Raw genomic sequence first — 144,179 nt, 5'->3', positions numbered from 1 at the left:
CTGATATTTTTTCAGATCCAAACAGTATGATGCTTATATAGTAAAAATAATCCTAGGATATGTCATACACATTATAATATCTGCCTAAGCTAAAAAGGAATGTAGCAGTAGCTGGAAATAATGATAAATGGGTTGTAATTCCTGAGCTGCTTCCCACTATTGTAAAAGTTGAACTATTTTGATGCTTAGCCTACTCTTTTTCTCTCTTACCTAACCTCACTTACACTTTTAGATTTACTTTTCACAGATGAAAAAACTTGCAGAAATAGAGACTTCTTGTTTGAAGGACTACTTAGTGGTCATGAAGTTACTTCTTGCCAAATTCTCGAATAGTTGCCTCAAAGGTTTCTGTAAGGTAAAATATATTTGGCATGCATAATTGGAAGAGACAATATAAAACACACTTTGCATCTTTTAAATAAACAATTAAAATATTTTTGGTTTACACAAGACTACATAAACAAGTAATAAAGACTTTGCTGGCAGAACTTTCTTGCTGGGTCATTAAAATAATTCTGCTTTCATGCTTCTGCCCTTCCCTGGGAATCATACTTTTTTTTTTTTTTTTAATGACTACTGTTATTCTTGTTACTATTATACTTGCCCCAGCATATTGACGTTAGACATGAATGTCACAGTAAGAAGCTTCTTTTAAACTACTCTTGCGACATCCTGAACAGTGCTTTTTCTAACCTAGCTTACATTTTAAAAGTGCCTTCAAGTTTTTCAGTTCATAATGAAGTTCAAATAGTAAACCACAATACAACACAGATAACTGACAGTCAAGCATAATATCAGAGAATAAGCACACAGTAAAGATTTTTAGTGATTCTAAATTATTTGATGCTTGTATTTCTTCAAAGAAAAGCTTACTTACTGAGCAAACATTCATTCTTTCCTTTGATATGTAAGAAAAAGATGTATATCTGATGGTTCTGCCTTCTGCTGGAATATTACACTTTACAAAAGAGTGAATTTTCCATTAGCATTGTTCTACCAAGATTTTCAACAATAAAAAGATCTGTATCATTAACTCTGACTTGCATCAAACTTAGATTAATTCCAGCAGTGAGGCCTACCACATGCAGTTTGAGAAGAGTTTGGCTGTACATTCCAAAGTCAGGACTACAAAACTCCTTTTCTAACCTTTAGAAATACAGGCTATCTTTGTGGGGGAAGAAGATGCCTGCTGCTTCACTGAAAACCTTCTTAAAGCACCTACGTTCGTATAATAAACAGAGGGAACGAAGAGTTCCGTGTAAAGAAGACCACAGCACATAACCATAGCTACTCGAGAAAGTCACTGCAAATTTGATGTGATTTCCGACCAATTTAGCAGCACACTAATCTGCACAAAACATTTATTTCAGTGAGCATGACAGCAATATTTACCAAAAAATTATTGTCTCAGGAAGGTCTGTAGATTAGCCTAATTAAAATGAATTACCCAACGAAGTTTGATTTTAAGTACAATTTTCTCACGAAGACAAGCCCACTTTCCTGGAGCATTGCCCACATTTATCACACTTGGACATTTTGTTCAGAGCAGACATAACATTTTTGATAATATACAGTATGTAGGACAAAGCTACAGCAGTTTGTCATGGGTGGGCTGATCCTCGCCCACTTGAGTTAGGCAGGTTTTAGAGGACTTGTGAGAACAGCAGAGCTTCTCTCATGATTAATAGGCACGCAGCACTGTTCGATCTCCCAGGAAACGATGCTGTTTGATTTGGGCATGCTGTGATGAAATGGCAGTTGTATCAGCCCTGTCCTTTGTTCCACTGTCTCCTATCAGATGTTTAGGAACCACCACCATTTCTGCTGTTCCCACATGATTATCATCACGTTCTTCCTCACTGCACCACCCAGACCTTCTAGATAAGCAGTAGCCCTGATGTCTTTTTCTCTAAAAGACTAAGTGTTTAAGATTTATGATTCATCAATAGTAAAAGTCTTCAGTTTCTCCTCTAATAATCATCTTGCCAAGTGTCTGTGGTCAGCAATTAGAGATCTAGCTCAGAGAACAGTAGGGAACATGGTATTAAGCAGCCTACCACTATTAGCATTTGGTGGCTTGTTACACAACACATCCACAAGCCTGTTTTACAGACTATAGGAAAGGGCAGGAGCAGGTTCTTTCCCAGCATAACTTCAGTTAGGTCAGCTGGTCACAGGAATGAAGAATTTTTGTGCTGTCCTTCACTTTTGGAAATTGAGGCAGGCATACAGTATAAAACTAATAGCCAATTAAAGAACTGGGTAAATACTTACCTCAGACAAGCAGTAAGAAGTGAATAAAGTCTTCTAGGCATTACCATGAAATAATCTTTATTTGTGTTCATCTTTAATCACCAGACCTGTAAAGGGCAGCAATTTACACAAAGGCATTTAACACATACAGTAGGAAATCTCATATTAGAATTTAGGAACAAAATGGGCACTACTTTACACATTTAAACTGCACAGCTCTTGCTTGCAGCATCACTTAGTGCATGGCTAAGGGTGCCAAAATAAGGTGACCCAAAGACAGAGCAGAACTGTGCTTCATCTGCCACCCCATCTTCCTCAGTAATACAACTGGGTTCATATCTCACAAGCCCACCAAAACACTTATTTAATGGAGAAAAATCCATTTCATACTTTTTTTTTTAATGCAAGCATCTCACTTTATTTATCTCCATCCATGAGCTAAGAAAAAATATTTTAAAATTCGAGTCCTCATTTTTAAATACAGTAATTGCCTTCAGTGTTTATAACATATTAATTACTGGTAAGAGACAGAAATGGGATTTCTTATTTTAATCACTGGATTAGTTCATTAATCACATCTATATTCGATATATTATACAATGCAGAAATAATAATATTCTCCTTCAGGTTCTATTATTTCAACTAATTGCAAAAGGAACCGCCCTTTTTTCCAAACACTCTAATAATACTGAATGTGGACTTTTCCTCTCTTTCTGCTTGTGAAATAGAGATCAAAATAATTATACAAAGGTGTATATTAAATACTCAAACCCAAAACCACTGGAAAAGCATATGATGGTAAGAATATAACAATGCGTTCAAGAAAAAAATATTTTTAAAAAATATATCTTGCCACTTACCCTTCTGTAATTCAAGTTTAAATTGTGCTATATTACAATGCCACATATTGGTCACATTTATTTCTCTGTTAAGAACAGATTTCTAGTCTTTTCTATGCATCAGCATTTATAGAAAACTGCAAGTTTGCTGCAAGATCTGTGGAACTTGCTTTCTTCTTTTGGAAGTCATCTTTCATAACAACGTCAAAGATCTAAAAGAGGGAAGACATTCCTCTATGTTTTCCATATTCCATGAAACATGGTGTTCTCAGTGTTTCAGGATAATAATCCCTATGACTATGGCAACCAAATAATGGCCAGCTTAGCAGAGCACCTCATTGGACTTCAGAGTGACATTATTCATTACTTCACATCACTCTTGAGGGAGTCTTCTCCCTCACAAGAAGTCACAATAAACAACCTCCATTTCTGCTAATACTCAGCCATAGATAGAGAGCACTCAACATTGTACAAAAACAGGACAGTTCAGTTCTGGAGTCAGGTCAATCCTAGCACCTGGAAAGCCTTCCCCAGGTTTGGTTTCTGCAGGATCATTCAATAACCTCTAAAACTTTGCATTCATGATGTCGTTCTGTACCTCTGCCACACATGTAATCAACTCACCTTCTCACGACCGCTACTCCTGCCTCAACTTCCCTCGACTGCGAGTGTTTAGATTTAACAGAAAGTTTCCCTTCCCATCATTTAGGAAGTCTAGAAGCATAGGAGAATGTAGTGGTTTTTCCTTTTAATGCAGCAAGTATGAACCCTACAGGTATACAAAGAAGACCTGGCCTCCTTCCAGATGTCTTTTTTTTTTCCTCTCCTTCAAAACATAATAAGCTCTAGTGCCTTCCATTAAACACTGGAGAAGTAAATCTTTGCCCACTGGTAAAAAAGAAGATTATTATTTGGCTGTTTCAAGACTCATCAGTTCTCATTCTCTGGTTCCCATGGAAACTATCCCCAGTGAAGTTTGAGAGGGGCTTTGTGTGCAGCAGAAATGACAATAATTATGGAGAGAATTAGGTTTCTGCAGGGGAAAATCTTAACTACTTTCAAATTTTGTCCAGACCTTGGATGGCAAATCATCCACTAGTTTCACTTTTGCCAAATAATAAAGTAGAAATGAGTAATTTGCCGCATTGATTTTTAGTTCATGAGATTTTTAGGGAAAAAAGGTACTGGAATAAAGATGTATATTTTATCTGAACAGAGAGCAATCTAATCAGCATAAAATAAAGAGTACAGTATTAAGCTAAAATTAGTTCACAGCATTTTCTGAGAGTGGTATCTAAATTTATGGATAAAATTCTATCATGAGAGGTGCATATATCATCTCACTTGAAACAGTGAGATTGTTTCACTGAACCTCTACTATAAATTAATTTGATGGAGCAAGTAGTAAACTAGCCCAGCATCTTCAATAAAAAAAATACAGAAGTAAGAGGTTACAGCAAAAAAATGAGAGACAAGAAAAGGTTGACTTATATACAAAATTTTATAAAATGTATGAGTGCTCTATTAAGTTCTGATTCGTGATGAATGAAAAGCAGTAGGTTCAATAATGACATTATTTCCTAAAAAAGCCCCTATGCTTATAATTGAATCTAATTATCTTCTGTAGAAAGAAGTTGTTATACAGTTTTAAAACAAGATGGATGATTGAAAGAAGTGGTTGTAATGATGAGCAATATTACAGAGACATAATTATTACAGAAAATATGATTAGTAACTATTTTTATTTTTTAAAACAGATTTGGAAACAGAATAGGGAAAGAGACAGGAAAAGGAGCAAAGGAACTAATAAGAGGCCCTACGCAGTTAAGACTACATTCAACAGAGAACGCTTATATAATTTTATAGCAATTCCAAAACCATAAACGAGGCATCTACTAGTTCCTACTCCAAAGGGCACCTCCCACTTAAACCTGGAAGTTTTCTAAAAATTCTATTTCTATACAAGCAGAAAATGAAACAGCTTGGCAACTGTGTCACTTGCCTATTCTAACTGAAGATCCAAAATCCCTAGGTGCCACTCTGGCCATAAAGAGCCAATACCTGTGCTCAGAACACACCCAGCCTACAGCAGGAGCCCAGAGTACCTCACAAAACAAAGAGGCGAACATTTTCTTTTAAAACACAGCCAGAGAGGAAGATATTGTTGTAAGTATTTATTTTCATACAGTAGTATCCTGATGGTTAGAGCACTCACTGGAAAAAGACAGGAGACACCTGAGTTAAAGGTCTCTTCAGCAAGAGGTTCTTCTCCTGCCTCCTCTCTGTCTCCTGCCTCAAAAACATGTTTAAATACAGGCTGGATGGTACATGTAGCAGGGGGAGGGGAACAGAAGACATGAATGTAAGCATACAGCCCTGAGTAGTTAAGGCTGTGAGCAGAATAACAAAAATACAGATTGCACCCCTTGGAATTGATTCAGAGTTGTGTTTAAAATACACAAACAAGTCTGGAAGCTGGGAATAGAGGCCAGAAGTTACCACTCCCTACCGGGAGAGCCAGGCCAGGAGTCATCCTCCTCCAGGCCCAGGATTCCCACATTCCTCACAGCCTACTCACACAGACTTGGCAGCACCGCTCCTCCCCAGCTCCAGCCTCCCGGGCAGCCTGCTCACTTGGGCATTCCCCCAGGTCCTGGGAGATGCAACTTCAACATGACCAACTGAGCAACAAGTCCTTATAAACTTCTCAGTTAAAGCTTATGCTACCAATTCAAGTATAAGGGGTGTGAGGAAGAGAGAAACCACCATGGGGTTGGTGAGGTTTTGTGTGTTGCGGGTTTTTTTAATAAATAACATAGAAGGATAAAAACATAGACCAGAGCTCAGAGCTTGCGTGCACTGGCAGTAGGCAGTGTACCAAGGGAAGGAGGTGCCCACAGAGAGCTAAATGCCAAAGCTGCAGAAGGAGGCAGGATTCCTGAAACATCCCCATTCTTGCTAATTGGCTCAGAGCAACCTCCTGCTGAGCATGCTGACTCTTTCAGATCACCCTTCCCCAAATGCAACATCCATCACCCCAGCTGTTTAACAGAGGCAATTAGGGTGCATAAAAAACACCTGAAAGTTGTGTACAGGACCCTGTTTTCTATTTCTTCCCTCTGAAGGCCACATGAAATCTAGCCTCTATGGACCACTGTTTCCATTTGTTAAAAATAGATAAAAATTAGGATTTGTATTCCACTGGGGTGGCAAGGATAAATGTAATGAACATTGAGATGCTCAGGCATTCAGTAACAGGAGTTGTAGCACAGGATAAACCTCAGAGAGATAAGATCCCTGTCTGATATCTTTCCTATGCAAGCAATAAACCTGAGAAGAGTAATATGAATGTGATACAAAACTATTAGAATATTGAGTTTGTTAAAATAGACTGACCAACCAACACTGTGGGAGGAAAATATCCCTACAGGCTATACTAAAATCACAAGCTTAATGTGGAAAAGCCAAAAGCAGTAAAAGTGCTCTCAAAATTCTCTCCCAGTTTTGCAGCCTACATGAAGGAAAGACAGTAATAGCCTAGGCCAACACTTATCCCTGCAGTGCAGCTCAAGTAGGGAAGGGGAAATCATAAGGAACTGACACAACCAAAATAAGAAATACATTTTTATCCCTGGACTAGGAAGGGGAAGAAGCTGATGAATAATTGCAAAAGTGAAAAGTTTTGGAATAAAACAGAGTGGGACTCAGACTTTGGCCCTGCCAGTAGGGCTGCCTGGAGAAAGACATTTCTGCTTCATGAAAGCTGAGATTTCAAAATCGGGCTTTAAGCTAAGCCAAGATAGAATTTCCAAGCTGATGGTTTCTAAACATGACTTTTGGAAAATAAGCAAGATGCTTGGTTTTCCATCCAGTAATGATCTCGTAATACAAAAGCAGCATTTATTATAAAACCACAGAATTTAGATTTAGGCATCAGAATTTTCTGTCTTTGTAAATGCAAATTCAGTTGAATCTACATGATTTGATAAAACTTTCTAAAATAACTACATTTTTGATGAATTTGTCTGTGAAGTTTCTGTCCTTAATTACTCAAAAGTAAGATTCATGATGAAAAGAAAACCACAAAGAAAGCAGAAACTGGACACAAAGACAAAATCAGAAAATAAATACTAAACAAGGGAAAAGAGGTATCTTAAGGCATAAGAAAGAACGTAGTATGAAGACTACATACCTTATTTTGTCTCAAGAGTATTATCCAGAGTTATGCAAAATGGTAGCAATTGTCATTTAAAGTACACTGATATGGACAAGACTAGTGGACTGTGTGTATAAAGCCTTATTAATTCAGTAAGACAAGAGAAAATATAATACAGTTAATCAAATTAAATAGTTCCTTACCCATGTCTTTGCCAAACTGTCTCTGCTTTATCACTGTACCACAGCAGCAGCAGATTTATAACAGCGCCTCACTCCTGTAGACAACTGAAGTCACAGATCTAAGATTTCCCAACCTCCCCTTCCTTTAGGCATAGAAATTCACTTGAGAAGTTGCCCATTTTTAACTGAATCACATACATGCTGTCTTACATGTAGAAATACGTGAAAAATAGAACAGGTGGATAAAAATAGGTTCAGTCTGGGAGAACCCAGAATTTCTGAACATTCACCACTGTGAACAAGCTGTTAGGAGCTGTGGAGCTGTTCAGCAAAGGCCCCAGTTTGGAAGCCTAAGGTTGCCATCTTTTGGAATTGCATGTGAAGTGTGTAGCTCCCACGCAGTGCCATTTCATGAGGTCAGGAAACAGCAGTAGCTTAGCGAAAGAAATCTGGGATCAGACAAATTGTCTATACTGCTAAAAAGTCTTTACTTCCAAGTGTTTTAATCAGTAGTAGCATCCAACTCCAGAAGAAATTTCCACCCTTTCTTGTCATCAGTACTTACCTCACCTAGGTAAGTTCAATAATGGTTGTACAGGTCAGTGTGAAGGACCCCAAATCAAATTCTGTCTTATATGGAAATTCCATAGCATCTAGTTCTTGAAGGGAAATATGGAAAGGCTTTCCATTTTAACTTCCACCTAGTTCCCCTGCCTTGTCCCCATGCTCCTTTAAAGTCTTTTCCTCCTCACTGGGCAAGCTGGCCCAGTGCTTACTCAGCAGCTTTCCCATCTCCCTTCTGTTATGGAGTTTTAGTTACTCCTTCCCTTGCATGTCCCACACTGCCCTCCAGCCTCCCCAAATCATGCAGTTTGTTTTGCTCTCACAGAAGGTGCCACCTTTGCTCTCCTTCATCCAGTGTGCAGCAGATGGGACAACAGGAAACCTGTATTCCTCTCCCAGCCAAGATGCCTCCTTTCCAGCTCAGGATCCAGAAACTGTCAGCAGATTAACTGTTTTCCAGAATCATGAGATTCAGTTCCTCTCCTTGATTTCAACAGGAGTTGTTCCTGAGACTAAAAAAAAATTTCACTTAAAAATACTATGCAGCAGTCATATGCACCACTCCAGCAATGGAAATAATATCTGTAGAAAGCAACTTCTCTTACTAACACCTCATAGTGGATACGCCTGGTACAGCTGGTGACTGAGAAAACTGGATCACAAATTACATGAGGACCACACCATCCAAAGTTCACTTTAATTCAATTTATGGCTTCTGTCACCTGAAGTCCACTACATTCTTATTTTAATTCGGTTCTCTGACTTCTGTCAAGCCCGACTGTGTAAGATGTTGGCAAAGATGGCCCCCATCCTTCTGGGCTATATAAAGAAAAATGTTGCCAGTAGGTTGAGAGATGTGATCCTTCCCCTCCCTCTATTCAGCACTGGTAAGACACACCTGGAGTACTAAGTCAAGCTCTGGAGTCCCCAGTGCAACATAAAAATTAAACTGGAACAATTACAGTGAAGGGCCATGAAGGTGACTGAGTGACTCAAGCAACTGTCATATGAGGAGAGGCTGGGAGAGCTGAGGCTGTTCTTGGAGAACAGATGGGAGAATAGAAAGCTCGGGGAGATCTTGTCAGTGTGTATGAATACTGGATGGGAGTGTGTAAAAAACACGGATCCAGGCTCTTTTCAGTAGTTCTCAGTAACAGGATAAAAGCAATTTTAATGGCCAGTCTTCGCGAACGAAGATCCGGGGAAGGTCTTTACACCTTCCAGCCTGTGCACTGGATTTTTTAGGTGAGACACAGTGTGCGTGGAACTGAGCCCACCCTTTAATCCTGAGGTTCATCTGCCGGGGCCAAGTGAGCTTGGACGGTGGCAGCGAGGTCCTCAGGACGTAGATGGATTGCCTTACAGGGCTAACGAGCTCCATCTGCGCGGGGAGTGGCCCTGACTGGGAATCGAACCCGGGCCTCGGTGGTGACAGCGCCGCGTCCTTAACCACTAGACCACCAGGGGCTCCCATAAAAGCAATGGGCACAAACGGAAATACAACAAATTCCACTTGTAAAACACGAACTGTGCTCTAAACTAGGGCCTAATTTCCCATCAGTTCATAGCAACCATGTATTTGCTTTCCAAACATACGTCTCTATGACTCTTTCCCCTCATAGGCACTCCTCTGAAACATCCCCACAGTTACAATCAAATCAACCTCCAAGTCACTCTGTAAAGCTCTTTTGCCATGAAGTCTGCAAAATTTGAACTCGATTATTGAGTTGTTGATGGTTTCTGACTTCAGCTGACCCAAGCACTCTCACTGCCCCTTTTATTCCTTCTCTCATCTTGTTTTATACTTAGCATATAAACTCTGGGAGTTAGGACTGGCTTTTTATTCTGTGGTTATACAGCCTCAACCCTCTTGTTCATACCTAGAGTTCCCAGATACCACTGTAAAAGCAAACAGCAGTAAAACTGATCTCCTCATGTAAGTTAAGAGAGTACATTATCTATCACTTTCACTTTTAGATACTTGTTCAAGCAGGTTTTCATCATTGAAGACATTCATTTCACTTAAGTTTAGCCACTTAACTGCCAGAGCCGTCCTGGAAAGATAGATAAGCATCATCAGCAAGGCATTCATCTCACATCAAGAGCCTTATCTCAGCCGGTGTGTTCTACCTCTCTCTCTTCATTTATTAGAAAGTGAGCATAGAGACATAAAATGTAGCCAGCTGAGATTGTGGCATAAATCTACATACTCATCAGCAAACATCTAGCTTTGAAAATTTTTACTTAGATAGCTCACACAAAATCCCATCTTTTCTTTTTCCCCAAAGAATGTCAGAGAGTAATACATGATCTTTTAAAGTCATGATTCATATGATTTAGTTACAAGATTATGCTTTACTAGTTGCAGTCTTTCTTCACAGAAGCTGAGATTCCAGTGTGCATCGATTTCTTGTTGTGCACTTACCCTGCTCTCAGAGAAAACAACCATTTTTCTCATCACAGACTGTAAAGCTGCCATGAAACACAAAAAACCACTCAACTGGGCTGTTACAGTCTGAGTTAAACTTGCTTAAGATCTGGTTAAGCCATTCCTAAAAGACTCTTCAATGATTTGTAAATTAGACAATACTGAAGTGGCACCAGTAACCTAAAATTATGTTGAGGACCATGAAAGTACAGTAGAGCAACTCTAACAGTTCTGGTAATTAAGCACTCCTGTAAATGGCATTCACTATTCTGACATTTACATTTGGGTGAGGAAAAGGCCAGTTAGAAGTAATAATGGATGACTGTTGTGATACAGAAAATGCTGAACTCCAACAGTCTGTGATTAACAACTTATGAAGCCATGCAATTAACATCCTGCCTTTTCAATATAATTTAAGTGACACAATGCCACTGAGAAAAATGAGTTTTATTCCCCAACAAGCTGACCAAAGCTGTACAGTGTCCTACACAATTTGCAGCTAATCTTGAGTAAAAGAGATTGAGAGACAGAACTTTCTGTTTCTTTGTTGTGAAATTCAGTCATGCAAGAGAGAACAAGTGTTCACTATTCTTTAAGAAAAAAGAAGCATCTGTGATGATTACCAAGAACTTGCTTGATCACTTAATGATGTGCAAAATCTTGGTCAGGGGCTGGAAATATTTTGTGTTTGAATTTCAGTAGGAACAGTACAGAACTCCCTTTGTAGATATATAACTGTCCATCTCCAGGGCTACTCAAAAAAGAATTAATTTTAGACCTTTCTGTGCACTGCAAGTAATGATAATGTAAGTATAGCATTGACAAGTATTAAATCTCTTCATCTTTGGAAGGATGGAGGGGGGAGAAAGGGGCAGGCAGGATTCAGGTTTGGATTCAGCAGCTTTAACTCATATCTAAGCAAGATCTTCCTAAACAGTCTTAGTGATCTTTACATTTAAGTAAATACAAAAGAGTATGATTCCTCATAAAAATGTAGAAGGGAAAAAAGAACATCAAACAGCTTTTTGAACATAAATATCAATTCAAGATTTAATGGCATCTTAAAATCAAAGGACAACTTTGCTGGCAGCACACTTCTCAAGATTATTCTAAAGAATCTAATTTTGAAATATAATTTATCTTGTTCTTCTTTATATGAGCTCATAAAACCAAAGCTTTGCTAAACAGTTTTAGACAGAGTTCAAGTTACAGACATTAAAAAGGAGGTGGTGATACAAGGTCTTTCATCTCTGGCAAAAATCACAGAATCATAGAATTGTTTAGGTTGTAGAGTTCATCAAGTTCAAGTTCATCAAGTCTAACCATTAACCCAGCACTGGCAAGTCCAGCAGTATAAAATATCCTCAAGCACCTCATCTACACATCTTTTGAATACTCCCAGGGATGGCGAATCAATCACTTCCCTGGCAGCCTGTTTCAATGGCAACTCTTTTGGGTGAAGAAATTTTTCCTAATATCCAATCTACACCTCATCTGGTACAACCTGAGGCCATTTCCTCTTGTCCTCTCCCTTGTTACTTGGGAGAAGAGACCAGCCCCCACCTGGCTACAACCTCCTTTCAGGTAATTGTAGAGAGTGATGAGGTCTCCCCCGAGCTTCCTCTTCTCCAGGCTAAACAACCCCAGCTCTCTCAGCCACTCCTCATAGGATTTCTGCTCTGTACCATACTAAATATTGTCATGAATAATGACTAGTTGAAATTAAAGTAGGCAGCTGAAGTAAAACTAAACATAACTTCATTGGTTTTATTTCTTTAGTAATTACAGGCATCTGTGAATGAGATCTCAGAGAACCTACTGTGTTCCCATCCCAATACTTAAAGCTTTAAGACAAGGCTCAGCCATTCCGCTGCAGTCACACTACCAACACTTGAAGTCAAATACTGGCTTTGTCATTTGATCATGTGAGTTCTTATTGCAAGCTATGGTCTGTCTTGTCACACTTGGGCATATTTGTTATACTTCCTGCATATCAAAAAAACTATGCATTTGGCCTATACAAGCCAAAAGGTTCTTTGCACCTAGTTCCAAAGCATAAACAGGAGAAAAAGGCACAGAAATGCCAATTAGAAGCCATAATTTGCTGTCACACCTAGTTAAACATCAGGATCTTCAGTCTGGCAATTTCAATGGGAATATTCAGCTCTGTTCAATTATACTTAATACCTGACTATGTTTATAATCTCACAGCAGTTGCTCCCATTCAAAAGCACTTTTCTGTGCTTTTGCAGCTCCAACATCCTCCTGTTTGTCAGAACAACACATCATTTTGCAGTCATTCTTTTCTCCCACCTCTCTGAGTATTTTGCTAAGTCCTGTTGATTCCCCCTTTATAATATGTCCTGGAAAAACAAGCAAGTCCTTTCTCTCACTCCCTGTGGCTGAATTCTTTGTCTGAGTTCTGACTGTCTTTCTTCTGAAGTTCCTAAACTACTGCTACCTCCTCTGTTGCCTTTTCTAATTCCTACTTGGTACTCCCACAATTCCACAATTGCTACAAACATTTTCACAAAAGCGTTCCCTCTTACAAACCATGAATCACCTCACTGTTTTCCTCCATCCTAGCAAGAAAATATTTCCAGTTTTGCTTATTCTGTTTTTTCTGATCTTTCAAATTTTTCTTTCAATCTTATACTCAATTGTATTGGCACTTTCAATCTGACTCCATTCTGGTACTGGTAATACAAAGTCACTTCCTACCCCCTGCAGCAAACTTTCACTGTCTCCTTCCAAAACACATCACTACCATACATATAATTACTCTACATACATATCTCTAGGAATTTTTTTTTTTTTTGCCCATGAAAAGTTGAGTTTGAGTATTCCTGAACCAAACAAGAACTTCTGCACACAGCTTTCTAGATGGCCTGTGCGACAGGTTCCTATTAGAACTTCACAGTGAATTAAATACTGTAATTTCTAGCTTAATGCAGCTGATCTGCTACATAAAGGTCCTCCTACGCAGTAAGCTCTCTCATGCAGAGATTTTGTCTTTGTTCTGACACTTTGATGAGAACACACATGTCTTTAGTTCATACATATAGGACATTTATTCCTTGTAAAAGCAAAATAACTCCCTGTCTTTCCCTTCCTTCTAAAAATACAAACTACTCTCCCTCCTTCAAATAAAAGCCAATCAACAAACCTCTAATCAAACTTGCTTGCCTGGTGGCAACAATTTTGCAACTCAGGGGATGGTACCTGCTTAAAATGGAATGCTACTTTTACAGGGAAAATACTCAAATTTGTTCTCCAGCTAGGCAATTTTGAGTGGTTTAACCTTTATGAAATCGTATACTCACAATAAAATACAGATTTATTTTGTTGTATTTTAAGTTAGCTTGTCGTTCCAAATTAAGCTACTTGTGCCTTACCAAAAAAAAACTAAAAAAACCAACAAAACAAAAAACAAACAAACAAAAAAAACCCCAACAAAAAGCAAAAACACCAAACACACCAAAAATCTTCTGTATACAACACTGCCCAAATCTCCCATGTTTGGAAAGGCTGGTAAAGATCCAGCAACGTTAGAAAACAAGGAGGGCAGGATATATTTTAATTATTTACTAATTAGATATTAGATAATTATTATATAAAAAGATATCTTTTAGATATATTTTAATTATTATATAAAAAGATATATATAAAAAGATATATATAAAAAGACGGCAAAAATGGCAAAAATATATCTTCAATGTACAAAGTCACTTTTTTGTATCTGGTCTGCAGTTCAAAATACTTCAGTTCTACTCTCTCTGGAAACTTACAGGTAGTACAACTTCATATTACTAAAAACCTCTCTTATCTATTTTCACATACTCTGTGGGGAACCTTCTCCCTAGTTTTTAACACACATGGTTGCTACAACAATAGGGAGCAAAATCCAGGGCTTTGCAGAAATGACTGATCTGCTTCAGAGAATCTACTCTCTTTACACCTATTTTTAGGATTCCATTTACTGACTTGTAAAACAACTGAAAGAAACTGTTTTCCAATCACCCCTCTCCTTGCATTCCAGGATATTCCACTGGTTGCATACAGCTCATTATTTTATGGGCAAAGTTATTATCTGTCTGCTGGTTAAAACTTTTTAGCCTAAATATAAACAGAACTGTCACCTTCAATTCTGTAAACAAACACTTTTGGCCAACACAAGGTACCTGAGACTTTTACTTACTTAGTCCTAAATAACCAGGCTGACAACATGTATTCACAAGAATATACAGAAAGGATACAAGGTATAGAAAGGATGAAAAATACACATGAGTCAGGCTAACTCTCAAAACTTGGGTGCTAATCCCTCATGCCATCATTCTGGGCATCCAACTCACTCCTCCCAGCAGCCAAACTACATCATGTGGCAAGAAAGAGCATGAAAGACTGCACACAGACAGGCAGAAAGGTCTAAATATTGTTCTGCAATTTTTGCAGATCTGTCCACAAAAGTGCAAAACCATTTCTGCACAAACATGTTGGAGAGAGCAGGGTACTCAATATGTGTAAGGAAATACAGGACATACATTATCTTGCCAAGTTAAAGGATGAAGAGATTGACATGGAACCCACAATTAAAAACTGAAAAATTATTTTTAACCTTTCTCGACTAAAATTTTATTCACAAATCAAGGTTGCATTTTAAATACTTGAATAAAAGCAACTGAGAGAATTAAAAGTAAAAGCTCTAATCAGATGGGACAGGAAGATACACACATAGACTAAGATTTAAAACAAGTCTTCAAAATAATTTAGAGTTGCTAGGGGAAATGGAGGTCTTATTCTGCAGTTAAAACATGCAAAATTTTCAGAATGCCAGTACATAAAATCTATAACATTCAATCAAGAAGCTTTATATCTGTGGCCTATACTTGGGATACAATTTGTTTTGCAGGAGAAAATGGCACAGATGAAGGTTTTCATTGTGCATAACACTTCAGAGCAACGAAACCCAACTTCATTGAAAATCCAGATTTGCCAACAATGCAAAAACTATGGAAATGACAGACCACGACCACAATATGTCTTAAAAATCTGTAATAATGCTGCACTTAAGTTCAATCTCTTGCAAATTACTTCAAATCAAAGGACGGCTAGGGTCTATTGGGAAATAATATGTAAATGTTTTAAAAAATTCTTATAAAAACCTGAGGAATCCACTACAGATCTTATTTTTTTACAACACTTTGAAACCAGGACTGTCAGGTACTAATGATGTTTTGTGGTCAGTTTTATTACCCTGATACTCAGCTTTTTGCATTAAAAACTCCAGAAAGATGGAGTATAATAATATATAATAATACAGGGTCACATAATTCAAAGAGTGGGCTGCCAGGAAGCTGTAGCTTATTTCTATGTGACAAACAGAGAAGCAAACCTAGAAGAGTCAGAAATCACCTTCCTACTCCTATTGCAGAAGAAGGTGAAAAGATGAATTTTGAATCCTATTAATCTGAAGCAGAACAGGCCAGCAGCATGTACGGAAAGAACTAGACCAAGAAATCTGACTATTAGGAAAGCTTCGCCAAATTTTCGGTCCTATACAAACCCCTTCAAAATCTGAGGATCACAGGACTTCTGACTTCCATATCACCTCTTCCTTCTCCTCCTCCTCCCTAAGATTACAGGCCCAGATTAAACAGCATTCCCAGTTAATGGTGGTAATGCCCACCTTCATTCACTAGATAAAAGCACTATTTGGAGTCTACTGCAATAACTACATGCTTCATTTACCTTGGATACTTTAGCATTCACATGATTTACTATCATCAGATATAGAAACCATATCCAGAACCTGTTAAAGACTGGTAAGTGAAAATCTTGAAACATGAGTGTTCACGAAAAAAGACTAATGCATTAACTCATGGGTCTCCCACATTTGAAATAATCTAATTTTCCAGGGCACAAAATTCTCAATTCCTATTGAAGTTAATGAGAGTAGTAAAGGACAAGACTCTGCCTAGGCTGTTCCTTACCAGATTAATTTCTAGTTTCTCTGATCACCTGTCTTTAGCTGGCTGCTCCTCCACCTCTTCAGATGAAACCCTGCAATTCAATAATTTTCTCTGTTACATTTCCCCACAATATTCCATAAGCAGAAAACAGCTTAGACAGAAAACTAGCCTAAAATCCTGGACATGAACTCCTCACTACTCAAAACTAGTTCAGATGTGTTTAGATAAGGTACGCCTTTGGATCTCAGTTTAGACAGAACCATATTCAACAATCCTGAAACTGCAGCTGCATTCCGCCCTACCAGCCTCCACGTTCTCCTTGTTGTAAATCTGGTTATTGTACTCTGTGGCATGCTCTTTATTTTTTTAGTATTTCTTAACTGCTACCCCTAAAGAGCCACTTTCAGCCTGGATCTCTCCATCTTAGGTAATACCTCACACAAACCCGTAAGAGAGCACATGATACTTATTTGAAAGAAAACATGCAAGTATTTCACTCTTCCTCCAAGCCTTGCTTGTTCCAGAACAAAAAGAAAACTTATTCTTTGTTCTGTGAGAACCTTGGCCCTTCCTCCTAACATCACTTTCAAACTTCATGCCTTCAGGCTGGAAACATTCCATTTTTTCATCAAACCATTTTCTTCAGACTGCACATAACACACCTGTCACAAGCTTTTGCTCTTCTCCTTTGAGGTGTTTCTGCAACTCCCACACTCTTGGCAAGAGCCAACTTGAGGTATAAATCCAAAACCCTGCTTTACTCATCATCTAGGATGTATGATTAACTTGTTTTTTTCAAAGTTATTGCCTTAAGCTCTAGGTGTTGACTACTCCCATATGAGGAACTACATGTTTTTCAGTGTTGGCCCATGTTTCCGCTTCTTTGGGCTGAGAATTCCTAATGCAGCTGGAGCTGTGTGTTGCATAACCTGGCCAATACAACGCTGGCATGCCAGGTTTGGAACCTGCAAGAGTTCCTGCTAGGCGTGTTCCATTCCCCAAATCATTCATAGACTCCACCTTGACATGGGAACTATTTCTCCAAAGCACCAGTGATTTATTGTATCAAACATTATAAAGGATTTAAGTTCACAGACATACGCAGTCTCACCTATGACAATGCACGTGAAACCCCTAAACAGAACGTGCAACTTTCAGTCTAGATCACATTTCACAGATGCTAAGCTACATTTGCTACAAATCCTGGTTCTAGGAAAAACCCTTTCCAGTAAATTTGGTAATAAATTATTTGGTCAAGTGAGAAGAGATGGACATTATTACCAGAGATGAGGATTTATTCACTCAGCATTTGCCAATGTCCTCATCTAGCCCATTCTTTTCTCCAATAATTCCTTTTGAGTTAGTTCTGTGCATCTGTGCATACAGGGAGTGTACTATCGTGCAGCTGCACTACAGGGCCTATGCTTTGCTAAAAAGGAAAAAAAAAAAGTTAATTAAAATTATAAACATTCTCCTTTTTACCTAAGGAGGACCTCTGAAGTACAGAGGATCTTACATTACCCACAAAAGGTTCATAGCTTTGGGTAGCCACATTTTAGAAGAATTTAGAAGCTCTCATTTTTCATCCATTAACTCTGATAATTGTATTTCACATATGCTTTTGAACAGACACCCACTCTTCCCAGGTGGGAGAGGTTTCTCTTGGTGTAGATTACAAAACAGGATGAAACAAGGAATTTTTGTAGATAACTTAAGAACTGATGAACAGTGAAGAGATAAGAATTAGTTCAGAATTTTTAACTAATTTGTTCATCAGACTAATGTCTCTATGCAGAATTTACAAGAAAATAAGCCAATTTAAAACCTAAAGATTTAGGAATAGCAGAGGTCACAGAAAAGGACAATAATAATTTATTGATATTTATACTAGACTAAGAAGATAACTGATATGAATACTAAAGACAGACATTTTACAAGATTCAGATAATGATTCTAGTACTATTTTCCCTCATCCATGATAAATCAGTATATGTAAAGTATTTATTCTCTGTTATAGTGTGCAAGATGCAGCCTTTCCCAATACAAAGCAAGGAAAGAAAAATCAAACTTACCACTGTCTAGCTATTTTTGTATCTTTCCAGAATAGCAGTTTGAAACCCAGATAGAAATACTAGTTCTCTGAACAGACACATTCCCTAAAAGCTTTGACCACAGGAAAAATTTTGATGGCAACCACAATCAATACTTTTTTCTTTTAAGCTAAGGTACGAGCCATCAGTGAGCACCCAGCAGCAAGCATGTTTGAAATGAAATTTTCTCTTAAAAGAAAAAACGTACATAAAGGAGTGAAAGCTCTCAATAATATTGACAAGAACCAGTATTTCAGGTGCAGTAGTGCATGTCTTAAAAGCCACAAGTATTACATAGACATGTAAAACTGTAACCTCTAAAATAAGGCCTAAGTTACTGTCACACAGGGCTGCTGGCTTCCGCAAACTGAAGTCACCTGTGGGCTTCTTTAACTTAAAGTGTGCTTCTTATTTCTTCCAAATATTTCCTTTTTATTTGTTCCTATTTATCAGTTCCATATTTGGATATATATAACCTTCTTTCTCTGAAAACATGGAACTTTCCAAAAATATATGCCAAATTCTAGAGAAAAATACTACATTATATAATTTGGTCTTTTGAGCTCCTCTTAATACTTTTAAATTACAGTCAAAGATAAAATAAATGGGCTAAATCAGCTAAAACCCCAGCTCATAAAATTCTATTTCTGTTCTACTCTGAAAGTTACTTTAGAATAATACGCATTGTTTCAATAAGCATCTATTAGTTGCATTTCACATAATATCAAAATTCTTGGATCACTAATTTTTTAAAAACTGTTTGTTCTATATAGTATCCTGTAACACTGCTACATATAAAACATTTAGCTAAAGACTGCATAAAAACAAGTAGTGTACTGCTGTCACAAATAACCACACTAACACGTCAAAGGCTTCCAGTAAACATCAGAAAGACAGAAATACAAAAGAAATAAGAATCAGTGGAATGTAATGAAAAAACTCCTCAGGACCTGCAAACTGAAACTGGAATTGTAGTTGTTCTGTTTATGTCTTACATCATAACTTGGTATACTCATTCCTAACCTTGAAAGCTATACAACAATAACCAAATATTTTTCTCACGAGAGTTCAAAAAAAAAAAAAAAAAAAAAAAAAAAAAAAAAAAAAAAAAAAAAAAAAAAAAAAAAAAAAAAAAAAAAAAAAAAAAAAAAAAAAAAAAAAAAAAAAAAAAAAAAAAAGGAGGGGGAAGAAAAAAAGAGGCTATTTTTCCTTCTTTTTTTTTATGTGGGCTGATCATCAGAAACACTGAACACTTGCAAGCATTCAGTACCAATGAAGATCAAGCTAGAAGCACCTGTGCTCTAAAAAACAGGGGCAAATGGATTAGGTTGTATTCCTTCTACATGAAGTCGACTGCCTAAAATGTCTGAAGAACAAAATAAACCTTCTGCAGAATGCATGAGGAAACAGTAATTGTCTCTATTGCATCTGTCAAACAATAAGGGGTTTATACTCTGGAACTAAAAAGTTTTAGCTAAAAACTAGTGCAGTAAGCGTTAGAAGCCAGCTCTTCTCCTTGGCAAAGCAAATGCACTAAATATGAACATGGAATACAGAACCTTTTCTATAAAAAGGTCTTATCACTGCTCCCTTTCAATTTATTTCAATATGACTGTTAAATTACAGTACAAAGAGAAAGAAATACTTACAGAGGGAGTATTTATAACCAGTATCAAGTCATTGGTGGTTGATTTAAAGAAGCTGTTTTGTCCATATCACTTCATTGTGTGAATGTAAGGGTAGAATTCTTAAGTGTCACTGCATTACCCAAAGCTTCTCAGGTGAGTCGAAGTCTGTCTTGGGTTAGTGCTGGATCCTTTGGAATCGCAGCCTCAAGATATATGTAACAAAAAAGACATAGATACCCACCCACGCACAAGGGCTGCTATGAAGGAAACAGTGGGACAAGGCAGGCTTTTGTGGCACTTGTTTACATACCCATGACACATAACCTTTCCTTCTCAGGCAGTACATCTCACAAACATGTTTTCGACAAACAGAGCCTTCTTACTGTGCAAAGGTGGCAGAACACTGAACACTACTACACTGCTGAATGATGTTGACAGTTTTATAGCATCTATAGGAAAAACATTTTCACGTGTAATACTTGGAAAGAAAATGGTAATGAACAAGCTGATGACACTACAGATGCTTACAAAAATCAGACACTTCGCTAGCTTAAAAATTATTTTTGGAAAGGTACCAGTATTCTCACTCATTAGTCTAAACATTACCATCACAGGATGAGCTAGGTACCCAAGATTGTTATGGCACAGCTGCACCTGTATGCCTTTATATGCTTCCATAAAGGAATGAATTAAAAAAAAAAAAAAAAGGCATTAACTTCCCAGTGGAAGTAGGGCTTCTCAAAATTATAAAGTGCCATGAAATAGAAGAGTACTTCTAGGCACAGATAAGTGAAGAAGTGTGATTTCTGCTTTTAAATACCTATGTAGTCAAATTAAAAATTAAATATATTCTGAAAGTCTCAGCGAAAAGAGAATTAAAAAAAATCCTTTATCTGGGATAATGAGCTGGCTGACTAAAACACCAAAGTATTTTGCACCTTAATGTCAGGCAGAATATTTATACTGAAGAACCTCTTGATATGTAAAGTTCCCCTTCATGAGATGGATTATTGGAAATTTAGAGCTAAAGCCAGATAGGGTAAAGTCTTCTACAATTGTCTTTTTTTTTCCCGCTTATAAAGAGGTCAATAAGGTCAATACAGTTTGAGTAAGCCAGATTATACTTCTTCCTTCCAAACCTCAAAAGCATACATTACTTTTTTGCAAATACATTTGGCTCACTAGAGTGGAAATGCTTATGAAATTTCATTAGAAATCAAAATTCTGTATGCAGGACAAAGGAAGGAAGGTATTACCATGGATAATGGAAGACTTACTGCAATTTACAAATATCCAACATGATAACCCACCAGAATGTGAAAATAAACGTAAAAAAAACCCTTGCTGAGCTGAGGCTATAGTTGTGGAATATTTAGTTCTAGTGCAGGGACTATTCATATATGTCTATATTCAGCCATACAGAAAGCTGAGAGTAGCTCCCTGAACAAAAATGCTGTATTTACATAGTGCTTTTTCTTAAGTGGTTATATATGACATATACATGCACCTACCCTCAAAATACATCACCACTGCCAAGAACTGCATTTGGACAACGTTTTTCCTTCCTCCACAGGGGGATTTGCTTCCACACCACAGCAAATGCTGCCATAGATTTTGGGCTATGCCACAGACGTTAAATAGTAGTCAGAAATCACCAATTAGTCTAGAAAGCATAATGCAGACAGTGTGAAGTGAGGCAGCATGGAATGGTAGGACCTGACACAGGAAATTGGGTACAAGTCTCCATGCATGGGGGAGCCTGGAGCTGAAATCCTGACCATTCCATCCAGACACCTAATTCACAACTCCACCAGCTGCAGGGCCAGCTGCTGAATGCTGAAAAGTCAAACCATCTTGGATTCACACGTAAAATAGGGATTTAGGCTTAACATGTGGTAAGATATTCAGAAGAATGCTGTTGCAAGGACTTTTGCCACAATGTCCTCCAAGAGTACACCCACATCTGTGTGCATCAGGCAAGCCTGAAAGGTGTCTTGTCCTGCCCTGCCACTGGTCTCACAGAATCACAGAATTGTTAGGGTTGGAAGGGACCTCCAGGACAAGGTCACCTAGAGCAGGTTTCAATGGAATGCCGCCACGTGGGTTTTTAATGCCTCCACAGGGGGTGACTTTCCAATCTCCCTGGGCAGCCAGGGAGAATGAAATTTCCCTCTATCATTCCCAATGTAATGTTCTTCCTCATCTTGAGGTGAAACTGGTGGTTTAGTTTATGGCCACTGCTTCTTGCCCAGTTGCTGGGCACCACTGAAAAGAGGTGTACACCATCCTCTTGACACCTGCCTTTGAGTTATGCATTTATGAGATCCCCTCTCAGTCTTCTCTAGACTGAACAGGTCCAGCTCCCACAGTCTCTCCTTATAAGAGAGATCCTCCAGACCTACATGTTTGTGACCCTCTGCTGGACTCTCTCCAGTAAGTTGGGGTAAGATGTTCAGAAATCTGATATTTCAAGGGCTTTCGCCATGACCTCCTCCAAGACCACACCTCCGAGACCACACCAGCGAAGACTGCGAGGCGTCCGTCCTGGCCTGCCCTACTGCCGCTGTCCCGGTCCAAGGGAGAGCATGGGGCTGGGCGAGGGCAGCAGCGAGGTGCCTCAGCCGACCCAGCGCACCACGGCTTCGTCCCGCCACATCTGCCCCACGGGACAGGAGGGACCAGCACCCAACTTCACAAGGAGCCCAGGGCAGCACCGTGTCCCGCTGCCCCCTGCCAGGGAAGCGGCCCCAGCTACCCCCTCCCATGCCTACCCCTCCATGGCGGCGGGCGGCTCCTCCCGGCATGCCCGGCACGTCCGGGCCGCGCTGCCTGGAGACGGCCGGCGGGGCGGGGCGGAGCGGGGCGGGAGGGGGAGGATGCTGCGGCCGCCGCGGGGCGAGGCAGCGGCGGCAGGAGTGGCAGTGGTGTCGGTGGTGGCACTTCGCGGCACGGAGGATGCGGCGGCGGTGGTGTCGGCAGCAGCAAGCGGAGGAGCGGGGAGCGATGCGGTGCTGCGCGGCGGGGCCGTGGCCACACAGCGCCCTCACCACCCTCCTGCTGACAGGTCGGTCCTGGCGCGTCTCCCCGGGGTGCGTGGGGTCGGGCCTCGCCGGCAGCCGCCGGCCTGCGCCGCGGTGCCCCCTCGCCCCGGGCTTCGCGTCCCCTCCCGCCGGTGCCGCTGCCCCACGGCTGCGGCTCGCTGCGTGGCCCATTCCCCCCGCTCCGTGCCTCCCGGCGGTGCGGGCTCCGAGCTGCCTCGGCACCCCCATCCCGCACCTCCCGGGGACGCTCCGCGGGCAGCGCAGGGATGGCGGCCTGCGCGCCCCCGCCCCTCACCCGCCGCAGCCCCTCCCGGCGCGGCGGCACCGCCCGAGCCCGGCGGGTCCCGGGCTGAGGGAGCCCGGGACGGCGGGCGAGGGTGGAGCGGGATTGCCGGGAGGGCTTGGGAGCCAGGCTTGGCTCAGAGCCGCTGGATGGCGCGGACGGCTTCGTTCCCGGGCACTGGGCCTGGCCCGCTGCGCTCCTCCGCTCCCTCGACCCGGTGCCTGACGCAGGGATGGGCTGTTGTGGGTGCGGGGGTGGCTTTCGTATTGCCCCTCTTCCCCCGTATTTCCCATCTTGACCATTTAATCCAGTTGTGTCAGAATTAAGACTGCAGGAAAAAGCCTGGATCCTGGTCCATAATGCATGTAAATAATGGCTTTCATGCAGTAAGCAGGTTTCACACCCACAAGGTTCTTCACGGTGAAATACAGATAACACTTAACAGAAGCTCAGCCTCAGGAGTGCCTTTGTGAGACTTGTTACATCAAGAGCAAGTTAACAGCAAGAAATCTATTTCTTTTGCTTATTTTGAGATTTGAGAGATTGGTGGTGTATCATCTGCAAACAGTCCGCTCCATATCCTCTCAAGCAGTATCTGGGTACACTTCAAGTGCTTCTTTAAATATATGGCCACGCTTGCCATAGGATATTGACAGCAGAATTGACATGAGGCATTGGTTACCTTTAAGAACCTGATAAGAACCTAAATGTGAAGTTGTTCAATGTGAGGATAAAACTTTGCATTTGTTAAATGCAAGATACTGCTTTCTCCTTAAGTGGAAATTCTTCCTGCCTTTTCTGCCTCCGCCTCCATGGCTGGTTGTGGGATAGCAACCAAGAAAGAACTACGACAAGTTAAGATAAGCTTTCTGTATCAACTGAAAGAATGGGTTTTAAAAAGTTCAACTGAAATGAACTTCTAGAAGCTGAGTTGTGAGCTTATCCACATGTCCTTTCCAGGCTACATCGAAAGGGAATAGGTCTTAAGGATTTTTAGTGAAAACTTTTCCACTTCAAATTCAGACCTTTCTAAGCTCGGTTCAGTTGGATTTCATTAGTTAAAGCATGGTTTAAAACCAACGTAAAGAAGGAGGCATGAACTTTAGTTCTGCTACATTCTTTTAAGAGATATTTATATGAAATTTATTCTTCATTAAGGTGGAGATGTGTAGTATGTTCCATATCTAAATGATGCAAAATGTCCCAGGAGCTCACCTAAGCTCCCCTCCATTCTCCTTAAGCAAAGAACTTCCAGCCTTGTCTGCTGACTCTGAGATGAGCCATAGCCCAGCATGAAAATTCATTCTTTTCAATCATGGTCTTCAGTAGACTCTACAGTACAACAGCATTACTTAATGAGGCAAAAGACATCTTGCAGACAAAATGGAACATGAGAAGTAGCACAAGATTTGTAAATAGATTTTTTAGTGCTCCTCAACTAATGCAGATTAGTTTTTCCCGTTTCTGTTGTAGCTCTTGATCTACAGAAGAAACTTGTATTTTTTAAATTTCTTAAAAATGAATGAAACAGAAAGGCTTTTCGGAGGAGGGTAGCCACTGTCAGAAGTCTGGGTTGTCCCCCTTTTATTGCTCCCCTATCCTCCTCATAGCAAAACATTATTTCAAAATGCAGAGATATTTGACAGTTTAAAGGGTGTAAGAATGATTTCAGAAGTTCAACAGTCCGAGGGTGCTAGTGTAGTACTCGAATTGAAGGTATTGACTCTCAAATGTTAGCTGATGATTATTTTCCTCCACTGCTAGGAAAAAATGGGACTTTGTTGTGAGAAGTGACATTTAGGATTAAGCATTTCTAATACAAACTAGTTGGTTGTTCTTTGAGTTCATAATAACAGACTTCAGAGAAGTTTACTGGATTACATTAGTAGAGATATCTGTCATACTTGTTTGCCAGAGTAATGAATTTCCCTCATATTCTCCTTCCGCGGAGAGAATGGTCAAAATGTTTGAAATGGCTGTGGCCAGTGGTTTTGCCCTGTATTTCTGCACTTAAAGAGTTAGTTGTCAGTGCCCCTGTCGTCTCTGGAACCCCTGTTTCATCCCAGGAATAGGGAGTTTTAGAGTGATGAAGTCATATTCGTTTTTCCCTATAAAGGGGTCAAAATGGGGAAGGAGCTCATTAGTTCCCACCTTGGAAGCTGTGGTTATGTGGCCATGGTAATCTGTCAAAGCTGCATCGCTACCAGAAAACATTCTTCTGCCCTTCCACAACTAGGGATTTTCTCTGCTTTCCTTGGCACTGAGTAACTTGTGCACTGATTCTATGAATTGGGTCATTAGCTGAAAACTAATAGACTCAAAAAATTTGTTCACTGTGTATCCCTACACTTGTCCTGCTGTTGGCAGGGCAAGGGCTGTTGGCAACACTCTGCTGCTCAGCCACACCCTGCACAAGCAGGCAGAAAGTTTCACAGACTAAAGCCATGGCAAACCTGCCCTTTTTCGTTTTTTGGGTGCAAACATAAGGGCAAAAAAAGAGGTTTCATTCAGAGAGCCTCTGGATGTCTGCCTGACAAGATGTTGCCCATCAAGTCTTTGTACTAATCTGACCCAGATCAATAAATAAAATCTATTGTCAATGAGTACTTGCTTGAATAAGTAATTACACGAGGGGAAGGGTAGCCATTCCATTAGTGTGCTTTTCATTACGGAAGCACATTATTTATAGGCTATATAGCTTACATAGACACCTCCTAGGGGTCCCAAAGCCAGACAATAAGAAGTGAGCATTATAGCAGAAATTCACATCTATGTGACTGTTTAGTGTATAGAGAGGCTTAGTTTTGCTCCATAATGTTTTTAGATTTGGGTAGAAGTTCATTGAAGTACCTCAGGAGTTGCAGTCACCAAAGTAAACCCCTTTCTTTAGAAGAAAGATTATTTCCAATCAAACTAAGAAAAAATAATTCAAAACCTAGACAAGAATATCTATGTAGGTATAGCTGTTGGGCTCTTCTTGAATAGATACTGATAAATTTACAGCAAAAGCTATCAGTGTAGAGTGCCTTTGGCAGACCTCTAAAGGAGGGAGTTGCTAGTTTTGATTACTTCCATAGGAATTTGAAGGAAACAGAGGAGAAAAGACAAGAAACCAGAGAATGCAAATATTAATCTCCCTCCTAATCAGCTGAACTCCTTTTCAAGGAAGTATAGCAAGAAGTAGTAGAACTAAGAAGTGCTCTAACCTGAGAAGAGTTTTTGCCTGGGTATCTTGCTGAGGTGTTTTCAGTGTGAAACAAAGTGCGACAGATTGAGAGTTGAAGGCATGGATTTCAGTATTCACTGATAAGTATCTCTGGGTTGGAGTTAACATGAACATGTTACACGGTTTGAAAGGATACATTGTTTTGCTAATAGCATAGTTATGGTGCTCATCATGTAATGCCAAAAAAATAAGGTTTATATAAATATGATCTGTGTCGAAATGTTGTTACAACTGCAACACAAACAGCCAAAATGCCTTTTAAGTGTAGGTTATTTTTTAGTGACAGTCCAAGCCATGAAGATGAGAAATTAGAAAGAACAACCTACTGAGCAGATAGAAATTTCAGCATCACGAGGTCAATGACTTTCCTGAATTCCTTAGTCTTTCAGATCAATCGCCACCTTAGAAATTTGAAATGTAATTGCACGGATACTCTGATAATTCCTATCAAAAGATGATAGAAATGTAGGAGGCACCCTGGAATATCAGGCTTAAAGAGTTGCTTGGTCATACCTCATGGTTACACCATGGGCCTTGGGCAGGAACCACAGGAACTGACAGTGTTTTCTTCACTTTCATGGAAGTGCTAACTCAATTTGGTTCTCTTCTCAGGCCTGCAGTAGGAGGGAGAATGGTGGTGGGTAAATGCTTCTATTAGTAAATAATGAGGTTTTTGTTCTCCCAGTACTTAATTTGCAGCATTCCCAAGAATGCAAGTGCTGAAGTTTCACAGTGAGACTGACAAAATGCTTTATTCAGTTACTTTTCTTGAATGATTTTGGAGAAATGTTCAGATGTTACGGTAATCAATGAGTAGCACAGGAACAGGTAGAAAACCATTTCCTACTGAACAAAGATAGTATAGAGCTGAGAAACATTTCTGGGGTTGATTTGGATTTTTACACAGTTCAAATAAATGGAGAGCAGAGGAACCTGAACAATCCAAAGAGGAGAACCAGCACAAATTAATTCTTATTTCTTATATAGTAGCTGTCACTGAAGAGGATTTTATCTGTTAGAAAATATCCAATCCAAGGTGAAGTTGGTCCATGATACTTAGGTTCTTTTCTGCTTGTTAGCTGGGTAGAAATTGTTGTGGGTATCTTCTCTGTTAAGTACTCTGTTGGTAAATATTAATACTTAAAACCTTGACATAAACCATGTGCAAATAAAATTAAAGAAAGGGGGAAATACTATCAAATAATATAGTTTATATAATACTATAACTTATAGTTATAAATCAGTGCAATTATAATTAAAGAAAAATAGCAAATAAAACAAAAATATTAATTTAAGGAAAATAAAATTAAAATATTAATTAAAAAAAAATAAAATTGAAGTAATGAAAAATGAAAACACTGTGATGTACTTCACCTGGGCTTGTTTGAGTACCAGGCACAGAGTTGTTCCTGCTGTTAGAGGCCGTGGTGGGTTCTCCAGGAACTGTGGCAACATGTGTAACAAACTGAAAAGCCTGACACTATTAACATGTTTTTCGGAGTGAATACAAGGCTGATTAAATTAATTCTAAACTATCTCTTTGATAAAATGCATGGTTTGAATCCCTGCATTCTGTAGTATAAGGCCTCTTTTGTCATCCTTTAATCACATTCAGATCTTCCCAGAGCCTTCGTGATGTTGTTAGCGTGCTTCTTGAAGGCTCTTGTAGACAGAGTATTTGAACAGTGATCATATCTGTGTCAAGTACAAAAATAAAATCTCCCTATTCCTCCTTGATGTTGCTGTTTACGTGTCAGCTGCTCTAACCAGTCTTGTGCTGAAAACGTCTGTTCAACCAGTTATTTCCTGACTTACATCTCTAGGTTGTTATCAAAGTTGAGCATCCCTGAATTGCGTGCTCTGTGGGGTGCATGGCATGCTGCTGCCTTTGTTCTTGGAGTGCAGTTACATTTTATTCTATTGAAATGCACATCACTGATCACCTTTTTAGCAGAGAATGCAGACTGTTCTCTGTTAGGAGCATGTCATCTCTATTACATGTCAGCCTCCTAGCCTTTGTTTTTACATGCAGATTCTGTCGGTTTATTTTATACATTTAAGTCATTCTCTCTCTTCCCTCCTCCTCCCCCCACCTCCAGTTGCACAAGGCTGCTGCCAGAACCTTGTGAGGCCCACTAGAAATCTCGTATAACAAATTAACTTTTTAGTAGCCGTGTTCTCTTGCTTCTCACACCTGTCATTTGAAATCAAATAGGTGGTGGTATATGTGCAAACACCACACTGTAAACTGGCACACTGATCTGAAAACAGGCATGCTGGCTGCTTTTCCAGTTCCCCTGTGAAATGCAGCATGGCATGGAGAGCTAAACAGGTAACTTCGTCAATCCCCACAGCTAAACTAGCACAACTTATGAACCCAAATCAAAGACAATTACTGATCATTTATATTTAAAAATAAACGTGAAACTTATCTTTCTTTTTTTTTTAAATTCCATTTAAATATGCTAAAATTATTTTGTATCTACTTTCTCAATCAAAATTTTAGGTGCTAAAAATGTAAGCTAAGTGTAACGTCAGTAGTACTATCTTCATCAGGAAAAACTTGTGGGCTCATCAAAAGTGTCTAAAAAGATGCATAAAATCCTTAATAAGGATTAAATAAGGATGGTGACAGGTATAATACTTTTGACAAGGACTGTGATAACTATAATACTATTTTCCATGTAATAATTCAGTCATCTAATCTTGTATTATTTGTTTTGTCTGGTATTGGTGCTGATTTGTAGCTGACAAGCCTCCGATTGCCCAGCTCATCCTCTTGAAATACTGGAACAACTTTATTTTATCTTTTTTTGGAATTTCTTGAGTGTTTCAAGAGTTACTAACATTTACAATAAAGTTCTTATGCAGTACTGAATTTCGTAATCCCTAGGATGGTATTATATTAAGATTTGCATTATATGCAGATCAATTCAGCAGGGAAAAAGTTGTCTATCTTTCCAGACATGTATAAACCAGTGGATGTGAAGAATAGCTCTTTGTTAAATCATATCCTTTGTGTATGTAGAAAATCTAAAGATACTTAACAGGAATGTATAATTTAGAAATTTTATTGTGTTGGTATGTTAATTATTGCATTATTTAAATTATTAAATTTACTAAATAAATAAAATTTAAAATTCATTAAAAATGCATTTTTTAAATTACAACTCTATTCAGTTTTTCGTGTTTTGTGTAACTTACAATTAATAAGTATCTCTCTTACATGCATAGATTAAGTATTGTGTATCTTGATTACTGCTTAAGCTGGATCTGTTGGGCCTCCTAAATTCTGTTTGGAGAATGCAATATCACTGATGTCATAGCTGACTGGTGTAGCAGGTCAGAAGTTTCCCCAGGTGTTTAAACTTCTAGTGTAAATGATATTCACATACTTGGAGTATTTGCCAAAAAGTGTTCATTTCTTCCTGCAAACCAGTGTGTCTGTACACAAGTGCAGCTACTTGATGTTTCTGGTATTGCTGTTTTTACAGAGAAATTAGGATACTAATCCAATAACATCTTTGAACTGGGATTTGACATGAATTCTCACTTCCCAAATATTTCAAAATAAAGACTACTTATTATGGCTACTTTCCCTTTCCTAGCATAGCATCTGACTGCAGTTCCTTCCCTCTGCATTTTTCGTTGGCATGTAACTGTACAGCTGATATATCTATTATTCATCACAGAAGAACAGAAACAAAAAAGTGGGAAGTGAGGAGGGAGCTTTCTCAGACAGTTCTGCTGCTGGTGAAATGGAGTCTTTCTGTCAGCTCCCCAGCTGCTTGTTTTCTCCTGTAATCATTTGTTCCTCACCACATTCAAAACTTCTTCCTCCTTCAGCAGCACAGATCCAGCTGATTTCAGGCTGTGTTCTCGCTGTATGGGATATAGACAACCATTTTGAATGGGTTCTTTTTTCAGAATTGATTATTGGTTATGCCTGCAAGGCAGTCAGCCCCACGTGTCTTTTGTATAAGCATTGTTATACAAGCAAAGCTGTGCTCTTGTTTATATTACTTTCCCTTCTTTGGCCAAAATAGACTGTGCCAGTGAAAGTTACTTTATATATGTTTTTGCCTCTGTGTGAGATTTTGCCAGTGCAAATATATTTATCAGAGAATGTTCTTTGTCATCTCTATTATTAGTACAAGTATGTCAGCAGAAGTGTCTGCAGAGGTTTAAGCATTTAGTGTAAACTTAGCTTATTTGGAAAAATGGATGTCAAAAAGGTGACTGTCAGAAAGATTATTATGTGTTTATATATTCAAATCAAACACCACTATTTTTTTAACCTGTGATTCCTATACTCTAACTAAAACCAAAATGTGATTTAGAAAGCATCTGATCCCATCTAATCAGATTGTTTATGGAATTCTGTTGATCTAATATTTTATTTTTTGCATTTGTTTTATTCTGAAAAGCTTTTTTGCTAAGCTCTGCTGATGGCAATAATGGAACTGTTAACTGGACGACTAAGCGAGCCCACAGTTATATTATCAGCAGAATAAAGGCTGTTCAGAAGAATGGTGAGTTTAGGTTGAAAATTTAAAGCCCATGTTGGTTCAGTCAAACCTGCTTTTAATATTATTCTTGTTTATGCAGTCGTGTCCATGTCTTAGGAATAGGGTGCTGTTTTAAGGTAAGTAATTTGGAAAACTTAACATTTCCTCAGTTGTCAAACATTCACAGACCTACGTGTCCTTGTGAGTCTTCTCTGACTTTTCCTGTTCCTGGAGCTTTGCTTGAAATAATGGCAATGTGTAAACCTAATACTGCACATTTTCTTATCATGGCTGGTTGCTTGGAGATACCTCTGCAGTTCGCTTAATACAATAACTTGTCTGTAACAATTTAAAAAAATCTCACATATAAATGTAAAAGATTATTTTACTGTAATTTATGCAAGTACTCATGGAGTATTGTAGCTGGTGCATGCTAGCTGAGAAAAAGCTTTGCACTGATTGCCCATCCAGGCAGGCAGTCTGAATTGCCCTCTAGATCAAGTTGTTTCTGGGATTATGCTTCATCTGCTAAATATCAATGGGGAGAGAACCCATTGAAATTCCCAGGAAAAAAAGAAATATGGGTGGATTCTTTTCTGAAGATCATCAATATATGGGCTTCAACCAACATGGTGAACCTTCTGAAGTTTCTGGAGATGGGGGCCTTCTGTATCTGATAACAGGCTCTGAGATGCAGACCCTGGCTGAATTCCTGGCTGTGCCCATGTTCAAGCCCTACAACAAGATCTTGAGATCTGCGGAAAGGCCTCCAAGGGATCTGGAAACAAGAAAGAAGAAAACAGTGCTGGCAAGGTAGCTGATACTGTCTTTTTTTTTAGAAGGGATCTGACGTGATCGTATGTAGTGGAGATTTTCAATTTCCCATGATTAGTTTTTCAGAAGCCTTTCACAATCTCATTGAGATTTTTGTCTACCACAGGGAATTTGCCCAGACAATTCACAGCTGGCAGTCTGCTGTATTAGATTAGCATCTGGAAGTTGTTAAGCATATTCAGTTTCATCCCGAGATCACCTAAAATGATTACACATTTATCTCCATTCTCTCCCTCTCTTTTTCTCTTCTTGTGAAGAAAAGAGCATTTCACTTGTTTCATTATTGAAAAGCTGGAGTGATAGATGTAGTGGGCTGAAGATTCATCATTTTCCTTCTGATTTTGAAGAAACTTCATAGGGGAAAAAGAAGAGGTCTTCTCTTACTAGGGGGGGCGAGAACTTTTGTATTCTAATCTCTATAATTGTGGCATTGCAATGTGTTTGTCATTTCAAGATAAAATACTTCTGTGGGTTTTTTCCTTCTGAGAGACATTTCTAGAATTCCACCTATATCTTCATCAAATATGTGTGTTTTATGTCTGCATCAGATCCTTATTGGCATACTTACTTCAGCAGCTCATTGCTAGGGATGGGCAGGCGTTTAATGGTGGCCATAGGTTTCCTATAACAGACAAAATAAATGTTACGTGGGTTTTTCCAGTAACTGCTATTATCCTTCTTTATTTCTGAATTTGCTCGTGGAGAAACTTATGGTACATTACTTTTTCACGGTTCCTCATGTTTGAAATGGATTTTCATTGTAGAGGCAAAGCATCAGAAATGGAAAAATGGATTTTTCGAGGTATTTGATGCATCTTCAGCCAGCCACCATGTTTTTGTCAGCTCTTCTGCTCTATTAATGTTATTGTACTTTTTCAACTTTTCTTGAAAAAATATTGTAAAAGAAATTAATTAGTTCTGCTTTTTACACATCATTCACAGAATTGAGTGCAAAGGTTTTTTGGGTCATCGTTTACTAATTTTAAGTAAATAAATTAAAGAGCAATGTTACTGTACTTAAGTTTTATAATGAAAATTACAGTAACTGGTTTATTAACCACATGGAATTGTAATAAATTTAAATTTCAGGATTGTTTTAATTTCGTCACTAAGATAAAATTATTAGAAAGATGCTCTGTTCGGGTCTGTGTTAAAAGCAGTTTTCAAAAATGGGAAAAAGCAAATTCTGTGGAATTTGGTATATCCAGAACTTGAGACTATTAATTCTGCAATATTAAGCTTGAAGAGTGGGAAGTACATAACTAAATGTGGAGGTCTACATTACAGATGTCTGCATCTCCTCTCAGCTGCCTCTGCAGTCCGTGGAGATCTAGTCACCATAGCCTGGAATATAGGACATGATTCATCCCATTTTACAAGAGAAATCAAATTAATCAACGCCTAGAAGCGTCTGTGTCTTCTCTACTGACTATAAAAGGAGCCTGAGTAACTCAGTGGTGCATGTTTTTTTCTGTAGGCATCTAAAATTAGGTGAGATAGATTCCACACAGAGTACGTGGTGCGAGGGCTAGAATGCCTGTGATTAATGCCTAATTAGCAGTGTCTTTTTAAGCAGATCTGCAGTAAGAAGGTTGGTATAAGGCTGAGGAAATTATACCAGCATTAAAAAATTACGTGAGCTTGATATACATTTCAAATGTCTCCTGCCTATTGATCAAATTGTTGAAGTTAGCCCCTTTATCTTCCAGGACCTAGGAGTTTGTTACAATGACTCTAAAGTCTCTTTTGGAGTCACTCTTCCCAGTGACAGCATCTCCGTGCTGTATGGCCTATAATCTTTGTTCAGACATGTCATTTCTCAAAAAGTTTCTTTCATTTCAGCAAGCAAGGCAGGTAGCTGTGTGGGTCTATCTGTGACTTACCATCTTTATTTACCACTTGTGCAATCCTCATGTCCCTGACAAAATTATTAACAATATACAAAAAAAAATTGATTAGCAATGATCAGTTCTTTCAGGGCATTAACATAAAATTCAGTAGTAATAAAAATACTAATATTATATCTTATTAAGACACCATGAAAAACACCTATTAGATCAGTATTCTCCATTTATACTTAAATTTTAAAACTTGTCATTACAGTGGTTTTTTATTCAATTTATCATAATGATTTCTTTTTTCTTCTAATTCATTAAAATGTGTATGTAGTACAGCGTTGAATATGTTATGCCTAAAAAAAGATATGCCTTTATCAACTAATTTTGTATGAAATAAAAAATAACATATTGCTTTTACATATTCTGGTTATTCTTAATTAATTTCCCTTCAGGTTTTTAATTCTTACTCTTGTAAAACAGGGCTTCATTTTTTTTTTGTTTGGAATTAGTTTCATCTGACTGGCCTATAATTATATATGTCCTTCTGTTTTATCCTTCAATACGAGCACAGTATCTTCACTATTGAGCTCTCTAACTGAAGTTTTAGATGTATGTTATCTGAACCTGCTGGTCTGAGAAATTCTAGATTTAAGAACTCAGAGAAGCAGCTGAAGTGAACTGCTTTGTCCTTTTCTGCATAAGAACTGAAAAATCTGATGTTTCCAGTCAGTGGGGAATCAGTACCATCAATTGGTAAGGTTTCTCTGTATTCCTCATGTTACTTTTTAATGTAAAAACCAAGGAAACATGATTGTGTTATCCTGTTTTTTATTCATGTAATAATACTACAAATAAACCAACTATAAAATTACAGTAGCCTTCCTCATTTTTTATAGCAATAAAACTAAAGGGCTTGTATAACTTCTGAAATATTAACATAGGCAGTTTTGTTTATCGCAGTCTTGGAAAGGATCCTACTGGGCAAAGAAAAGGTTTGCCCTGCATTCTGTTCTTAAATCTCTGTAACCTCTTAAAAAACTAATAAACAGGTTTCTAATATTTGTTGCTTTCCCTTCCCCTGATGCCCACATTGCTGTTGAAATGCATGGAATTAACTAGAGCATGTCTCATTTTTGCCTTTTTTCTGTCTCTTATCTCTCCTTCTGCTTTTCAGTGTACACGATTCTGTCTAGGGTGCACTCTGATCGGAATGTATACCCTTCTGCTGGAGTTCTGTTTGTTCATGTTTTGGAGAGAGAGTACTTTAAGGGGGAGTTTCCTCCTTACCCTAAGCCTGGTATGGGATGCTAAGATCTTCCATATTATATACAAATGTAGAAAAATTACTGTTTTAAGAAACTGAAGTCTACTTAGCATACCTTAGAGTTCAACATATAAGATAAAAAGGACAAGTTTTAGTTTCTATTGAAATATATTCAAATTAAATAAAATATGTGGTCCTACACTTTAAAAATATTCTGGTTTGTGATAATTTGTGAAAAGATGCATATAATTGTGTGTTGTGAAAAAATGTAGTTAATTTGGAAGGTGTAATAATGCATTATATATATATATGATATTAGGAAGTGTTCCTTTTTTCACTTTTGCATTAAATATGAAATTTTAGAAGTTTAATAATTATGTCTATTAAAAATGCTATTTATCTGATCACTGTCTCAGACATAGAATCTGTTAGTCTATATGAAGGAGCAGTTTGAAAGCATATAGTAAACATGAGGCAAAATAGAAGATTAAATCAAATGTGAGACTACATAATGGGGTTTTTTTTAATTTAAAACAAAAATTCCTTTGGATTCAGCATTTTCTCTGCATTTAGGAACATTTTGATGTCAGTAAGCAGTTTATTTTTAGAGAAGGACCTGTGATTTCTTAAGTATGGTATATTGATGTACACCAAAGCTGAAAGATTGATCATTGGCAGGTTAGAATATGTGTAAGCAGTCTGGAGGGTGGGAAGAGAAACCATTCAGCCCTACATGTTTATCAACAATAAAAAGAAACAATAAATATATCCAATTTATGTAAATGCGGCTGCCATATTTTCCTATAAAAATATGAAAAACCTGTAATACATGTTCAGTGCACACATAATCAAAACCTGTTTCATTAATAAGCTCTTGAATTGATTTGAGAGTGCTATTATCAAAACTCACTTCAAAGAAAAAATAAGCTTCTGTTAGCATTGATTAAATTTTGTCATGAGTAAACACAAATGTTTTAAAAATTTCTTCTCTTTGAAAAATTTATGTTTCTCCTGACATGAATACCTGGGTCCTCATTTATGTCGTAGTCACTGGCAGAGTGAAGTTTGCCTCTGCCCCGGTTTCCTCCCAGATTTGGCACACAGATTGAAGGAACCTGGAAATTTTACTAATGATGGATTGTCCTTACAGGCACAGCCTCTCTCAACATTCCTGTGATTCAAAGGCAATAGGAATCTGATTTCAGGTCTTGTTGAAATTGCTGTCCCTGTAGATGGTTTTGATCATATCAGAAATTCACTGTAAGGCCAGAGGTTGCCATGGTCCTTTTATTTTTGTCTGCTGAGCTGGATCATTAGCATAATTCCTTGATGAAGGAAGGGCTAACCAGAATGTCTCTCAGGTGGCTTTCAGAATTTTCCCTGAATCATTTGTGATGCTGGGAATTTTGTTATGATTGCAATAGATTAAGTTACTGAGATGTCCTGAGAGAATTGCGAGGGAAGTTGTATTATACAGCCAGATGCTGGTTTGGTCTGGTTCTGGTTAATTTTACCCATAACCAGATGTGTAAATGTGTACCTGAAGACTAATTTGGCAACAGGTCTCAGTCCCTTTGTTCCTCTCTGGAGGAGATGACAGTTGTTTTCATTCCTCAGTGGGCCCAGTTTCTGCCTGCTGTGCCAGCCTGCCTGGCACAGTTATTCTTTCGACACTTTACAGTGCCTGCTGTTGCCATCTAAAAGCTGGGTTGCAGCATGGGGCAGAGGTGTCTCTGCAGGCTCAGAATGGATTTGACTGAGTTCTGTGCCTCAGCTGGATGCTGCCTCAGCAGTGAGGATCTGCTAGTGTTCAGCCATGCTTGATTTCATTTACAAAAGCTAAAATAAACAAGTCAAACTCAGGCTTTTTTAAGAGTATCAATGAGAAGCACAAGAATTGAGGTAGTGGTTTGACTTGAGGGACTTTTACAGACTGCAGCTGGACCATTCTATTTAGTAGCCATTGGTGGGTCCATTTCACAGAATGTGTTGCCCTTTTTTGAATCAATTTGTTTGCTGAAGAAAAACGACTGCCAGGCTGTTGGTGCTGAAGACCCGTGTGTATGTCGTGATGCTAACAGAAACCAGTCTTTACAGGAAGCCCTCCCAGGGACACTGAGTACCTGCAGCCATCATTAAAAGCATAAAAGAAAGTTGTGGGGAGAGAATTAAGGGAGTGAAACCTTTGTGCTTTTGTCTGTGAGGAGGTGAGATGAACTCTAAAAATCAAACCCATTAGTTACTGAACCTGAGCACTCAGTAGGCCAGGACTATAGGAAGAGCCAGTATATTATCTCTGCAGTTGGTTACACTTTTCATGTGTGAATTTCTTAATACTTAAAAGTGCTAAGTTGGAGTTCGCATACTCCTGATATAGTAAAGGTTAGCAATTTTTTTTCTTTTCTTTTTGGAAAGGTCCAGAAAACATAACTGGAAACCAGAATTAAAACTTTCTAGTGGAAACATCAAAATCAAAGCATATAGCATTTTCTTGTAAATATTCTAATATAATTTTTCTTATCTAGGTGAAATAAGTAATGATCCTATAACATTTAATACCAATTTAATGGGTTACCCTGACAGACCTGGATGGCTACGCTATATACAAAGGACACCATACAGTGATGGAGTGCTGTATGGCTCACCAACTGTAGAAAATGTGGGCAAACCAACCATCATTGAGGTATTTTCTTTCAAATGTTCAAAAAGTTTTAGACTGTAAGATTTGGAACAGTCAGCAAGTATTGGCCCTTATTTTTGAAAAGTTAATTACAATAGTTATATCATAGATTGTAAGGCAGGGACAGACTTGTGACATTAACATTTTCTCCTAGGTACTATTTTATCCTCTTTTGAGAGAAAGACAAATTGTGTGACATTTTATCGTTTACTTTTAAGGTATAACAAATAAGTAGCAATAACTAGTTCAGCTTAATACTTCTACATGCAATACTTTTTGATTTTTGTCTTTTTAACTTTCTAAGAGGCATTCAGTGAATGACTACATAACAGTTTTATTTAAAATACAGGACGAAAAAGAAATATTTGTAAACAACTGTACTTCAAGAATAACTGAATTCTGAACTTTGTAAAATTCAACCTAGATATGGTACAGACTTCTCCCCACTGGAAAATAGATTTGAGACAATAAACACTGTGGGGCTTTATGTTAGTTTTGGTTTGTTGCGGTTTTTAAAATTACTTTTCATCAAGTATTCCCTTGATCATTATTCATGTTTATTGTTGTATTTTAGTTAGCACTTAACATGTATTTAATTCCATCCTTAAAAGTGTTAACAATGACAAAACTTTATTTTTGACAATTAGCTATCCAAATGTTTAAAAGCACTAATTGTTCATGGAGCAGCAATTGAAAGGGAAAAAGGACTTTATTTTCTGCTATGTATTTCATAGACAGCAGACTGAATCACTGTGTGGTTCACAGTGTAAAGAAATCTGCACATTATCTTGCTCAAGCCATTTTGCTGCAGCAGCAGTACATTTGTCTTAGACCCTTAATGATGTTTTTTTTTCTAAATTGCATTTGATATAGTTTTTCTTCCTCAAGAATGACACCTCTGAATGTTAAGTTATAATGTAGATAATTTCACCCATGCTTAATTTTATATACGTAATTTAGTTTTGATTTCAGCAGGACTAATGACATCTGAGAATTAATCATGTGCAGAAGCTCTTACAGACTCTGTTTAGCTTTCTGTAGAGGAAGCCATTATTTAAAATTGCCAGGTTTTAAATGGCATGTGCTTTTAGATTCTAGGATCTATATCAAGACCTCCATTCTAAGCATGACCCCAAGCTTATATCTCAACTAAATCTTGCCTAGCATACAATTTAATTCTTTGCAGTCCCAATCTCAGATGTGGCTTTTGAATTAATTCTGTGGTACGTGAGGAGGGCAGATGGCATTTGATCCACTTCCTAGTGCCATCTGAGTGGTTGCATACTCCTGGCCTGAGTATAACTTCCATCGTGTCCTGAGGGGATGTCATGGGTAGGTCAATTAACTGGAGGAGAGTTCATAATTAGAAGAGCCTAACATTATGCACTGCACTGCAGTACAGCAGGTAACATTCTTGAACTCAAGCTCCTTTAAAAGCTGTGCAAAGACAGTTTGTGTTTGAATGAATATTCAGGACAAGGCAGTTTCTGCTGCTGTTGCTATTCCCTGGTGCTGGGGCATGGCCACACTGGCAGATCCCACTGCTGGTGTGCAGGCTCAAAGTGGGTACTGCTGTACTCCTGGATAGAGCTTGTACAACCAGGGGGTTTTCTAAGTAACTGCTGTTGAAACAACCCTTTGAAAAATTAACAGAATTGAGGATTGAATAAATCTCAGAAATAAAATTTTTTTAAATTTTGTAATGAAATTGTTATGTTACACAAGATCTAATTGTGTCAGGCAGGCTTTTACCTCTCCACTTAAATGAACCTGCAGAAGATATTGCACAGCATTTTTCCTTTTCATTCGAATCCCTTAAAAGAAATGCAACATCTTTTGTTTAATACTCAATGTCACAATAGTTTGTAGCTGTTTGCTGAGAAGCAATATAGTTCTCTCACTATTGTCACTCCTCTGCCTCTCCTTTGTCTCGGAAATGAGTGAAATAAAGTCTAAAATTAGAAAGAAAATTAGGGTTTTTTTAAGTTTATTTCATGAAAGATTTATCATCTTTCAGGGAAAAAAAAGTAGAAAAATAGTACATATTTATACTGACATCCAGCCTCATTCAGTGTTTCTTATGAATGAGCACTTAATATAGTACAACTTTGGAGTACAGTCACCACTGAGAAGTAACCACTTGCACGCATTTCAGGCATCCTAGATATTTAAACTTTAAGATTGGTATACTTGCATATTTTAATCATGAAGGTATATGTTTCCAAAAATAAGACACAAGAATGTTTTGTCTAACCCCTAGTTTTCACTTCTCCCATAGTTATAGATTTCAGGATTTTTTTAAAACTACTGGTGTTGGAGCAACATTTGTGAATCCATTCGTGGAGTGTGACTTCACTGGGTCTAGAGCTAAAACTAAACCCCAGTCCCAGAGATGAGAATTGCTGGGATCCAAACACTTTTTCCTTTAAAAGAAAAAAGTCTCCATCTAGTTTAGTTCCCTAGGAGCTATTAATGAATGAAGATCTTACAATATTTATGGAGGGCTGTTGGAGGCTTGATGGGAAAAAGTTTGTTTATGGTTGTTCTTAAAGAAAACAGAAGAGAAAGAATACACATGTGTGGTAGAACACTTCTATCAGGGCCAAAATGTATTCTTTTCACATCCATTCCTTGGATAATTGTATTTGGCTACAGACTGGTCAAGAAAATTCCAGTATTCTGACTTGAAGGTAGTACTGCATTAAATAAATTGACTTTACCTTTCAAATTTTATTTTAGCAAATGAATGTTCATACTTTTCAAAATAAGGAGGCAAAGCATTTAAAAGGTGATAAGTATTTCTAAATTGCCAGTTTAATTATCATGGGTGTTTCATTTACCTAATTTTTATTTCTGAATTGTTTTGCATCTTTTTCACTCCAGATCACTGCTTACAACAGGCGTACTTTTGAGACAGCAAGACATAATTTGATCATTAATATAATGTCAGCAGAAGGTATGTACAGAAAATAGCTTGTGTTTTGAACTGAATAAGCAAAACCATCTCTTAGGCTATGGTTTTTCAAGATAAAAAATCCTGTAAAATATTTGTCTGGTGTTCAAGCAAAATGCAGGGGCACAAGGGAGAAGTAAGAGAATTTTTCCTGCTTTAATTTGTTTTGTTATTTTAATCCGGATTATTTCTGTCATATAGGACTGTTTTTCCTCACTTGTAAAAAGTTTGCTTTTTTGTTTTTAATTAAACTGGTTTTAATTTTACATTTCTTCCTGTCTTTTCAAATGGACTTTAGATGAATGATTTCCCTCTCTTTCTGCATGCTGTTTAGTCTTCTTAGTTCTCTATATGCCTTATGCAAAGAACACTTATGTAGGCAGATTCAGAAAACAACAAGTTATGGCATATAAAGACATTTAGTCCTTAAAATTAGTTCTTTTCATCATATTTACCTGTTTACATTGTGGAGTGTTGTGGGTTGGAATCTATCGTTGCTGCAGATCAGTTTTGACTCTCAAATTAGCATGAATGTAATTTTATCTCTTTAATGAAGTTTTACCAGCTGAGACTCTTTTCCTCCAGTCCTCTTCTCCAGTCCCAGTTGCTTTATAAATAACTGAAGATTTTCAGCTCAAGTAACAGCTAATGGTACTCACTATTGAATTAAACATAATCACATTAGGTTCAAAATGAGCTAATTCAAATACAAGACTTTTGGAAAGTCATATAATCTTGAAGTAGCATTCCATTTATCATTACCTCAGATATTGGAGCCTTTGTTTAATGCAACACTCTTTCATCACAACTAGATTTTCCTTTACCATATCAAGCGGAATTCTTTATAAGGAATATGAATGTAGAAGAAATGTTAGCAAGTGAAGTTCTTGGTGACTTCCTCGGAGCAGTGAAAAATGTATGGCAGCCAGAGCGCTTGAATGCTATAAACATCACTTCAGCCCTTGACAGGGGAGGGAGAGTCCCACTTCCTATTAATGACATGAAGGAGGGGTAAGCATGTGTGTCAGTCTGATGTTTTTGCTTTACACTTTGCTTTCTTACTGAAAAGCTTAATATTTGTTCAGGTTTTCTAGAAAATTTGTAATTGCTGTTTTATATTTTGGAATTAGATATAATAAGTTTACTGATGTTCTGAGCCCTAGTTATAATATGGGTTTATTGTAGTAGATACCATTGCAACAGGCCACGGCTCCTGTTTGATGTTACAATCCAAGGAATACCTACTAATTAATTCCATTAATTATGAACCAGTTGGTAGTAAATATACTTATTTTGTAATTCCAGTTTTACTTCTGAGGAGTCATTTGGCATGCTTTTCAAAATTTTTAGATAATTTAATATAATTTGGTGTCAAATAATATCTAAGAAGGGGCTAAAGGTTCAAAATGTGAGATAGATGCAGAAAATATTGTTGTTTCAAAGCCCTTTTGTGTATCTGGAGTTTTTGAACACATTTAAAAAGGCAAGTTATTTTTGTACTAGCCAGAGTAATAGCAGAACCGCTTAATACAAGTGGCTGCACTTCAAATATTTAGTCAGATAATGCCTGATATACCAAGTGGCAACCAGGACCTAATTTCTGTTTCAGGGTCCATTGGTACATTGTTACCCGGTGCAGCAGACTGTGTTTCCCACCAGCATTCTATCTATCTAAATATGAAAATGAATAATACAATTAGTGTAGTAGCTCTTATTTTATGTATGGTAATGCTAAATGAATTATTAAGTTTACATTCAGCTTTCAGTATTCTGAAGCAAATTTTGTTGGCAGAGCACAGCTACAGTATGGAATCTTTTAGGAAAAGCTGGGAGGTTGGCAGATTCATATTAGTATTACGTTTAGAAATAGCTAGTCATTGTGAATTTAGTTTGAAAACATGGAAAGAAACTCTTTAGAAATACTATGATGAGCAAGACTAAAGATTTCCTTAAGATAAAATGACACTATTTTAATGCAATTTTCAAAAGTAGTACTGATTTACTTATATGAGGAAACTGCACTTGGAGCTCTGTGACTTCATCGAAATTGACGCTTCTTGCTCATGGTAAGCAAATATTTACATTATGTGGGAAAACAGTATGTTGTAATGTGCAGCTAGAGAAATCCTTTTGATTTCAGTCAGTTATTTGTATGCTAAATAAAGTATACTACGAAAAAAATAATTTTTTAAAGTAATTGAAGTCTTTAAAGAACAGCTGAATGTTACTGTAAACGGCAGTAATGTTTGGAAGAGTATATCACTGTGCTTTGGGGATCTGTGAGACATCCTGCTGGTCTGTCACTCCTCTTTTTCTGCAGTGTGTATGTGATGGTTGGGGCAGATGTTCCATTCTCTTCCTGTTTACGAGAAGTGGAAAACCCACAAAATCAGCTGAGGTGCAGTCAAGAAATGGAGCCTGTAATAACCTGCGATAAAAAATTTCGTACTCAATTCCATATTGACTGGTGTAAAATCTCTCTGGTGAGTTATTTTATTATTGCATAAAAACGATGTTTGTAGAAGTACAGGTGCGAGTTTTGCCAGCCTGGCCATACAACTTTGCCAGTTGCCCTTTATTGTGACTTTTTTTTTCCATCTAGCAGACACGCTTAAGGTTGTGAAAGGATTTTGCTATGTAGGCTAAATTCTATTAGAGGTGAGCCCCAGTGACACCACCATGTTTGTTTTCACTAACAGTGAATGCTATAGATGGCCAGAAAACTCCAGGGCTTATAGAACTAAAAGTAATGACAAAATTATTTAGGTAAGTGTAGTTCATTAATATGCTAATACTGCTAGTTACACCTGCTTTCCTAAAAAAAGTGGGCGTCTATGTATATATGTTTTCTCAGATACTGAGAAATTCTACAGCACTGACCAGTTAAACAATATTTTTATGCTGTTAAAAAAATGTTTCTGAAAATTGTCTGCAACGTATTTCATGTTAAAAATGATATAGAAAAAGAAAATAATGTTGACTAATTAAATAACAATAAATGGGAACATTTTTCTCAAATACAAGAAAAATGATAACCAAACAGTAGACTATTTGCCATGGAAGGAGTATAATTCCTAAAGAGGCTTTTTAAGATTATTTTTTCTTTTTAGTTCCAGTAAGGAAAATCAAGAAATAATAAAGTATTGGAAGAGAACATTGCAAAGTTTGAACAATGATGGTGAAGGTACATAAAGTAAACTTAGATGATTGTTGAGCTTCTTTACACATTACCCAGAAAGAAGCTGAAAGGGAGATATTTAATGCTTTTTATAATGGATAAAACATATTGAGTATGAGAAAAGGTATTCACACACAAAATTGGTGGAATAACTTCCAGTTGTTTCTTCCTAGATATTACAAATTAGGAAAGCTGCTAGAAAACTCAGAAATACTTGTTTTCAAAAGAATATCCAGGTTATTTACTTTGTATTGGCTTTCTGTTGAGAAACCGTAAAAGGCACAAGTGTACACAGCAGTACTTATCAGCACCTGAAAAACAGCAGAAGGTAGCTAGTCTTGGTGAAGAACAAACTACGTCAAGTCTTCAATTCCCTCCTACAAGAAAGAAGTAGAACAGAGGTGCAGCAGCAGATATCATTCCTTTTTGGTAAGGTGTTTTGATACTGTCTCACAAACAAGCTCAGGAACATGGCCTAGGTGAAGCTAGGACCTAGTAAAGAGCTGGCTGGTAGCCATAAACCTAGAATAATTATTAATAATTCCTTGCCATTCTTCATTAATAGCTGGATGATGGAATGTGCTTATTAAATTCAGTTTGCAGTCCCCATGAAACTGAGAGGATCTGCAGCTGCACTGAAGGACCGGGTAGAATTCGGAAAGATCTTGAGAAGCTGGAGAAACAGCCTTAGAAAACTGGGTGAATTTAAAAGGGAGCAGCAGAGGTATAGTGCACACAGCAGTGCTCATGCAGAATGAAGAGTGGCTGGTTAGGAGTACTTCAGAAAAAAAGGTCTGATAGTAGCAGTGGCTCATAAAGGAATCATGAAGCAGCATTGACATGCTGGTTTGATAAAAGCAGAGATCACCCTGGGATGTGTAACAAGAACAGGCTCTTAGCGAAGTGTAATTTTCTGCAGCAGCCTTTAAGTCAACCTTCTTGAATTCAACATTTGTTTTGGCAGCTTGCCACAGTAACTGAATTTAAACAGTCGTAGGGGTGTTTACTGTTGCCAGCAGCGTTGCTGCTGTAACCTGGTGCATCAAAGGGAAAAGGGAGGCGAGCTTCTCTCTATCTTATCACAGTCTGCTCTTCGCAAGGCAAGCCAAGGGGCCGGAATTCTCTCCTGATCCGTGGGCTGGGAGGGAGTTGAGCTCTATTTCCCATAATCACAGTGTAGACAAGTGATTAAAAATACAGCCATCCTAACCTCTTCCATTTTTATGAGGTGACATAGGCAGTTAGCACCAAATTGAAGAGTGGATTCAAGTTTGGGGGTTCCAAATTCTGCAAAGAGGGACAATGTAATAAATGCTTCCTCTAAACGCTGCTTTCTGATAGCTTATTCTCACATTGTGCATGGGCTTGGTCTTATGTCGGTCACATAAAAAAGTGCATAAATATTTTTTTCTGCATTTGTTAGGGTTTCCGATTCAGCTAAGCAGCCAGGTGGAAGTCAGTGTATCTAAAAGATACTGTGGAATTAATGAGTGGAAAAGACATAAGTTAATTTTTGTTTTGCAAACTGTCTTGCACTTAGGCTGAACAAAATTTCTGGCATTCCATGAAAATCTGTTCATCCATTGCATAAATTGTAATACATCAGTTTGTGACTTAAAATGTAAATGATAAAGGAATGACCATAAGTTGCAAGATTTCTCAATGAACAGTCAGAAAAAAATTCAAGCACATATGCAAATATATTTGATTTTCATTAATGATCTGGAAAGAGTCTTAAGCTAACACTGATAAAATTTAACAGTAATATCTAACTAAAGATAACAAGAAAACAGAGACAGAAAGTTAAAAAGTCATCTGGAAAAGGCATTAAAATGCAATAGGAAATTCAGTAGCAAAGCAAGGTTGTATTTCTAGGAACATCAGGTATAGACATAAAAAAATATAAATACAAAATTACTTGTGACCAGGAATGCAGCCTTCTGAAGGCTAGTTGAAATAAAAAACACCTCTTGAAACTCTGACTGACCAACTAAATGCATGGCTTATGTTGTGGTGCCTCCTACATTTGGTGTGTGGGAGAGGCAAAGAGCTGCTCAGCCCTCAGCACCTCAGCTGATGCCTCTTGCTTTTTTGAGCACTGGATGGGAAGCACTGAAGGAGAAGGAAGAAAGTCATAGGTATGTGACTCTTCATCTCTGCCACACTTACACAAGAGAGGGCAGTATTGTTATTTAGGAAGACTAGTAAGAAATGGATTAATTCATCAAAAAGAAATCAGTACTGAATAATTACTTTGCACTAGGGATGTTTACTGAATTTTTACTCAAATACTGTTTGTGTGATGTATGTCTAAAATTAGTCTGTAAAAAACATGGGATCTCTGGTAGGCACGAAATAGAGTCATATTATAATATTTCTATCACATTGATCAGAAGCTTTCATAAAATGTAAGGTTCTATCGTGTAAAAAAAGTGATTGGATAAAATTGTATAGAATTTGTCTAACACGTAATATGGATCCTTTTATATGTTATGGTTGGTTAGATACTGCCTGTTTTTACATTCTGTTACTTTGTTATTTGATCATGGTTTTTTTTTTTTTCTTCTTTTTTCCCATGGGTATCAGGTTGACAATACAAAACAAGTTTCCACCTTTCAGGAAGTGATTCGTGGAGAGGGAATATTACCTGATGGTGGAGAATACAAGCCACCTTCTGACACACTGAAAAGCAGAGACTATTACTCGGATTTCCTAATTACACTGGCAGTGCCCTCGGCAATAGCACTGGTGCTTTTTCTAATCCTTGCCTATATCATGTGCTGCCGACGGGAAGGAGTGTGAGTACTTTAACATGCTAATAAGTAATAAGTAACTGTAGACTTTTCTAAGATTATAGTGCATAAAGAACTGTTTGTTAGAATAATTCCATTCGGTTCATTATAAACCTTTAAAACAGGCCAAAAGATATCTGCTTGAAATACTGAACTGTTTCTCACTTAAGCACATGCACTGATTTCCAAGCAAGTGGACATAGGGCTTTTAGTTGTTCTAGCTGAAAGGTTTAAAATACTCAACATATGCACAAAACTCCCCAAAATCTCCACATGTGCACAGCTCTCTAAAATGCAAATAAAATACTAATAAAGGATCATTGGTTCAGGAGGATATTAAGTAATTTCTAAAATGCTAACCTTCATAACATAAACCTGGTTAAGATTAACTGAATTTAGACATACTATAAAAGAAAAACACATTAAAGGAAAGCAGCAAGTAACGTGATTTCTGCCATTTCTTACACAAACTACAATTTCATTTTGTCACAGAATTTATTTTAGCCAGAAGCTTGTTCTTTAACCTGCATTTTCATTTCCCTCTGTGTGTGTGTCTGTGTGTGTATGTCTGTCACCATTATCACATCTCTCTACGTGCGTTCATCAAGGCCTCACCATGAACCCCGTTGCAAATGCTGCCAAGTTGCGTTTAGCAATAACCTTGTCAGCATTTCTACATCATGTACTATTTTCATCATCAGATAGATTTAATGTTCCAACTATCAATGCTATTATTTAATTCATAAATTTTGTTTTGTTTTTAGGGAAAAGAGAAACATGCAAACACCAGAGTAAGTGTCTTCTTTCCTGTTATTTTTCTTTTACCATTTAATTTTCATTCTCAGTAGCTCGTCATGCTTCATACATGTGTGTCATAATCTTCTTTCATTCTCTCTAAACCATGGTTTAATTCATAAATGTGAAAGCTGCTTTTAAATCAGAGTCCTGGCAAGGATAGAAGACCAGAATAAAAAGGGTTTGAAATTAACGACTGTTAATTCAAAATAAAATAGTGCTGTTAGAATAAATATGTTAATATGTAATTTATACTCCTGGTTATTGGACTTCCCAGCTGTCTCTTAAAGGCAGTGACCAGTAGAAGAAATACCCTGGAAGGTATCCAGGGTCTATACTATGGAGTGTTTTAAAATTAATTTATGAGCTTTTATGAATCTACCACAAGAATCAGGAGTTAACCAAAGCTTTCATTTTAACTGCAGCAAATAAATGGAACATTAGCCATAAATTGCACAGTCTTGGATCCTATGAGAAATATCTATTCAGACAGAAGAAATCTAATGGAATAATTACTGCCTTAAAAATTAAATAAAGCCAATATTTATTAATTTAACTATGTAAAGGTACTGTGATTGCTGCACTATAGAGTCTGTAGCATGCATCAAAGTCCTTGTATTTTTAAGAACAATAATAATTGTAAAAATTATCCATTTTGGTAGAGCCCTTAAAATATGTACTCACTATTTTATTTCCTTTTGACATAGCATCCAGTTGGTCCATCACAGTGCTATACAGAAATCAACCAAAGAGCTTCGTGACATGTCTAAAAACAGAGAAATTGCGTGGCCTCTTTCCACTCTTCCCGTGTTTCACCCCGTGACTGGGGAGATTGTCCCACCCCTTCACACTGACAGCTACGACAATACCAGCATGCCACTGATGCAAACACAGCAGTAAGTGTTTAGATTTCACTTCTTAATGCTCACTGTGTTGCACGATTTAACTGTAGATTCCAGGGCTTGTCTTCTGAAATGTGTTTCTTATGGAGGTTTCAGTAATGACTTTCAGTTCAAGATTGCTCTGATGTTTGCATTTCCAGCTGAAAGAAAGGCCTTCTGTTATAAAATTAGATGGCTGGCTTTCAGTCTGCAAGCTTGGCAAGAGGCTTTGCATGGAACAGTTAGATTTGTGAATATTTTGGAGAAAAACTACTTTTGACAGAGGAATCAATTAAAACTGTTCTATTTTAGACACCCTGTCTCTCAGCCAATGTCTTTGGAGTTCTGGTATAAAACTACCACCAGGTTGATGGTAGTTTCATACCAGAAAATCCAGACTTTGTAAATGGTTAGTCCTGTACCTGTCACACATGGTTTGTGTTTGAAATGTTGATGTTGAACAGAAGAACATATTCCATTACACAGATAATAAATACAGACCTGTCAAGGAAAACACTCAGGGCTCTCACCCATTTCCACTGTTGCCATCCTCTCTCCAAGACAGAAACCAGAAAAATACTCATTCCTGTTCCTTAGAGTTCATTTATCAGTAACTTAATGATGCTACTGGGACAGACCCACCCAATGCTTTGCACGTGTTCTAATTTAGTGCTATAGCAAAAAGGCATTTCTGGTAAGATTTGCTTGAGGTGCCTGGGGCTGAGCAGATCTGAGGCAGTGGTGTCAGAAGGCTGACATTTTTCAGTGCCATCTCTACAAAACCATCTCTAGCTTTGGCCCCAGTGGTGCTGGTCCAGTGGCAGCACTAACTAGACCCTAATTTACACATGCTTGCCCTGAATTCCCTTCATAACGTAGTTCCGTGTTTTCTTCTCCCTGTCCCAAAGCTAAATTCTGCAGGAAGTACAGCTGTATAAATTATTCCTTGTACAACTGCACTGAAGTGCTCTGCCTTGTCTTTTATGGCTTCTTTTTTCAGAACAGCAGTTTTTTATGACTGGGGTGCCAATCCTGTACCAAAGGCTTTCTTGAGTTGTACATAAAGTATTTATCTGCTTCACCTATAGTCCAACCCTTAATTCCTTTCTGTAAAAACACCTTGATATCTGGTAGCTGTGAAAATAGACACTGAAGCAGGGCACAAAAATGTAACTTTGCCATGATAAGTGAACTGGTCCGACCCATAAAACGGGCTGACCGTTCATTCCAGTGTCAATAACTAAGTGGCAAATGCTGTCACCTTTGCTGTATTCATCACTTATGGAAACCAAACTTTGTTAACATCAGAAACCCGTGGTGACTCTTGTTACCTCTGGCATTTCACCAAGTGTGAGCCTTTGAACCTAGTTAACAACTGAAATAACAGGAACTACTTTAGTGCTATTTTTCTTTGTTTCGTGGACTTGGCTAACCTTTGGACAACTGTATTTGCATACTGAAAATAGATTATTGCTTCATAAGCAAAAAAAATGAAGTGTAAATACTGAGCTTTCATCATAATACACTTCAGACTTTGTATGGAAGCATTAAAGATATTTAAATGGTTTTTTATAGGAACCTGCCACATCAGACTCAGATTCCACAGCAGCAGAGTGCAGGTCAGTACTCAGAGAATACTGTAACTATTAAGTAATTAGTGTGGAGGAATCAGTGTGGAGGAATCACTAGTGAAAATGTATACAGTCTAAGGACAGTGGAAATAATTCCCAAATAAAGTAAAGTATTACAGCATTGTCATTCCAGACTTTTTTTTTTTTTTTTGATACATCATTGAAAATTTTGGGATGGGATTGATTGAACAGGTGGGAGAAATGCTACATTAGGAATCTACGTGAGACCCTGGAATTGGGTACAATCGAGTTACAAAACTCATATAAATAATCTTTTGTTACAACATGAAGCTACAACCAGATTCCCAAATGTGGTTACAAGGTTGGGATTCTCTGACACTTGGTTGGAAATCCAAATTTCTAACTCCCACCAGTTCTAGTTAAGCTCTGAAGAAGGAGCTCTTTATCTTTATTGCTGTTACTAGACATAAAGGGTTGATACTGGGGAATCTGTGGTGAGGCACATATCCATGCTTCAGGTTTCCCCTTGTCTTAGTCATCACTTTTGTATCTTTTCACAAATGTTCATGCACTGATTGAGGTCAGGAATGACCTGTCAGACTAAGACTGTTCTCTCTAGTTGGCATCTCAGGTTTGAGGAAAAGCTACAGCCATAGCCATGAGAAAGGGGGTAAGAATCATACAGGGAACAGGTAGGGGCCAAAGCATGATTTTTAAATATTCAAAGAGGTATTTAAGCAAAACATTAGAGAGATACATATGAATTGAACATAATATGGGAACTACAGCTCCAAGTCGAAGATTTAACTTAGGAGTTACATAAGCAGCTCTTTCTTTTCATTGAAAATCCTTCTTCTTCATTACTGCTTTCGGGGATTAAAGGAGAATTTCGTATGACAACATTTCAAAGATTTGAGGCAAGTATATAATAGATTTTTTTGCCCATGTGGGTTGTTTTGTTATCTGGAAATTAAGAACAGTTATAAAAAGCCTGACTGTAGTTCTGCTAGCTTTGCTATTTGTGTGCTTTACTGTACATATGCTGGAAATGGCAGATGACCCTGGCAGTCAAAGCCTTGATCCAAAGCCTCCAGCACTGGTTTGGGTTGACATTTAGCACATCTCTTCACACTGACTACTGCAGACATTTTGAAGGCGGAATAAAAATGTCACACAGTGCTACTCTTCTGCTATGACTGTTTTGTTACAAGAATTCCAGTCTGTCTTGCAGTAAAAAAGATGCAAAATCACCTGATAGTACTGTATGGTGACAGCAGAGAGGAATTTTTGAAAAGGTATGAAATATAAGCTAGCATGGGTTTAGCACTTGTGAATCGCACTGAAAAACTGCCCTAAAAATAGATCTTAAAAATCCTCCTGTGTCTGTATTTTTTCTGTAGCACATAATTTTTGTAGGATACAACTGTTCTTTCATATTCATCACAGACACTGCCTGTGACAAGCTCTCAGAAATCCGGGGAGGGGGGTGGGCATTGGAATGTATTTGGGACAGACAGTGTTTCCTCCTCTTCCCTTAGTTTATAATGACACCTTTTTTTGTAACTCAGATGTGCAGGTGAGCTTGCAAGCACTTCCATGACATGATGGCATGTGCCCCTTGTAGTTTATCTTCTATGGGGTCTTCTATGACTCCTCTTGTCAGGAGGTTAGATTTTTAGAAAGTTATCCTTTAAAACAAAATTCAGCTACTACTAAGTTTTTTAGTAGCATGAGTACAAACTTAGCAATTGATTTTATTCATCTGTTCAAGTAAGAAATTTACAGAAATAAAACACCTAAGGCCAAAAAAAAACTATAGAACTAGACATTCATTGTTAAATTTTCTTCCTTTTGTACAGAAAATTCAAATTCCCAGTAATATATTCAGGATTGTTAACATACTATCAGTCACTATTATTAATAAGAAATTTCTATTTTAAATCTTCAGTAGACCATACTTAGTAATTTGATGAGTAGACCATGGCTCTTTTCAGGAACTATTCAGAAATTAAAAGAACTATTCAGAACTATTCAGAAAAGACCACATCTTTTCAGAAACTATTTGAATCCCCAGTAAGAAATTGTTTTATTTTAACCTTAACTAAAAAGGCAGACTTATTAGCTGACATAATGCTTGGCTATTTCACAAGGTTAAAAGCTAACTGGGAAAGAATCATGTGAAAGGTGACCACTCACATCTAACATTTATAATACACTGATGAAAATTGCTACTGGTCTCCAATATGAAGAGATACATTAAATTTTGTAATTGTCTCTCTGTCAATAGGCAGAATTCATGAGGACTGTATAAGGTGCTTAGATGAGAAGGTTTATAGGGTATAATGCAAAAGACTAAATATTGCATATACACTGTGTACTGCCTTTTCTGTTTTGTGCTTCAGGCTGTCTGTGAAGCCTGTTAGATCCCAAATAGAAAGATAACTTCCCAGTTAAACAAACTTTTCCCAGGGTTCTCCCTTCCCAGAAGAAAGCAGGCAAAGCTCTGTCATGTGTATGTTGTCTCTTGGTCCAGGTTGTACTTGCAGTGTTTCTCTAATGTGGTTGTTGATAAAGGACTCATAAATACTATTTATGTGCTGTGCTCCCAACTGACAGTTCAGTATTGTTGAAGCATCATGTGCCACTGATGGATTATAAAAATTCTCATCTATTTGCAGGTAAATGGTATTCCTGAGGAAAGAAAACTAACAGAAGCAATGAATTTGTAATCAGAGAAGGCAGCAAATTGTCTTACTTCCTTATTTGTTCTGGTCGATGCATGAGTTTTTCTGGTGTATATTGTGCATGCCCACAGTATTACAATGCTTTCAGTGCCAGAGAGTACAATCACTTCCATATAACTAATGTACTGTATCCTTTTGTACTTTGGACATTTTTGACAATTTGTAAACACTGATAACTTTTTATATTTGTTACATTCAGAAAATAATCTTTCATATCTATATATATCTATATGTATTAATAAATATCAAGCTTTATTCTGTCTTGTGATCTCTCCTGAAAGTTTTAACAGGGAAATCAAAACTTCAAAGGATTTCAGAGTGTTTAATGGGATGATACAATTGCCTTATATTTGCACAGGAAAAGCAGTAGTGTATAAGCACAAAAACTTGTGCTTATGATGAGGCTCAGAAATAGTACTGCAGATTTATTAGGCATTAATTTTTTATAGAATATCAAAGATAATGAGCAAAGTTATTTTTGGAAAAAAAAAAACCAAAACAGAAATAAACCCCCAAACAAAATAAGTAAAACTACTCCTGATGAAAATTGGATTTTTGTTCTTTTACCAGATATTTACCCTATTTGAAAACTTGTAAGCAATAAAACATTTAAAATCTGTCCATTCATTCATTTGGTTATCCTTCAAGAAACTGCTGCAAACTACTGTAGGCAAAAATTAATGTCTGCAAATAAAAAATGGTTAATTTTGTTACAGTATACTTGGACTAACTCTTCAAAAAAACTCTTCAAAATTTTTTTGTGATATTCACAATGCAGTTAATTTTTTGTATCCTCCATGTTCTTTGTTCTTTTTGGAGCACAAAGAGTTGTGGGAGAACAAGCTATCTAATGAACCATAAAAAGGAGTTGATTAAAGACATACTTTTCTGGGAGGTGGTTACTTTGAGAGGCATTTGTCCCTGCAGCTGAAAGCTTAGTAATATAGACTTTGTTAAAGGATCTGTACTGAGGTTTCCGTATTTTTCAATAGACAGTGATAATTTATCTCCTGACACTTTTCACCAGATTTTAAATGAGTTTCTGATGCTTCTTTAAATCTTCAACTACACCATAACACAGGACTTCAGGGTCTGCAGCTGTATCAGCTCACACCAACAGTTTTTGGGGTTTTACCTCAAAGCATTGTATTGTTTTAAGCTGACACTTACGCTTTGTCTTTTTTTCTGTAATATTTTCTCTTTCAGAAGCTGTATGTTCATCAGGACATTGCATTGTAAGCAGAAAACTGCGTCTGCTTTAAAATTACTAAATGCTGGCTACATTTCCTTAGCTGAGGTTTGTGAGGTCTCTGCTAAGAGAAATTTGAGTAATTCTGGAATTTAGGGCTAAGGATAAAAGGAATTTGTAAAATGAGGTTATTGGAATTTGTAAAAAGACCAAAGTAGTCACTTTTGGTTTTGCCTTTTTTTTTTCCCCTCCTTTTTACAGTTATGACCCTGTTCTGTCAAAACAAAACAAAAACTTACTTTATTTTAATTTTTAAGCAAACAATGACGTGTTTATAGGCTCGGACCTGAATGCAGCATCTCAGCAGATAGTTAAAACAAGTCCTGAGCTGCTTTTTAGACAAATTTTATGCAACAAGTATGGTAACTATTGCAGCAAAGTATATAATCAGTGCTCAGTACATCGTACATACTTGTGTATTGTCAAACCTCCAATGTCAGTTTGCAAAGCTGCCCTGAATGCTCAGCACAGCCCACAGAACTTGGTAGCAAATGCATCTCGCCATAGGAATCCCACTGGCGGTTGTCAGACCAGGAGAAGTAGCTCAAGCTACAGGCTTGAAAAATTAAGGCAGTTTCTAAAACAGTTGAAATAAAGAGCCATTCCTACTCACTTTTAAATGACATCCATCACACCTTCCTAACTCATCCAGAAAGTACCAGGGAAGACTTCACCAGTCAATCAGCTTCCTCGGAGACATGTCCCCCCCCTCTCCTTCTTTCCAGCAGCTTGGATGGTTAGCAGGGAAAAGTGAATCACAAAACTGCACACTGAGGCTTACAGTAAATTAAACATTTATGTCTTTTACCCAAGCTGTGAAAAAAAAATTTGAGTACAATCAGCATTTGGTTTCTGTTAGTTTATACTACTGTTTTCAAATGTATGAGCTGCCAGTGTTTTGAAACTGAAATGAATGGAATGGATTTTAAATAATGATTTTAAATGCAACATAAGACTGAACTTTGTAAATAGTATTGGGTTTGGATCATAACAGTTTCTGGTAACTCGAGGATGACATGACAATCAATGAACTACCAGCTGAGCTGCTCCCACCTTATTTGTATTAATGTAACAGTGCCAATATATTTAAGGAGATGTCTCACACTGTTATGTACATGCATAATACGTTAGTTTGTAACAGTGGAGGCTCCACCTATTTTGAAAAGAATCTGATGATGTAGGTGACTCGGGTATTAAGCATATCTGACCTATTTTATGACTGAAAGCTTCACTTATCTGAGGTAAGTTTAATAACAAATTATTTATTTTTACTTATTAAAACAATTACTCTGAAAGCATAGATTTATAAAGCTGGTTAAAGACACTTGATGGCTAAAGAATTAATTAAAACAGTAAATTCACAGCCTCTTTTAATGTATGATTGCAGTATGAACTGAGATTGTACTGATTAAGTTGCAACCAAATTAAATAGAAAGCCCTAACGCTGTCTTTGTACATATCTGAAATGTAAAATCTAATAAATAGGAAAACATGAAGGAGTGAAGTTGTTGTCTGGTTAATTTATGAAATGGGGCATAAACAACAGTGTTTTACAGCTGTTAATATTACTGAAATAATGCTGGATGGTCGGTGTCTGAGACCTGGGGTGGAGCTGATGGTGCAGGGTTTGCTTAGCTGGGGGTGATGCCTAAACAGGTGTTGTAACTAGAAAGGATGGAGTGTATTCAGGTGCCTGTGTTAGATACTATCTCCCTGCTTATACACAGAGCTCTGGGGATAGGAACTACCCCTCTGAATCCTTTGCTCCAGGAGCCCCTTCTATTTAGTGTGGGATTGAAGTAGCTCAGTTAGAAGCTAAATTCTGTAACCCAAACAAATCTTAAAGATGGTTTTGGTTTCTTGATGTTGCCAGACCAAAGAAAACCCAAGACAGTTCCTGTCCTTTCCTGCAGAGCTGTGCTGCAGAGTTCCTGCCTTATAAGCCAGGGGGAAAAGGATTCTACGCCTCCACCACAGAATTCAGCTGAGGACCCCTGAGCTCCAGGGTGGTTTTGGCTACTGAAGCTGTAATTTCATCAGATCAGGGACAGTGCCATTTACTGCAGAAGAATCTTTCTTCCTGCATTGCATTGGACATAATTTGTGATACAGTGAATACCTTGAAGTAACAGTTTCCAGAAGTACAGAGCTCTGGAGAAACTGCAGCACTAAACTGTGATTCCAGGCAGGCTCAAGTCAAGCAATAAAAAGTTTTTACTTAATTGATGCTGCTCCCATTACAAAAATAAGCATCCACAGCACATTTATTTAATGTTTAAATTACTTCATATTTTTACATAACCTGAAAAGAAAATATATTTATCCCACATACAGTAATAGTAAACAAGTGCATTATTTCAAACATTAAAAATAAATCTTTTAACCAAGTCTGTACAACAGATAAATAAAATTATATCTACAATACTTAAGTTGTGAAGAACATAACAAAGGTTATCCCTCAAACTCACAGTTCCTGTTGCTCAGAATACTGGCATAGATGAAGGTTATGCATGCTATCCATGTCTATGGTGTTCACCTACACCCTTTCCTTCAGTCACTCACTGGTATGTTTTGAGGAGGTTTAAGTTCCCAAACATCAGGAGTAATGCACACACAGAACAAACAGCTGAGTATCTTTCCAATAGCTTTAAAACAGCTGGCAGGCTTAGTAAAACTGCTGAATTTGGGGCAAGTGAATGATTGCTTTTTAGTTTTTTTACGATGAAAACTGTTAAAACAGTTTTAAAAGAAAACTGTTCTCCACCAAAAAAAAAAAAAAGTTGAAGCCATTCTCACAAAATTTTTTTTGCACTCATTCATGGCTGCAGGTTTGAATTCAATGTTTTACTTGGGATAAGATCAGGAACATGCATGGGATGGTACATATGGTACAAATTAGGACTCATGTTGTTTATAATCATACATAATTGCATACATGCTTGGAAAATAATACTGTGCTCATGATTTTTGACTGCCAACAAATAATCAGGAGGAGAATAAAATGAAAAAGCAACTAAAGGTCAAATTATTACTTGAGTCAAACCCACAGACAGAAAGAAATGTCCATAACTTCACTGATAAGTAGAATGTAAACAACAGCATGTCACTGCCACACTGAAGGACTATTTCTTTCAATTTTAGTTTTTTCCTAAAGGAAAGAGATAATAAGAAAGATGGGCACTGCTAAAAAGGATGGGAAAAAAGGTTCCTCCAAACAGCTGCAATCTCATTTCACTTGTAATTCTGAGATTCAACCATCTGCATGCAACAAAGATGACCACTCGGTCCCTTCTCTTCATGATACCAACTGACTGGCTTGCATCCTTGACTTGCATCCTTTTAAATGAAAACATTATTACTGGATAGAATATGGCACCAGTTCCCTAATGAGACCTACTTCAAGGTCACCTACAAACTCAGGGAAAGGTTCAGTGATCACCATCCCCCCGTTCTCCCATTTCCTTAAGATCTGATGGAGTGGATATGATGTGATTTCAGCTGAAAAGGTGTTCCAAAAATTCTCCATCTTGAACTCTGTCTCTGAAAATTATTCATTTGTTCATGACAATTGTACAGGGAACTACACACAATTAGATGAATTAGTGGAAAATTTATGGATTATCAATTTTAGGGGAAAAAATCAAATTTTCTCTATAAAAACATTTAATCTCAGAATTCACCGTATTTGAGAAAACATCTTATATTTCTAAAAAAACTCCCATAGAACATTATGTAAACGTGTATATAATCTTCAATCACTCAACTGATGATTACTTTTTATTTCCACGTATAAAGGGCTGCCTCTAATATGTATTATTTTCACCCAAAATACTGATTTCTAAACAAAAAAATTACCCTTTTGTTCAGAAAAATGCCCTGGTTTCATATCAGCCAGAGGGGGCCGTTCCGAAGGATCACAAGTTTGCTGGGTTTTGTTCCTGCTGGGAACGATGGCAGCACGTGTTTTGTGTGAGCTGCGTGCCTGTGACGGCTGCTCCTCCTGCGGCTCCCCCAGTGCCATGTTAATCCCGTGATGCTGCTAAACCACCTCCCTTCTTCGTGTCACGTTTAAACAGATATGTAAACAGAAACATACATCCAGTAGAAAAGACTCATTTTCACATGCAATTCTGTACAGTGCACTCTTGTTTCTCAGGTTATTTGAGAAGGCTATTTCCACACAAAATATGTACATTTGCACTATATACATTTTCCACACGCTTAATTTAAATGTCTTCTTGTACCTCCAGTTGAGAATTTTTGTTCAGGCACACACACAGTAAACCTGAAGAAAGTTTCTAAGTTAATGCTTTGACTGATCTTGAATTGCTGAGAAGAGGTGTAGTCCAGAAAAAAATCCACCTATGCATAGCAACCTTTTCAGCAGAGTTGAGTTATCTTTAGGAACCACAATCTGTGCTAGATCATTAGTGATCTGAGAAATTTCATGTGCCACACACACAAATATAAAAGTGCTGACAAGAACATTAAACATTGGATATCCAGGAATGAGCACCAAGATCCCCTTTGTGTCTGCTGCCAGCCAAATATGGTATTGGCAAATGAAAAGCTAAAAGAAAAAAGAAGGTGTTTAATAAATATTTATAAATATTTTATTTACCGAAAGCCATATAATTATTACTATTGCATCAACTGACACTTCTGTTTAAATCTGAAGTTGCTTTCCACATGTCTTCACTATAAGACAAAACTATGAGCTTGTTAGAACACACAGTGAAATGGGTTTGCTTCGCCCTTAACCAAATACAGCTCTGGGGAACACGGGATACATTCCACCAGAGCAGAGGAAGAATCCACCTCTGCTCAGTTACTCTCTCTGGTGAGGGTCTGAACTAACAAGCCTACAAATAAGAGATAATGCTGCAACTGATGAATGCACAGATCCCTGCAGCTGACAAGCACCTAAAGTTCATCAGGAACTGGAAGAATGGAATGTGACCCTTTAAAAAACCCCACAAAATCATATACTATATATACACTGTATTAAAATGAGTTTCTCCTATAAATGTATTTTAGTAATACAATCAAATTTAACATTTAATATCACCAAACAGCAAGTAAAATGGGAAGCAGGATAATTCCTAGTTTCAAAATATGCACTCAATGGAATATGATAACATTTGCACTAAGAAGAGTTTTGTTTGTAAAGTTACATTTGTTAATTACTCACAAAAAGCTTTCTAGGGCAAACACATTTATAAGTGTACTTACACTAGTAAATATAATTCATGTTGATTCTTCAACTGGCTTAAATTTTTATCTTCCAACTCCATACACCTCACAGCATACTTCAGCATTAAATCCCCACCCTCACAACCTTAAATCGTCCCCCAGAACAGCCCAAGGATTAACTTGCTACTGTGAGACTGCTATTTCAGTTGTGATTTTCAAGTGTAACAGAAGCTATAATGCTAAAAGAGGTCAAACACCACAGCATGGTATTGAGTAAACCAATAAATGCTTTCACTATTTATGTGTTATATGGCAATTTAGATAATAAAACATCCTTACATTTCTAAGTTTCAGTTCACTGTAGTTCTGGTCATTCTACTTACCTCTAAAGAAATTTTGCCAAACCAGGCAAAGAACGAGCTATACACAGATCGGACATATCCAGGAACGTTCCTGATGAGGACGAAAGCTAAAATCTTTTTTTTTTTTTTTTTTTAATTTTTTGAAAAAAGTAAAACAGAAAAAAGCAACTGTGGATGACAAGCCAATTACAAACACATATAAGGTTTATTCACATTCACTGTCTTAAATGAACTGCTCCATGCATTAAAATTTTTAAAATATCTAACACCTATATAAACCAAACAAAAACCCATGCAGTTTATACTTAACAAAGTAAGCATTGAAACTGAAAATCTCTTACATTCTTAAAGCCTAGCAGGTCACTTTTACATCTCCAGCAGAATCATGGCCTTGATGCTGACAGCTGTTACTATATGGTTATTAGGCATAGTCACAAAACGTGTTACACCATGCCAGCCTAAAATGAAAGTGGCCACAAATCTGAGTTAACCCTCAATTTCTAAAGACAGGGTGTCAGGATGGACAAATTAATATTAAAAAATTAGGTCACGTGTGCTGCCCTTCAAGAGAGCAGGACAAACTACTACGAGAAAGAAAAAGAGGGCACAGAATCAGACAGCAGGTGTATAGTGAGTCCTACAGGGTCCCACAGGTTGCTTCCTACACTAATTCCTCCCAAACAGTCGTGCTTTCCTACATCTTTCTTTTCCACTGCTACTCAAATAGTCACAAGTTGGGTCTGGACTGAAATGATGCACCTACATGATGAAACCTACACTAGGGACATCCAGGTTGATCAAAAGCACAGTCACGGTGTCCAATTTCAGTGCTTAAAGGCAATGAAAAACTGAGCAATGTCGTTAAACCCTTTTTCACTTTCATACATGAGAATAAAGTGCAATATCTGACATTCCATGCAAAGACACAAATATATTTAAAAACAAGACCAAATAAGAACAGACTAGATTCTATCACTGTACTGACAAGGACTATAATTAAAATTACCTGCACCACAGAAACAGAAGGATGTAGCTCATTGCACTCTGTCTTGTTTTTACAGCTACTAGCCCAAATAGAGTAGGTCTAAAAGATATAAAAAGTCAGTCTGTGTAGCAATTTGTATGTAACATGCAATTGTAAGTAAAATGTATTTAAAACTAAAACAAGAGTATACTGTTTTGAATTGCTTTAGTGGTAATTTGTTCACTAAGATGTGGGACACTAGTAGAAAAAAACCCTACATTTGTCTTAGTTTTGTATCTCTCTCAAATTCTTTGCAAAAGGTGAATACTATTCTTATTCATACAACTTTTTTCATCACAAATGAAAATGAGAAGCAATCAAGAGTGGAGATCAGAGCTGCATTATGTACCATTTAATTTTTATGATCCAATTTTCTTGTAACCTTTGCAATGAACTGAAAGACTGTTGATGTTTTCATCTACAGTTGACTGAACAGAAAAATATTTTAGTGAGTAGATAGGTAGGGCTGTACAGAAAAACACAGCTGAAATATCTCCAGATTAAGATTTCATTTCTTAAAGTATTTTCTAAACAAGAGCTTCAGAAAACTTATTAAATATTTACAAACCTGATTATACTAGGTTATAGTAGGTACGTACCAGAAAGGAGACAACTGAAATAAATAATAAAACATTTGAAACTCTGTTGGAGAAAAGAGGATCTCCTTTTCCTTCTGATATCATCTGACGTTTCTGCAATGCCAGATAAATAAAAGCAAACAGCATCCCATGAAAAACCACCTGTAAAAGACAAACAGAATGCAATGAGTATTTCATAGCCTTTAGAAGTACTTCAGATACAAACTCTTAATAGAAATGCTATAAGATAAACTATTTTTAAAGCTACATTTCAAAAGGTCCTTTCCCAGATTCACTGAAGCAAACAAAAATAGACCTTCTATGTCATGTAGTCATAAACTGCATTTTTAACTACAAAAGCTACAAACTACAAAAAACAACTTTTACTAATGCTTCAGAGAGCATTAACGACAAGACAATGCAATTTCAAGATGCTTTCAAGTACCTACTATCCCCTCTGCAATCTCTGCCAGCACTGAAAAAGGCTTTCTCTGGGGAAAAACCACGAGTCTCTGGCTTTCTCCCAAGCTGGCAGGTGAAAACATTCAAGAAGCAGGACAAGTGCTTCCCCTTCTCACAGACACAGTTCTTCAACAGAGCGTTCTGAGATCTTATGCCAAGTTCTCATTAGCTGTCAGCACCAGGCTGTTTCAGGACCACGTGGTGCTTCTCTTCTGTGTTTATTTTGAACCTTCCTCTTCAGTACCACCCCAGAACACACACTGTTCACAGCAACAAAGCTCTGAGCCCAAAACAGCATGTCTGCTGCTGGGGGCAGCCCAGGGTGTGACAACAGTGTGCTCCCCAAATTCCAGCTACTGAAGAGTCCCAGAGGGAAAAGTACGTGAGTGATCCTGTTAAGGGTAAGTTTAGCAAATAAATGCTCCAATCTTAGATACTGCACTTACCTTTATCAAGAAAGCAAAAGAAAAAAACCCAAATGTCTCCCTGTTCTATTCCCCCACACTGTAGGGTCAGTAACTGGGAAAAAAAGCACTTTCCCCCTGGAAAACGATTAAAAAATATGTGAAAGAATAGTCTGGTTTGGTCATCCAGACCCTGATTTTAATGTTACCTTAAAAGAAATATATCCTTAATTGATACAACTTGCAAAAAGTATTACTAAGAAAGCTACCACAACAGGCTACAGGTGTTAAATTTTCACAGTAAAATTTCTGAGATAAGACAAGTCTAGGACACTTTATGACTTTATTTTTAAAATTTTAAATCCAGAAGCAAATAAATGAACCACCAGCAAGGCTTTGGCAGACATTTGCAGAACTAAGATGAATGCAGCTTAGTCTTTCATTAAACACTGGGGCAAACTCCTGTTTTCTCTGGCATAAAGGAAAGCAACCCTACCTCTCCTCCCCACCCCAATTAAAAAATACACTTAAAAGACCAGTATAAATTTATGCAAATGTTACATACATAGCGATCCAGCTTCCACCTAAACCACCATTCATAGACATTCCCATTCAGTTCAAAGCACTTGGACAATGGCCAAAATGAAAATATCTTCTCAAATGTACCCTGTAAAAGATAAACATGGCAAAGGCTTTAACATGGATGTCAACTGTATTTACTAAATTTAAATCAATACGCTGTCTTTAATATTATTCCATCCCTATTTCAATGGCTACGTGGCATTAGCAAAATAACAGGGTTCCTTAGAAGTCTTTCTCCACAAAAAATAAAAGGGAACAAAGAAAGGAAAACAAAAAAACTTCTTCACGTGAGAGAGGGTTTCAGTTTTGCCTCCCATAAAGGTATTGTCACATCTTCCATTTTGTACTATTGACCTAAAGGGAGAGATCCACTGATCAGCTGCAATAACAAAAACACTCTACAGACAACTACAGTTCAACAGGCTTAGAACCAGTGAGGGATTAAAACCACACAAACTCCCCTGTAGGGTCCCAGAGTGCCCTGATTTCTGTCAGCTGTACTTACTGCATGCAGTAAGTCCCTCATTTAGCCTGCAAACCAGGCTTCTGATGAGGTATCAAAGCCAACACTAGGAGTCTCAGAGACACAGATCTTCACTGTCACCTTATCACCATATGTATCATCATATGCTGCGAAATACCAGGAACTTTAGGCACATCAAAAAACCCCACCCCAAAACCAAAGCATAGACCTTTGTATTTATTACATCTGTAGTAGTAGTAGTACACAGAAAATGTGTCAAAATAACAAACCAATGAGTAAGATGCAGAATTGAGTTTTTTCCAGCATCCACACCAATTCAAACATGAAAAGAAACCAAAAGGTTCTTTTTGCTTTTTTTAGATTCTGTATTTATGATACTGGAGCAAATATACAAGTTATGAGCATATTAAAAACTAGAGACAGGCAATAATGTACTCTAAGGTCATTAAGGATAAATATAGTCGAGATTTACAAACCTGAGAATATGACAGAAAATATATACATGTCAGTAAGCAAATCAGTTTCAGCAGTAAACCAAAGTGCCATAGGCAGTTCCCTGAGGAAGAAATAAATTAATCATTATACTGTCATTAATTTTTCAATAGCAAAACCCAGGAAACATTAAATAATAATTGCCAATTATTTAGTGTAACTGTGCTTTGTAATAGATCCATTCATAAATAAATGTTTAAATATTACCAGCAATATTTTATGGCTATTTACATTTAAATTTTACTTTAACCAATTAAAATTAACATTCACAGCAATTAACAACCTATTAACCCTAAATTAAGCCTCGTGTCTAAGACAGGGACAACATACATACTGAAAGATGAGAATTTAGGTTTTCAAACAGAAACTTATTTTAAAACCTCTGTTTTCCCAAACACTCTGCACAGGCAGTCCAGGTGAATGTAAATAAATAAACACATAAAAACACCCAACAGCTTTTGTCACGTGAAACAAATAGAGTACTGGTTGTACTCCAAAGCTCAACTTCAGGTTATTAAGGACAAGTATCTTGTTAAAAAAAAGCCTGAGAAAGTATTCCTCAAAGCTGTCGACTGATATTAAGCTCTACCTAAGCCTCAACACTGCAACAGAGATCATCTCCCTCTCCTGCCATATAAATTGGCAGCTGTAAATAGGGACATAAACAACTGAAATCTGGCATTGAAAGATTTTCTAGTTTCACAGTACACTGTTGCTCTGAAGTACACACAAGTAATTTCTCTGTTTCCAGAATAGAAGTGCCTTTGTATTAAAAAAAAAAAAAAAAATTGAAGCTATTTGCCTTTGAGATACCTTGTAAAAGTACTTTTAAGTGTATGTTTGCAGCATCTATTCCTAGTACGTATTTGGTATATTTGGTATATTTCATAGTCATATCTGCAGAATATCAAATGGAGATACTCCTCTATCCATAGGAAAAGAAGATTTAAGACTTTTAAGGTTTTTAGTTCTAATATAGGTGAAATAAATAATAAGCATTTATGACATGATGACAGCTTTCTCAATGAATAGCAATGCATAAAGTCAACTGAGATTTCACTTAAATTTTTATTTAAAATATTTGTATCACAAGACATACTTCTGATAGCTGACTTAATCTAAGATACTAAGATTACAAACCCTTTGTTCTTATTTGGTCAGATATGGCAGAACTGGTGTTCAAGATGGATGAAACACATTAGCAATGCAGAACAGGAGAGTCTAAACACTCCCCGTTCACACTGTACCCATTAGCACACGACAGACACAGTCTTAGCAAGCAGAGACAGTGCAAGCTATGGTTTTAATTTGCATTCAGTAATATTTCAGTTCTTGATAAAACACATTTCTGATGATCAAGACCTATTAAAAAGTATTCTAATGTGACTGCAGCCAGAGGCAAAGTTTAGTTATCACCTGTTAACTTTTTCAGCTGACATAATTCATCTATGACAAACCGTATTTCTGTGAACAGCTGTGCTGTGCTGCAAAGAGACTGAGATCTACTAACAATGCCATTTTCTGTATGATTATCATTGTAGTGACATGCAAGTGACAGCAGAAAGCAAAGAAAAAAGATCTTACCATTTGCTTTCTTCTGGACGATCTGAGGCCATATAGCTAAGGTGGCATAAATGATCATAAACCAAACAGTAACTAATGGCACAAAGTAGTAGAACTGGTAAGGTCGGTCCATCACTATGCACAGTACCACAACCAAGAAATTCAGACGAAATAAAACCTGATGGGTATCAGAGAAGAGAAGAGAGAGGATATATAAACTGGGAGGCAAAGCTGAGAAATGTAGGGGACAGCTTTCTTTAGCACTATACAAAAATATCTACGTATTACATCTCACATGCTGATTATATTTCAGTTGAAACATGGATAAGTATCTCAGGGAACATCAACAATGCAATGTAAGACTGCAGGCTGATTACGTGGTTCTAGACCTGTCCTGCACTGGCCTGCTTGGGTAGAGACTGCAATGAAAATAAGGTTAACCAGACCTGACTATTTCCCAGGCTGAGGACCAAGTATTCCAGCTGTTGGATGCTGTTAATTTCTCTGTTTTCACTCCCACAGCTACCTGGGCTAGCTCAGTTAAAGCGAGGTAATGCCACTACCAGCACTGTAATTAGGCTGTAGCCGTTCATTTAATAAGCAAAATTACCTGAGTCACATGACAATGTAACACTTAACAGCAATAAAAGACACATACTGAAAAAAAAAAAAATGTAAACTGCTACAGTACATGCTGCAAAACCTGGCAGGGAAGCCACAAACCCAGGTATGTTTCCCAGTAACGTTATGGCATGAAAATTAGTTTCCTTTAGTAATAAACGTAGGTTCCAACACACCATCTTCGGAAGCCTGCCTGGATCATTACTTATATATTAATATATATTGCAAATTGCTACTGCAGTGGAACCTCCATTGCTATTTATTAGCAAATATTTGTCTTGACATTTTAGAGTGCACATACTCGCATTTTTTACATTGTAAGTACCATTTATATGATTTAGGTTTGTATTAGATAAACACTACCAATTAAACAGATTAGATTACATAGATACAACAGCAATTTTTAATGTGCAAACCTTGTTTAAGTGATCTGATATCACATTATTTAGAGAGGATGGATATATTATGGATATTTTGCTATCAGAACAAATTTCTTTATAAGAACAGTTAAGTAGATATTCTTACCTGACACACTCTGTATACACCAAAGTCTCCTTTTATCCAAAAATACGAGAAGTGCCCATAACCTGTTTGGAACAGATATGCAGCAACCAGAACTCGAATGTGCATGTACACAGGCAAAAACTGTTGAGAAAAATAAAGTACCTTTTATAAATGGTCACATAAAATGCTTTTGGATTTCCTTTCCCTGCCTCTATTTTATGTCTTTTTTACATCGTAGCAAATCAGATTTAACTTAAGAAAAGAAACCTTATGGTACATTTCCCTGTTTCTTACTACGCTCTTCTGTGCCCTAACCTCTCTGATGTTAAAATCAAGTTCTTCTGTTTATTGCTCTATACTTTCCATATTCTAACTACCAGTTAAGAAAGACTTAAGAAGGGTTCTTTGAAAGGTCACATTCAGCAGTTTCAAGTTCAGAACATAAAAAAGAATGTTGCTAGCAATTAAAAATAAATTATTGTAATATTCTACATAGAGGAAACAACTACATTTTTTCACTGGTCAAGTAATGTATATAATGCTTTCATTTAAAGTCTACACTTTAAATAGAGAAAAAAACTAAGTCTGCTTATACCATGTTTAAAACTACAGGCATTCAATTCTAACACACATTATCATTCTTTTCAAGAAACAAAACTGCATTCCCATTGAAAAAAAAAAAATTCAAATCACTTACAGTGCTTGCTCCAGAGATATGATAAATCAAAATAACAAGTTGCATCCAGCCCTTCCATTCATCAGTCTGTTCTCTATTTAACACTTTGGTCTAATGCAAAACAAAAAAAGAGTGTTGCTATTCCAAAAAGAACAAGGAACATGTACAAAATGAGGAGAAAAAGTTCAAAGCAATAAACCACCTTATACGTAAATAGGTCTCAACTGTAAAAGTTTTCTGCCTAATGGACACGGGTCTACCAGATCTTAACATGATCTACATTCTCTTATAGCTGAGCTCTGCTTACTTCCAATTTGACCGTGTGAGAACAGCTAAAGCGCTCACAGCCATATAGTTTTAAAAAGCTTTTGCATCCAATTCCATGCAAATGTTATACTGCTTGCAAAGGTATTTTTGCAGATGAGTTATAATGGCTTCAAAAAATTAACTTCCACTATTTAGCAATTGGTTATTTACACACAAATTAGGAAACAACATTATAAGCTGGATGTCAACATGAACATTACCTCTTTGGTATTTTCAGTATAAAATACTCCCAAAACCAAGATATAGACGATTGGTATGAAGAAAGATGAATGTGTGTAAAATTTATTTTCCTTCATGAAAAGATTTGCTCTGTCACATAGATAAAAATAGGTCATGATCAGACCAAGTTTGCAAAAGGAGTGTAAAAGCATTTCTAAAGTAGAAACGTTAGGCGTGCTGATGGAAGGTTTCTTCTCCTCTCCGCTTTCCAAATCAGTGCATGATTTGTTCTTCCGATAATTATTCCGATGAATTAAACTGATAATTAAATATCCAATAATGGACAAAGAAAAAAAACAGAAAGCCATCTTCTGTATCAGAGTGAGAGGAGGCTGAGGCTGGCAGCAGGAGCCATCAATGGGCTTCATTATCTTATTGCAGTAGACATTCATAAGAATCATTGCATTCTGTCAAAAAAATAAGCAGTTTTGTTAACTAGACTCTTTTTAATAAAAAAGTTAATATTTACATAATAAGAAATTTTTTTCTAGATCATGCACTGACATAAAACATATGCAATTCTCCCTTATCACTATAAAGATGAAATCTCCCAGTTTTGCCATATACCCACTTGCATTCAACAGTCCAGTCAAAACACCTCTTCCAAACAAAAAATGCTTGAGCTTCTAGAGGTAAGCAAAAACTCTTAATCTTAGAAGAGAAGTGTTTTCTCTACTGGCTGTAAGAAGAAATATAAAGAGCTAAATGGACTGTAAATTAAAAATTGCTCACAAACTTGGGTCCTAATGCAAGTCTCTAAAAGTAATGCAAGTCTCTAAAACACGACAATGAGATTGAAACCTGGGGGGAGATGATATTTAGTTCATCAAGTACTTTAAAGCAACTGAAACCTGCAAAGGAGCAGAACCAGAGGTGACACAACAGGAGAGCTCTTTCACAAGAAGACCAGACTGGCAACACTCGGAGGGGCTAACTTCATGCATATACATATTGGTAAGTTAAGGAGCAGAAATAAACTCAGAGGCACTCCATGCAACCAGAAAGGCATATATTGTGTGTTTTCTTATCTTCTTCATCCTCCTTTCCAACCAAAATTTTCTGGACAGACAGGGGAAAACTTAAGACTTACTTCTTAGTACTGCTTTACAACTCATTATCAACTTAACTCATTTTTGCACATGAAGGCATGAAGTTTGCACTCAGGATCTAAAAGATTTAGTGGATTACTAGCTATTTTAAAATAGCTACACACTAATATGTTTTTTAAAATTCCTGTAAAACTGCACCTCTGCCTACTGGGATTTTCTGAACAAAATTTCCTGATGAATATCCTTGTTACATTCATACTGTTTGCTATTGAAGAACATTCACTTCAAAACTGGTTTTACTATTATTACTTTTTAATGTTAACCAGTGACAAAAACACTTACTGTATCTCTGCTTGATTCAGGGAGATGCAGGCCATCCACAGACTTCATGATAGTTTCTTGTGCTATCAATTTTGATACACTGAATACTTTAACTTTCGCTTTGGAATTTCGGGAGCTGCTGTTTAGAATACGAACAGCTGCTTCATTATAAGCATCTATTTTCTCATTAGTGATCATTTTCCGACTTTCACTCAGCATATCTTCATAAACAGGATCTGAATTTCAAAGGACAAGGAATGAGTACGTTAATCTTCTGCTTGTCAAAGACTTTTGCTTAGGTCAAGTTGTACAGGCTACTTCCATTTACGTGGTTACAATTGTTTAATGGTACAAAAAATGTACAGCAAGGAATAAATGACTGCTACAGTTACTAGAGTTCTTCATGATTAAATGTTCTTATCACCATTCCCTAGTCATGCATACATATTTATAGATTAGAAAGCTCTGGCCAGATACGAATGCATGTTTAATTTCCCCAAATCTATGAAAAGCGTATAATGCTGGAGTCCAGAGCTGCTTATTCCTTCTCTCAGTACTGAAATTCCTCAAGAAGTCTCCAAAGGAAAGAGGACAGAAGACAAGCAGCAGAATAGACATACAGAAAAAAAATAAAAAACTCTCCCAAACCCTCTAGTTTCTGTGGAAAAAAACAGCTTCTCATTTCTCTAACTCACACTCCATAAGCACATTCCACTTGCTTCTGTTGATTCCAGTTTGATAGCAGAATCTCAGTTTTACAGAAAAATGGACAACTTAGTTGCCTACAGGCTTTCGAAATAATGTAAAGCTTAACACCAAAGCTATACGGGATTCTAGATCAAAAGGTCAGATGGAGATCAATAAATTGCTACGAAAAGCTGCTGATGGGACACACCCTATGAGATGCAAGTTGATGTACTTTAGCTAACTCATGCATACTTTTGGACAATCAATGTCTAGGCAGCTCTGTGTACAGACTGCTTCTCCTCTCACTTGTTTCATTAAAGAGCTCAGAGATTACTTGAATGGACTAGATCCTTAGCAATGGAATGGTGGGACACGTCTGACAGCTAATTGCTTCTGTTATAAACATGGTTTTGAAAGGAATGTGAGAAGAATAATTTACCTCTAGAACCATCCTTGATAGGAACTTGGATGTGACTGTTGGGTATATTGCTATCAGGGCTCAAAATGTGCCTACTTTTCTAACTGAGGTGACGATAATCTAAAATGCTGTGCTCTGTGGCAGAGAAACCAGTTCTCGCTATGAGATCATTGTTCAGTGTCAGGGACATAATTTAGTTTTATTGAAGAAAAGCAAAAGAATGTAAGCTTGGCGCCATGATAAAAATCTCACTGACTTATTGTGAACCATGATTTCTGATCTCAGTGCACAGAAGCAGGTTTTATTCTACACACCTAAATTCTCTGTATTCTCAAGTCTATTTAATCTGGACACACACAGAGGATGAACTTGTTGAACCTCTCCTGTTATTGATATAATTTGAAAATTTAATAGAACAAAATCACAGGAATACTGCTATTTCATTTGCTTGTGTTCTTGACTCTCAGGAGGCACACGTATGGAGCACAGCACAGAGAGAATAGACCTGGCACACTGAGTCTCAGAGTAAGCTAATGAAGAATTAAGAGTTCACAAGGCAAAAGCTCTTCCTGAGAGAGCTTTGGAATCTCCATCACTAGTAGCAGCTAAATAGGTATCAGCTAGTTAAGACTTCAAGAAAAGCCAGACTGAAATTCAACCAACACCCTTTTAAATCTGCAAGTAAGCAGTATAGACTAACTTTTCCATATTCTAAAAGATAATGACTCAATAGACAGTGATGGTACAAATTGTTACCTACTGTTCATTACTTTACCTTGTAAGACCCAGTAAACATCACTACTTTTTGCTAATTTTTCCAAAAGAGGTGCAATTGAAGTGATATTGATTTTATATTGTGCAAGGGCTTCGTTGCTGCCATTGTGAATCTTGATAGACCACTGAAGAAATAAAGAAATAGATTCAAAACCTGTAAGCCTGAAGACCCTTAATTAACCAATTCCCTTGCTTTGTTAGTAGCTATTTTTCATTATTTCTATATGGCTAAATTTCCTTAATTTTCTATTCAAAAGTGCTAAAAAACCTGTTTCAGACCAAGCAGGTAATTACGTTCAAACAGATCATTTAAATGCAGAGTATATAACATTCAATTTAGGTACATTTGACTTTTCATAAATTAAATTACACAAGATGTTTTAATTCACTCTCCTGACTTTAATTAACAATGAAGTAGCGAAGCCAGTCTCATTCTCTAAAAATCATGTCCAGTTTGGTCAATTCTACTCTAGGAAAACTGACCACAGCAAGAGATGCGTGCAAACAAAACTTGATGGTGGTATCAAGTTCCAACATTTCCATCTGTTTTGCAGATACCCACAGAGAAAAAAAAAAAAAAAGAAAAAAGAAAAAGAGCCATTTTAATTTGTGGTTTAGTCTTCTAAATGAAGTGACTGGGAGAATGATATAGCCACACTAGAATTTCTCCTAACTTCTGAAAAGAATTTTCCACATTGCAGAAAAAATGGATTTAGCATTTTTTTTTAAGTATTACTGTATCTATACTGATTTAGCAAAAAAAAGGAAAAAAAAACTCAAACCAATTAGCCTGAATGTAGTAAACTCTCAGTTATTTCTAAATATCTACATAAAAATTTTTATGTAAGCTACTGATTAACACTCTTCGTCAGAATATTACTGAATATAAATTAATACTTCACGAAACCAAATAACAGGCAGCTGCTCTGAGAGCTCCCACACCGGAAAAAAAAAAAAAAAAAAAAAAAAGGCAGTTTCTTTCTCCCAGTAGCTAAATCTTTACTTGTGAAACACCTACAATATTTATCAGACAGTTAAAACAGCATATTCCATTCAGTAGGAAGTCAGGAATTAAGAAGCAGGGCACTATAGTGACTTTCTCAGAGTAGCTCCTTTTCCCAAAATAAGCAAGCAACTGAGTTTTGTATGAGCTGGAGTTTCTCCAGCTTGTAAGACTTTACTTCTATTTATAAACTGTTACACAGTTGACATCTTAAGACAGACATGTCCAGGCCAAAGCAGCATGACCAAACTGAGAGCTAAGTTAAAACATAAAAGGAAGTTTCAAAATGCTGACAAGTCCAAGAGAACACACCAGTTTAATCTAGCAGCAGGTTACCACACCAGTGTCAGCTGTGGGGAGGTTGCTGATGTGTCTGCTTTTTGAATCTTCTAACTTTTTTGCAAGATCCTTAAAATAGGGGATGCTTTTCTTTGTACTATCTAGATTACTAATATTTTGTGTAAATATATGGTGTTAAGAAGAGCTGAGCGTAACATGTATATTGTTAGTTTGTATCTCCTGCTGTCCACACAGGACAAGCAGCAATGGCTAATGTATTACATATTCTAGGCTTACTATGATTCTTAGAGCTCAAATATTTACGTGAATCCTAAAAAAGATGGGAATTTAGGGGTTCACCTAAAGGCAAAAGAGAATTCCTGATCTCTCAGGAAATGTGTGGAGGTGTCCATACACACGTGACCTTCCCTTAAAATTGAGGGCATTCACCCTTAAGATTGGCATGCCCAGAAGTTTCCAGACCGGTAGAACGCCTGAAGTGTCTCTAAACAAAACTGCTTTCAAAGGATTTTATTTAAAATGGAACACATTTTCCCCTCTTTATGTTTCAGCTGGTACGAAAATGTAATAGCTAATCCCTTTCAAATTCCAATTCCCAAATATTTGCAAGTAAGGGATATTAATCACGGAAATAATGAGATGGGCATTTGTTCAACTCTTGATTCCCAGTACCAGTGAACTACTAGAGCAGAATATTTAGGAGGGGTTGTTAAATTCCATCCCTGGAAGTTTTAAAGAATTGGTTGACTCTTGCAAAGTGCAACACATATAACTGATCCTGCCCTGTGACAAACTGATGGGTTAGGAGGCCTCTTCTGGTCCTTGTCAGCCTTGTTTTCTGTGACACTGCAGCACATAGCAGTGGTGGAAATTTCCAGTGGAAGAAGATTCAGGAACTGCAATCTCTTTGGTTATTGAATTATTCATTTTTACCCATATAAATCTAAAGAAAATATGTGTGATCAAAAAGACCATTCCAGATCGGACCACGCTCAAAAGCAGTACTTTGTGACTGAAAACGTTAATTAAAAATGTATCTTAGTTAGTATGCAAGCACTTTCATTTAAAATTTTAAATTAAAAAACTGATTTTAATTAGAGCTTTTTTATTACTAGGTTAAAGCTAGCCAATGTTTATTAACCAGTATTGCAGACAAAAAGCAAGTACTGTACCTCACACAGCTACAATAAAATACACCTTATATTTTAAAACTACTTGTAACAGCAAATTCACTGTGAGTAGACTTTTTGTTATAAATCGGGTTTAACAACTTAATCTTGTAACCAACTTGAGAGCATTGATGTTATCCTACAAGAACTTCCCTCTTTACTAAAATGCCCCATATATGTCTAACTTACCGTGGCAGCTCCTACTACAATTATATGAGGTTTTGCCACAGAACCCTAAGACACAAAAGTAAAAAGGAATTAGTTTAAAAATATTAACAAATTATAACTATTATTACGATTCATATCTTCATTAACTGTTACTCGCTTGTCCCTCAGCTAATGGTTACAAAAGAGTAGACTGCAGACATATGACAGAGAACATCAACTTGTGATATACCTGAATTTCCCCAAAATAGCATCTGCAAAAGCGTGAAGTATCAATAAGCACTTAAAATCATTACTAATTTAGTAGAATATTTTTCTTTAAAAGCTATTTAAACTTCTTCTCCTAAGGTCAAGCAATCTGTATATTACACTACTGAAGTACTTTTTATCTCAGTCTCTCTCAGTGTTGTCACACATCTGTTGTATGACTGAGGTGACCAGCTGTTGCCCCAGAGGTCTGACAGTTCTACCCAGGAGAAGGACCAGCACATGGACTCAAACAGAAGAGCAGAAGGAAACAGTCCTGACCACTCCAGTATGAGTTTTGCTCTGGTATAGCAAGGGCTTAGCACCACTCATTTTTTGGTAACAATCATAGAAAAAGAAAACCAAATGGTAACTTCAACAATCCTGATGGAAGGTGTTGTACAAGAATGACCTATAGGATAGCAAAAGAATCATTCAGGGCTACTACTAAATAACTCCAGGCTATTTAAAGGTCAACAAAGGAAAAAAGAAAAAAAAATTTAGTTGCCAATCTGTAAACATATTACTTGTTATCAGAATTACATACAGAAAAACACGACAATCTGCATTATAATTGAAACATCTGAAATAATTAGTAAGCTAATTGAGGGAAATAGTCAAAACAAATCAAGACAACCTTGACTATGCAGATCACCTTTGCCCTTCAGTCTGAAACATGTTATGGACTAAAGGATCAAAATATTTGGTTATATTAAAGTGAAGACATTGCAGACACAGAGGAACTGAAACACCAGATCAGAGTGAAAGCCTTTCAGCTTTTAATAGGGTGAATTACTCTGCTCCTAGGAAGAAGGGTTTTTCTGGTTGCTTTGGGGTTTTTTTGGTCCAAGTGAAGTCATCCTTGGGAGATCAGAAGATAGCCAGAAACATACACGCTAGTAAACTTCCTCTTTTCACTGCTTAGACTTCAAGTTTCAAGACAAACCTCAGTCCAAGATTTGATACGTTGCCTCATAGAGCCATTAACTTCTGGATACCATAGAAAATCCTGTAAGGTAAAAGCAGAGTTACTCTGTAAGTTAAAAAGCAATTGGTAGACTAAAAACAAAAAATTCAAAAAAGCAGACTAATTGCCATCAATTCAACTGTAAAGGAAAACCATTTGGCCCAAAGTGAGATTTCCCTTATAGTTAGTATGAAAAGCCTGACACCTTGGTCTAGCATGGAAAACAGAAAGCAAAGGCAAAAAAAGCCAGCAATCCCATAAAACTTTTCCCTCATAAAAAATAAATTTCCATTTGTGGTTCAGGAGTTGGGATTTCACCAAGAAGGTGATTTTTTAACATTTGCCGAACGGGATGTCCTTGGGTTTCCTATGTGATAAGGAATAAATCCAAGGTCACATCTATAACTTATTCTTTAAAACTTGCTTTTTGTTCAGTTTTCCACATTTTTACCAGCAGATTTTCTTTGCTCCCGAACATAAAATAACTGATAGCGTGAAATCATAATTTTTTTAAAAAAATAAAATCTAACAATTTACCTTACAACTTCATAAATTATCAGTTGTTTAAATCTAACAGTGCCATGGCTATTAAACACATTACCTACCGGCATTCTTTCAGATGCCAGGAGTAGTGCTCAACCTTCTAGAAGTCAGTCTAGACTTTGGCTAGTACTATTATGTCTCCCAGGCAAAGCCATGACTTCCTAGCATCTAGTTACTCCTCAGGTGCAGCACTATCGAATGTTCAAAAAACACATATTAAAGTGAAATGGCAGGGATTATATATGCAGAAACTATCGTGAGGAAAGTTTAGAATGCAGAAACATTACCAGTAGAGAGGAAATGTTTATCTTCCACTTGCACAGACCTAAAGATTTTGGTACTTCACTTGAGTACTGTCAATTCATTATTTGGCAATAATGTGAACAACCATGCAGTCCTCTGCTGAAGGACAGAAGGTCACTATGATGACTAGAAAGGGCAAAATTAAACTCTCCACTTGTTCCTAGTAATTTTCTCTTTTGTTAGTCAAGTATTTTCCACATTTAGATTATTGGGTCACAGCCATTCTGAATGTGGAAATTCATCTACCATGACAATAACGTCAAGATCAATACTGCATCAAAACAAGGAAGCAGCAGACTCCAAATATATTCTTAACCACCAAGACATCTCAGAAAAGCCCAGACCTGCCATTTAAAATCATGATTGTTAGGCACCTACCAAAGCTTAAGGAGTTTTGAAGATGTAATCCTGTCAGGTTAGGCCAACGCTAATCACACTGCACTGGCCCATTTGTCCTGCCTGGAGTTCTGTCCTGCCTTTTCCAGCATTCAGATAACCATATGGTGAGCCACATCAGACCTGATCAAAAAGGAATCCTACAAGGTAACTTTTAGGCTGATTGACTCCTAAAACAACCCACTCCACAGCTGTATCAGGGATAGTTACAGCACAAACACAGGAACATACTGTGAAGGGCAACAGACTGGAACAGAGCAGGCTTGAACTGCCATGGGGTCATACCCTAAAATGTTATTCTATACCCTAAATCTTAACCATGCACACAAACAGGTACTGAAAACTCCCTTGCAGACAACTCAGTAAATACACTGCTTCTTTGGTTTTCATGAATAGAGAATGAGTTGTCTCCAGGGCATAAACAAAAACATGACTAGCAGAATCCCTGCACTGCTGACAGCTGTCATGGGGAGCAAAGAAAGCTATTGAGGACAGTCTTTCCATTGCCAGGGCAGAGGAGAACAGAGTCCTTCAGAAAACCTACCCTCAAGCATTTTGTTTGTTTTCTTTTTTTAAATATCCACATTATAATCAACATTGTGCTTATTTCTTCATGCAAAAGCAGTGGAAGGAATACTTGTTGGGATAGCATAGAAAGCTCAACAGCAATTACAATTACCAATCCAAGGAAGTTAGCCCCACATACATACATTCTTACAGCAGTGAAAGAGTAAACTTCCTGGCAAAAGCTATTCTTGGGAAGGCCAATTATAAGATCTGAAAAAATAAAAATTATACACACTTCCCGAGCTTAAGCCCAAAACTAACACAGAATACAAGTATTCAATGCCAAAGTCTCTCAAACTACAGCATGTTAAGACACACTCTGAAATATCTGTGAAATACTCATCAAGAATATTGATGGTCTAAACCTTCTTTTAATTTTTCAGCTCTGACTGCAATTTCATTTACATTGTACGAAATAATAACATGATTATGGCTTGCAATTTAACGCTAGATAAAAACTTACCACTTTAATTGAAGAAGATTTATCTTCAAATGGGATATTTCCATGCTGTCAAAAAAACCCCCAAAACAATAAAATCAAAGTAAGAAAAACTTTCAGAATGAAAACAAAATATTTACATTCCTATGCTAACTTGCTCTCACCCAAGAGTTTATCTTCAGTGGAAAGGATTTTTCTTGTATAAACTTGTCAGTGTACTCATACAAATGTTGATGTTACTTTCTTGATAAAACAAGCTACTCAAATAAACGATTCTTCTTCCTGGAAGAAATCTAGCCAACAAAGTCTGAAATGCTTTCTGTTCACTCTGTTACAAATGTATCAAATATTTTCCTAAATTTAGCCTGCCAACTCAAGAAAGACTTAAGACCTTTTTCCTTTTTTTTTTCTTACACTGCCTTTCCCCAGCCTTCCTTTTCATCTGGCCAACTCTTTCGCACAAAACAACCAACACAGTTTTAATTAAAGAATAAAAGAAAATAATCTCAGGCAGAAATAAATTCTGGAACACATTATTAAATTTGCTGAGTGAAATAGTAAGAAATCAGAAAGGAAAGACTCAGACATGCATACACAATCCTCCTTTAAAATATACTAAATATAGAATTAGTTTCAATCCTCATCCAAAAGAATAAGTTTACTTCTCTTCCACAAACTGAGATCCCGATTTTAGCAAGACTTGACAAATGATACTCGACTCAAAACCAATTATAGCACTCTATCATCTCACCATCACTTTTGGGAAGCAACTGTGACCTAACCAACTGACTAGGAAAACCAGGGTTCTTGGATCAATCAAGCATCTTGTTTTGATGAGTGAAAGCGACTTCATGCTGTGTGCTGGACAAGCTGCCAGCCTGCAGTTTTAAATGACAGAATTACTAAATAATTGACAAATCTGATGCACTGTTGAAAGTGAAATGTGTTTTTTCCCTCACATATGTACATATGTCTATGAAACCATGTGCCTAAGAAGTACAATATAGCAAAAGAAATCAATATTCTGTTCAACAAATGATAGAGCTAAATCCTTTCTTACTGTTTCCCCTCAGCAAGCTGCTGTTTACTTTCTTCACTTCAGAAAACTCAGACAGCTCTTCATCAGTGATCAAAAGAAAGGTAAGACCAGAAGCTATTTTTAGTTTCAGCTTCAAGTTAAACCTAGAAATCTGTCATTGCCCCATGGATTCGTATGAACAGATTAGATCATCAATTTAACTGACATTTTAAATGACAAATTATAAGACGTGAACTACTACTATTTAAAAACACACAAAGGAACAATCATTTTCTCATCAAGAAACCAAATATGAAGCCTAAGTTGCTGTGGGACAAGTCAGCTTCATTTATTTATTCGCAGACTGCTGCAAGCTTTCTCTCGAGCTTCACAGTTCCCTTCTTAGATTTACAATCATCTCATCTATATCCAAACAAGTATTTTGGTCTAATCTTGTTATTCTTCAAAAGATCTTTCTGTGCTTCTCCTTCCTGAGGGCTAGGTCAGCAAACAGTACCATTTCTTGATTTTCTCAAGTTTAGAAAAGAGATATAAGGTAAATGGGGAAGAAACAAAAAAAAATTATCAAAATAAACTATCTCACCTTATTTCCCTCTTCTTTGACTTGGGGATTTATGAGCTTTATAAATGAATAGAACAACTGTCGAATTCTAGAATCTCCTATGAACACAATATGTTTGTCTATGAGGCAATTTTTTGCTTCACTGTAAAATAAAACAGCAACATTCACGTTACAGGAAATTTATATCTTAGAAAAAAAGTATTTTGAAAATCTACAGAGCAATAGAGATAACTCTAAGGTATGATAAATCTTTTTCTAAACATGCTGAATCAATAAAACATTTAGTGCAATTTGCACAGAAATAAAAATTAACTCTCCTGCTAATGTGATTAGGCAAAAAACCAAGCAGGCTTTCCTATTCTGTGGTGCTACAAATACAGTAGTTTCAAAAGAGTAATGTACGGCATAATTCTAAAAAAAAAAAAAAAAAGTTCTCTTACCAGTAGGTGAAAGATAGCAATAAAGCAATTAGTAATTTTATTTGGGATACTTTTACTCGCAATTTGACACATAAGATCAGCATTTTCTCTTTCAGCAATCTGAGAGCGACATATGAAGCAATGCAGTCTCATGTGGCTCTCCATAACTCATGCCAGTACCTCTATCACCCATATTTATTTATATTTTTTATAGAAATACAGCTATGGTAAGCACTGTAGATACACACATAATGTACAAGGAAAAGGCTTCTTTTTGATATATACTGTATATTTTTGAAAGCCTAGAGAGTCAGCTATGAAGTAAACAGTAAAAGATACTGCAATTACTACAGCTGCAGTCAAATAACAATGACTCTTCTTTTCGTGCAGATGAACAGAAGACATGAGTTTCCTTACCTATTTTTATACTTATGCATCATACAACTGTGAGGTTGCCATACTTTTTCTCCAAGAAATCTCCCACTGGACAGAAGATACTCACATGTATCGCCACCTTGAAAATGTTATATTAAGATTAGAATTCAGCTGCATGAAATGTAAAACATAGCCCAATTGCTATTATAAAAAATAATTTGACAATATTGGAAACACAAGAATTGGAACAATCAACAGTAGTAAACAAATATAACTTATCATAAAAACACCTTCCACAAGTTTCTGCAAGTTGCCTTCTTGCTCATTATACCACACTGCTCTGTAAATCACAACTCTCTCCACAAAATGTTAGTGATCCCACTTTTGTTATCAGAAAGATGTTGTGACTTGGAATGGCATTTCCTTTAAAAGATGCCAATCCACTGTGCTATCTACTATCCAGAGTACACTGGAATACGAAATTAAAGAATACATCGTTCAATAAAATAATCTTCTACACAGAATCATCATGCACAGCATCTTGTATAGAACAGGAATCTAATATGAGATTGGTAAGAAAGTCTATTACATCTCCCTGCTTAAGAGTTAGCAGTCACCTTATAATAGGTGGGTTAACCTGCTGGGTTAATATGCAAAAAAACCCCAAAACATTTACAAAAGAATCTGCCGACAATTCTGAACTTCAGGTACCTTTTCCACTCATTAAGTTTTACAGTAATTAAGATGAACCACTTTACAGGTGATGATGTTTCAGTCATATTAAGTTCTTATAAATAAAATTATGTAATCAGTGACTTTATCTTTCCAGCTCCACATCAGAATCTGCTGTGTTATAACTGAGCTCAACTGAACACCATTCACTGCAAGAGAAATTGCCCTCCAACATTTTTGTCATACTTGGCATTTCCGAGCACTGACAAACAGGGAAATGGTGGTGAATGAAATGGTAGGGACTTGTGCTGCTTGTGCAGGAACAATGTACCACTGCCCTTACTTGACACTTTCTGTGAAACCACTGACTGCATTAAACTCAACTTATATTTTGGCTTTCAAGCAACACAATTTCCCTAATTCTCAAACATGCACACTTATGTAAACTACCATTTCTAGTAAGTTGCATTAAGCAACATGAGACATTCTCACTGATAATGAGAATAGGTGACTCAGAGTTATTACTGCTACAAAGTCTTCCACTTTGCAGATGATGAGAACTAGGAGATGTATCAAAGTGATATAAGAGTGAACCATATAAAAGAATATCTATAACTTAATCAGATTCCCTCTGAAATCCAATAACTTGCTGAAGAAGATGCACAGTCAGACCAGTGGTCAGTCTAGCCTGGTATTCTGCCTTCAACAGGGGCCATGAATAGATGCTCAGAGATGAACAAGAACAGGGCAAGTAAACATTATGATCTTGTCTGATATTCTTCCAACTATGTTCAGTCCAGGGACTTCCTGAACTGGACATACAGTCCTCAGCTTTTGGCATCCGGAGCATCCTTTTTTAAGAGTTTTCCATACCCACAGCTGATGCTTGAAGAATCACCTCCCTTTATTTTAAATACGGTTTCTACTAGAAAACTTGGCAGTCCCTGGTTCTTCAGTAGGAAAAGGCAGTTTGGACTCATGTCTATCATATCTGTAGACCACTATCAATCCTTCCTCAATCAGGTTTTTGAGATTGGAGAAAATCTGTATCTTGAGATCATGACCCAAGCTTGGTTCCTCTGTTCTCCATAATTACCCACAAATGAAATAATCCTCCATCTACAGTGTGTTCACTGATGTAACATTCCAAACATCACACATTGTATACATTTTAAACATAGAGACAATATTTCAGGTCAAGAAGTTAGTTACACCTTCTTTCCTAACTCCAAGTACTGAATATCTTATTGTTGCCTTCAGCAATATTAGAAAGCTCCTGAAACTTATTAGGAGAGTTACTTGTGTCTGATATCTTCCTTTAAACATAACAGTAGAAGTCACAGGCAGAAGATGAGAGAGGGGAATAAAACCAGACTGAAACAGCAGCCAAGAAAGTAAACTGGAGCTTACAGACAAGATGGTGCCTCCAGAAATACCCAAGTCTGCCTTAGGAAATGAAATAGCAGCTGAAGAACCATGCTCTTCTTAATCATTAATGAGATGTTAAAAGAAAAAAAACCCAAAAAACATAACAACAAAAAAACCCAACCTAAAATCTGAGAAAAAGAATTCCAAGAGCCATTTTATACACAAAACATTCTTTTTAAACTCTTCCTTCGTGTAAGTTATCCTTCCAACACATTACTTTTTATGTTGGTATAGATACACTACGGTATAGTTATACCAAGTGTATAATTTCTCTGAATTTTATTATGCTCATTATTTTAATTTGTCATTCCTTAAAACCGCGGTTATTCCACTGTAACTGTGAAATCTCAAAGTCTTCATTCAGTGCCACAACAGACTAAATTTCACAATGCTTTCTCTAAAAGGCCCACTCTCTGTTTCGAAGAACTGGAAATTCAATTGTTCTCTATCATTCAAAATGAAAAAATGTAGTTTTAAAGAGAATCTATTAGTGCTGCAGGTGTCCCATAAATATAAGTCTCCCTGACCTTCCACAACCCCAGTCCAGCTTTTTTTCACAAAATAACTTTTATACAGGCAAATTTGACTGGGAATTGCACTGGGCTTCTCCTATCTACAACATGTACTTGAATGACTGAGGCCAAAATTAGCTGAAACCTTTCCATGTAATGACAATCAGACAAAAGAAAAAGTATAAAAGCATGAAAAACACAGCAACCCCTTCCCTGGCACGGCCCAGCTTTCACAGCCTGGCACCTCTGAGCCTGTTAGCAGGCCCACCTCATCCACCCTCTGCAAATCAGGATAACCTTTTTGGGGTATTTTTGGTATAAAATCTTGGTACAGAATGTCTAATGTAGAAAAACAGTGCTTTCTTCTGATAATTTTAAATATAGTGCCTATTAATTTCATTTTTCATTTGACACTTTTTGGGTTATGACACAATCACAAGGAATTTACCTTTCCCCAATAATTCATAACATTAACAAGTTACTAACAAGTCATTAACAAGTTACTAACCATTAACAAGTTACTAAGTCTCTGTCCAGGCCACAGAATTTTATTTTATTTCATTACTTCTTGCAGATAAGCTCTTTTATTCTTCTGTTGTTTGTGTTACTCTTTAGTTCATGTTTTCCGGTTCTATTATACCGCTACTAAGAGGGGGTGACAAACACCACTGACAATAAGCGAGATGCCAGTTAGCTTTAGCTGTGTAGTATCACAGCAAAATCTGCTTTTTTCATTAGTTGCCAAGAGTATTGTGGCATTTGCTGGACTTCAGATGTTTGATATCACCGCAGGGTTGCAAAATGATCTCTCTAGCACCTCCACTTTTATCTATCCTAAAAACTCTTGTCTGCTATAAATCTTCCACCCTCCTTTCCTAAACTATTCATTCTTCTGAATGTTACTTGTCCAAAGAAGCCCAAACTGGTAACTCTCTATTTGCTCTGACCATGTCCTCCAACCTTTTAAACAATTACAGGAAAACTTCTCACCCTCTAATTGCTTAAAAAAACTAAAAGCCTTAGGCAAAAAAAACTTATTGAAAGGTTTGTAACAATTCCACACAGACCATACCAACTTACGTAAAGGCCAGCAGATTCTCACCATTTTGCAATCTCTGATTCACCCCCCTCGTTAACTCTCCCCAAATATATTGCAATTATACGTATTTTAGTTTCCCTGTAACCTGCTTGATATGGTAGTCCCTATTTTCTTAGGCAAGTCTTGCAAGCCCTCTTTAAAAATGTATCACATTTGCCACCCTCCTCCTGTCTAGTTTTGTGACTCTCTTGTGCCTTAAGAACATTGCACAACAGGCAAGTTCAAATACCTCATGCCTGAGTTCCTCCAGAATTTAGTAAATGCTTCCGTGTCTTCCAACTTAACACCAGTCAGTTTATCAGACTTACTGACATGCCAGCCAGAGGATGAACCTGGGGAATCGTATCCATAAAGACCCCTACCCCCTTTCCCATTTCGACAATGAACTGCCTCAGCCTGGCCTTCCATGGATGCTGGCAGCAGGTGTTAGAACCCGACACCAGTTGTCCTACAACAAGCAGAGCCGCAGTGATCTCTCTGTGGATCAACTTTCTGATTTGCCCACAGAAACATACCACATTTTTTAGCGTGACAGGGAAACAAGAAAATATTTCCTTCAGCATTTCTATTTGCATTTACGGATCACGCCAAGATTCGCTGCTCCAAAACAACCGCGGAGAAGCGGAGCCGGCGGAGCTCCCGGCGCGCCGCGCACAGCCGGGCACGGCCACGGCTGCGGTCGGTCCCCCGAGCTCGGTCACCGCCTGTTCCACGGCCACTGACAACGCGTGAAACCGAGCAGCTCCTCGGTTCGCTTCAGCCTCCAGCGCGGCCCGACTCTGTTATGTTCGAGGCGATGGTTCAAGGAGTGAAATTACATACACTACTAAGTCTCGTACCAATTAAGACTTTAACCCCTAATTACCAAGGTAATTAATCATCCCGTAAGGGAACAAGTGACAGGGAAGAAGTCACCCTCTAGCCCTGCAGCTTCACCTGCCGCAGGCCGGGCCCCGGGAGCTGCGCTGCGCTCTCGGTGCAAACACCGCATCGCCACGGCCCCTCCAGCCCCGCTCAGCCCCCTCGTCCCGCGGGGCCTCGCCCCGATGGCGGGAGCTGCGGCGACCCCCCGGTCGGGCCCCGCAGGGCCCCGCAGGCCGGGTCCCCTCTCGCCGACCTGTCCCGCCGACCTGTCCCGCCGCGCTGCCCCGCCGCCCCGGCCCGCCGGGGCAGGGCCGCGCCTGCCGCCCCCGCCAGCCTCCGGCCCGCCGGGGCTGCCCCGGGCGCGGGGACCTGCCGCCCTCCCCGCACGGCCGCGGTCCCGGGGCTCCGCCTCCCCTGCCCGGCTGCCGTGGCCCCCCGCGGAGCGCCCGCGGCCGCCCCCTCACCTCGGTAGCGGCGGGAGGCGGCGTGGCAGGCGGTGAGGAGCAGGACGGCGCCCAGCGCCAGCGCCTTGGCGCTCCTCACGCTGAAGTAGTAGTTGATCTCCCGCTTGCCCCCGGTGTAGGCCAGCGCCGCCATCTTGGCTCCTCCATGACAACAGCGTGCGATGGGGCGGGCGGGCGCGGCGGGGCAGCACTGGGTCCCCACCGGCGGCCAACGCGGACCCCGCCGGCTGCTGCCGTCCCCGCCGGCGCAGCCGAGAGCGGCCCCACGCCCCGCTGCAGCCGGGGCGGAGCCACCGCCGCCCTCCTGGCGCCGCCGCTTCCCCTCGGCCGCCAGCGGGCGGCACCAGCGTTCGGTTCCCCTCCCCGCGGCTGCCGCGGGGTTGCCGTGGTCCCGGTGGGTCCCGCCGTGCTCGGTCCGAGACCCGCGGCTGAGGGGGCGGTGGCAGGGACCTCGTTGGGACCGTGCCCCGTGAAGGAGTAGCCGGGCGAGCGGCTGTGCCGCACCCTATGCGTGACGGCTGGCGCTGGACAGTGAGGGCTTCTTGCTAAATAATGCGATTTTAAGCACTTGTTACTGTTCTATTGACAAGGAAGTGGTCATTCCAGGCTGGGAGACGCTCACTCCCTCTGAACGCGGGTAAGGGTGCAAGGAAGCTGACACAATCACAGAATCAGTAAGGTTGGAAAAGACCGCTGAGATCGAGTCCAACCTATGACCCAACACCACCATGTCAACTAAACCATGGCACTAAGCACCACATCCAGTCCTTCCTTAAACACCTTCAGGGATGATGATTCCACCACCTCCCTGGGCAGCTCGTTTCAATATCTAACCATTCTTTCTGTGAAGAAATTCTTCCTCATGTCTGACGTAAGCCTCCCGTGTTGCAGGTTAAGTCATCTTGTCCTATCACTAGTTGCCTGGGAGAAGAGGCCAAACCCCATGGGTTAGCTGGGTTTGAGGGGATGCATGAAATGATTGCTGAAATCTTACAAAAGGGAAATTCCATTCCTCCACAAGCATCTACCCGAGTTGTATCTGGGACACAGGACAGCAAATCTGGGCTCCGAGTCCAGTCCCTCACCAGCAAGGAGGCTGGGAAGCAGCCACTGAACCCACCAAGCCCGGAGCAGGGCAAGCTGTCAAGGGAAAGACATTTCCACTAAATAAAGTAACCCTATATAAACCATATAAACAAATATAGAACTTAGGAAAAGTGTGCGGTATGCAATCAGATAAATATGGAAAACAAATATGGGAAATAAACAGTGAGCAGTTGCCAAGCCTTGAGTGCATGATGAAGTACATACTGTGCTAGACAGATTCCCTAAGATCCAGCAGAATCCTTTTCATAAGGATTGGCCGAAAACAAATAACAGAAAAAGTGTTGTTTGTTTGGGGGGGTTTTAACCAAACAGGTAAACAATAGTAATGAACAGTCTGGGTTTTGAACACACAAAAAAGTTCAGTATTCATTTCACCAACCTGCCATTTCCCTGTCATTCAGAAAACACTGCTCCAGAAGTTCTGAAAATCATTGAATTTGGTTATTCATTTAATAATATACAGAAAAATGACTGTGTGGGGAAAAAAAGGGAAATATTTGAAACAAAAACAGGGAAGCCTACCCACTCAAGCAAAGTTTTATTTTGAAATATTACCAGAAAAAAAGAAGAACTGAAAGTATTATACAAACACAATGTAATGTGTATGCAAAATTTGAGTTCAAGTATTCCTCTGTTACTGTATATTCAATGTATATCCCATTTCCATCCAACCAATGTCTTTACTACTTGCCAACATGTAATCTATATTTTTTTCTCTTCAAGCCTGCCGGTTAATCACTTTCTCAGTATTGGTTTTAAATAATAAAAAATCTGCATTAAAGTCCTCAGGTTTATTATCTCAGGGATAGAAGGAGAAAAGGTACCACTTAAACTCCCAAGTATGCAGATGGGTGGTTACTAGGTTATGTTTTTCTGAAAAAAAGCACAACAAAACCAAACTAAAATAACAAGAAAAATCCAAACAAACCAACCACCCCAATTCTGGTTGTAGTGTGGGTTATTTTACTCCATAAATGAAAAATTCCATTGATGCATAATTTTTGGCTCATGCATCATTCAAATAGCCAAGAATTTTCAAAGCCTTCATACTGTGAACAAACTTTATTGTTTGTTAAAATATTTCTGTTATTGCTTAGCTTTTTTGTCCTGGTTTCACGTGCATTTTACACTTTCGGAAGCAATTAAAATATTTTTTAACACCTTCTCTAAGTGAAAGCATTCACTAGAATATTTTTGTAGCTTTTTGCATCGTTTCTCATTAATGATTCTTAATGGTCTTATGAAATGTGTTTTTCCTGCAGTCGTTCAGGACCATTGATACTCCTTTTCATCTTATTCATGAAGAAGTGAGGCATTTGTTCCAACCCAACCATATTTACTTCATCCTGTCTCATTCTGCATTATAACTGGGTTAAGTTTGAGGGCTGTGTGGCAAGTCTGCAAGGTGCATTTATGACCATGATGCAGCTCCTCAAAACTTACCCTAACTAATGCTGGTACTATAAGCAGTGCAGATATCATATATAGTGGTTTATATATGCAGAAAACATGGAATTCAGCTGGAGCTCCCAGCGTGTTGACTCAGCTTATGAGTTAGTGTGGCTGCAGTGCTTAAGGAGGGAAACTGAACTTTTTTTCTCAGAATCAAAAAAGGAATTCAACTCTCTACTGCAAGTTAGTATCTCTGGAGAATTTCAGGGATCTTCAACTAATTCAGCAGTAGGAACTAAAATGCTCTCAGAACAACCATACTTCTGTATTTCAGAAAATTACAGCCCCCAGAAATAGTAAATCTGTCCTGAAACCTTTGGAGGGCTCTTTCAAATCTGCTGCCTGACACTGGAAGTCCCTGGGTAGTCTTCATTTTCTGCAAAACCCTAATACTTGCTTTCAGTGATGCCTGAAAACTCCATGTGTAGATTTCATCTTCGATATTTTAGGACTGTACAAATCCAAGCTGATACTGTTGCAGGTTGAATATCTTAATTAAGATAATCCCCCTTTGTATATTAAATATTTGTGCAGATATGAGCAAGGCATCTGCTTTTGTTTCCTTTCTTCTTTGGAGACGATGCTTAGGTGTTCGATAAGAGAGATCTCCCTCATGCAGTCAGCAGCTATTGGCTGAAGAGCCATGATTTAGGAAGTGGTTTGCATGAGTGTGGTCTCACTTCTTACAGGTACCTCCTTGGTTTTCACAAGCTAATTGAACTTGGCGTCAATACATATACCTAAGTAAGTGACACCAAAACTACTATATATAATAGGAGTGATAGAAAAGGCTAATTAGGAATTGCTAAGTACTCTATAAAACCAACTCCAGACATGAACTACTATTAACTAGAAGCATCTTAGGAAAATAAAGTAGGTGTAAAATTTACAGTCTGCTAACCAAAAGTCTCTTCTGATGAGTCAAACCTCAGCTTTCATTTTGCAAATGCTACAGCTTCATGTTGGCTTTCTGCTTCCTCTGCTGGAAGCACCAAGGGCCGTCAGCGTGAGGGGAACACTTAGAAGAGCCACAGAGAGAAGACCCAGAGAAGCGTTTCCTTTGAGAGGCAGAGGAGATGTGACACTGCTGTGCATGTGGGATAATGTCTATGAATATCAAGAGTAAAATGCCTCTGGAGGTTTTCACACTTCTATTTTCTATGGATATAACCTTGGTTTAACCGAATTAACTATTTTCATAAGAGACTGTGTCGTTTTGAATGGTCATCACTGACGCAGTCATTACTGTGGTTTTTGGCTGCAGTATTTCCCCTATGAGTCAATATAATAAACCGGTCAGGAATGATGGGGTTTATCTCACCTAATTCCACTTACTCATCGTGAACCAATCTACTTTAAACAAATCATTGCCCTCCCTCTGTAGAACTGTCATAAGTAAGGTGGTTACTTACAACAATTTAAGTGTAATTTACTCGAAAGTTAGAATAAAGTGAATGAGGAGGAATGGCGACTTTCTGTTCAATTTAGAAAATAAGTTTAAATTTGACAGATGTCATTTACACAGGTATAATTTAGATGAGATAATTCTTCCTTTAATACTTCCTGACTTTGTTTGGCAGGCTCAGTGTACACAGAAGGAGAACTTTGTGCTGTGGGTCAGACCTGGCATGCACATACAAGTTTGCTGATAAGCTTCGTTCATGGTAAATCTCCTTTCTTCTGTTTTCAGCATTACAACATTACTCCATGTTCTGGAGTTGGAGCTGCTGTCCTCAGTCAAAGGCACAAGGCAATCACAAGGACTGGAAATATGTAAGCAGATTAAATGGCTGCTATACTATAAAGTCAGCTATTACAGAGAGCTGGTATTTAAGTATTCTCAGTCAGAAGAATAGTAGGGCATTCTCATGTGATATTTTCCTTTTAGATTTTTTGTATGTTTATAAGAGTGTAATTAATTTTTCTCAAGTATATATAACAAGGAATATAAGCACCAGCACTGGAAGAAAAATTAAATTACCTTAAATCTATAAGTTTCAGAAGGAAAATATTCATATGTTCATAAGGAACATACTATTTGTCATATACTATAACTGGAATATTCCCTACATTAACTTACAGGTTAAGTGTGGAATGATTAATTAGTACCATCTATCATGCCCCAAACCATATCACTTCTCAATTTAAATGATGAAGTATTGCTGGATTTTTCTGGTCATATTGCAATTCCAGAAATAAAGCTGCATTTCCAACATGTTCCTGGACAGTGCAGTAGTTTCAGTAGTGCAGCTTTTGCTTTGGCAGCTTTTGTGTACTCGCCAAATGATGGCATCAGACATTTTAACTGCTGAGTTTTCAGCCTCATAATGGCAGTCAATTTTTCCCTAAGCATCAAGTTTCCATGCAGTGCGTGCATGCATGGCAGTCATCTATTGCAAATATTTGATTGCATTAATGAAGAGAGAGTACAGAGAGTAAGAAGGTTTTTTCTCAGTGGACTTGTTCAGTCAAGCAGTGTAGCCTGTGTACTGTTGCAGCCAAATGCTAAAACAAATATACCCCCAAACCTGTAAGATATTGGAGATTCTATAACAAATTTTACATGTTTAACATGCTTTTACATGTTTCTAATTTTGTAAAAGTTATAAAAATGGTTCTTCAATAATCTCTACTAAAATCAAGCTGATATTAAGTGAAGTAGTTACGAAATCACACATAGGAAGGCCATACCTAATTTTATTACTGAGAGATAAATACATCTGCAGTTCTATAACAGGAGGCTTAATAGTGTTTTCGTTTAGGGTTTCTATGGGTCGGAAACAGATGTGGATTGGAGGGAGGAAGACAGGAAAAGGAAATAAATAGACTGCAAATACTTATGTCATCTGTCCCTTTTCATTAAGGACAGTCAAAGGGTTGCACCTTTCTGCATCATGGGTTGTGTCATCTCTGTGCAGCCCCACAGTCCTGAGTCCAGGCTGGGACTCTGCTTGGCTCACTAATGCAGATCTTTTTTTCTTTTAGCTGCTTAGATTCTTATCCTCAGAGCTTTGTATCCATCAAGGTAAGGGGTTAAGAATTTTCAATTCAGATGAGTTATTTGGTATTCAGGTACAAATTTTTCCCCCTTCTCTTTTCTTGATTCTTGGTTGAGGGAAAATGGCAGTCACTGTTAGTTCCTTGTCAAATTGAGTTATTCTTATTTTATCAACACTTTGTTTTCATAATGTTCCTCTTCCTGGTTTCCCCTTATGCTCCCAGATGTGCCTCCTTAATATTCAGAATTCCTTATATTTATGGGGCAGCCTTTGGAAGCCAACACAGCCACCATCCAGGCTGTGTTGCATTTGTGGAGCATTAGAAGCCCTCTGTTCTGCCTGCCAGCAATAAAGATGCCATAGGATTACCATGTTCTCTCTTAGCACCTCTGCACTAAATGCTACTTGAAATCAATGTTTTTAGGGAGGTAAATTTATTTTGGGAGTGGAAATTATATTTTATTGTGAAGATCGGAGGCACAAGGGAGTCTCTGTGGCGCAATCGGTAAGCGCGTTCGGCTGTTAACCGAAAGGTTGGTGGTTCGAGCCCACCCAGGGACGTACTCTCCCCTTTCCTCTGCCGTGGCAGGGGGGTTGGAAACAGATGACCTTAAAATCCTTTCCAAACCTAACTATTCTATGAAATTTTGGAAATTTGGAATTCTCTGTTAGCCTCAGGTTCATTGAAACCCTGGTTTGCTGAAGTATCAGCAATGGAAACAGACTAAAATATTTCCACGTGTCATCATTCTAAAATGAAATTGCATAGAAGTGGTTTAATTTAAGAAGAATATTGCAGTGTTCCTTGTTGTGTCCTATATGTTTTTCTGTATGGTGCTCTGTTGTGTTGCTGTGAGCTCTAAAGTATATGTGTCATTTTATTATATTGAAATGTAATATATTTATACAAAATAGCAACATGGGCTACTGTGACTCCTCAGGCTTAGCAAAGATTTTTCATTTAGGAATTAACAGATAAGTGAGTAGTTGCGTCACTTGCAGCAATATTATATAAAAGCCTGGTGAGTTGGAATTTACAGGACAGCTGTTATTGTTTGCTTCTAGCTTTAAATCTCCTGTGCATGGCACACTTTAATAATTACTCACATGACAGTCATATGTATCTAATTCTTTTATGTGATGTTTTTGCTTATGCTTTAAAAACACTTGTATTGAGAGGCTTAACTAACAGTATATGACTTCCTCTAAAGCCTAAACCCAGAACAAATCCATATGCAGTGAAAACAAAGAAGGACATTATCCTTCAGCAGCTCTCTTGTGGACTCTTTGCAGGAACTTCAGTGATAGGACAAGGAGTAATGGGTACAAATTAAAAGAGAAGAAATGTAGTTAAGACATTAGGAATAAATTTTTCACTGTGAGGGTGGTTATACCCTGGACAGGTTGCCCAGGGAGGTTGTGGATGCCCCGACACTTAGAACACTGCCCCCCACAGAGTGTTCAAAGCCTGACTGGACAAGGCCTTGATCAACCTGGTCTAGTATGCATGGCAGGGGGTTTTGAATTGATGATCTTTCAGGTCCATTCAACCCCTAAACACTCTATGATGCTGTGATTCTATTCTGTGGGGCAGCCCTTCTCTCACAGAGCTCTCTCTCCACAGCCCTGTTTTCATGGTATGTGGAAGAAGAATTCAATCTTTTTGAGATGTCTTCCTTTCTTAGTGCTGGAGCATAGGGATCTAAATACTAGGAAAGAGGCAATCAAAATGCTGCTTTCAAAGCTGAAGGCAAATTCTCCAGCATTCTATCAACTTGGGAGCAGGAAGCTGACAATTACCTAGTGAAGAGACGAGCCAATAACCAAGAAAAAATTCTGGCTTTGATCTAGGTGCAATAGAGCTGCTAATAAAACCAGATGAGATATTTGATCTTGTCTGTTGGCTTTGACAGAATGCTTCTACTCTACAAATAAGGAGCAAGAAAAACAGCTTCTAGTTTTCAGAAGGTGCCTCTGTGCCCTCCAGGTGGCAGAAGAGTGCAAAGCAACTTGGAAACAGACTTCAAATTCCAGTTTGTTTTCAACACACTAGATTCAGATCGTACCAGATAATGAGTTTAAAATTAATATTTTTTTAGAACATCGTGCTATCCTAAATTTCAGAGCTTCAGATAGTAAAAGGCTATGAGTTTACTGAAAAATCTATTACACTTCATAACCATGCTAAGAAACAGATGAAGGAGTCACTAGGAAGCAATGCAAATAGATTTCATGTTGTGTTTGGGCTGTGCATTGTCATGTGTTTGGCAAAGAGGTAAAGGAGTTGTTCAGACAAAACCCACAGAAAATAGCTACTGAGTTGTTGCATGTGAAATTTCCACAGTATTTATGTAGAGTTAACATAGAGAACAGATTTTTACACCAAGCTTTTGAAGCTTTCTGAAGGAAAATATAAGAACATTGCTATGCACCTAGAAGGAAGATGAGAGAGAAACTCAGTCCGAAGGTCAGCCCCTGGCCCATAGTTTTATTAACAGAGTGGTGACACCTGGAATTCTGTAGTGGGTTTCTGTGGCTGGGTTTTGGTAGTGGGCGGGGGTGACAGGGGTGGCTTCTGTTAGAAGCTTCCCATGTCTGGTGGAGCCAATGCCTGCCGGCTCCAGGACGAGCTTCCTTCAGCTGGCCAAAGCTAAGCCAATTAGAAGTGATAGAAACGCCTCTGTGGTAACATAATTAGGAACCAAAGGTTGTTGCACAGATGAGAATTCCAACCAGGGAAGAACCGAGTGAGAACATTGGAACAACAATGCAGACACCAAGGTCAGTGCAGAAGGAGGGGGAGGAGGATTTCCAGGCACCAGAGCTGAGGCCCTGCAGCCCATGGTGCAGACCATGGTGGGGCAGCTGTGCCCCTGCAGCCCATGGAGGACCATCGGGGTGCAGAGACCCACCTGCAGCCCATGGAGGGGCCCATGCTGGAGCAGGTGGATGAATGAAGGAGGCTGTGAGCCCATGGGAAATCCAAGATGGAGCAGGGTCCTGCCAGAGATCTGCAGCCCGTGGAGAGGGAAGCCTATGCTGGAGCAGGTTTTTCCAAGGTAGGACTTGTAGCCCCTATGGGGGCCCCACGATGGAGCAGCTCATTTGTGAAGGACTGCACCCCATGGACAAGTGACCCACGGGACAACAGTTAGGGAAGATCTGCTGCCTGAGGGATGGACTCACGTTGGAGAGGTCCATCAAGGACTGTCTCCCATGGGAGGGACCCCACAGGAGCAGGGGAAGGACTCCTCTCTCTGAGCAGCAGCAGAAACAACAACTGACCATAACCCCCATTCCTGTCACCCTGCACTGCTGAAGGTGAGGAGGGAGAACATGGAAGGAAGGAGGGGTGGGGAGGAAGGTGTTTTTAAGATTACTTTACTTCTCACTCTTTTGCTCTGATCCTGTTAGTAATAAATTCAAGTACTATCCCCACTTTGAGTCTGTTTTGCCTGTGAAGGTAATCAGTAACTGACCTCTCCCAGATCTTAATTCATAAATCCTTCTCTGTTTGTTTGTTTGTTTGTTTATCTCCTTTGTCCGGTTGCAGAGGGGAGTGAGAGAGCAGCTGTATTGAGTACCTGGCATCCAGCCAGGGTCAACCCACTACAAATGGATACTCAAGTCTTGTTACAACAAATAGATCTCTGAGATCCTGATATATAGACAACAGGAAAGGCTGTGGACATGGTAATACCATTGTATACAGGGCCAGAGAAACACTACTTTAAACATGAGCAAGGTCTTAGAAACAGTGCTGTTTACTATTGGACATGCTTGTTAAAATGCCTATTTAATAGTTAATCTGTGGGAGGTAGGTCCATGGGGGGTAGGAATGCAGCTCCTGAATCTCCAGGAGGGACAAAAACCTGCTGTTCCCAAAGCAGCTGAGGGTATCCCAGCTCAGGAGGAGGGACATGAAATGCTGGTTCCTCTCACCTCGTGACAGGCAGGGACACTGTCATCTGCAGGCACAAACCACAGCTTGTCTTGCAAGAAATTCTTAACATTAACTCTTAAACTATTCAGCAGATTGGATGCAATTAGCAAAAACAATAGTTTCAAAAGCTACAGGTACTTTTGAAACAAAGTATTTGAAGTCTGTACCCAAGAGCCATATATGGACCGGGTAAAAGTTCAAAGGACCTATTGTATCTATTTGTATCTATTGTGTCTTTTTGTATCTATTGTATCTATTTTGTTTCTCTTGTATCTGTAGCATCTTAAAGTAGCTGAGAGAAACTACGTAGAACTCCAGTTCTACTCTTTGTGTGCTGTGAGGCTGGCGGTCTGCATGGATGTGGTTTTCCAGAGGTCCTTAGAATATCATTGCAGAATCTGGGGAACCAATAAATTTGGCTCTGTGCAGTTTCTGTAGGAATTGAAATTTCATATGACTGTGGTAAACCAAACATGGTATAGAGGCAGGTAAAGCTGTAACAGCAATGGATGTTCTTTCGAATTGAGGAATTAGTCTTATTCCCTGTTAAATGCTGAAAGATAAAAATAAACAAGAAGGTAAAAAAGACTATTAACCCCCCAAAATTGTGAAAAGCGTTTTTCCCAAATTAAGGCAGGCTCTATTTGGGTGACTCTTCTTGACACACATTCTAGGCACTGTTGTAGAGAATTTCCTGGGAATGGGGAGCAGACTCTATCACTTCAAGATGTTAAATACCTTAATCAAAAGGTAGTGGTTAACAACTTTGGATAAAATTGCCCAGAAAAACTTACTATGGAGGAAGGATTTCAGTCCTGAGATTAGCTCACCTGGTTAGAGCATAGCCCAACTAATACTAAGGTTGTGGGTTTGATCCTTGTATGAGCCATTTGCTCAGGAACTGGATTTAATGATCCTTGTCAGTCCCATCCAACTCAGAGGATTCTGTGATTTCATGAAGAAAAAACATTTCCTTTAGACCAGTTCATAGAGAAGGTAAATTCAGATTCATAGAACCTGACAACTGAAATACTGAACTATTTTTGCCTTTTTTCTACCCTGAGTGAGCATGCAGTTTTCTACCAGAAGGTTTCTTGGTTTTGATAAGTGTTCTTCTGATATGTTGATATATTTTTAGGATGAGTTCTGAGGCTGATGTTTTGGAGAAATAGCCACAGGCAGCTCAGAATATTTGGACAGTAAAAATGACTGGGAATTCAGGAAAAAAAAACTAGAAAAATACTCTTCAGGGCCAGTAATTTGCGTATGAGTCAGTAGGTGGTGCACAATGCCATTGGAAATGCAGAACTGCTCTCTCTTTCACTAAGGCTCATCAGAATCGGCATTTCACCCGAAGAGCCAATTTCAGTAGCTTGAAAGCAATAAGATATTGATAATAATTATTGGAATGAATTATATTTCAAAAGCTGGTGTTCAAAATAGCATTCAAATGTATTTGTTTTAATAGTTCTATTTGTTTGTTTTGGTAGCTATATTTGCCTTAACGAGAACCATAATTTCTGTAATAATTGGAGAGTATACATAGGCATGGAATCATGTTTAGGAAATTTTGTTAATGTAATTTTGCTCATGTAACACCTATATTCAATCCCGTGTTTTCCAGGAAAGGACAAATTTATTCCATCCTTAGAATATAGACATGAAGCCTTTTTTTGTTTATATACACAGGTTGCATTCATAACATCTAAGATTCATGGAGAAACTCTAGAAATTCAGTGGATTTTTGATGAGCTCAGAATGAGGTGTGATTAAAACTAGATGAATTAGGAATTTCTTCTGTTTGCATGTCTAGGAATTGTTTTATTTCAATTTACTGTTATTTCATTTTTTTGGGATTTGTAGACATGATTCTAATACTGTAAAACCTTGCATCAAGTGGGTGATGGGAAAGCAGTTTCCAGGAGATCCTATCTGAAACCACTACAGGAAAACTAATCAGAAGTCACATCAAAAGCTGCAACTTAGACCTGTGTGGTGGAAGTGTAGATTCATTAATCTGTTAATGCTGTTTTGTCACTCACTTATATTAAAGGAAATTTGTCCATTCATAGTGTTTAGCACAGTATTCATATTTTAAACTGACGAACACTGATCCTTAAGATGACTGTCAGTGTCTCATGATTCTCTTCCCAGTGAAGTAGGCTGCACAGTTACAACTGCCCCTTCTACAATCACTTTCTGGGTTTTGGGTTTCTTCTCATTCTGTGATGGTCAGATTTATGGTGTTCTTGTTGCCCCTGTTTTTTGTCCATTTAGGCCATATTCACACAAAAGCATCTGCTACAGAGAACCCAACATGATGCCAGCTGAGCCTGCTGCAATGGGAAACAGGGCCCAGGCAAGCAAGTTATGCTCAAGATGAGCAAGGAAAAGGGAGACTGAATTCATCACCCCCTGGAAACTACTGGGTTTTTTGATTAATTTTTACTTGAGTGATTCCCCTTTATCCAAATGATTGCCCTGTATATTGGGATCACAGGCTGAATGACTGAGATAGGGTTGTTTTAATGGAAATATATACTTATAAAAGTGTAAACCAGCTTCAAGATCTGTTGCCCACCACAGCTAGTAAAATTTAGGTGTCAAGAAGACTATGTAGCAAGCCCAGTTCATACATGCAGAGGCACTTTAAATGCTTCTAAAGACTTTAGTAAGATTTATGGATACAGTAAGGAATATTTGCACTAGAGACATCTGGCTTCAGCTTAGATACAATTCAAAGCACCTTCTGGCAGGAGCCCTTTAACCTCTGTTCATCTCCTGGGGAGATGGAGTAAGAGGAGCTCACAAACAGATCCCATTTATTGATCACATGAGTGGAGGTGATTGATCCCACAGATTCCTGGCAGAAGAACGATCTGAATGTTGCAGTACCTTCATTTGCATAATTGTATCACAACCAAGCACTGTGCATGTCCGCGGTCTCTCTACCCAGCTCTACACGGCTTCTCCAGCAGTTCTCTTCTGATGCACTACAGCCAGGGCTTCCTGCAAACTTTGACTTTCTCTTACTTACTCCAGCTGTTTTCCTTCCCTTCCAGGTTTCTTTAACCTATTTTATCCTTACTGTCTTAGCTAATTTATGCAAATGATCTAGATATATTGCTGCTGATAATTAAATTCTCAAGAGATAATCCATATAGGTAGGCAGACTACTCCTAAAGATAATTAAGACCACTTTACCAGTTTATTCAACACTTTATATTCCCAAAATTAGACAATATGAAAGCTCCCTGCCTTGTCTGCCATTGACCTCACTTATTTTCGGCTATGATCCTTGAAAGACAGTTTCTTCAATATTGTACATAACATAAGCAAAATACTTGATCATGCAATAAATTTTGATGAGCTCAAAACCTGTAGGCCAAACTGAGTATCTTCTTGGTGCTAATGAGGCTGGAAATTGTGGGGTAGGCACCATGTATTTTTTTATTTAATTTCCAAATGAGGCTGCTTTTGTGGCAAAGGTCTGAAAACATAGAATTTGGATGTTATCAATGAGCTGATGTAAAGGAAGTGTTTTCTGCCTAGCAGTACATGGCATGGAATAGAAGATAAAGGAGAAATCAGAGGATGACAAAAGAGACAGTGTTTCCCTTTGTAGTCTCATTTCTAAGCCTCAAGTGGCCCTTTAACTGTGGGTTTTTTTTGGTTTGTTTTTTCCTCCTCAGGCAGCAAAAGTCCACCTTCCAGTCCTAGCAATAACCTTTGCATACATCCTAGCAGATTACATAGACCGAAAGATGAAATATTATCTTTTCAGTCCTTATAGGAACTGCCTGGTTTGAAGTTAATCTACATGAGAAAAGAAACTCTTACAATTTTAAAGCATTGAATTATTTTCTTTTTATAACAACAAAAAATTTATTTTGAAATAGTAAAACAATGTTTGAAATATGAACTCTTGAAGAATCATCATTATCATCCAATGAGTAAATGCAGGTATTTACCTGCAGTATGTTTAACTCAGTGAAGAAAAAAGGGGCTGTATTTTATCACAGAAATTCCTCTCTTTACTAATGCCACACACAGCTGCAGGCACATAGTAGATGCACTTAAGGTCATGTTTTAAAATTTTCCCTTTTTTCTTCATTGGTTCATTACAACCAAAAACAAAAAAATGTCTTTAGAAAGAGTTTTTATTGCTTATTCCTCCTTGCACCCTTTGGAGCTGCCTTCAGCCTCTCCACTGTTAGCCTTTGGAGTGGTGCTTTCTTCAGGTTACAGGGACTTTATTCTGGTATTTTCCTCATGCTCCCCTTTGGGGGTTCCTGCTGACTAAGCCTTTCTCACCTCTCCCCTTACCTGCTTTTGCTGTTGTCTTCATGGGCCTTTCTGTGTTGTCCCAAGCACGTTCTCAATTCCAAAATCATGGCTGTTGTAATTGCAGTTCATTTAGGGTTTTATCACTCTCTTGAAAGGTCTCAGAGAAGAACAGTCTTTGCTTCTCGTGATGTTTTTTGTGAAGGCAAATTATTAAGGTTAGCAACAGCAGGTAGTTCTGTGTCTCATACAGAACTGAACAAACTGCAAGGGCCTAACAAACCCTGACCTTCCTGACAAGACAACTGAATTTGAGATTCCTTGTACGGACTTCTGCACATCCTTTCTAAAGCACACCGGCACAGTTCTGCTGATTATAGCACAGCACCATCCAGCACAGCTTTCTCAAGAGCTTTCTGTCTCCAAGTGCAAGACAGAAGCTTCATTTTCCTTCTACCTTTAAGTGAGATGATGATCTTCCTTTCAGCCATTAACCCTGCTTAACATTTGGAAAAATAGGAAGGAATTATTTCTGCTTCTGAACTTCTCATACTATGAGGCAGAGAGTTACCGAGTGAGTTTCTTGGGGTCTTTTCAAAAGGTGGTGTTGAAAGGAAGAGTCAAGTAGACAATCACATCCTTAAGAAAGGTGTAGGCAGCCTCCCAAGGCTTTAAGCAAAGGTTTTACAGCAATGGGCTAACAGAGTTACAGCGATGCAAATGTATTATAAAATCTGGGTGCAAGTATCTGCCAATGCATCTAAGCAAGTAACTTAACTCATTAAATAGTTTCTTTTGGAACACTGGACATGCTTTATTTCATTACTTTTTTTCACAATTTATTTAAACATCTCACATATACAAAATACATTTTCTTTTTTTTTTTTTGAGAAATGATGATTTTTTTTTTTTTTACCCTTTGTAGAAGATGGAAATGAGATTTGAAAGCAGGAGCACCTGATTTTGGAGGAAGAGGACAAAGATGAGGAAAAATGATCCACATGCTTAAGCTGTGGGTGAGACAGGACATTCTATGTTTTAAGACAGACTTCAAAGAAACAAGAAGCAATACTTTAAATGTCATTAGCACCATCGAAGTTCAAGTATTGGAAAGATACTCTGTAATTATGCAATTAGCACCACTGTATTTTGACTGGAACTGAAAGTACCCCAGATTGTATGGAGAAGCTCCTACAAAAGATGTGGATCACACTTGATTTAGTGTATGAGGTAGTTTAAACCTTTGGAAGTTGTGGATTTAAACTTCCTCTGTGGAAGATATTCAAAGGCCACAAATGGTGCAAACTTTCATGACTTTTTATTTTGGTTTTTTTTTTTTCTTTACAAAGGTTGACATTTCCCAAAACAAGGTGTTAAATCTTGAAAGACTTCCAAGTCCGTTTGGGGCTGTATTAAATTTCATTGCACAATGCTCCAATCAGTTCTTCTCCTTCTCTTTCGCCCAGAGTTTAAGCAAGTAGATGAACAGAAGAAATGGAAGGAGTCAGCTTTCATTATAAAAAGAAATGACAAGAGAATAATTTGGAAGAGGCTTTAAGTTAATTTTAGTTCATTCATTTAAAACAGACTGGGCCAATGTCCAAACCGAATTCTTGGTCAGCGCTGCCAATATCCAAAGGTGCAATGTCAAGAATGGGCAAGCGGGATGGCTTATTTGTTCTGTATTCAATGATTGTTTTGCCCCATTCATTGTTCTTTCTCTGTAAGACAAGATTAATTTCAATCGTTATTGCATTGTTCATAGTATTATGTAATTGTTTCACCTGAATGGATAATTTCTGAAAGAATTTTGTATTAATTTGCTTCCATTGTTTGCAAATCAGATACCCAATATCCAACAATTTAGATTTCTGACACAGATAAAATATTTACTTGAATCTTCTGAAGTTGTATGTGTAATGCTCTACATAAACTGCAATTAGGTATTTATTTACACTGATGTTAAATCCACAGAGAACCCTGCCTGAGTGTTTCAGGACTTAGAGATTCTGCCCCTTCTACAGCTTGTGCAGTTTTTTTTCATCAGCCTTCTGCTTACACAGAATTTGGATCTCCTCCCTCTGAAAAGCTTTTTTTTTTTTTTTCTGCCACACTGCACAGTACAAGATAAGATGCATTTGTACCCCAGTCCTTTCCACTTGTTAAGGATCTGGACTAGTTGGGTTTGTAGGCTATTTATCTTCATTGGGTAAAAATTTCTGGTTTAACTGATTATCTAAGTGAATCAAAGCATGACTCTGTCCCCAATCATGTGCTTAAACACAGACAGTCACTGTGCCCATGGATTCTATGTTACTTACCGAGCATCCATCCTCGAGGACACTGAAAGTGAATCTGCTATTGCCTTCAGCTCGTAGCTCAACATCGTTGGATCCCTGCAGCATAATAGCCTTTTTGAGGTTGCCAGTTTCCGCATCCATGTAGGCAATGCTGTTCTTGCAGTGGTAGGTGATGTTCTGGGAGGCGTGGTTGGCCAGCAGACGCATGAAGGCAAGTTGGGTGGCCATATCCTTTGAGGTCACTCCTTCACTATTGTATTCAAACTGAAAAACAGAGAGGAACCCAGTCACTTGTATTGGTGGGGAAAGAAGGATGTAGTGCAAGTGTATGATAGTCGCTCTAGAGACATTAAAAAAAAGAATCACCTAGGTCTGCAATCACTTGTCTATTGCCATTTCAGAGCTAAAGAGTATCAAATAAAACTAGTAGGAGGTAGACTGACAACCAGACATAAGTGAATGTAGTTAATCTGTAGAACTCTGTTCCAAGATATGGTGCTAACAGTTTATGTGGATTCAGAGACAAGATCAAATAAGTTCAAGGAAGACAATTTACTGTTTCCACATATACACAGAAATATTGTCTGTCTCAAGAAAACACTGAATCCCTTTTTTTTTTTTTTCCGAGTCTAATAGGATAGTGTCTGTGGATATTACAAATGTTTGTCTCATTCCTAAATTCTTTTTATGGCATCTACTTTTAGTGACTGTAAGAAACAGGACCCTAGATTGTTTTGACCCAGTGGGATCAGTCTAATCCTCTAATATTACAGATCTTGGACACTTTGATTTCATCACAAGATCAACTCAATTTCATTTAAGAATTATGTAATTAGACCTCCTTCAATGTACAAAAGTGATTTATTTGTAATTGGCTGGGATGGTGCAAGAAGACATTTCTTGTTTTTATTTACACTGACAATTCTGTATGTTACTGTGGCATACACTGTGGATCTGTGATGTGTAATATAAATATATAATTATATAAATATGTTCTTCAGGAACAGTGTCATATGTAAGAAAATCTCTATTAAAAGAGTAAGCAAATCTGGTTGTCTTACTTTTTCAGAATTTCTGGACTGTCTTTACACTATTGTACCATATTGCAGTCCAGGCTTCCCTCAGCAATAGCCATTAGTCATGCTGAATTGATCATTAGTAGACATAAGAAATATTAGAACAATACTGAGAAACACTTTTAACAAACTGTGATCTAAACCAGAACCAGAGCTCTGTGCCCTTGAGATAAAAGGTAGTTAGTTCCCTTTTCCATATTTCTCCTCTAAGAGAGTTCAATTTATCTGCTTGATTGCTGAGAGTCAGAGAGTTGGGAACTCTTCAGACAGCATGTAGAAAACAGTCATCCTCCCATACATCACTTACCTGGCTGCCTCCATTGATAGTTTCACTAAACCATATGTGCTTCTTGTCCTTGGGATTCTTGTTGATATACCAGTTCTTAGCGGGAATATTGTCAGGGTTGGCATAAATGCAAGTCTCACCAGTGGCAAAGTCACAGTATACTCTAATGGCATCTGCAGAGCAGCCTTGGTTGGGATCAATCCAGTAGAAGCCTGCCATCGAGGAAAGAAATGTGAACAACAGTTCACTCAGCTTAACCTTTGCATTCAGTTCATATTCACCTGTCTGATATAGGAACTCAGAGAGAGGCCATAAGTATCACAGCTAGGTACAATATTAAGGTGATAAGTGGGATGCATAGATATTTTGGATTGTTAGGGTATAAGTAACTGTATTTGAAATCTAGGGTTAAGTATTTTTGCATTGTTTTGAAAAAATTATTGGAATAATGTGCAGCAATAACTATAAAGAGCTTTTCAAAATGTATCTATTTTCAGTGGAGACAGCAATAACCTCTTTGTCATTTAGCATTTTTGCCAGGTGGCCAAGGATGCCACCAAAGGAAGTTAATAAGCTATATGGATTCCGAGCCAGAAAGGGTAAATATCTGGCACCAACATACCGCTGCTCCATTCTGGGTGGCTAAGTCTTAGGTCACGACAGGTGCGAGCTGGGTTCTTTTTGGAGCCTTCTGGGGTCAGCAGGGTCTCAATTTGGTTGTTCAGTGTTTTCAGAGTGGCATCAACTTCATAATCCTTGGGTCTGAGAGAAGGCTGATCAGCCCGGTAGTATTCTGCATCAAAGCCAACTTCATATCCACCACCATTGGGACCAGGGGGACCAGGGGGACCAGGAGGTCCAGGAGGACCCTAAAGTTTTCCAAAAGCAAAAGACAAGAGTCATTCTGTTAGATATATTTTTCTCTCAATCAAATGCATACACATACACATACGTAGTCCTACTTAACTCCTGGCACCCCTAGCTCTAATCAGAGGCAGCACATATGGACTTGCCCTGTGGTGATTGCTATGGGCTGAAGCAGTGGAAGATGCAGTGTAGGACTACCACACTCCTTTGTGTATTTGCTGTCTGGTTGTAAGGAGTGAACAAGGACTTCAAGTTTAGACCTAACAGGGAAATGTTTAATATTTTTTTTAATAAATAAACTCACATATATTCCTACACTGCTAGGCTTCTTGTGCGACATAAATGTGTTAAATCAAAAAAATAAGAGTTATACTCACAGCAGGACCTTGGCTACCGTGAGAGCCACGCACACCAGCAGGGCCAATAGGTCCAGGGAGACCATTGCGACCATCTTTACCAGGAGGACCAGAGGGACCAGGTGGACCCTAAAAGGAAATTTGAACAGTTTAATGATGGTAAAAACACTACAAATAGAGATTCGTATAAATGGGAGTGTACATATATATTGCACAAAAGTAATGGGAGAATTATTAGAAATTAGAAATGGTTTGAAATTCACATACCCTTGGGCCAGCAGGGCCATTGTTACCAGGAGGACCTTGATCACCATGTTGTCCCTATTGGGGAAGATACATACACAGTCGTTAAAAAAAGCAGTGGCACATGTTTGTGTTTGCATGATTCAAGAAGGAGCTATAGTCGGAGAATGGTATTCTAGGGCTAATTACATTTATTAATGAAGTATAATATAATTCCATTATAAATGGAATTTAAACTGCCTGTTTTGGGGAGGAAAGAGAGAGGGCGTAAAGAGGTATTTAATGGGATAACCTATACAATTCTCTATATTGTTTCTTCAGCTTTCAGAGAAGGCTTTAAAATAAAAGTCAGAATTCCTGAAGGCAATACCTCAATTTAAAAGGGAAGAAAATTCATAAATTACTTCTGCTTTATGATAGAGAGGCTTTACAATTTCTGGTCAAAATAAGAAATACTAACAAAAAGACAGAGTTTTTTTAATTCTGTGCTAGCCAAACGCAGTCGAGTTTCTAGGCAATTAATAGTACTCATAGTTCTAAAGTCATTAAAATAATTAATTATTAAAATTATTAATAAAAGCCTATTAAAATTTGCCATTTAATAGGGAGAGCACTGAGTGTTAAAGAGACTCTTAATGCCCTTTGAAAATGATGCAGAGTGGAGTAAGTGGTATCAATCTGCTGGGTGGTGCATATATAATTCCACCCTAGGGTGACCTTATTTCCTTTTTTTTTTCCTCCCTCTCTTTATATTCAAAATCCTAAAAATCATTTACTTACAGCCAGACCAGGAAGACCCTGCAATCCATTGTGTCCCTTCAAGCCAGGCAGACCTCTAGGACCCTTATCACCAGGGAGACCTTTCTCACCACGTGGACCTTGTGGGCCCTAGGAAGGAACACAGTAGTCAGAGGAATAAGCATAAACATTCTACATTATGCCATAGGTTGCCCCAGTGTGTATAAATTACATCCTGTTAACACAACCAGGAAGGGTGCTAATGCCAAACTTCCAGGACTGATCCCATAAAAGAGAATGCTGATTGAGATTCTAGATCCATAAACATTCACAGGTCCTTAAGCACTACTTTTTGGGCTGGTATCTTGAGCAGAGTCATGAGTCCTTATTATTAAAGCATGTTTTCTCTTCCTTCATCAATGTGGTAATATATTTAAAATCAGACTTACAGCAAGACCTCTTGGACCAAAAGCACCAGCAGGACCGACAGCACCAGCAGGACCCTGAAACAAGAATAGAAAATGCATGTCACTGCTGTATACTGTTCTAATGAAGGTTCCATGCTCAACACATCTTTGCAGAAAGTGAAGTAATTATCCACATATTGTAGAGGTGTGAGGTATTTTATGTATATATGTCTGGTGGACAAATCTTAGTCCTCTTAGACCTTAATAAAAAAATAATGGTCTCATCAACTTACAGGCTCACCACGGTTTCCAGGCTTTCCAGAAGGACCAACTTGGCCATGAGGACCAGGAGCACCCAGAGCACCACTGGGACCAGGATTACCAGGAGCACCACGCTCACCCTGGGAACAAAGGAACACAACAGTAGGGAGTGTGCTACTACTGAATTACACATATTGGAATATTTCTTCCATGACAGTGAAATAAAAAAACCAGACAAGTTACCTTGAAACCAGGAGCACCATCACGGCCTGGAGGACCATCATTTCCAGGATTGCCCTGTTAAAAGACCATGAAAAAATATTAAATTCCATCACCTTTCATCTCACATGGAACTGTGTGTCAGTTTAATTTCTTCTAATGATAGTAAGAAGACATTGAATGGAATAGTATTAAGCTTGAAGACAAAAAGGTCTTCCTTATAGATACCATTCTCAAATCCCTCAAATACATTAATTTTCTCAGAAAATTAAATTACTTTAGCTGTAGTACTTCACAAGGTTAAATGGATTCCTTTGTGAACATTAATTTCACTTCACCTGTTTCACTGTGTACAAAAGCAAACCTTTTCCTTCAGAAAATTCCCATGGAACATAAAGTTTGTTTCTTTTTAATTATTATTCTCTGTTCCCTTTGAGATCCTGCAAGTCTCAGGACCCTGCTTTAAGGTGAACTACTAACTTGGACAGATAAGTTTATCTGCTACTCTGTGAAGGTGTTGGAGCAGGGCTCTGTTCTCCAAGTAATCACCTACAAGGCAGGACATTAGAAGGAACAATTTTTTCCAGTCCAGTGTTCCCATATTACACCTTCTGCACAGGACTCACATCACCATTGTGCCTTAACCTGCAGTTCAGCAGTACCTGCCACACAGGCCAGACTTAGCTCTGTAGTGCTTTTACCCTGCAAACTTCAGGTTTTGTGGAGAGAGAATTCACATTGGGAAACACTGTGTAGCTCAGCCACAAGGTTTAAGTGTATCTGTTTTGTTAGAACTCCAAAATGGTGCTGGGTGTTGCACAACTCCAACAACTGAATTATAACACTTTGTGTAAGGTGCTTCATAGGCCTTCTGAGTGGGTTTTAATTTAAAAAAGCTTTGTCTTTAAAACCGTGAATCACTAGATACCTCAAGTAAATTTTTATACTTGAGGTATATTATACTACAATTATACTACAATTTTTATACGTCCCTGAAAGATATGTATAATGTGTCTTACATGATGTTTAGGAAAATTTGTTGATAAACAAGGCTTTTGTGATATACTCTTCTCTATAGCCAGAGTAAATCCCTCAGAATGTACTATTTGTTCTCAGTTCCAACAATGAAGTAATCTTTTCCCCACTTCATCTTTCTTGGCAATTAAGTAAAGAAGTCAAAAGATTCTGATAGTGACTCCAGAATGTATTTCAGACATAAGTTGTGCCTTGAAGAATTTGTCACCTAATTAGGGATGGGAATCCATATCTATAAAAATCCTGATATAATTTTCTCTGAAGACTTTGCAAGGTACAAGTCTGCTAGCAGAACAATCTCCAGTTCCATCCACTTTTTCTGTGTATTTGTCTTTGCCTCAGAATAAAGGAAAAGCAATCTGAAGTGGAATAAGACAGCTTACATCACGTCCAGCTTCACCAGGAGCACCATTTGGACCAGGAGAACCCACAGGACCAGAGGGACCACGGGCACCAGGAGGACCAGAAACACCCAGGGGACCAGGTTCACCCTAATACAGGAACAGTGGTAACAAAATGTGACATTATAATACAACACAAACCAGTCTTACAGAACTTTTGGCCTTTATCTAACAAACATTTCTCTGAAACCAGTTCAGGAAATGAAGAAGAATCAGGATATGTGAAACATACCTAACTATATCAAATATTATCTTCATTCTAAATTTTACTATCAGAAACCTCTGATGACAGTCAGAAATATGCTTACTTGCTGATAAAAGTCTTGATTGTCTGCAACAAGCCATAATTTCTTCCATTGCTCAAAGTCTGTTAGGTTCATATCTTCTGTTTCCAGCAGCAATGGAAAGAGCAGAATCTACATCTCCTTTTCCCTGGTTTCCCATAAATGGTTTTTTTTGGATGTGGTTTTTTGTTTGGGTTTGTTTGTTTTTCTTTTTTTTTGGTTGGTAGTATTGTTTTGGGTTTTTTAAACATTATTTGTTTAAAGCAGTTTACTAATCATATACTCACTGTTGCTCCAGAGATGCCTGGAAGACCACGTTCTCCCCGAGAGCCAGGCAGACCAAGGATACCAGGAGCACCAAGAATACCCTGAGGACCTGGGGTTCCAGGAGGACCCTGTGATGTGAAGAGAATAATGTTTATATTACAAGACAAAAATAAATTTAATGTACATATCTGTCAATGATACTGAAGATTTCATTCTCAGCTGCAACTTCTGCAGATCACAGAAGAAACTTCTATAATTTTTTGTTGAGAAACAATGGTGGTATTTCACACAAGTGCTCACTTCAATAAGAAATGTTTATGACCTTAAAAAAAGCCAGTAATTTGGATGTGCAAGCTTAAAGATACTCAAAATTAATTAATTTATTTGCATAGTTCTAAGTCAACCTGGGGCTAGACAACTTTAACACCCTGATCCCTGCAAATCAGAGTTTCTGATGCAGATATGTACTGAGATTGTTATAAATGGATGTTCCCTTTTCCATCCATGATGATCTATTTCAGAGCAGGAGACTCTGCTTCTCTTTCTCAGACTAAGTATCAATTTTTTCTGTGGTTAGTCTTGTTGCTTTCATTTGCTCTACCTACAGAGAAAGATAAAACTGCCACAAGAAAAACAGAGAGCAAAAATAACTTGATCCAGGGATCAGGTTCACTTTTTAAAGGCATGTTTGTCAATCACGCCTATAAACAATTTCTTGCGTCTCACTGCAACTTCTATTTAAAAGCTTTGCTAAATTCATGGGTAAAACAGAAAAGCCCTTCACAAACACCAGAAGTACCTTAGAGACCATAACATTTACATAACAGAAACACCTTTAAAGAGATGTGATACTCAGTAACTTACAGCAGCACCAGCCTCTCCAGAAGGACCTTTCTCACCAGCAAAGCCAGGTGGGCCAGCAATACCTTGTTCACCAGTACGGCCAACTGGTCCAACATCACCACGTAGACCTCTAGGACCATCTTTGCCAGCTGGGCCAGGAGGACCAGGGGGACCAGTGATGCCCTAGTATGAATATGATACCATTACAATATAGAAGCATTAACTGGGGATATCAGAGATAAACTTCACTTGAGGTCTATGTAAAAAACATGTGCTTTGCAACAAACAGCTACTCTGATGCAGCAACTTTGATTGCTTTGTCAGCAGAGGATAGCTCAAATCTGTAGAATTATTGAACTGAGTGTTGTTTTTTTTTTTTTAATCAGGGCAGGTGGAAGTGGCATAATTTGGTGGGAAAATATGGATTTATCTCTCTCTGGAAACATTATTTGCAATTATAAAACCTATGAGAAAAAAACCCAACCTATTCCAATTCAACAGGATTGTTTTCTTTGGATACTGGGATTTAAAATTTATTTAAATCCAGAGTATCTGGGGAAAGAATTGTCTTTTGGTAGAGGTTGGAAACACCTTTGAGAAGAAAAATTTCAAATGTCAATCTGTAATGAGATTTTCTGGCTGAAAAATAAGTAAGTAGGGATTCACATTCTAAAACATAGTGTGAGGTTTCCCTGCTCAAGACAGGGGCTGGAACTGCAGATAAGTTTAGAAAGTGTGGATATAAGATAACCTTAACATGCTTTTGCAGACTGGACAAGATGTCCTTATTCCACTCCACCAGGAATAACTGTGTAGCCATAGATTTGAACAAAAGCAATTAAAGGTTTTTGCAAATGGTTGGGTACTTCAAGATGAATAGGTATGCTTGATGGACTGTAAAAAAACCCCAGGAATTAAATGCATAGCTACTACTCTGGGAGTTTGAACAGTTAGATATTTTTTCTTATCCAGTCTTTTAGGGATCTGAGGTGTTCAGTGCAGTTAGAATTTGTGTCAATGAAACAAAAATTAGGATTATCCCTAACCAAAGCAACTTCTCATTTATCTGCTATTAGAACATCTTCATTAGTTACTTACAGCAGGGCCAGGAGGACCAACTCTTCCAGCAGCACCAGGGAAACCAGTCATACCCTAAAAATGGTAGTGAAAAGGAAGATTAATTTTAAAGGTAACAATAACTTAATGAAAAGCAACAATGTCAGTACCAAAAGCCTGAAGACTTACAGGAGGACCAGCATCACCACGAGGGCCAGCGGGACCAGCAGCACCAACGGGACCCTAAGTATGAAAGATTGAAAAAGAGAGATGGATTAAGCAAAGGCAGTTAATGTTCCTTCTTTAGAATAAGGGCTCAATGTCTCTCCTGTGATAGCTAAGGGTAATTTTTACTCCAGCAGGAGGATAAGTGGGCCCAAAACCACACTGTCTATCCTGGTACCGGGGTTTTAAATTCTCACAGACATTTTAAATCAGTATCATAAAGCCTGAAAAGAGTTGTTTAAGACATTTATGATTCAAGTGACTTTCCTTGCAAATGTTACATGCTTCTGGAGAAATCTGGAGGTCAGAATGTCAAAGTAGGGCAAAATCAGTAAGTTTTCCTTTTGCACTGTGTGACTTACACATCCACATAGTGCAAGAGCCTGGTATTGGTCTATTAAAACTATACAGTAAGTACCCCAAGCCATTTGGTCTTGCAACACTTCATGGTATTTGAAGTACCTGGGTCTGACTTTCTGCATGATTTCAACCAGCTCCCCAATGATGGGCTGCATGCATGTGAAGCAGTATATAGCTTTAGGGTATAAAGCTGTTAGCACATGAAAAGCCTGTGTGCAAGTGGGTGCATGAACAAACTTCCACATATGCTTCTGGATGACTGAGTCTGAAAATTAGATTGTGACAGCACGTCCTGACTTTGAAAGAAAGGTATCAACATCCTCAGCTCAGAACTTACCCACAATCACTGCTTGGATGGTCCAAGACAGACTGATTTTGCTGATCTTCATAGCAAGTTGAAAAGTAGATTTTTTTTTCTCCTTATTTCAGTTCCAGACTCACAATCTGAGCCCACACAAATAGATTGACAAAGTTTATATAATGCGTGAAAAATCAGTATGGTGACTTTCCTCACAGCCTAGTTTGTTTTGAATTTTTGTCTCTTTTTTTTTTTAATTACTTTTTCAGAATTGAAGGCCTTCAGATAAGTGTATTTCTTGCATAGCGCAGTTAAGAACTGTGCATTTTAACAAGACATGATTCACTTACTGGTGGTCCAGAAGCACCAATTGGGCCGATAGCACCTGTTGGTCCAGTTTCACCCTTAGGTCCTTTAGGCCCACGCTCGCCTTTAGCACCAGGCTGACCAGCTGCACCCTACAGGCAGAAAAACAGACAGAATGAGGAGCTAGGACTCTTGTAAAGGAAAGAGAGGGATGGCATGGCATCAACATGAGAAAAGCACAAACAGAACTCACAGGGGGTCCAGCAAATCCACTTGGACCTACGGGACCAGGCTCACCGCGTTCGCCCTAAGGAGAGGACAAAAAAGAGAGGACTGGTTGGATTGGGCTTTAAAAGGGCAGTTTTCTGAACATCATGTCTTTGACACAAGAATGGTTGTAGAAATTGCTACTTACAGGGATACCACGGGCACCGGCAGGACCAGCAGGACCAGCAGGACCTCCTTCACCCTTAAACAGATAGCAGAAAACATTATGACACCATGGGGAAAGGCCTTGCTGTAGTCAGAATGGGGGTGACTTTGTGGTACTGGTGCATGTAGTGAGTCCCCTGTGTCTCCAGTGGAGGGGATGTTGCTGAAAATTCTTCTAGTATTAGTAATTTCTAACGATTCTCAGAGAGGATCATTCTGAGATAATGTGTGGTTACTCATCACTATATCAAAACCTGTTCTCATAGTGTGAGAAGGATTGTGGAGTTTAACCTTGACTGGGCAGAATTCAGCCAAAGCCTGAATCAGAATCTTCTCCACATATAACACAGTACCATGTAGATATGCATCACTTCCCTGTCCTTTTAGGAAAAGGTTTGGGGTCCTATGGCAAACTTTGATGAAGAGTCTCAAGAACCCTTGCCTCCCAAATCTGAAAAATGTACAGAACTTGTGCATATTAGAAAGACAGAAATAATCTTTAATATTCATGTGTGGGTGAACTGCATAAACAAAGAAGATGCTTTTTCATTCAAAGAGTAGACTTACCCGATCACCAGCACCACCAGCAGGGCCAGGAGCACCAATAGCACCAGGGAGACCCTGCAGGTCAAGAGACAGGACACCATTTGTAACAAAATGTGAGTAGGAGCACATTTATTTAACTACTCTAAATATTTTTTCTCTTTCCCCCTAGAGAAAGGTGTGTAATTTTCTTCCAGATGTTTTCAATATAAAGGATGCGTGATCTATTCTGTTATTCTCCTTCCAAATGTATTAATTCTAGGACAGGCACCTGAAATCTCAAATTAATGATAATTTTTTGTGTAGCTTTGCAGGCTGCCTTTAGAATTAGCTGTCTGGGCTGACCTCATGAAATTAAAGAAGATAATGTCACAGTGAACAGCTGTCTCTGCAACACAAGGTTCTCTGCTCATGTAAATTCTCCGCTTGGATGAGTGAGAAGTAAACACTTTTCTCTCTTTCTCCTCCTAAAATCAAACATCCCTGGACTAGGGGCAATGAAATCACATTGAATTGTATTAAAATTGGCAGAAAGAAGATGTAACACAATACAGGGGGAAACTTAAGTCATGAACATCCTTTTCAGTCACTTAAGTTCTGAGGCACAGCAAGGTAAACTCAAGTAGAACCAAAAGATACTCACACGAGCACCATCTCTTCCTGTTGCACCCGTATCACCTCTCAGACCTGGGGGACCCTAGAATACACAGAGGGGAAGAAAACATTATATTGGTAATGAACACAATGGTTTGTATGAAAGAAGTCTTGAACTGTTTGCTGAGTATTTGTGTGTTACTTGCACATCATATAAAATGCTTATAATACTAGGGGTTTTCTTTGGAACGGACTTTGATTATTATTTCATTCTTATTTCTGAGTATGTACTGACTTGAAAAGTGAAACTTTGCAAAGAGAATTGACATGCTTTTCAGAATGAGAACTCTGCCCCTTTCATGGGGAACCTACTTAGTTTCTCCAAAATACCAAGAATTTTGGATGGAATTAAAAATTCAAAACCAAGTTGATGTACGTTACAAATTATTAATATAAATCCACTGTCAAAATCCCTTTTCTTTTGGTTAAAAAATAGCTATTTTTAAAAATTATTCTAGGCATTCATGTTATACTTTCTAATTGAAGCAGGAAAACACCTGTTAAAAACAATGATGTCATATGGGTAGTCACATAAAAAACCATGTGTTTCATATAACAAAAAGCTATATCCAGGCCACTACCAGAGTCAAGAAATCAGACCAGCACTCTGTTCTATGTATTTTTTTAAAATACAGCCTAATCTTCTGCATTAATTTGCATGTCAATACATTATGTTTTTTAAAAAGTTTGCAAGGAATTTTTAAAAATATCCTTACAACTTCATTTATGATAAATGACTATGGACTTTTAGTCAAATAAAGTAGTTCTAGAAAATCTCAGTTTAGATTTTAAATAATGAACAAGAGAGAATATGGAATGAAAGATAAAAATCAGTTCTATAGATAATTACATGGCAAGGCCGAAGTAGCAACAGGACTGGTAACTAGAGTTTACAGTTTTATATAAGGGTTTAAATTGGCTAAAATATTTTTTCTGATTTCATGGAAAACTGATACAATCCAAAACTTCTTGCAACTGATTTACTTGTATCATCACTGCACCTAGAGCAGTCATGGATTTGATCAAGAGACTCAGTCCTTTGTGATTGGTAGGCCCATTCCTACTATAAAGTCTGTACTCAAAGACAGCTTTAGTATTTCTCTGGTAAAGATTAGCTCATTGTTACCCAATCCTGTGAAGAACCAATTGCCACTTAAGCTGATCCCAAATGCTGAGTAAAGATAAAAATAATCCTTAGAAAAGACTGCCATTCTGTTAGACCAACAAAACCTCTACTTGCTCACTAAGTAATTCTGTTTCACTGTAAATAAAAGTTGCATTGGGATAACTTTCAGGCTTTTTCAAGTTAATGAAATTCAAGCATCTCCCAAACCTGTGCATGCAGTAACAAAGCAGTTGTCCCCCTTACCTTTTCACCCTTGCCTCCTGGAACACCAGCAACACCTCTCTCTCCTGGGATTCCACCAGAGCCAGCAGGACCAGGAGCACCAGCAGCACCAACATTGCCAGGCTCACCCTAGCAGCAATAGCATAGCATGTAAGTCAGGGTCAAATAATTCACACAGTTTGGAACAAAGTCATCATTAGCGCTCTGCTCATCATTCTGCTTGGTTGTAAACAGTGTGAATAGTAGCATTTTGTCTTAAGCTTTTGTACCTATTTTACTTTTTTAGCTAGTTAAGATGCTACATGTGAACACTCTCTGATTCTGTGGGTGCCTGAGGTTTTAGGGTGTCCCATGTTCCCAACTAAACTTCTATAGAAAGACTCCCCATGAAAATCCTGAGAACTACGACCCAGATTCAGTTAGCATCAAACCAACATAATTTGTTAGATAACTGCTTATCATTGCCTTAGTGTTCAGGGGGAAAATATTGCTTTCTAGACACAAGAACTTTCTGTGTACAAGTAGATGTAGGTATAAATAGAAGTCAGCATCGATTTCAGTCAAAATCTCAGATCCTATCTCAAAACAGAATAATAATATACCCAGCTGACAAGCTGTATTCAAACTGAGTTTCCCTCCCATCACCTACAGTACCACCCATTTAATATTAGCATGGCCCTTCTGGGATGGAGCTTTACCACTTGAAGAGATGACCCAGGGGCTATTGTGTATTGCTAACTATCTATTACCCAGGACCACTTAGGCTCTCAGGAAAGCAGTTTTTGGGTTGAGTTCAAATTCAATTGTCAGGAATTCAACAGTAAGGCAATGGTAGCTGGGAAAGACATACCTTGTTGCCATCGGGGCCTGGTGGGCCAGAGGGACCACGGCTTCCAATGGGGCCGGCAGGACCAACAGCACCGCTTTCACCTGGAGGACCACGTTCACCCTACAGGAGACAGTCTGGTTTAAGTTTTCCCTTGAATTTCTCTGTAGCTGAGAGGTTTTAAAGCACTGGCTTGTAGCATTTTAATCTGAACAAACCACCAAGAACTGTGTAAGAATTATGCAGCTGCTAACCAAACTGGTCATAAGAACTGGTTCTAGCTTTTGACATAGATACAGCAAAATGAAGTAATTAAGTGTTGCATCATGGTAACAGCTGAAAGTAATGTTACAAATACTTTTTGAACATGGATTTTGACTACTGTGCTCATTCTGGTAACAGTGTCTTGCATTCCACTGCCAAATGGAGATTCTGTTTTAGCAAAAATAATGGATTCTAGTGAAATTAAAGCAATAACAACTGGCAAACAATTATTTATACAGTCAAACGTCTGGTGAATATTAGAGAATAAATGGGACAACTAAAGCCTATTAATGTGACCGGCACATTATAACAGGTATAAGGATAAATTCTGAATCAAGGTCATCTGAAGATGTGGAAGTAGCTGGAAACTGGGTTTAAATGTGCAACAGATCTATCAAAGATCTTTAGTAAAACTGATAATTCTACATTTCAAACTATCTCGGTGTGATCAAGCTGGACATCTGTGAATAATCTGATAAGGTATAATGGAGATTTTTAGTTATGCTGGATTTCGTACAATATTATGTGTAATATCATGCTGAATTTTGCGTAGCAGCATTATAGTTATTATGCAAAGTCTTAGATTTTTCATGAGAACTATAATGTGGTCAAAGAACTGACTCAAGGAGACATAGCACACTGCTAGAAGCACCAATGCTGTGGAAGACTAAATTACATTTTAGAAATATTCCTCAATTAATATTTCTTTTACATGCGTTTTGTTAATGACATAGAGGCTGAAAAGGAAGATAAATATTTATGAAATAGGCAGATATCACAAAGGTGGAAATTTTTGTCAACAGGAAGAAGGGTTGGCATATTACACAGGAAGAGGTGAATAGCATGCTAGATGGCTGTCAGAGCAAAAGTGGGATAAAATTCAAGACTGCAAAGTACCAGGCCATTTAGGCACTAAAAACGAGAATTTCTGCTGTAAATGGAAGTTTCATTGGTGAAAATGGCAGAAAGGGAAAGTGATAGCCAGTAGCCAACAACATGATACAGACTTGAAAAAAGCAAACATGATCTGTTACAAGCAGTGAGGTATTTTTAGTTAGTGTTAGTTTTGTGTACAAAGCATCAGTAAGACATAATTTTGAATTCCGAATGAAATACATCCTGGGTTGGGGTTGAGATGCTTAAGGCAAGCTACAGCAGAGGCAAGTAACTGCTGCTACTATGACAAAGGCTTGGATAGATCAACAAATTTTAGAGAGGACATGATTATTGATATTGATGCCTTAAAATTCAGTCTCAGGGCACTAAATACAGGGAGGGAAAGTGCTATTTAAAGTGATCAATATAACGTATATGAGTGAATGGGAATATTTGTCATTGGATACACTTAGGCTGGAAGTCAGAGGAAAGAAAGAAGCAACAGAAGTAGGTTAAATATCAATCTCTTTATAGATGATTTTGGAGAGCAACTAATTAATCGAGCATTTTATAAACTACTCATTGCTCTACATAACTGGGATCTTCTTGCCATGCAGGAAGGCCTCCACACAAAGCTCTTTAAAGATGTTCATTGACAGTGCAGGAATAAGGAGATGGGGAAGGCAATACCTTCTAGCAACTATTCCAGGCTCTGAATTCAGCTCACTATTTATTCCCAAAGACCTGAGAGGTAGCAAGGGATAGTACAACTGAAGTGGTCAGCCTAAGAAGATCTGCACACAGGCACTGTACATGAAAATACTCATTTGCATCAGGCCTCAGTGTAACACTGTAGGATTAGTCTTTTGTCATCCACAGTGTCATCGTGAGGTTAATACAGGGTATCATTGTTTGGGTAATAGTCATATTGCTTATCCAGAAGTTTACTAACACTGGCAGCTGTTGTATTATATAATCATATACCCCGACACGTGCAAAGAGCAGAGTTAATTCTCCTTTTTTCCTGGGAATCTGCTCTGCAATACACTGTATTCTGTAAAACAGAAGAGCTTTTTGCCTTGAGGAGCTTGGAAATGTACTATTACTATTACTACTACTATTACTGAACACATTATTAAGACAGTCTGTATCAGATTTCAAACAAGTTACTTACTCTTGGGCCAGCAGGACCAGGGACACCAAATTCACCATGAAGACCCTAGAAGAGAGTAGATAGACTTGTAAGGCTTATTTCTAAAGCAAACTTGTTTGCTCAAATTGTACTTTGTTTCTTAACAGTAAACAGAAATGCTTCTCAAATTGCAACAGCATATAGAAAATTTTCAGACAAACAGCTGTCTTTCAGATGCATGGAAATAAGCCCTTTTCATCTAGCTGCACAGTATCTCAAGGCACATACGAGATAATTTTTCATTTGAAGAGTTAGCTATTACATTACAAGCCTTTTTTTTCAGGTATATGCATTGTAAGTTATTTAACAGGGACATAGATAGATGTAAGTATAAATGTTAAAGGTGGTTCTGACACATAGGACACACAATTTGCAGATTTCATCACACACTAACTTAGCAGCAGTCAGAATGAATTTTGCCTAAGCTACCTCAGTTGTACACCATCGTAAATTCACTGGAATCAACAGGGCTTCAAAACAACATAATTGGAGTAATGCAGGTTAGACTTAACCTTAAAGATTTCAAAAGAAATGTGAAGTAAAATATTTTTCATGTACTGCCCCCTCCTCTGGAGGAGGAGGTATATTTTATTACTGCTTGAGGCCCGAAAAGCAAAGGACTGTCTTGGTTCAGTTTCATACCAAAACTCAGAAAAAGAAGTATGATGCAAGTTCCAATGGGCCTTCTTCATTTATGGCTAGCTTTAACAAAAGGGACTATTAAACTTTACATATAACCCAGACTGCTTTTCTTTGGCAAATCGATCCAACAGGCTTTTGCTTCACCACATGTGCGACTGCAGACACAGCATTTATGCAATGCCTGTCCCTGCTCGTAGAGTACTGTATCTGCCACTCACCCTTTCGCCTGGTTTACCAGCTTCACCAGCTGGACCCGAGGGACCTGGCAGACCCTAAGTATAAAGAAACAAGAATGCACATCAAGTTAAGGCAGAAGAACTTCATGCTTTGGAAATCACAGATAATACTGAGCAGAGCACGTGGTTACTTACCTGGAAGCCAGGAGGGCCAGCAGGACCTGTCTCACCCTTTGCACCTTGGTTCCCCTGGATGGAACAAAAAACAAGTGATTAGTTTGGAAGGAGAAATAGAGGAAAATAGATTTAAAAATGGGAAGTCCCATTATTGAAAGTAAATCACGAATTGGATCTGAGTAAAAGCTGTTACTCACAGTGACTCCAGGAGGACCTTGAGCACCGTTGTTTCCCTCTGGACCAGGAGCACCCTATGTATGTTCAAGTAGAAAGCTGTTATCGAAGTTTTGATTTGTTATGAATAATATATCTAAATTATTATGTGCCAAAAACAAAGGTCTCTTCCTGTGCATTTTGAACTTCACCACAGGAACTTCACTGTAAAAATGTGCTTAAGATGATTAAAATTTTCAGTTCTGGTGAATGTTTCAGTTATTGCAGCACATTCATCCTTAAGAAAGCTTATTTTGGAATTACAGAAAGTAGGAACCTTGTTGATAGCATTTTTGTCACAACAGACTGATTCTTTAGTCCCTCTACATGGAAGAATTAGTAAGTTTCAGCTATCAATAAGAAGTTTGAAATTTACAGGATAAATTAGAAACCATACACCGTCCTCAAAGAACTGAGGACAGGGAGTGCTATTTTTTCTTCTTCATAAGAGGATAATACTCCAACATTAATTACCCAATTAATACCCAAGAAGAGGAGTTTTCATTTATCCATTAAGTAACAGGCCCCACTGACACGAGGCTGGATGAATGTATTCCCAAGTGCTTTTCTATTTCATCATCTATTCATGCTTGCACAGGCCAATGGTATCTTTTTACAGAGGTTTTGAAAATCTATTTCTTTCTCTCTGGAGGATGGTAAATAAATTATATTATTATATTATATTATATTATATTATATTATATTATATTATATTATATTATATTATATTATATTATATTATATTATATTATATTATATTATATTATATTATATTATATTATCGACATACCCGTGGGCCAGCAAGACCAACATTGCCTTTTTCACCAGGTTTGCCAGGTTCACCCTGAAGTCGAAAGAAAAAAGGTATAAAATTAACCAAGACTTTGTATTAGACTCAGTTTGTACCATTAAGCAGACAGTTATACTCTCCTTGACAGAAGATTTATTGGAATCATTCTTTAACCCCAATTAAAATACCCAGAATCTCCATCTAACTTTTTGGATCACATTGAATATCTCAAAAATAAATGTCTTGTCTTTTTAAAACTCCATTTCCTTATTTTTTGAGATAATAATTCATGACTCTCTGCATAGTATCCTATACAATGTACTACATATGTATGCATGTGTGTGTAGGTATAGCAGCACCCAAATCCAGGAGGTTATTTTTGTTATCTGTGGCCTCTGTGGGATATATCAAGAGCCCCACTGAAGTCTCTGGTAGCTTTTCTTCTAACTTGAGTGATCTTTGGATAGTGCTCCATAAATAATCGTACTCTGGAAACTGAACCTTAGATTTAATGGCCAGCTTTTACAGAACTTTTACTGAAGTGTATATACAGAAATGATAAAATGGAGATGCAGAAATTATAAAATAGACATGTATTATCCTAATCACTTCAGTGTCCAATTATTCTTAAGGTAATTACATTTTGTTGTTTAATCATATTTTTGGATAACTGAGAAATAATTCAAAACAGAAAACTTGAATGTAAGTGGATGCTAAAATAAGCAGGACAGGAAAACACAGGAAGATGTCCTTGATTAATGTCAGAGCTGGGGATCTAAAGATTAGTCTGGAAATACCTTCATAGTAATAGAAAGTTTCTGTACTGTACTTACAGTGGGACCTTTTGGTCCAGGGAATCCAATGTTGCCAGGCTCACCTCTGTTACCAGCTGGACCAATTGGCCCAACCCTACCATCTGCTCCAGGGAAACCCTAGAAAGAGAAATCATACTATTAAATGGCTGGGGTAATTTAATTAGAGTTAAGCTTTAGGAGAATGTGTACTGACAGGAAACAAATGCCATTTAACTTTTAAACATCTTTGATACACTGCACGCTCATGCATTCCTCCATTTTTCTTCCCCCCCCCCCCCCCCTTTTTTTTTTTTTATAGAACTGTGTATTTCTTCTTCCCCTTCCAGGACACAGGCCTGGTCTGAGACCCACAGAAATAAATGAAAAGTTTCACACTGTTCTTCTGAGTAATATGGTAGTAAAATCTTGCTGGTTCTATGTAGTTGTGTTAGAGCTCAGTGCTGAGATCTCTGCTTTTTAAAATCTCACTTTATGTGTGTGTTTCACGTGCAATGGAGGAACAGAATAAAAAGAAGAGTACTTACAACAGGACCCTCCTTGCCAGCAGGGCCTGGGCTTCCAGGCTGACCTGGGAGACCCTGAGAAAGGAAAAGTTTTGTGTTTTCAGAAGGAAACCAACTCACCCAACAGTTAATCAACATTTTTTTCTACCTGCATGCATATACACAGAGAGATGCCAAGTTATCAATATACACTGAGGAAACAGGACTGTCTACCTTGTCAAGTTTACATCTAAAGCACACTGAAGCTTAATTTGGTGGTGTGTTCCCTTGCCAGTTGAAAATCAATATAGGTAAGTACCTGTTTCACTCAGATAAACTTATTTAGGCTCTGCTTTGGAGGAGAGTGTGTTTCAATGTTTGCAGATCCCTAATAGTTCCTATGTGCATCGAAAACCTTTTCACTTCATGGGGTAGGATAGGAAGAGAAAGAGTAAGGAGAATTAATGACCATGACATGGATGTAATCTGACTGCAGCCAACACCACTAAAAGTGAATGGCTTCTTTCAGTGAAATAATTTCCAAAATAAAATAGAAATAATTGAGATCAGCCATCTCATCATTTTAGTAGGATTTGCTTTTCTTTTAGCTCATTAAAGAGAACCCACACACTCCACAGTTGTGATCTTAATGGTTATATTCTGTAAATAATCACAAGTGGAAATCCCTTTCAGAAGTCAGTGTAGTACTCAGTACAAGGGGACAGTGTTCCATGACAAGGCATCAAATGCTACCATAACAAAAGGAACTAATTTCAATAAACATTTTGATGCTTCTTAAACATTCCTCATGGGTTTTTTTTTCAAAAGAGTAGGGGAAGTGCCCTAATTGTGGTTAGCACATGCTGAATTTTTGCATTTGGATTTCTGAATAATTTTATCCCTTATTTGTAAGTTGCTTTCCTTTTACATGGTTCAAACTTACACCACAGGGTTCGAACTTACTCTTGGACCCATAAGACCAGGCTCACCAGGACGGCCAGCATCACCATGAGGACCTTTAGCACCAACAGGACCACTAGCACCACGGTTACCAGCAGGTCCCTACCAAAAGAAAGAACTAAAATAAGGCAGAAGCAGGAAAAAGCATCACATGTCCGTGTATAAAAGAAGATGGTTCAGAAATAGTGGCCGAGACAAAAGTCTTACCATGACACCAGCTCTGCCATCAGCTCCAGGAAGACCACGAGATCCAGGCACACCCTGCAAGTCAACACAAAACAAATCAAGAAACGGAAAGAAATAAATCTGTTGCTGCTTGCTAAAATTTCAGCCTTCCAAGCAGGTCTGCTGAATTAGAAGTAAGTGCAGCTCTAAGCACACACACACCTCAATGTAAATGGATATTGTGAAAGAAATCTCTCTCACTTCCCATAGATTTCTTTAGATTTTGTTTGTATCACAGCATTTTCAGTGTTCGTTGTAAGTAATAGTGGCTTTAGCCAGCAGCTAGGATCCCACAACCTGGCCCACACTGTTCCACACTTCCTTCTCTGTAGAGAGTTACTGACTTCTCTGCGACTCCCTGTCCAAGGTGCAACACTAAATCTTTGTCCCTGCCAAAAAATATCTCGTGGAAATGCTGCCATTTTTTGTATTATTTTTCCTGTGAATTGTTTTCCTGCATGCTTCCTGAAGTTCATGGAGTGGTTTTCTCACCCTATGAAAAGGGTACTAGGCATCCTTGAAGACACTGAATTGAAAGCTTTTGCTTCCTATTATATTTGAGCCAATTATCTGTTTTGAGCAGTTAAATCCCATCACTATCTTTAAGAGTAATTAAAAGATAATTCACTAAATATTACACAATGGCTGAATCAAAGCAACTTCTAATTACTTCAGGGATAAGATTGCAAATATGCATTATTACAAAGCAAAAGTAGGTTTTGTTCCAACTAATCAAAAGGTTCAGAATTGAAAATGATCTTTGTGTAGAAGCAGTAATGTAAATTTAATTCCTCATAATTATTTGTCTTTGTGACTCTAGATTGATTTCTATTTCCTTTTTACTTCTAATTCTGGAACACAAAAAAGAAAACCTACTCTCAGACCAGCAGGGCCTGGGGGACCAGCAGAGCCAGGTTCACCAGTGCTTCCTCTCTTGCCTTCCTCACCACTAGGACCAGGAGGGCCAGGAGGTCCAGCAGCACCCTATGTTAGACAAATAGAGAAAAAAGAAGAAATCAGATGTTGTGTTGCAGTTCTAATAAGACTTTTGACTGAAAAACATCTTCATATTTTGCCATACTTACAGGTTCACCCTTGGCACCACTTTCTCCCTTGGCACCAGCAGGGCCTGGTTCACCCTAGAGTCCAAAACAAAAAGAGATCATAGAATTAGGCATCATTCAAAAAAATCTCTCTTCTACCTGGACAGCTTTCTCATAAATCAAAACAGACTTAAATCATCTCATGCCATGCCTGCCTCTATTGTGAATAGTGGTCAATGAGTATAACTGTATTTTTGGCGTAACAGCCATGAAAACAAACATGTTAGAGATGTTTAGAAATTACATTAATTCAACTATGACACGTTGAGGGCTGATTCTTCTTCTGAGGGTACCCACTGAGGGCCTAGCTGTGAGACTGCTGCCACATCTCTCTTGATACTATCAGCATGGACAGAGCTTAACAGTCCTTGCACTCGAAGGGAGGGCGAAGTGAACCTCTTGAGTCTTGGCATCTGAAGCAAGTAGTGAGACACAGAAACGAACTACAATGTTCAATTACAGTGTAGCAAGAAAAAATGCCTGAATTATAACAAAAATATATCCAGAGGGAATCTTTTACAACTGTGGACACTGTGTCCAGTTTTCAAATGAAGACATGCAATATACAAGGCCACTTACAACAAGTCCTCTAGCACCACTAGGACCAGCAGGGCCAGGAGGACCAAGAATACCACGGGGACCGGGCAGACCAGGAGCACCGGCAACACCAGGAAGACCCTGTAGAGCAGAGGGGGAAAAAGGTATTATGAACCCATTATCTTTTCTGCTGCACTAACTGAAATTGGGTTTTTTGTGGAGCGAACAAAGTATGAGTATAGTTGTACTTACAGCTGCACCTTTAGCCCCTGGAAGACCATTAGCACCAGGGTTGCCCTGTTAAGGAAGAAAAAAATTCTGGTTAATTCAGAATCAAAAGTACACCCACCCAACAATAGATAAAGTCTGGCAAGTTACTTACTGGAGGGCCAACAGGACCACTAGAACCAGGAAGTCCAATCTCTCCTCTTGGACCAGCAGGACCAGTAGGACCAACGTTACCAGCAGGTCCGATTTCACCCTGTTTGAGAATAGAACAGAACCCTCTATCAGTGTACACAGTGTTATGGCAATAGTGAAGCAATCCTATATTAGCCTGCCGTTAAGAAGACAATCATATATATATTCCCACTTCAGAGGTCAGGAAACCAAGCAGCTGGGAGCTTTTAATAGATTTTAAAGGCACTGAAGTTGGGATTTCTAGTTAGGTTCCATCTAAGCTGACAGCTAAGACAACAGATGCTCATCAGACCCGAAAAGTTACATTATCACAAAGCATCTAAAAAAAAATCAGAATTACAATTCCAGTCTTATCTGCAGCCACATGCCTCCAGCATTGGCCTGAGATGCCACAGTATATGAGACCTAATTGACCATTGTCTTGCACTTTCAGATGCCTTTCACACTGATGCAAAACTCACAATGATGCTTGATCAGAATGCTGTGGGATAGTATTCACAGTGGAGTAAATGATAGGAAAAAAGCTCCTTGCGTTTACTTTCAGAAGCTTGTATTCCACTACAAAAAGCTGAATATAATGACAATCTCTCTCCAGCAATTCTCTAAGCAGTCAGCATTCACCCTGGACACGTAGACAGTCTTCTCTTGAAATTACATGCTGTAACCACACCCACATCTGCATCAGAGAAGACTCCATGGTTTTCAGAAGACTTGCATTTTGATAAGAATAACCAAAATGGGATCCTAATTTTTTCTTCATCTTTCCTGCAGTTAATACTAAAGGGTCCAGCACACAATACTTTATTTTCTTCTAAGGATGGATTAAGAGAAGTTTTGTCTGTGACATGGATTTTGTGTCAAAAGGTCAGCAAAATTAGTAAATGTAGTCTACGTGATACTCTTGACTTCCTTGAGCACTCAAAATATTGAGACTCTTACCCAGGTAAAAATGATAAGATCTGCACAATAAAGTGAATCATTTAAGTTATAGTCTGCAAGAGCAAAATGGTACTTCCCTGAACCTGAAAAGTTTAAATGCAATTTCTGCATTGTAATTTCAAGGACTTAAGCTGGAAGGAACCCAATACTCAACTGCAGCTTCCTGGTCCTCCACTACTTCTGTAAAGTGATGTTATCTGCTGCTTTTCTTATTTACCATGATCCATGTCACCCTTCGAAGGTGTATACAACTGCATCACACAGGAAGCAGTAAAAAGGTTATGTGCGTTCCTGAACCTGCCCAGTATCTATCTTCAGCTGTGAAGTAACTGCTGTATTTTAAATTAGCATTCATATCTGATGTTCTGAAAATACTCTAGGAATTCATCCTCATCCTGATCTGTAACTGATAAGAAAGCATTCCTATTTCATTGAGAGTTGGGTTTTTTTGCTGCTTAGCAACTCTATATAGTACATTTCATCTTCACTATAAAATATATCAGTAGAAGTAGATGTTCATACCTTAGCACCAGGAGCACCTGGGAAGCCTGGAGGACCAGCAGCACCAATAGGGCCCTGAAAAAAAGAAAGGGAAGCAGTTGTGTAAAGGTATTCAGTGATGACAGAAACATCTTGCTTGTTGAAGCAAATGGATTAAAAAAAATGCACATTTACTTATTCCTCACATTACCACCTCAGGATACCAGTTGCCTTTTGCAACTCCAAAGGGACAGATTTGGTTTACTACAAACAGTTAAGAGCAAGGTCAATGCTTTAAAAACATTTGCATTGCAAATTAAGCAAGAATTGGTAAAACCTTGCCTTGAGGCCAAATACCTGAGAAAGAACAGAGGATGGGCAGACATCTGCAAGGCAAGGTGACTGATTCTACTACATCTACTTAGGGCTGTGAACATTGGGCCAAAATTCCTGATGTACCCAGACACATATTCATAGCATGTATTCATAGCCTTTATTTTTCAGTTCATGCAAATACAGAGGGATATTTTTTCTTCAATTATTAATAAAATATCCAACTCACTGCTATTGGGAACTGATATCTACTTTTTTGCTGAACAAAGATCTTTCAATTTTAAATACTTATTATAAAACTGCCTCACAAAGCCAAGGGAATTTGTCAGCTGGTATGACAAAGAGGAATTGGCTTCCAACATTTTATAACCTACTGTGTTACAAATGGGGTACCTTGAATTCTCACTGGTTTTGCATAAGCAAAGAAAAAAAGAATGATGCCCTTTAAAATATGTTTGAAAATATAGATTTCCAGAATTTTCATTGCAGTGACTTTTTTACATTTTAAATTCCAAGTAGCAAGAAGAATAAAATGTTATTTCTGTTTTAGTTTTTAAAAATAAGTGTTAATAAGAGCTATGCAGAATATTTACAGCATCATAACCTAAGTATGTGTAAAATAACTTCAGCCTGACATAGACACTGGAATACAATGCAGTGCTGTGCTGCTGCCCATTCTGAGTAACACCTCTGCAATCAGCAGCTTCAGAATATTTTTCCTATTCTGAAAACTCAATTGCCTTCATGTGAAACGTCTTCAGCTAAGATGTTTTGTTCTACTACATCAGGTCTTAGCTGTAAGATCTCTATTTTCCTGCAATTTAAATGCCTAACCACAGATATTTGTTAAATACTCGGGAGAACAGAAGAGAAATTCACAGCTGTACTAACATTCCCTCTGTTAAAGCACAAGAGGTGTTTGAAATGACAAGGAGCACTAAAATCAACTTTAGCAAAAAAGAATCAAGTAAAGCTTCATTACTTACTCAGATTTTGAAGGTAGGAAGGAAAAAAAACTATTCTGGGCTATTCTTGAGGGTTTTTTTACAGTTTCAAAACTATGTCCTTGTTCACATACTTATTTCGCTGAGATAAATGAGGTTTACTGAAATCAGTGGTATATTATGGCAACACTAACTTCTTTTGAATGAAAAAATTTGCATTGGAGTAGTTCCTATTAGAATAGTTATTGTTTACTAGTCAGATCAGGGCAGTTGCATCTCACTGGCCTTTCACACTAGCTCACATAACACAGGTATCACTGGTAAATGAAAAAGGTTAATGCCTGATAGTACAACGCTGCAGGTGCAGAGCTATGTTTTGGTGTGCATGCATTGTTTACAGTTTATATGTAATTACAGTCATCTGCAACATGTGCATGGTATATATCTGTGAAAAAGTATGAAGTCTCTTTAGTTTTGGGAAGAGAACTATTCTGTTAGACTGCTGGAAATGAGAATTCTGTTCATTGGGTGTTTCTCAGTGAAATTTGCTGGGGAAAGTTTCCCATGAAATCACCAGTGCAAATGAGAGAATATTTGGTTCCTTTGACACAGATGTGTTTAAGATAAATCCTGAGGCTCTCAGGATATTGTCTGCAAAGGGTTTATGTTTCACTAATTCTTTTTGTGATGGTCTGATAAGCAATAAAGGACTGTGTTAAAAACACGAACACAACCAACTTCTCAGAAGCCCAAGAAATCATCTAAAAACAGGATAAGGAGCACAAGGCCTAATGGAACCATACTGTCAAAGAGCAAGACAAACTTACAGCAGGTCCAGTGGGCCCAGCACTGCCATCACTTCCACGAGCACCCTGTCAGGAAAGAGCATGATAAATAGTTTGAAAAGGGAAATGAGTATCAGAGAAAGCCACAATAAGTGGCTGATCATGACGACAAACAGATGTGAAGCCACTTACAGCTGGTCCAGGGGCGCCTACTCTTCCTCTCTCACCAGGGAGACCACGAGCACCCTGAAAGAAAAGAATTAAATTAACTCATTTACATCCTTTCATTGGACATGGATATATAGATTTTTTTCCCCTCTGCTAAGTCATATTACTATTACATTAGAGTATCTAGCTAGCTGGAATGTTGCTGATGACAGATACTGAAGAAAATGCTAGCTGAACAAAATCTATCAGATTATAATTTCCCACAGCAGCAGTGAATACTTACAGGTTGTCCTGGGGTACCATTTTCCCCAGGGGCACCAGGTTCTCCCTGTGAAGAGGAAAGTTTGGAGGTTTGAATTAATTAAAGGATGCTTTGGACAGACAGCACAGTACCTTCAGAGAGATTTTCAACTGCTGGATCCTACTCTCTTTGCACTTGCACCACAATATACAATACTATAGTCCTGAGGGTGCAGAGACTGCAATTGTCCCCTGCAGATACTGGAACACAGTCAGATGGAATCTTTTTAGAAGAGGAGGGCCAGAGAAAGTTGCTTGACTTATCTAGCTCAGCTTTCTTTATCCCCTTTCTTTATTCGGGTATTTACTCTGTAGTACACATTTAAGAGATTGGGCCTGGATAGTCAATTGCTAATTCAGATCAATCGGCACCTGGTTTTTAGCTAGATTAGAACCAGAATGCTTTCCTTTGCCTTATGTTAAGGTGAAAAAGTTCCTGTCAAATGGCTGAAAATAAAGATCTGCCTCAGTTATTTTTAATTTAAGACCAATACTACTGATTAGAGTAACAGCCATTAAAACAGGGCTCATCTCCCTTTAGTACTGTGTTCTCAACAGCCCAGCAGTTAGTCTAGGTTGATTTACAGTGACAAGATTTGTCCCAAAACTCTTGTATCCTGATGTACCTGAATGCACCTCATCTTAATTGCTGCAAAGAATGCAAGTTTTTGCCTTCATCAACTGCACAGTTATATCATGACTGACCTTAATTTACTATGCTGGTGTTTTCCAGTCAGAGTAGCACTCTTACTAGTAACTATTCCATCCTTTACTTAATTGCTTTATCTGCTTTTCATCTCTAGTGACTAGGTAGACTGTTTGCTATCTCTTTACCATACTTTCTCCTGAGGGTAAAGCTCTTGCAGTGATATTGGAGAATGGTATATTAGAGTTAATAACTCTATAACAAAGTAGTGCTAAGCTCCTAGAGACAAGCAAGAGGCAGAATTAGCATTTTAGTTTTTCATTGTTACATTAAGAGTTTTTGAATACAAATCACCTGTGAATCACTCAGGTGCATTTAAATTTCCTACAACCTCATATTGCAGTATTTTTCAAGAACACTGAGGCACTGAGGTGGAGTGTGAGAAAAAGAAACTAAAAGAGGAGTTTGCCATGGATGTTTCTAAACTAAATTTAAGAATATATTTAAGGATTTTTTCAAGTATAGTGTTCAAATATGTACTAATCTGAAGATGGTAAAAAGGAAAAAGACTGTGAAGACGAAAATAACCTCAACTCGAAAAAGCACTTCATCTACCCAAACTTTTAGCAGAAAGCCTTACATTGAACATGTATCTCACACAACGGTATTTTGTAGAAAAATGAGACGTTTTCATTTTAGCCTGCTTCAAAAAAATCCACAAAAATGCAAAATACAATCCACAGAAGAGTAGAGATAGCAAAAGCAGTCTGAAGTGCCACTGAATAATCAGTCGCCAGGAGCCCAGTTCTGTAGCTTTCACTCACTGCAAATACTAACTTGACTAAGGGCTCAAGGATAAGGCCCCAGGAAAGTTCTCATGATAAGGTGCATGTGTTTGTTCTACATGGATCCACTGACTTCTAGATTATTGCAGCTGGGCAGTGTTTACTGGCAACATGAAAGACTGATTGGAGGGGACTTCACATGTTTTTTGGTAAAAAGATCTATAAATGCATCCTACTTTTTCAGATTTCATCTTTACCTTGGTGCCAGGAGTACCGGGTTGTCCCTTTTGACCGTCCAGACCATTGTGTCCCTATATTGAGTAGAAAAATAAATATTGATACATATTTTCTCACAAATGGCTATATAAAAACTCTTAGTCTTGTAACATAAATCCCTCCTCTCACACAAAATTATTTCCTTCTGATTTTTCCAGAATAATCAGTCTTTCATATCAGGTAGGTTCATGCACTTTCAGAGGATTTACAGGGGTTTTCAGTATGTTGCACTGTTATCAGTTTTAAATATTCAGGGAAAATATGTATATACTCACCCTAATGCCCTTAAAGCCAGGCAGACCAGGAGTTCCAGGGAAACCACGAGCACCCTGAAAGAACACAGTGCACAAATGATTGTCTCTTATATTATACACTGCAGTTAAAAAGAAAGAAAATGAATAAGTCTTTCAATAAAATTACCAAATAGGTTTGGGTCATGATCATTCAAGTGAGGAATACAGTTCAGATCCTACTTTCTCAGGACCAGACTTGTCCCAAGATTAACAATAATCAACCTGATTTTTCCAGTTCTGAATCTCAGAAATTTCATGCATTACCGCATGATAGCACAGCTGTTTTAGCTTCCTGTGCCAAGGTGCCTGCTCACCTGCTCCTGCGTAACTCCTTATGGTGTCATCTCTGTTACTCATTACATTTGCTTTACTGGGAATGGTGTGAGGAAACAAAAACCAAAACCAAAACTATATGATATCCCTGAAGGGGTAAGGACTGACATTGGATTAATCCAGATAATGAATATTACTAGACTGTTAATGTGTTGAAATTCTGAAAGGTTATTAGGTTTCACTGATTAGTGAATTGTTTTGGATTGTGTATAGTGGATCACTACATACCTGAGGTCCAGCAACACCCCTCTCACCAGGTCTTCCAGGTTTGCCAGGGTGACCCTAAAAAATCCAGTAAAGATGCACTAAGAAGGAAAGCTCCTTATATAAAATAACAACATAAACCATTTTTAAAAAAGAAAATACACTGGCAAATCTCTCTTTTTTTTTTTTTTTTAATAAATACAGGGAGCCTAGTAGCTTTCAAGTTTTCTTCTTCCTGTATTCAGGAAGCTAAATAATGTTTTTGGAGATGTTTTGGAGTTATCCAATTTTCTGTACATTTCCAGCATACTGCAAACCCATGACACTTGTACTGTAAAATTATTATTTCTGGGGCTTATTATTCTATATATTATAGAAGAATGTAAAAATTAGGGCAAATAGAATGTTTATCTTAATGATAACCTGATTGTTAAAGTTGAATCACCACATCAAAAGAGATGAAAAACATTTAATAACCACTTACATCTTCACCAGCCTTTCCTGGAGGACCAGGGGGACCACGAGGACCCTGGGGACCCTGTTAAAAATAGATTGAGGATTACTTAAAGCATCATTCTTCACCTAAGTCTTTCCATTGGTTTCTGACTTGAGTTGGGGTGCAGCTGAAGCCTGACTTTGCACTTTGTGATTGCAATTTGAAAGAATCTGAGTGTTCAGCTCTGCTTCTGTAACAGGATCAAGCAGGAATATGCAAACATGCAAAGTATGTAGATGGACAGGAGAAATGGGCCTAAGCATTACAAGCCTAGTTTGGTGTGCTATTTGTAATGTTAACAGTGTCTGTATGTGAAACCTGTACTTACTGTTTGACCAGGTTCACCAGGCTCACCGGGAAGGCCTTGAAAACCGGGAGGACCCTAGAAGATGAGGGAGATATTGTTAGTTTTCAAACAAGCTAATTTTTGATTTTTTAAGTACGTCAGTGTCAGTAGGAGAGATGAGACTGTACTTACAGGGGGTCCAGATGCTCCAGGTGGGCCTCTAGGTCCCATTAAACCCTAAGGCAGAAAAATTACAAAATCTTTTTTAAAACCACCATTATATAAACTCATCTATAACACCAATTCGTGGTATTACTAAAGTATTGTAAACATTACAGTTTCAGTGTGCAATGTCCAGATCAAATTAGAGGAAGTTAAGAGATTTGTGTGAATTTGCACAGGCAGTCGAAGTGCAAACATATCTTCTAAGGGCAATGAACCATCAGAGAATCCAGTAGGATGATGAGGAATGTACCATTATGGCTGTGAATCTCGTGATTAGCCTTTTTAATCTATTCTGGCTTACTAGCAAGTGCACTGGCTCATTCTTCTATGTACCCTCCACTGCCCTGTGCAGAAACTTCCCGAATTTAAAGATGAGGGTCGTAACAACACATTGTGAAAGGCTCTTATACGTATTGTGTTTGCATCTTTTTCAAATAATGATCTAGTTCTATTTAAATATTTAATTGCTTTCTGGTTTTGATTAAATTCTCTTCATTTCACTGCAAAATAAGTCACTAACATACTTTTAAAAAAGAAATTTCCACAGTTTAGTGCACTTTCATAACAGTTGTCTTAAGCCTTACTAAGCAAGCAAATAATTTAGAACTGAAATCTAATTTAGACTTCTATTGTCCAAATGAATGAGTTAGGAGATGTTGCAAGAGAAATCATTATGTTTTAAATTGGTTTTAAAACTTTCTTAGGAACTTTTGTAAATTTTCTCACTACAATATTAAAATCATATGCCTTTTCAATGGCTTATGTAGCTTTCCCATAAAACTGAATACCTTTCATTAAGAGGAATAAATGCATACTAATTACAGGCAGTTACTTCTGGAAGTTAAAGCAATGTTGTGGATATAAAAATATGCAGTAATTCTAGGAAAAATAACTATTTCTGGACAGTCTGAGTCATATGTGCTGCATAAACCCTGTGAATTTCTTCTCAAATTATATTCCATAATTATCTTTCACTCCCTTTCTAACTTCCCAATCTATTACATTTTCTTCATGAAACTCAAAACTTCCTCACAGAAGGTAGATTCTACTGCTGTTGCTGTCAGATGAACCCTGACTCAAAACTTGGAACTTAGAAAATTGGGACACCCCAAGTAAATCCTCATCTACATTTTCTGTTTTATTGTCAGACATTGATGGCAGAACTTAAATAAAAGTACTCCTTTTTCCTATATTTAGTATCTAAACGGACAACAAAAGATTTTCCAGAATTCATTTAATATACAGTGTTTTTAGAAATGGAAACAAGCACTTGACCCAGAATAATCCTGGGCAGCCTTCATCCTGCTGCTCAGCCATCAGATGCGCTGGCTGTGATGTCAGTGTGTTTGGTGAATTTAACCCCTATGTTACTATCTATGTACACTGAAAATATCTGCTAACATCAGGAAGCATTAGAAATTCGTGTGGAGCAGCAATAAACTCCTTAAATTCTATTTGGACATAGTACACAGTAAACAAGAATATCAAGTGAGTTGTATAGCCATGGAGGAAAAATGGTCACCAGCTGGAGCTGAGATGCTGAGTTACTTTCTAGACCTATGTCTGCTTTAGAGAGCAGCTTGACAATCATTATTCCTAAAACACAATCTTCTATCTCAATATGGGTAAAGTAAAACTACATAAAAGTACAGGCGTTATCTGACATCAAATTATGAGATTCACTGAATCATTAAAGTGTTAAACATATTCAAGATGAAATATGGTCTTGGGACTGTATATTTAAGTCCTAAGACTATTTCAAACACATGCATTTCAAATACATATATTGTCCTACATCAAAGGATCACTTAACAGCCTGACTCAAAATATGATCAAAACACTAACTATGTTTTGCATTAATACAGCTGGATTAGACTCAAAGGAAAATACTCAACACACCCATGCCAGTTACCAAGTGCTCTATCATATACCTACCATAGGTCCTGGGCCAAAATCAGCTGCTTTAGATGGATCATATTGAGCAGCGAAGTTCTGTAGGTGATAAAAAGGTTGAAATTAAAATACTAAAAATTTTGCTTTAAAAAGTATTTCTTATCAACATCCTACATGTAAACATCATCTGACTTGTTACACTTGCTATATGGTTTGTTAAAGCAGCATACATACAACTCAGTAAACATAGCCCTATTATAATTACATTTCTATTCACGTTTCCAAACAGACTTGATTTTACTGGAAAGGTCCCTTCAAACAGTGACCTCAAATATCTGTGCAGAAGTGATAGAGAGGCATTGTAACATCATGAACTGAAAATTAAGAATGTAAACGTGGTGCTCATTTAAAATTGCAAACTTTCTTTAAACTCTCAAACTGCTCTGCCTAATTTTCAATAAGGGAACTTATGCATATTTTCCACTGCTTTGTTAAAGTAAAATTCATGTACCAGCCCTGAGAGATGAGGTAAGCCCTTCAGCTTCATAAAGAACTGAGGAGCTGCAACCTCAGAAACTGCAGTGGATTGTTGATATTTTATCAAAATGGAAAAAAGTTCTACCCATGGCACAATTGAAAATCCTTTTCTTCCTTTTTTGTTTGATTGCTTTATTAGCATAGTAAAACAAGAAAAATCAACGAAAGCAGTTTGAGATTTGTAAATGGGAAAACAAACCATTGCTATCCATATTGAAGGCAAAAGAGTATTTTTCCATGCAGAAGGATTTACCAAGCTTTATCAATACAACATTATCTATGTCTTCATGCTCCCTACACAAGCTAATGTCAAGCAAAGAGTTAAATTCTGCAGAGAATACGTCATGGACACTTGTGCAGAAAGTGTGTATGCCACACAGTCCATTTACATTCTGCAGCATGAATACAGATTGAAATGAAAAATTCTAAAAAATATACTCTAAAATTCGACAGGACTTGTAAGAATTGATTTTTAGCCTAAGGGGTAGTCTTCTTCAGCTTATTCCAACACAGCTGCTGTCTGTTGAATCCAACTGTGAAGGTTTCTTTTCATCACGTCCTTAACAGCACTGGTTTCATTTAGTTGAATCCTAACCCATACACATTATGGCTGTGTAAATTTAATGCTAATTAACAGGGTTGCTTTGCTCCTCTGCATAAGTCCCTGTTGAATACAGAATCCAAATTTTCCATGGAATATTTACATCCCAAGGAAAGTTTAATTGGAACTGGGACCATCAATTTCTTAAGGCTCACAAGAGATTGTGTCTCCTGCTTTCCAATGCAACATCAGTATTTTCCAGCAGATATACGTTTTGCCTTAGTCACAAAGCACAGTTTTGGTAATAGGAAGTTTGAATGCCTTACACCGCCAAGACCTGGAGGACCAGGGGGCCCTGGGGGACCTCGTGGTCCATCTTCACCATCTCTGCCTGGTGGACCTGGTGGACCCTAAAGTCAAAAAGAGGATTATAAAGCAAACATTAGAAGTGGCTGAAGAAATCTCTGTTGTGACAACTCCATTAACAACCTACAGCACACCCCACAGCAGTGCCATACATGCAGCTTCAATAAATGCCTTGAGAAAATAAGTATAGCCTGATTTTGTGTTGCATTCCCATACCTCACATCAGATACATACTGGAGCTTCATATTTGAGAAGATTTTTGGGGGAGATATTTCACTTATGCTACCAAAGTACAATCTCCAGATTGGGAATTTTCATCTTAAGCAACCAAATGTTGGACCTATGCATTCCTAGTGACCCATGTGGACCCACAAAGGTGCTCAAGTTTTGACATTGTGGCAGTTGAGATGAGGTATTTAATTTGTTTAGTATTTTGGATCCAGCTCAGTACTAAATGAAATCCATAATGAATGGATTTCTAAAGGAGTAGGATTAGACTTCCTACATTCAGGACAAAGCATGTATCTCATTTTATTAAATGAGTTTAGTTAGTGGTAGCCTAAAGCAAATATCCAGTTGGCTTCACAGATATAGTCTTCCTAATAGTTCTCTTCACATTTGTCAGCATACTACGATCTCAAAACCTCAAGAGCTCCCTATCAATACTGTGGCATTTTCATTTTCAGAAGATACCAGAAAGACACACAACTACAAACTACACAGAAAAGTACGTGAATGCCACTTTACAAAGAGCAGCAATTAATGCAGAAACAAAACAGAAAAGCAAATATCAGCAATAGGAATGAACAGCATAATTAAATTATTCAACTGTCCTCATTTATGGTTACTTATACAATAGCTTTAATAGTACAACATCTGTTTGGTTAGTAGAAGGTAAATGACAAATGCCTAGCTGCCAAGAAGAGAGCTTTTCCAAGCCATCTTCAGAGGCACAGATAATGAATGATTCTCAAAACCGGGTTTGTCTATTCAGGGCTTATCCAGATTATATATTGTTCAAAGACCACATCTTTATGTGTCAGCTTTTCCCTCTGCACTTCCATACACTATTTCAACAGTGAGCAACTGGAAAAACATTTTTCAAACCATCACTTAGAGTGGTAGGTAGCTATATGATCTCAACCACATCTGCTAAGGCACAAATGACCCTAATTAGGTTGCTGAGGTATTGGTACACAGGTAACTTGGTTTCTTTTTTGAGGAAATTGTACATGCATGCTTCTACAGGTACATTCATTTAATATCACAACAATGCCTAAACTTATTTTTTACCCTACTGTTCTTCTAACAACTGCTCTTTAAAGTTCACAAACAAATTAATGGCCTTACCCTTTCTCCCTGTGGCCCTTTGTCTCCTCTAGGGCCCTGCATGAAGAAAGTAACATTCAGTGAGTTACCACAGAAATTTTCCAGGAGGATACAGGGAAACAGATACATTAAGAATAACTGGTGTACACGAAAAAGTGAAAGATGACTCCACATACAGGTCCAATAGCTATTTTCCACAGACAGTACATTCTTTTTCCCCCAATAAGCAACTAGAAATAGTCCCTGTCACTACTGCGTGAATTAAAATTATCACTGCACAGACCACTGAAAAAATTGCAAAGTTGGTTTTCATCTCTACTAAATAACTAGGTCTAATTTAAAGTAGGGACTGTTATAAATAAAATAGAATTAAGACCTGTATGGATATTGGTGTACTATTCATTTCACATAACTCTTTCTGAAGGAACTCTGACTAAGAATGCTACTTTGATGCAGTTTCGTTCTTAGCAGGCTTAGTCTTGCTCATGAATAAAGCATATTTATTTTGAATTATTTAAATTCACCCTAGTGTTAAGATTTTGCACTGATTGCTCCCTCTTTTTTACTACCTATTCATTTCAGTGCTAATACTATTTTCAGAGAACACTGAAAATAATGAATGTAGTCAGTTTTCCTTTCATCCAATATTCAACAAAATATTCATCTCCTGAAGATTACCTGATACCATCTCTATTCCACACAAGTAAAAAAATTCTTACCTTGCGCCCTGCAGGTGCCTGGAAATATAAAGAAGATAATTAAAAAAGTTAAAATTTCTCCTAGTATTTTAAACTAAAATAGTGTATAAACTTAGACTCATCTACTTACATAACTACACTTTCCTCAGAATACTACATTTAAGTACGCTCTAAGGTTTTAAACTACTACAAAGGCTAGGAGTTTATAAATATAGCAAAGATGCATGTAACTACATGAAAACATTCTGTTGAAGACTGACAATTTTACAGCTATTACAGCCTAAAAAAAACTAGCATTAAAAAAAAAAAAGCCACACCTGAGCTCTTCCATAATCTTTCTGTGCAATGAAATTTAGACTGCAAAACTGGCTTTAAAGTAAAGTCTTCTCCAATCCAAACTGCCAGGTACAATGTCCAAACACCACTGCTCTGTTACTTTCTCCTCATGGTCTCTACACCTAGGAAGGCAGTCTCTTAGAAAGGCCGTCCCACTTGTGAAATTGGGGTGGGTACCTTTCCAGGCAGTCCCTTTAGGATTTAATCACCATCTTTCCATGACCATCTTGAAATGAACTTTAGAAAATAATACTGCCACAAATTAAAAAAAAAAAAAAAAAAAAAAAAGCAAGCCTAGCCTGTTAATTGGATTGTTACATATGAGATGAAGAAATTATACTGACCTGACTCACATCTGCAAAAAGAAGGGAAAGGGGAAAAAAAAAACAGAGAGATAATTAGAGTGTGGATTTAGTTGTTTTACAAGTTTTAAATTTCATTGCTTTTAATTCAAAATGCAATGTTCTTTACTTTCTTAACACAATAAACATTTTCTTAATGTAATTTCTTACTTTTAAGATGATTATCTTAGACTGGAAAGATTCACAGGTGAAATTGCCACATATTCCAAATTCAAAACAGAACTTGCTAATGAAATTAAAACAAGTAATATGATTGATGCAGTAAAAAGGCACCTATAGTCTATAAGCCTGCTCTAAATATTATTAAACATTCCTGCCTAGAAATAAAAACACCTATGGATTTTCACATGTGTGCATGCAACAGATTAATAAGCCCAGACAGGCTGATACATGTGAAGATGTTGAATTGTAGGAGTAATTTTAAATTTTAATCTAAATAGCCCCAATCACACTTTTTATGGGGAATGGTTCTAGCCACACATACCTATTTCCACCATTTCCTGTACAAGTGTGTAACAGGGAACACCTTGAAGCTATTAAACACCAAATGGCAAATAAGTTTATATGCTATGTACTACTAAGCATGCTATTATTCATTAGTTGGAAATAAAAATTTTCTGAATTTTTAAATTCACAATTAGAAGTCTATTTTGGCTTAAACTCACTTCAGTAAACGAGTCTCATATCACACTTGAATACCAGCAATTTGACCTTATCCCTAAGTAGCAGGTTGTTGGAGATTTTTCCACAACGTGTCACTTTGGCAATGCATGATCACACTTAATTCAGACAATTCGTACAATCCAGCAAAAGGTAACACTGCTGAAATGCTGAAAGCACTGAAATGCCGTGGCAGTACACACCGGTTAGCCTGTCCTAATCCAACATAAAATTGAAGCCATTACTGCCCCCAGGTGATGGTGCCACTGGCGAGTACCCAAACTCACTGCGGGCAGCGCGGGGGCGCTCGGTTCGGGGTCCCCCACACGAACCGCTCCGTCTCCTCGGCGAAGGCGCTGCTACCGCGTCACCGGGGGTGGGTGGGGGGATGTCCCCAGAATGCCCTGCCAGAACGGCCCCCCCGCCGCCCCTCGGGCATCCCCCGGGACACGGCCACGGCGCTGCCCACCGCCTCGGCCCCTCGCCGCCCCCGGGCTGGCAGCAGCCGGCAGGGGAAAACCGGGGCATGGCCAGGGAATGTTCCCCGGGGCTCCCAGCGCTCTGAGCGGGCAGCGCATGGCTGCTCCATCCCTCCTCTCCCCCGGAAGGCGGCCAAAGCCAGCTCTGCAGAGGCACGGCGGCCAGCGGCTCAGGGGGCATTTTCCGAGGGCGCTGTCCCGCAGAGAGGCGGGGGAGGGCTCAGCTTCGGCCCCAGCCGAGTGCGCGGGGCACGTTTCTCTCCCACCACAGTACGTGTGCCTGTGCGAGGGTGTGCTTTTCCCTCTGCGATGGGGGGCACTAAATCCTCTCTCAGCGAACGTCGGGGAGCCGCGCTCCCTTTTCGCACTAGAGCGGAGCAATATTGCTTCCCTGCCTCCTTTCTCCTGCCTCGTACCGTCCTCCCCTCCCCGCAGAGCCCCTGGGGCGGGCTCAGCGTGCGCGGAGCTCCGCGGGAGAGCGAGAACAGTCCCCGCCGGGTCTGAGGGCGCTGGGGCGCCGCGGGGCTTCGAGCCGCCCGCAGGGGGCGCTGCCGCGCGGGGAGCGGCACGGCGGGTCCCGCACGGAGCCCCCGCCGCCCCCCCGGGACAGAGGGAAGGGATGAGCCCCTGCTCTCCCGCTCCTCCGCTTCGGAAAGCGCGCCTGAAGTCTCTCACAAAAGTGCAGCCTGGGGTTCTTCCGCTCGCCGCAAGCACTCTCCTCCCAGCCTGTATCCGTATCTCCTTCCCAGCATCTGCGCTGGAGATAGGGCTTTGCGTTTTCTCCTTTAGGTGCGAGCCTGTCTGGGGAGGTTATTACGATTCTCTTTTTTTCTCTTTTTTTTTTTTTTTTTTTTTTTTCTTTTCGTAGGGAGAAATCTCGTTGGCCTTTTGCCATCTTTTTTTCTGAGGGGAAGAAAGAAGCTAGATTCTGATCTGGGACGGAGGTGGCAGTTTATAAGCTGGTCTCTATCGCTTGGGAAGCAGCAGCTCCCCGCAGACTGCCGTCCGTGGGGAGGGCGTCGGGACAGAGCGCAGAGCCGGACAGCCACCCCTGCCACCACCCCTGCCACAAACAAGCGGAAAGCACTTACGTTGGCCTGTTGTTAGGTATGAAGTTACTGCGAGCAGCAACCAAATCCGCGTATCCACAAAGCTGAGCATGTCTAGTTGCAAGACATGCAGACTCCTTGTGGTGCCGAGTCGGTTGGTTAGCTATCGCCTGTGGGACGCAGGCATACAGTTTCGAGGAGTAACTCCAACCTTAGCAGAAACCTGCTGCCCGGGACGCTAAATTAACCCAGCCCCGGTCCGTTCTACTTATACCGCAGGAGGGTCCCGGCGCCGCCCAGCCCGTCACGTGCCGTGTCTCCGGCGCGGCGCGGCAGCCTTGGCAGCGGGAGCGGCGGGGGGCGGCGACCGTAAATTGGTTCCATGCTTTGAGGACGTGGACACTTTGAGGCTTTCGGAAGGAAAATCTGACTCGTCGTCTGATTTTTTTTTTTTCCTTTTCATTCTCTCTCTCTCCTTTTTTTTTTTTTTTTTTTTTTTAATTTCGCCTCAGCCGTCCCCCGCCCCTTTCGCCCCGCTTTTCTGGGAGCGCGGCTGGGAGCCTCGCCGGGCAGCAGGCTGGCAGCGCCCCGACGGCGTTCAAAGCGGGAGCTGTCCAGGGCTTACGGAGCCTCCCGCCCTGCGGGAAAGCGGCCGGGGGAGCCGGGATGAGGCTGTATCCCCCACTCAACCTCTCCCCGTCGTCCCACTGCAACCAAGGACAAAAGGCGACGCTCCCCACACCTCCGGACCCTCTAGCCTGAGCCCTCTAGCACGGTCACCTCGGTTCCGCGCCCCTCGCGTTTCCCCGCGCACAGCGGGTGCCGGGGCACAGACAGCCCCTCAGCCCGCCCGCAGCGGCCGCCGTGTCCCGGCCGTTCGCTCTGCCCGGAGAAGAGTCTCGGGCCAGGACGCGGGCAGAGAGCCGCCAGTCTCCTCTCCGGGCTTCGCGGCCGCCCGGGCAGTGTGTGTGTGCGCGGAGAGAGCCCGGGGGTGTCCCGCAGCCGCCGTCCCGAGCGCTCCCCGCCTCCCGGCGCACTGGACGGGGCTCTCCGGGCGCAGGGAGGAGGATGGGCGCTCCCAGCAGCTCCCCTTCCCACCCACCCGCCCACCCAGATGAGGGAAAGCTGGCGGGATTGTTTGCCACGTCTGCCCGGCCGCCGGTTTCTCCCTTCCCCGGGGAGGGGGCCGAAGGGGGTGTGAGAGGAGCTGCCCGCGCTGTGCCCCTGGGGCTGGCGGCGACGGGACGCCCCTCTCTGCGGGCAGCGGGGCCCTATCGTTCCTCCTCGGGCGCCTCTGCCCCCCGCGACTGGGGGCGGGGGGCTGCAGTCACTCGGGGTCGCCCATCTCGGCCCCCGCGGCTGTGGGGAGCTGACGTGGTCCCTCCGGCCAGGCCAAGAGGCGGCCGTGGCCACCCCCCTCCCCGCCCCCGGGCCCTTCCAAGGCGGGTAGCCGGCCCCCTCCCAAGCTCCCTCTGCTATCCAAAGGGAGTCCCGGGCAGAGGTAACGGCGAAAGCAAATAGAAGCCCCTGCTCAGCGGGGTGGGGGGCCCTCTCCGGGACGGAAAAGGCGAGAAGAGCGTCCGTCCTCGCTCCCCTTCCCTCCCCCAGCCCAGGCTGTGGGTCGCGAAGCAGGCGGATCCTGCTCAGGCACACCAGGGAGCCGCGACAGCCTTCGAACTGGAGAGAGTGCCCCGGCGTATGGAGCGGGAGGGCTCCCGGCACCGGCACGGCAACGCCCCCTGACCACCCCTGAGCCAAGCGCTCGTCCCCTCCTCAGCCTGTCCTAGAGGAGGTGCCGGGGGTGTATCCAGTCCCATTTATCAGTTGCCTCCGGGGAAACATGTACAGAGACCATGGGAAAGATGGGGTCATGGCTGTCCCCCTGAGAGGAGATTCCACAGAGGTTGCGCCCCTGGGGCTCTGCCAGCACCGGTCACCGCCGAAAGCAGCATATACGTGTCGGGGAGAGCCAGCCGTACCTGGAGCCACCTACGCGGACGGTGGGGTTCCTCGCTATCCAAAGTGCCGATGGAATGGAGAAGCCTGCAGTTTGGATAGAAAAAAACCACGGCATTAGGAAAAGGTGGTCCAACGAAGTACGTCTGGCTACAAAACAGCCAGACGATGACAGATAAAATGATGCAAAACAGCAAATGATGACAGATATAGACATTGTAATAAAAGTATATGGCATAAACAATATACAAGTTCTGATAAACTGACTGGTGTTAAGTTGGAAGACACGGAAGCATTTACTAAATTCTGGAGGAACTCAGGCATGAGGTAATCTTTCATGTGAATGGTATCACTTTAGATCAAGTAGGATTTTAAATTAACCTGGGCAGCGAAGATAACTACTTGAAAGTTTGTACCAACAGAAACCTAAAGTAGCTCAGTGAGCTTTAAACAAGATAAAGTAATAAATAAAATTAAACCCAAAGCACTGAGGCTCAAGTCTGAGTATTTCCTGACAATTCCAGTGAATGGTGTTTTGTTTTTTTTTTCAAACTTGTTCTTTGAAATCAGCTATTGACTGTACAGCCAGAGTTTTTCTTCATTTTGACTCCATCAGCAGAACAGTTATTGACTGATTGTAATAGTAATTAGACTCTTTTGAGACAAAACCTGTTCTAACCTACTTTATGCATGTTTTCATGAAATGATAGCCCTTTTGTACTGATGGAACACTCTGATGGTGCAGGAATGGAGACACATGTATCCTGACCAAATCAAACTAAACCTCCATCCTGCCTATGAAGTTTCACATAGGAAAGACAAGCCTCCATCTCATGAAGGGAAGCCCCCTGCAAAGATGTGAGTGTTAAACTACAATGTCTACCATAAAGCAGATGGTTGAGGGAGACACATAGCCAGAAGCTCACCAATACACAAAAGCAGTTGAGATGATATGAAACTCTTTAAACTTCCAAAGAGATGAATTCTTGGTATGGTCCAGCCATTTCAGGATTGGTGCATATGGATAGGAAAAAGAAGAGAGATACATTCATTGGTATGGCTCTCTCCCCAGGTTTACCAGCCTCTTTTCAGCAATCCACCATGCTGAAAAATCCGTAACTGTAAGTTCTCTAGAACCAACAGCTTTGACATAACAGTCTTACATGTATACCTGACCTTTGGAGCCTATGGAGTCCTTGGCCATTTTTTTCACTATCAGTCACCCATAGTCTTAATATTTTGAGGAAAGATGAGGAAGGAAAGAGAGGAATCTCTTTTACTTCCATCATCAACACTAATTCAAGCCACACCAAATGATTTTAGGGTAAGTGACAAAGGCCTACTCAGTTGATCTTCCTACAGGGTATCTCTGTCTTACAGACATGGTTAGTTTCTGTCATGAAGACAGGCTACATTGCTCATCTTCTCTATCTAAGCATGCAAAAATAGGCTGATAAACTTGGGGTGAAAAAAAAAAGAAATGCTCCCTAAAAAAGGGAGTGCTTAGTGACCTTGATTCTGTAGTGTGAAATGAGAAATATTTTTTCCTTAAAATACAATTATTGTCAATGGTTGCTAATATGCAAATATCAATATTATTATTTTGACTTCTGAAGCAACACAAGTAACACGACAGCTTTTGGAGCCATTAGCATGCCAGAAGTGATTTGATCAGCCAACTTTAACAAGTAAACATCTAAGAACTCTTTTTCCCTTTGGATCATACCTGTTTAAAGGAACTATTTCCAACTGAAGCCAGTAATGCCTATGGCACAATTTAAATTGAAACTGATGATAATAAAAGATATCTTCTCCAAAATTTGCTGTTAGGGCAAGTTTTAAAAGAGAGGAATTTCCAGTTGATGTCAGACCAGATTTATTTTTTAATTATTTTGAACAAATCTCTAGAATACAGACCAAAAATTATAAAAACTGTAACTTTTTAATACATACACTGGAAAGTATTTTCCATGCATGCCCTTTCAAAACTTATCAGCCAACCATTGAGCCAGAATCACAGAATGGCTTGGGTTGGAAGAGACCTTAAAGATTATCTAGTTCCAAGCCTCTTGCCGCTGGCAGAGACACCATCCACTAGACCCGGCTTGATGTCCAACCTGACCTTAAACACTTCCAGGGATGGGGCATCCACAACTTCTCTGCATAACCTGTTCCAGTGCTTCACCACCCTCACAGTAAATATTTTTTTCCTAGTATCCAATCTAAACTTACTCTCAGTTTGAAACCATTTCCACCTGTCCTATCCCTTCATGCTCTTTTAAATTGTCCCTCTCCATCCTTCTTAGAGGCTTCCTTCAGGTACTGGAAGGTCGCAGTTAGGTCACCCTAAAGCCTTCTCTTTCTCTTTTCCCAGCTGAACAACCCCAATTCTTTTAGCCTTTCCTCACAGGGAATGTGCTTCATCCCTCTAATCAACTTGGTGGCCCTGCTCTGGACTAACTCTAACAGGTTGACATCCTTCCTGTGCTGGGGACTCCAGAGCTAGATACAGTACTCAAGGTAGAGTCTCGCCAGAGTGGATTAGATGGGCCAAACAGTTATCTAGCCAAAAATTTAATACTGTCTGGCCAGCATCATATTACAAGAAAATACGGAACAATGCTAGAGTTTGGAGAAAGATCTCCATCTTTTTTGACTGTTTCCAAACCTCATACCCCATACCCCATGTCACTGGTCCAGTGACATGATCTGGCTGCAGTCTTCCTTTTACAGTATACATAGATATAAAAGGGTCTATATGATTTAATGCAGCATTGAGCTGAACCTTTGAGTAGTATCTGCTGTGTGGACATATCAGCTTCATTAGAGCTATCTTTAATAAAATTGTTTGTGATTCTAGACTTCACAGCTTGGTTATAGTCAGTATCTTGGTTTGAATAACAAGGAGACTTGTACTTTGTCAGTGGAGAAAATAGGGAAGCAGTACCATGTATCCCCATCGCCACAATTCATTGTTTAATGCTTGCTATTTTCTGCTTGGCCGCTTAGTTAAAAAAAGCAAGCAACCAACCAAACAAAACAACAAAAGAAGTTGTGCTATGCTCTTACAGGAAAGTCCTGAGGAGAGATAAGATAGCGCAAGGAATTTCTACCAGTCCTCTGCCCCCTGAATTGAAGGGCCAGGTATGCTAAGGCTCCTGTGGTCAGGACACTGTTCCCATGTAGGACTAAAGAGATCTAAGGTACATGGAGCCACAGCTCAGCTGCTCCATGGATCATCATTTAGAGGGAGTCCATAAAGTGGTAAGGTAAATGGAAAGGAAGCAGGAACATTGTTCTTTGTGCAAGCAGCTCAGAGCCATTGGTTTCTAATACTTCTTTGGTATTTTAAGACAGTTATATCAGAATCATTTAAAGTGGCGTTTGAGAAGTATTCCAGCAAATGGACTTCTAATGGGAAATAGGTTCTATATGAACAGCTATGGCAGCTGCTTCATTTAGTTTCTGTTCCATAGTAGCTGTCTATAGCTGAAATAAATCATCATCTGTTATTCTCAGCAGGAGGAATGTTCATGGATTCTCAAAAAAGAACAACTGATAGGTAGAGAGCAGCTCAGCAGCCCATGGGGGAGTGCTGTTGAAGGGATCAGTAGACAAATGTAATGGAAAGTTTTCCTCAATTATACATAAGTAAAGGCAAAACAGAGGATGACTCAATGCTTCTTTACTGAAACTGAGATATCTAGTTATCCTTCTCAAAAGGGGTAAACTTCCACAGCAGCAGTCAGTGAGCTTTCTGGGTGATGTTTGCTTATTTGTTCCTCAAAGGTTAAATGTTTAGGAATTGAGGAGGTCAAAACAAAGACTTGGTTCATATACTGACAGAAGGCTCAGTTGAAAGCCAAACCAATTTATCATGTTTAAATAAATTCAGGACACATAGACCTCTTTTCAGGTCACTATCAACTCAATCTGTTGCTCTATGACACTGA

The 144,179-nt window shown here is 38.7% G+C and overlaps 3 protein-coding genes, 1 long non-coding RNA gene and 1 other non-coding gene across 11 annotated transcripts; 3 read left to right on the top strand and 2 right to left on the bottom strand.

The window, feature by feature from the left end:
- Positions 1-22,984: 22,984 nt before the first annotated feature.
- SGCE (sarcoglycan epsilon) lies at positions 22,985-55,467 on the top strand. 7 transcript variants are annotated; one of them, XM_027910674.1, is made up of 13 exons: positions 22,985-23,173; positions 31,087-31,191; positions 35,014-35,136; positions 37,629-37,786; positions 40,667-40,739; positions 41,549-41,747; positions 43,057-43,219; positions 46,501-46,712; positions 47,471-47,497; positions 48,209-48,397; positions 49,958-50,001; positions 50,857-50,891; positions 52,653-55,466. In XM_027910674.1, the coding sequence occupies exons 1-13, from the start codon at positions 23,065-23,067 to the stop codon at positions 52,701-52,703; spliced, it is 1,488 nt and encodes a 495-aa protein (XP_027766475.1). In that variant the 5' UTR covers positions 22,985-23,064; the 3' UTR covers positions 52,704-55,466. The 7 variants fall into 7 exon arrangements, with proteins under 7 accessions (XP_027766475.1, XP_027766487.1, XP_027766481.1 ...); XM_027910680.1 differs by having other exon boundaries at positions 22,987-23,173; positions 53,925-55,467; XM_027910686.1 differs by lacking the exon at positions 50,857-50,891 and having other exon boundaries at positions 53,925-55,467.
- A 2,506-nt stretch (positions 55,468-57,973) lies between these two features.
- Positions 57,974-84,505, bottom strand: CASD1 (CAS1 domain containing 1). The gene is made up of 18 exons (XM_027910650.1): positions 84,240-84,505; positions 79,243-79,339; positions 78,428-78,548; positions 76,830-76,874; positions 74,537-74,599; positions 73,369-73,413; positions 70,709-70,832; positions 68,850-69,064; positions 67,440-67,865; positions 66,934-67,023; positions 66,258-66,377; positions 65,133-65,289; positions 63,533-63,612; positions 62,556-62,657; positions 61,146-61,286; positions 60,529-60,606; positions 59,544-59,636; positions 57,974-58,537 (listed from the first exon to the last, which is right to left on the bottom strand). Exons 1-18 carry the CDS (start codon positions 84,370-84,372, stop codon positions 58,271-58,273), a joined length of 2,397 nt encoding a protein of 798 aa, XP_027766451.1. The 5' UTR covers positions 84,373-84,505; the 3' UTR covers positions 57,974-58,270.
- On the top strand, positions 83,071-106,905 carry LOC114072832. Its single transcript, XR_003574236.1, has 3 exons — positions 83,071-83,780; positions 106,155-106,320; positions 106,796-106,905. It is a non-coding gene; the product is annotated as an uncharacterized LOC114072832 (long non-coding RNA).
- On the top strand, positions 90,285-90,358 carry TRNAN-GUU. The gene has a single exon. It is a non-coding gene; the product is annotated as a tRNA-Asn (tRNA).
- Positions 98,854-138,551, bottom strand: COL1A2 (collagen type I alpha 2 chain). Its single transcript, XM_027910641.1, has 52 exons — positions 138,313-138,551; positions 136,065-136,075; positions 135,406-135,423; positions 134,708-134,743; positions 133,318-133,401; positions 131,956-132,012; positions 129,988-130,032; positions 129,838-129,891; positions 129,498-129,551; positions 129,038-129,091; positions 128,459-128,512; positions 128,165-128,218; positions 126,460-126,504; positions 126,201-126,254; positions 126,051-126,095; positions 123,989-124,042; positions 122,490-122,588; positions 122,360-122,404; positions 122,150-122,248; positions 121,553-121,606; positions 121,344-121,451; positions 120,450-120,503; positions 120,246-120,344; positions 119,325-119,378; positions 118,819-118,917; positions 117,986-118,039; positions 117,180-117,233; positions 117,001-117,054; positions 116,848-116,901; positions 115,970-116,014; positions 113,680-113,778; positions 112,851-112,958; positions 111,471-111,524; positions 110,852-110,905; positions 110,268-110,321; positions 110,106-110,159; positions 109,897-110,004; positions 108,853-108,906; positions 108,706-108,759; positions 107,629-107,790; positions 106,785-106,892; positions 106,196-106,303; positions 104,802-104,855; positions 104,591-104,698; positions 104,340-104,393; positions 103,933-104,040; positions 103,177-103,230; positions 102,931-103,038; positions 102,309-102,555; positions 101,708-101,898; positions 100,346-100,588; positions 98,854-99,745 (listed from the first exon to the last, which is right to left on the bottom strand). The coding sequence occupies exons 1-52, from the start codon at positions 138,380-138,382 to the stop codon at positions 99,599-99,601; spliced, it is 4,092 nt and encodes a 1,363-aa protein (XP_027766442.1). The 5' UTR covers positions 138,383-138,551; the 3' UTR covers positions 98,854-99,598.
- Between the last annotated feature and the right edge of the window lie 5,628 nt (positions 138,552-144,179).

This window comes from Empidonax traillii, unplaced genomic scaffold (genome assembly GCF_003031625.1).
Source record: "Empidonax traillii isolate 1590-97213 ecotype Southwest subspecies unplaced genomic scaffold, ASM303162v1 scaffold30:size3273891, whole genome shotgun sequence".
Taxonomy (NCBI): Eukaryota; Metazoa; Chordata; class Aves; order Passeriformes; family Tyrannidae; genus Empidonax; species Empidonax traillii.
The sequence above is the reverse complement of the archived record's forward strand: the minus strand, read 5'-3'. Positions and strand labels throughout refer to the sequence as shown.

Coding starts and splice junctions, on each gene's coding strand:
- SGCE (XM_027910674.1), top strand. CDS start 23,065: ATGCGGCGGCGGTGGTGTCGGCAGCAGCAAGCGGAGGAGCGGGGAGCG. Junction 43,220..46,500: donor ACTGGTGTAAAATCTCTCTG/GTGAGTTATTTT, acceptor CATGGGTATCAG/GTTGACAATACAAAACAAGT. Junction 47,498..48,208: donor AGAAACATGCAAACACCAGA/GTAAGTGTCTTC, acceptor CTTTTGACATAG/CATCCAGTTGGTCCATCACA.
- CASD1 (XM_027910650.1), bottom strand. CDS start 84,372: ATGGCGGCGCTGGCCTACACCGGGGGCAAGCGGGAGATCAACTACTAC. Junction 61,287..62,555: donor GGTGGAAGCTGGATCGCTAT/GTATGTAACATT, acceptor TGTCTTTTACAG/GTGGTTTTTCATGGGATGCT. Junction 58,538..59,543: donor TTGGCAAAATTTCTTTAGAG/GTAAGTAGAATG, acceptor TTTTTCTTTTAG/CTTTTCATTTGCCAATACCA.
- COL1A2 (XM_027910641.1), bottom strand. CDS start 138,382: ATGCTCAGCTTTGTGGATACGCGGATTTGGTTGCTGCTCGCAGTAACT. Junction 130,033..131,955: donor ATTTTGGCCCAGGACCTATG/GTAGGTATATGA, acceptor TTTCTGCCTTAG/GGTTTAATGGGACCTAGAGG. Junction 106,304..106,784: donor CAGGCATCTCTGGAGCAACA/GTGAGTATATGA, acceptor TTCCTGTATTAG/GGTGAACCTGGTCCCCTGGG.